We start from the raw sequence: 144179 nt of genomic DNA, 5'->3' as shown, positions 1-144179 counted from the left end.
CTAACTGCTATGGACTACTTCACCAAGTGGCCAGAGGCTTACGCTCTCCCAGACCAGGAGGCAGAAACAGTAGCTGATGCGTTGGTAGGGGGAATAATCAGTCGGTTTGGGGTGCCACAGTCTATACACAGTGACCAGGGGAGAAACTTTGAGTCACGGGTGTTCTCAGAGTTGTGTAGACGGTTAGGCGCGGAGAAGACGCGCACTACTCCGCTTCACCCCCAGAGTGATGGGCTGGTGGAAAGATTTAACAGAACATTAGCACAACAGCTGGCTATCGTTACCTCAAAACACCAGAGAGATTGGGACACCCACTTACCGTTTATTCTTATGGCATGTAGGTCGGCTGTTCAAGAATCGACTGCGTGCTCCCCAGCGCTACTAATGTTAGGTCGTGAGTTGCGCACCCCAGCCGAACTGACGTTTGGCCACCCTCCTGATAACGACGACAGGGTTTTGCCTGGCCCGAACTATGTTCGTCGTCTGCAGAACCGGTTAGAAGCGGCTCACACCTTCGCAAGAGAGCAACTCGAGAACGCAGGAATGCGCCAAAAGCGCCACTATGACTCACGCGCTAGGGGGAGGCACTTTGGAGCGGGAGAACACGTGTGGCTTCACAACCCCACGCGCAAGAAGGGGCGGTGCCCAAAGCTGGACAGTGCCTGGGTGGGGCCGTGTCTGGTGATAGAGAGAGTGGGGGAGGTGACGTACCGGGTGGAGGTTCCCCCACGGAGCAGGAAGGTGGTGGTCCACCGGGACCGATTGGCGCCCTACAGAGGGAGGAAAACGGTAGGGAATGGAAGTGAGGACTCTGATGTGAGCACACGGGGACAGTCTAGCGAGGAGACTCTAGCGCAACCTGAGCCGGGGACGGGGGCTGCGTCTTCGGAGGGCGCTGGAAATGACATTGGGGCAGATGAGTGTTCTGGGGGTCCACCAGTGAGAGTCAAGGGGAGGCACAAGAGACTGATGCGACCTCCGGGTCGTTTTAAGGATTTTGTTTTGTAACCCTAGGGGCTAGGGTTTAGAAAGGGGGGGCTATGCAACGACCCGGTATTGTGTTCTGTGTTCGTGGGTGTGTTATCGTTCTCATGGGTGCTAGCAGGGGTTAAATATGCCAGGACAGATGGAAAGGTTGGGGGGTATGATGGGTAATCCCGCGGGGTTTTGGAATGCTTAAATAGGGGTTACGGTCTCATCTCTCTCTCTTCTGTTCGGGACCCTTGACTTGACATGTTATATTTGTGTATGTTCGAGGTTTAGCGGCGTGGCCTGTGGCCTGAACAATAGCCCATTCAGGAATAACCTGTGTTCTGCCTATATACCTGGTGCCCGTCTCTCTTTTACTTTATGACCCAGCTGGGTCATTACAATATTTTATAGCAATCTGACAGTCAATGACACAATCGATGACGTTGCACGCTACCATTGGTTGATGCATGCAATGTCACATTGGAACGCAACCATTATGTTGAAGGAACAGCTAATGAGCTTGTTCGACATCACAGTCTTTACAATAGAAATGTAAATTCAACATAAGGAGGCCCAACTAAATCCTGCTTTGTCTAGCCTACTTCAGACTGCCACCAAGTCAGACTTCAAGATCAGATATAGTTTTCATCTATATTTTCTTAGCTGTTTATTTACCACCACAAACTGATACTGGCACTAAGATTGCACTCAATGAGCTGTATAAGGCCATAAGTAAACAGGAAAACGCTCATCCAGAAGCAGCGCTCCTAGTGGCCGGGGACTTTAATGCAGGAAAACTTAAATCCGTTCTAAAATTTCTACCAGCATGTTAAATGTGCAACCAGAGGGAAAAAAAACTCTAGACCACCTATATTCCACACACAGAGACGCGTACAAAGCTCTCCGCGCCCTCCATTTGGCAAATCTGACCATAACTCTATCCTCCTGATTCCTGCTTATAAGCAAAAACTGAAGCAGGAATTGCCAGTGACTCGGTTAATAAGGAAGTGGTCAGATGACGCAGATGCTAAGCTACAGGACTGTTTTAATAGCACAGACTGGAATATGTTCCGGGATTCTTCCGATAGCATTGAGGAGTTCACCACATCAGTCACTGGCTTCATCAATAAGTGCATCGATGACGTCATCCCCACAGTGACCGTACGTACATACCCCAACCAGAAGCTATGGATTACAGGCAACATCCGCACTGAGCTAAAGGGTAGAGCTGCCGCTTCCAACATTCACAAGGCCGCAGGGCCAGACGGATTACCAGGACGTGTACTCCGAGCATGCGCTGACCAGCTGGCAAGTGTCTTCACTGACATTTTCAACATGTCCCTGACTGAGTCTGTAATACCATTATGTTTCAAGCAGACCACCATAGTCCCTGTGCCCAAGAACACTAAGATAACCTGCCTAAATGACTACCGACCCGTAGCATTCACATCTGTAGCCATGAAGTGCTTTGAAAGGCTGGTCATGGCTCACATCAACACCATTATCCCAGAAACCCTAGACCCACTGAATTTGCATACCGCCCCAACAGATCCACAGATGATGCAATCTCTATTGCACTCCACACTGCCCTTTCCCACCTAGAAAATAGGAACACCTACGTGAGAATGCTATTCATTGACTACAGCTCAGCATTCAACACCATAGTGCCCTCAAAGCTCATCACTAAGCTAAGGACCCCTCCCTCTGCAACTGGATCCTGGACTTCCTGACGGGCCGCCCCCAGGTGGTAAGGGTAGGTAACAACACATCTGCCATGCTGATCCTCAACATGGGGGCCCCTCAGGGGTGCGTGCTCAGTCCCCTCCTGTACTCCCTGTTCACCCATGACTGCATGGTCAGGCACGACTCCAACACCATCATTAAGTTTGCCGACGACACAACAGTGGTAGGCCTGATCATTGACAACGATGAGACAGCCTATGGGGAGGAGGTCAGAGACCTGGGCGTGTGGTGCCAGGATAAGAACCTCTCCCTCAACGTGATCAAGACAAAGGAGATGATTGTGGACTACAGGGGAAAAAAGAGGACTGAGCACACCCCCATTCTCATCGACGGGGCTGTAGTGGAACAGGTTGAGAGCTTCAGGTTACTTGGTGTCCACATCATCAACAAACTATCATGGTCCAAACACACCAACACAGTCGTGAAGAAGGCACGACAAAGCCTATTCCCCCTCAGGAGACTGAAAAGATTTGGCACGGGTCCTCAGATCCTCAAAAACTTATGCAGCTGCACCATCGAGAGCATCCTGACTGGTTGCATCACCGCCTGGTATGGCAACTGCTCGGCCTCCGACCGCAAGGCACTACAGAGGGTAGTGCGTACGGACCAGTACATCACTAATGCCAAGCTTCCTGCCATCCAGGACCTCTATACCAGGCGGTGTCAGAGGAAGGCCCTAAAAATGATCAAAGACTCCAGCCACCCTAGTCATAGACTGTTCTCTCTGCTACCGCACGGCAAGCGGTACCGGAGCACCAAGTATAGGTCCAAAATGCTACTTAACAGCTTCTACCCCCAAGCCATAAGACTCCTGAACAGCTAATCATGGCTACCCAGACTATTTGCATTGCCCCCCCACCCCACCCCAACCCCCTCTTTTACGCTGCTGCTACTCTGTTTATTATTTATGCATAGTCACTTTAACTCTACCCACATGTACATATTACATTTATATTTACATTTAAGTCATTTAGCAGACGCTCTTATCCAGAGCGACCTCAATTACCTCGACTAACCGGTGCCCCCGCACATTGACTCTGTACCGGTACCCCCTGTATATATCCTCCCTACTGTTATTTTATATTACTGCGGCTCTTTAATATATATATATATTTTATTTTGTTTGTTTGTTTTTTTACTTATCTAATTTTTACTTAACACTTTTTATTTTCTTAAAAACTACATTGTTGGTTAAGGGCTTGTAAGTAAAAATACTTGTTGTATTCGGCGCATATGGCAAATACAATTTGATTTGATTTGATTAAATTACTAACATGTAAAATGTAAATGTATATCCAGCAACTTTGCACAGCCATTGAAGAGAAGTGGGACAACATTCCACAGGCCACAATCAACAGCCTGATCAACTCTATGCAAAGGAGATGTGTCGTGCTGCGTGAGGCAATTGGTGGTCACACCAGATACTGACTGGTTTTCTGATCCACGCCCCTACCTTTTAAAAAAAAGGTATCTGTGACCAACAGATCCATATCTGTATTCGCAGTCATGTGAAATCCATAGATTAGGGACTAATTTATTTATTTCAAATGACAGATTTCCTTATATGAACTGTAACTCAGTAAAATCTTTGAAATTGTTGCGTGTTGTATTTATATTTTTGTTCAGTCTAGAACATATTTTTGCATTGTGGTAAATAGCATATAATCTATAGAAGGGTTGTGGAACCTCTAACCCTGGCACTTTGACTGCTAAACTCATGGGTACAATAGCAATGGTTGACAGTCCTGATTTGAATGGGAACTGCATCTATGGATTATACAGTGGGGGAAAAAAGTATTTAGTCAGCCACCAATTGTGCAAGTTCTCCCACTTAAAAAGATGAGAGAGGCCTGTAATGTCATCATAGGTACACGTCAACTATGACAGACAAATTGAGAATTTTTTTCTCCAGAAAATCACATTGTAGGATTTTTAATGAATTTATTTGCAAATTATGGTGGAAAATAAGTATTTGGTCACCTACAAACAAGCAAGATTTCTGGCTCTCACAGACCTGTAACTTCTTCTTTAAGAGGCTCCTCTGTCCTCCACTCGTTACCTGTATTAATGGCACCTGTTTGAACTTGTTATCAGTATAAAAGACACCTGTCCACAACCTCAAACAGTCACACTCCAAACTCCACTATGGCCAAGACCAAAGAGCTGTCAAAGGACACCAGAAACAAAATTGTAGACCTGCACCAGCCTGGGAAGACTGAATCTGCAATAGGTAAGCAGCTTGGTTTGAAGAAATCAACTGTGGGAGCAATTATTAGGAAATGGAAGACATATAAGACCACTGATAATCTCCCTCGATCTGGGCTCCCCGCAAGTTCTCACCCCGTGGGGTCAAAATGATCACAAGAACGGTGAGCAAAAATCCCAGAACCACACGGGGGGACCTAGTGAATGACCTGCAGAGAGCTGAGACCAAAGTAACAAAGCCTACCATCAGTAACACACTACGCCGCCAGGGACTCAAATCCTGCAGTGCCAGACGTGTCCCCCTGCTTAAGCCAGTACATGTCCAGGCCCGTCTGAAGTTTGCTAGAGTGCATTTGGATGATCCAGAAGAGGATTGGAAGAATGTCATATGGTCAGATGAAACCAAAATAGAACTTTTTGGTAAAAACTCAACTCGTCGTGTTTGGAGGACAAAGAATGCTGAGTTGCATCCAAAGAACACCATACCTACTGTGAAGCATGGGGGTGGAAACATCATGCTTTGGGGCTGTTTTTCTGCAAAGGGACCAGGACGACTGATCCGTGTAAAGGAAAGAATGAATGGGGCCATGTATCGTGAGATTTTGAGTGAAAACCTCCTTCCATCAGCAAGGGCATTGAAGATGAAACGTGGCTGGGTCTTTCAGCATGACAATGATCCCAAACACACCGCCCGGGCAACGAAGGAGTGGCTTCGTAAGAAGCATTTCAAGGACCTGGAGTGGCCTAGCCAGTCTCCAGATCTCAACCCCATAGAAAATCTTTGGAGGGAGTTGAAAGTCCGTGTTGCCCAGCGACAGCCCCAAAACATCACTGCTCTAGAGGAGATCTGCATGGAGGAATGGGCCATAATACCAGCAACAGTGTGTGAAAACCTTGTGAAGACTTACAGAAAACGTTTGACCTGTATCATTGCCAACAAAGGGTATATAAAAAAGTATTGAGAAACTTTTGTTATTGACCAAATACTTATTTTCCACCATAATTTGCAAATAAATTCATTAAAAATCCTACAATGTGATTTTCTGGATTATTTTTTCTCATTTTGTCTGTCATAGTTGACGTGTACCTATGATGAAAATTACAGGCCTCTCTCATCTTTTTAAGTGGGAGAACTTGCACAATTGGTGGCTGACTAAATACTTTTTCCCCCCACTGTAACTCTATGGTTGGTTGCAGCTGTTAATTTGCCCTTTGCAAATTTTTTAACACAATCATGACAAAAAGTAGGCATACCGTTTGGAAAACAAATGCCTGCTACTGAAAAGAGAAGACTAATCTGTCTGTAGAAGCTAACAATTGTTTTCTCAACAACCTTTGAGCAATTCTGAGCGAACAGCACTGTTTTTCAAAGTAGGCTATCTTATCTTGACATAGGCTGTTGGCACGAGCGCATTGGCCATCACCGAGTAGCTTAGGCTTCATCTTCACCATTGGGTGAGTTAGTGTCACTGGAAAGTTTATTTTGTAGCCTACTCTAGCCTATACTATAGAGTATATACAGTGTATTTGGAAAGTATTCAGACCCCTTCCCTTTTTCCACATTTTGTTATGTTACATACTTATTTTAAAATGGATAAAATAAAATAATGTTGCGTGTCGATCCTCATCAATCTACACGCAATACCCCATTACGACAAAGCGAAAACAGTTTTTAGAAATCTTTGCACATTTATTACAAATAAAAAACAGAAATACCTTATATACATAAGTATTCAGACCTTTGCTATGAGACTCGAAATTGAGCTAAGGTGTATCCTGTTTCCATTGATCAGCCTTGAAATGTTTCTACAACTTGATTGGATCCACTTGTGGTAAATTCAATTGATTGGACATGATTTGGAAAGGCACATAATTCTTCAATTGAAAAGTTTGGAACCACCAAAACTCTTCCTAGAGCTGGCCGCCTGGCCAAACTGAGCATCGGTGGAGAAGGGCCTTGGTCAGGGAGGTGACCAAGAACCCGATGGTCACTCTGACAGAGCTCCAGAGTTCCTCTGTGGAGACGGGAGAACCTTCCAGAAGGACAACCATCTCTGCAGCACTCCACCAATCAGGCCTTTATGGTAGAGTGGCCAGACGGAAGCCACTCCTCAGTAAAATTTACATGACAGCCCGTTTGGAGTTTGCCAAAGGCACCTAAAGGACTCTCAGACCATGAGGAACAAGATTTTCTGGTGAAACCAAGATTTAACTCTTTGGCCTGAATGCCAAGCGACACGTCTGGAGGAAGCATGGTGGTGGCAGCATCATGCTGTGGGGATGTTTTTCAGAGACAGGGACTGGGAGACTAGTCAGGATCGAGGCAAAGATGAACGGAGCAAAGTACAGAGAGATCCTTGATGAAAACCTGCTCCAGAGCACTCAGGACCTCAGACTGCGGCGAAGGTTCACCTTTCAACAGGACAACGACCCTAAGCACACAGCTAAGACAACACAGGAGTGGCTTCGGGAAAAGTCTCTAAATGTCCTTGAGTGGCCCAGCCAGAGCCCGGACTTGAACCTGATCGAACATCTCTGGAGAGACCTGAAAATAGCTGTGCAGCGACGCTCCCCATCCAACCAGACAGAGCTTAAGAGGATCTGCAGAGAAGAATGAGAGAAACTCCCCAGATACAGGTGTGCCAAGCTTGTAGCGTCATACCCAAGAAGATTCAAGGCTGTAATCGCTGCCAAAGGTGCTATAACAAAGTCCTAAGTAAAGGGTCTGAATACTTATGTAAATGTTATATTTCAGTTTTAATTTTTTTTATAAATGTGTAAAATTGTCTAAACAATTTCATCCATTTTAGAATAAGGCTGTAACATAACAAAATGTGGAAAAAGTCAAGTGGTCTGAATACTTCCCAAATGCACTGTGTATATACAGTATATATATATGGCGCCGGAACAGGGTTTCCGTTCTGAAAATGTGGCGCTGGACATTTTGACCGGCAGCCCAAATAAATGGTTCACAGAGTTCAAGTCACAGACACATCTCAACATCAACTGTTCAGAGGGGACTGTGTGAATCAGGCCTTCATGGTCGAATTGCTGCAAAGAAACCACTACTAAAGGACACCAATGAGAAGAAGAGACCTGCTTTGGCCAAGAAACACGAGCAATATACATTAGACCGGTGGAAATGTGTAGTTTGGTCTGATCAGTCCAAATTGGAGGTTTTTGCATTCTACAGCGATATGCCATCCCATCTGGTTTGGGCTTAGTGGGACTATCATTTGTTTTTCAACAGGACAATGACCCAACACACCTCCAGGCTGTGTAAGGGCTATTTTACCAAGAAGGAGAGTGATGGAGTGCTGCATCAGATGACCTGGCCTCCACAATCCCCCGACCTCAACCCAATTGAGATGGTTTGGGATGAGTCGGACGGCAGAGTGAAGGAAAAGCAGCCAACAAGTGCTCAGCATATGTGGGAACTCCTTCAAGACTGTTGGAAAAGCATTCCAGATGAAGCTAGTTGAGAGAATGCCAAGAGTGTGGAAAGCTCTCATCAAGGCAAAGGGTGGCTATTTGAAGAATCTCAAATATAAAATATATTTTGATTTGTTTAACACTTTTTTGGTTACTACATGATTCCATTTGTTTTATTTCATAGTTTTGATGTCTTCACTATTATTCTACAATGTAGAACATAGTAAAAATAAAGAAAAACCTTTGAATGAGTAGGTGTGTCCAAACCTTTGACTGGTACTGTGTAATGGTTGGTGTGAGGTTTGACCCAGGTGCGGTGCAGGATATACAGTACAGTAGGCAGTAGGCAGAGGTGAAACAAGGATCTTTACTAGTGGTCCCGAAGCCAGAATACAAAATAACGGACTTGTACATAGGTCTCCGATCAGACACTGAGTAGTACTGCTGGACATAGAGAAACTAACAGAGAAAACTGAGCAAGGGAACACATTGAAGGGAGGGCATAAATACACAGGTGAACAGGTAGACACAGGTGACACAAATAGGATACGGATTAGTCCAGACTGTGAGTGAGGAGGTGCCTAAGGTTGTCTGAGGATGACACCTAGTGGGTCGCTCCGGAACTGCGACCCCCTCCTGTAACAGTGCCCCCTCCCCCCCGACGAACGGCCCCAGCCGTTTACCTCGGCGCCTCCGAGTGGAGGCGACAGAATGTTGTTATCAGCCCTGGGTCCAGAATGTCCCTCCTGGGCAACCAGGACTGCTCCTCCGCCCATAACCCTCCCAGTCCACCAGAAATTGGAGACACCTCCCCACCCACCGGCAGTCCAGGATCTGGTCCACAGTAAAAGCCAGCTGTCCACATATAGATTGCAAAATAGTTGGGAAGAGATTTTTGACGGACCGATTCCATGGCATAGTATTTATGAACTGATACGCAAAACGACGCCGGATTCAAAACTTTGAATTTTTCAATGTAAATTATTGTTTAAAATTCTTGCTACCAATATAATGTTATTTATATGGGGGATACAATCTTCCCAGCTCTGCAGATTTTGCTGCGAAGAGACAGAATCATTAGATCATTAATATGGTTAGTCCCCCCTTTGCTGCAATAACAGCCTCCTCTCTTCTGGGAAGGATTTCCACTAGATGTTTGAAAATTGCTTCAGGGACTTGTTGTGGCGATTAGGCCTGGCTCGCAGTCAGCGTTCCAATTAATCCCAAAGCTGTTCGATGGGGTTGAGGTCAGGGCAGTGTGCAGGCCAGTCAAGTTCTTCCACACCGATCTCGACAAACAATTTCTGTATGGACCTTGCTTTGTGCACGGGGGCATTGTCATGCTGAAACAGGAAAGGTTATTTCCCAAACTGTTGCCACAAAGTTGGAAGCACTGAATTGTCTAGTATGTAATTGTATGCTGTAGCGTTACCAGCCTCAGCAATTGCAGCCCAAATAAATGGTTCACAGAGTTCAAGTCACAGACACATCTCAACATCAACTGTTCAGAGGGGACTGTGTGAATCAGGCCTTCATGGTCGAATTGCTGCAAAGAAACCACTACTAAAGGACACCAATAAGAAGAAGAGACCTGCTTTGGCCAAGAAACACGAGCAATAGACATTAGACCGGTGGAAATGTGTAGTTTGGTCTGATCAGTCCAAATTGGAGGTTTTTGCATTCTACAGCAATATGCCATCCCATCTGGTTTGGGCTTAGTGGGACTATCATTTGTTTTTCAACAGGACAATGACCCAACACACCTCCAGGCTGTGTAAGGGCTATTTTACCAAGAAGGAGAGTGATGGAGTGCTGCATCAGATGACCTGGCCTCCACAAGCCCCCGACCTCAACCCAATTGAGATGGTTTGGGATGAGTCGGACGGCAGAGTGAAGGAAAAGCAGCCAACAAGTGCTCAGCATATGTGGGAACTCCTTCAAGACTGTTGGAAAAGCATTCCAGATGAAGCTAGTTGAGAGAATGCCAAGAGTGTGGAAAGCTCTCATCAAGGCAAAGGGTGGCTATTTGAAGAATCTCAAATATAAAATATATTTTGATTTGTTTAACACTTTTTTGGTTACTACATGATTCCATTTGTTTTATTTCATAGTTTTGATATCTTCACTATTATTCTACAATGTAGAACATAGTAAAAATAAAGAAAAACCTTTGAATGAGTAGGTGTGTCCAAACCTTTGACTGGTACTGTGTAATGGTTGGTGTGAGGTTTGACCCAGGTGCGGTGCAGGATATACAGTACAGTAAGCAGTAGGCAGAGGTGAAACAAGGATCTTTACTAGTGGTCCCGAAGCCAGAATACAAAATAACGGACTTGTACATAGGTCTCCGATCAGACACTGAGTAGTACTGCTGGACATAGAGAAACTAACAGAGAAAACTGAGCAAGGGAACACATTGAAGGGAGGGCATAAATACACAGGTGAACAGGTAGACACAGGTGACACAAATAGGATACGGATTAGTCCAGACTGTGAGTGAGGAGGTGCCTAAGGTTGTCTGAGGATGACACCTAGTGGGTCGCTCCGGAACTGCGACCCCCTCCTGTAACAGTGCCCCCTCCCCCCCGACGAACGGCCCCAGCCGTTTACCTCGGCACCTCCGAGTGGAGGCGACAGAATGTTGTTATCAGCCCTGGGTCCAGAATGTCCCTCCTGGGCAACCAGGACTGCTCCTCCGCCCCTCCTCCGCCCATGTCCACATATAGATTGCAAAATAGTTGGGAAGAGATTTTTGACGTACCGATTCCATGGCATAGTATTTATGAACTGATACGCAAAACGACGCCGGATTCAAAACTTTGAATTTTTCAATGTAAATTATTGTATAAAATTCTTGCTACAAATATAATGTTATTTATATGGGGGATACAATCTTCCCAGCTCTGCAGATTTTGCTGCGAAGAGACAGAATCATTAGATCATTAATATGGAGTTAGTCCCCCTTTGCTGCAATAACAGCCTCCTCTCTTCTGGGAAGGATTTCCACTAGATGTTCGAAAATTGCTGCAGGGACTTGTTGTGGCGATTAGGCCTGGCTCGCAGTCAGCGTTCCAATTCATCCCAAAGCTGTTCGATGGGGTTGAGGTCAGGGCACTGTGCAGGCCAGTCAAGTTCTTCCACACCGATCTCGACAAACCATTTCTGTGGACCTTGCTTTTGTGAAATATCAGAATAATAATAGAGAGAATGATTTATTTCAGCTTTTATTTCTTTCATCACATTCCCAGTTGGTCAGAAGTTTACATACACTCAATTAGTGTTTACATACACTCAATTAGTATTTGGTAGCATTGCCTTTAAATTGTTTAACATGGGTCAAACGTTTTGGGTAGCCTTCCACAATCTTCCCACAATAAGTTGGGTGAATTTTGGCCCATTCCTCCTGACAGAGCTGGTGTAACTGAGTCAGGTTTGTAGGCCTCCTTGCTCGCACACACTTTTCAGTTCTGCCCACACATTTTCTATAGGATTGAGGTCAGGCTTTGTGATGGCCACTCCAATACCTTGACTTTGTTGTCCTTAAGCCATTTTACCACAACTTTGGAAGTATGCTTGGGGTCATTGTCCATTTGGAAGATCCATTTGCGACCAAGCTTTAACTTCCTGACTGAAGTCTTGAGATGTTGCTTCAATATATCCACATAATTTTCCTTCCTCATTATGCCATCTATTTTGTGAAGTGCACCAGTCCCTCCTGCAGCAAAGCACCCCCACAGCATGATGCTGCCACCCCCGTGCTTCAAGGTTGGGATGGTGTTCTTCGGCTTGCAAGTTCCCCCTTTTTCCTCCAAACATAACAATGGTCATTATGGCCAAACAGTTCTATTTTTCTTTCATCAGACCAGAGGACATTTCTCCAAAAAGTACGATCTTTGTCCCCATGTGCAGTTGCAAACTGTAGACTGGCTTTTTTATGGCGGTTTTGGAGCAGTGGCTTCTTCCTTGCTGAGCGGCCATTCAGGTTATGTCAATATAGAACTTGTTTTACTGTGGATATAAATACTTTTGTACCTGTTTCTTCCAGCATTTTCACAATGTCCTTTGCTTGTGATGAGTGTGATAGAAGGAGTCAGGCGCAGGAGGGTAAATCACCGAATACAGAGTTTATTCCGTCGTACACATTTGCGCTGGATAGCGACACACGAAAACAGGCACAGAGGAAACTATCTACCCTGGCAATACAAACGGTACGGGATACTCCAACAATATACAGGCACAGGGGAAATATCTACCCCGGCAAAACAAAATGCGAGTAGCTCCACCGAGCTACACTACTCTCACAAATAACAATCACCCACAAGGACAAGGTGGGCAGATGGAACACTTATACACAGACTAATGAGGGGATAAGAACCAGGTGTGTGTAATTAACAAGACAAGACAAATGGAATGATGATATATAGAGCGGCAGTGGCTAGTAAGCCGGTAACGACAAACGCCGAAGCCTGCCCGAACAAGGAGGGGAGGCAGACTCGGCGGAAGTCGTGACAGTACCCCCCCTTGACGCGCAGCTCCAGCAGTGCGCCGACCCCGGCCTCGGGGACGGCCAGGAGGACGCAGAGCAGGGCGAGCCGGATGGTGACGGTGGAAATCCCGCAAGAGGGAGGGATCGAGGATATCCCTCACCGGGACCCAGCACCGTTCCTCCGGACCGTACCCCTCCCACTCCACGAGGTACTGAAGGCCCCCCATCTGACGCCTCGAATCCAGGATGGAACGGACAGAGTACGCCGGGGCCCCCTCGATGTCCAGAGGAGGTGGAGGAACCTCCCGCACCTCAGACTCCTGGAGCGGACCAACCACCACCGGCCTGAGGAGAGACACATGAAACGAGGGGTTAATACGGTAATCAGGGGGAAGTAATAACCTATAAGTGACCTCGTTGATTCTCCTCAGGACTTTGAACGGCCCCACAAACCGCGGGCTCATTTTCCAGCAGGGCAGGCAGAGGGGCAGATTCCGGGTCGAGAGCCAGACCTGATCCCCCGGTACGAAGGCAGGGGCCTCACTGCGGTGGCGGTTAGCGTTGGCCTTCTGACGACGCACGGCGCGCTGGAGGTGAACGTGGGCAGCGTCCCACATCTCCTCCGCGCGCCGAAACCAGTCATCCACCGCAGGAGGCTTGTTCTGGCTCTGGTGCCATGGTGCCAGAACCGGTTGGTAACCTAAAACACATTGGAATGGCGTTAGGTTAGTAGAGGAGTGGCGGAGAGAGTTCTGAGCATATTCTGCCCATGGCAAGAACACCGACAACTCCCCCGGCCGGTCCTGGCAGTAAGACTGCAGGAACCTACCCACATCCTGATTTACCCGTTCCACCTGCCCATTTGACTCGGGGTGGAACCCAGAAGTCAGGCTGACCGAGACCCCCAGACGTTCCATGAACGCCTTCCAGACCTTGGATGTGAACTGGGGACCTCGGTCGGACACTGCATCCTCTGGTACCCCGTACTGCCAGAAGACATGAGTAAACAGGGCCTCCACAGTTTGCAGGGCTGTGGGGAGGCCGGGCAGAGGAAGGAGGCGGCAGGACTTGGAAAAGCGGTCCACAACGACCAGGATGGTGGTGTTACCTAGGGAGAGGGGAAGATCAGTCAAAAAATCAACAATTAGGTGAGACCATGGTCGTTGTGGAACTGGTAAAGGTTGTAACTTACCCGCTGGGAGGTGCCTAGGTGCCTTACTCTGGGCGCACACCGAGCAGGAGGAGACATACACCCTCACGTCCTTAGCCAAGGTAGGCCACCAGTACTTTCCGGTCAGGCAGCGCACTGTACGACCGATACCTGGGTGACCAGAGGAGGGTGACGTGTGTGTCCAGTAGATCAGACGATCATGGATAAGAGCAGGCACGTACCACAGCCCAGCTGGACACTGAGGTGGAGAAGAATCTGTGCGTAATGCCTTCTCTATATCTGCGTCCATCGCCCATACTACCGGCGCCACAATACAGGAGGCCGGGAGTATGGGGGTGTTGTCTCTGGGCCTCTCCACTGTGTCATACAGCCGGAACAGTGCGTCTGCCTTCACGTTCTTCGTACCCGGAATGTATCACAGTGTAAAATCAAACCGGGTGAAGAATAGGGCCCACCTGGCCTGGCGAGGATTCAGCCTCCTCGCTGCCCGGATGTATTCCAGGTTACGGTGGTCAATCCAGACGAGGAAAGGGTGTTTCGCCCCTTCGAGCCAATGCATCCACATGGTCAAAGCTCGGACAACAGCCAACAGCTCCCGATCACCAACGTCGTAGTTCTGCTCCGCCGGGCTGAGCTTCTTAGAGAGAAGGCACAGGGGCGGAGCTTGGGTGGCGTGCCCGAGCGTTGAGACAGGACAGCGCCTATCCCAACCTCGGACGCATCCACCTCCACTATGATCGGTAGTGATGGATCGGGGTGGGCCAGTACCGGGGCTGAGGTGAACAGACCCCGCAGTTTGCTGAAGGCCAGGTCAGCCTCAGCAAACCAGCGGAGCCGGGACGGCCCACACTTCAACAGGGATGTAATGGGAGCTGCGACCTTGCCAAAGCCCCGGATAAACCTCCGATAGTAGTTGGCAAAGCCAAGGAAGCGCTGCACCTCCTTAACCGTGGTTGGAGTCTGCCCATTACGCACAGCTGAAATGTGATCTCCCTCCATCTCCACACCTGAGGTGGTAATGCGGTATCTGAGGAAGGAGACGGACTGCTGGAAAAACATACACTTCTCTGCCTTGGCATTAAGGTCATTTTCCAACAGTCGGGCCAGCACTTTGCCAACCAGGGACACATGCTCGGCGAGCGTAGCGGAATACACCAGGATGTCATCGATGTAGACCACCACACCGCGACCAAGCATGTCCCGAAACACCTCGTTCACAAAGGACTGGAAGACAGATGGAGCATTCATCAAACCGTAGGGCATCACCAGGTATTCATAATGCCCTGTGGTTGTGCTGAATGCTGTCTTCCACTCATCCCCCTCCCGAACACGCACCAGGTTGTATGCACTCCTGAGATCTAATTTGGTGAAGAAGCGCGCCGCATGCATTGACTCAATCACTGAAGGAATGAAGGGGAGAGGATAACTAAATCTTATATTCTCCTTGTTCAGTGATCGATAATCAATGCACGGGCGTAGACCACCGTCTTTCTTCTTCACAAACAAGAAACTTGAGGAGGCGGGCGAAGTGGAGGGACGTATTTAAATCCCTGGCCCAGGGACTCGTGATATATGTTTCCATAGCCTCCGTTTCAGCCTGCGACAGGGGGTACACATGACTCCTGGGGGGTACAGCGTCTACCCGAAGGTTTATCGTGCAATCCCCCGCCCGATGATGTGGTCATTTTTTCGCCTGCGTCTTAGAAAACGCGTGGGCCAGATCATGGTATTCGGGGGAATGCGCACGGTGGAGGTACCGTCTGGACTTTTCACCGTGGTTGCACCAACGGAAACACCTAGACACCTAGCCTGACACTCTCACGACCATCCCGTGAAAACCCTCTGCGGCCATGAGAAAGTGGGGTTGTGGAGTGCTAGCCAAGGGATACCTAATACCACAGGGAAAGCAGGAGACTCAATAATAGAAAAAGTAACCTGCTCACAATGAGTCTCCTGGGTGATCATGGTGACTGGTACAGTAACTTCCTTAACAAACCCGGACCCTAATGGCCGACTATCAAGTGCTCTGATGGGGAGTGGAATGGATAGGGGAACCAATGAAATGCCTTGACGGCGTGAGAATGCCCTGTCAATAAAGTTCCCAGCTGTGCCTGAATCGACTAACGCCTTACACTGGGAATTACCATGTGATCGGGAAAGTAGATAGGTAGGGTACAGTGTGCAGCACTCTGAATGAGTGTGGGTGTTCGATACCTGGGGTGATGCGAGAGTGCCCTGCCTGCCACCTCCAGACCCAAAAGAGCGTTGACGACTAAGTGTGGTGTACTGTCCCTTCGTGCCACCAGAGTTGCACTGTCGCTGTCGTCCGCTCTCTCGGACGGCGGCTCCTCCCAGCTCCATCAGCTCGGGATCCGAGTTGTCCTGGGTGGAAATGGGCAGACCCCTACCAGGACGTCCTCTGGCTGCCAGCAGGTTGTCCAAACGGATGGCCATGTCCACCAGTTGCGTGAAAGACAACATGGTGTCCCGGCAGGCTAGCTCCCGTCGGACATCCTCCGCAGATGGCACCGGAAATGGTAGATCAGGGCCCGTTCGTTCCACCCAGACCCCGCTGCCAGAGTCCGAAACTCCAACGTGAAGTCCTGCGCGGTCCTCGTCCCCTGCCTCAGGTGGACCAGCCGCTCGCCCGCCTCTTGACCCTCAGGCGGGTGATCGAAGACCGCCCAAAAGAGGCAAGAGAACTCCCCGTAGTTCCCCAACGCGGCTCCTCCTACGTTCCAAACCGCGTTGGCCCACTCCAGGGCTTTCCCCGAGAGGCAGGAAACTAGGACGGACACCTTCTCCCGCTCCGATGGGGCCGGCCTGATGCTGGAGAAGTAGAGCTCCAGTTGAAGGAGGAATCCTTGGCAAAGCGCCGTCGTCCCATCGAACGCCCGTGGTCGGGATATCTGGATCCCTCCGGGTGCTGGGGTGTAGGTGGCTGGATCCGGTTGGCCAGCTGGTCTCGACAGATCGGGTCCTCTCTTCTCTAGGCATTGGACGACCTGAAGAACCCGATCCATCGCTTCCCCCAAGCTGGCCAGCATCGTGGAATGCTCCTGGACCCGTGCCACGACTCCAGGCATGCGCTCCTCTCCCGCTGACTCCATAGCGGGTGGGTGATTCTGTGATGAGTGTGATAGAAGGAGTCAGGCGCAGGAGGATAAATCACAGAATACAGAGTTTATTCCGTCGTACACATTTGCGCTGGATAGCGACACACGAAAACAGGCACAGGGGAAACTATCTACCCTGGCAATACACGGTACGGGATACTCCAACAATATACAGGCACAGGGGAAATATCTACCCCGGCAATACAAAGTGCGAGTAGCTCCACCGAGCTACACTGCTCTCACAAATAACAATCACCCACAAGGACAAGGGGGTCAGAGGGAACACTTATACACGGACTAATGAGGGGATAAGAACCAGGTGTGTGTAATTAACAAGACAAGACAAATGGAATGATGATATACAGTGGGGAAAAAAAGTATTTAGTCAGCCACCAATTGTGCAAGTTCTCCCACTTAAAAAGATGAGAGAGGCCTGTAATTTTCATCATAGGTACACGTCAACTATGACAGACAAATTGAGGAAAAAAAATCCAGAAAATCACATTGTAGGATTTTTAATGAATTTATTTGCAAATGATGGTGGAAAATAAGTATTTGGTCACCTACAAACAAGCAAGATTTCTGGCTCTCACAGACCTGTAACTTCTTCTTTAAGAGGCTCCTCTGTCCTCCACTTGTTACCTGTATTAATGGCACCTGTTTGAACTTGTTATCAGTATAAAAGACACCTGTCCACAACCTCAAACAGTCACACTCCAAACTCCACTATGGCCAAGACCAAAGAGCTGTCAAAGGACATCAGAAACAAAATTGTAGACCTGCACCAGGCTGGGAAGACTGAATCTGCAATAGGTAAGCAGCTTGGTTTGAAGAAATCAACTGTGGGAGAAATTATTAGGAAATGGAAGACATACAAGACCACTGATAATCTCCCTCGATCTGGGGCTTCACGCAAGATCTCACCCTGTGGGGTCAAAATGATCACAAGAACGGTGAGCAAAAATCCCAGAACCACACGGGGGGACCTAGTGAATGACCTGCAGAGAGCTGGGACCAAAGTAACAAAGCCTACCATCAGTAACACACTACGCCACCAGGGACTCAAATCCTGCAGTGCAAGACGTGTCCCCCTGCTTAAGCCAGTACATGTCCAGGCCCGTCTGAAGTTTGCTAGAGTGCATTTGGATGATCCAGAAGAGGATTGGGAGAATGTCATATGTCATATGGTCAGATGAAACCAAAATATAACTTGTCGTGTTTGGAGGACAAAGAATGCTGAGTTGCATCCAAAGAACACCATACCTACTGTGAAGCATGGGGGTGGAAACATCATGCTTTGGGGCAGTTTTTCTGCAAAGGGACCAGGACGACTGATCCGTGTAAAGGAAAGAATGAATGGGGCCATGTATCGTGTGATTTTGAGTGAAAACCTCCTTCCATCAGCAAGGACATTGAAGATGAAACGTGGCTGGGTCTTTCAGCATGACAATGATCCCAAACACACCGCCCGGGCAACGAAGGAGTGGCTTCGTAAGAAGCATTTCAAGGTCCTGGAGTGGCCTAGCCAGTCTCCAGATCTCAACCCCATAGAAAATCTTTGGAGGGAGTTGAAAGTCCGTGTTGCCCAGCGACAGCCCCAAAACATCACTGCTCTAGAGGAGATCTGCATGGAGGAATGGGCCAAAATACCAGCAACAGTGTGTGAAAACCTTGTGAAGAGTTACAGAAAACGTTTGACCTGTGTCATTGCCAACAAAGGGTATATAACAAAGTATTGAGAAACTTTTGTTATTGACCAAATACTTATTTTCCACCATAATTTGCAAATAAATTCATTAAAAATCCTACAATGTGATTTTCTGGATTTATTTTCCTCATTTTGTCTGTTATAGTTGATGTGTACCTATGATGAAAATTACAGGCCTCTCTCATCTTTTTAAGTGGGAGAACTTGCACAATTGGTGGCTGACTAAATACTTTTTTCCCCCACTGTATGGAGCGGCAGTGGCTAGTAAGCCAGTGACGATGAACGCCGAAGCCTGCCCGAACAAGGAGGGGAGGCAGCCTCGGCGGAAGTCGTGACATTGCTGTTGTTCTGGGATTGAGTTGCACTTTTTGCACCAAAGTGCATCATTCAGATCGATGGGCGACTACGGGAACGAAGGAAGGAGAGGAAGGATTCCACCTCGCATCTGAGGCATTCCCGGAAGTCCCCGACGGCTTCGTTGCCGAGAGAACCCGAGACTACCCGAGTTCCCCCGAGAGTCTCCGAAGTCTGCCGATCCACCTCTTCCTGAGCCGATGTAACTAGGCAGAGCTAGGCTGTCTCCAGCTGAACGGCAATACAGGCTTCACAAGGAGAGTTGCCTGTATTGCGGGACTACTGGTCATTTTGTGTCCACCTGTCCACTAAAAGACCAGGCTCACCGGTAGGAGCGAGTACTCTGGTGGGCCATATGGATAACTTACTCGCACCCCTTTTCATGCCATCTTGCTGTGGGGGAACCAGTCGAAATCTCTCCGGGTACTCATCGACTTTGGGGCCAATGAGAGCTTTATGGACGCTACCCTGGCGTCCGAGCTAGGCATCCCCACTCAGCCCCTCCCCATTGCCATGGACGTTAGAGTGCTGGACGGGCGCTCTATAGGCCGGGTCACCCACAATACCACCCCCATCAACCTACGAGTATCAGGGAACCACAGAGAGACGATCCAATTCCTGCTAATTAAGTCTTCTCAGGTTCCCGTGGTATTGGGTTTCTCTTGGCTTGAGCGACACAACCCCTTCATTGACTGGTCTACTGGTGCCATCATGGGCTGGAGCCCATTCTGCCACGCTCATTGCCTGAAGTCAGTGCAGTCTGCCCTCGGGACATCTTCCTGGGGGCTCGGAAGTTGCCTCGGACCTCTCCGCCATTCCTGCAGAGTACCTGGACCTCCGGGAGGTGTTCAGTAAGGCCCGGGCCACTTCGCTTCCGCCGCACCGACCCTACGACTGCGGAATCGACCTTCTCCCAGGCACCACTCCGCCCTGGGGACGACTGTACTCGCTGTCGAGTCCGGAGACCAAGGCTATGGAGACCTACATTGAGGACTCTCTATCTGCCGGGTTCATCCGTCCTTCTGCCTCCCCTGCCGGCGCAAGGTTCTTCTTTGTGGAGAAGAAGGACAAAACCCTGCACCCGTGCATCGACTACCGGGGCCTCAACGACATCACGGTGAAGAACTGCTACCCGCTACCATTCATCTCCTCGGCCTTCGAGCCGCTCCAGTGGGCCAACGTGTTCTCCAAGCTGGACCTATGGAACGCCTACCACCTGGTGCGGATATGGGAGGGGAACGAGTGGAAGACTTCCTTCAACACGGCCAGCGGTTACTACGAGTATCTGGTCATGCCATTTGGCCTTACCAATGCTCCAGCTGTCTTCCAGGCCCTGGTTAATGATGTTCTCCGCGACATGTTGAACCGGTTTGTCTTCGTCTGCCTCGACGACATCCTCGTCTTCTCCCGCTCCGCCCAAGAACATGTGCTCCGCGTCCGACAGGTCCTCCAACGCCTCTTGGAGAATTAGCTTTTTGTGAAAGCAGAGAAATGCGAATTCCATCGCTCCACCATCCCCTTCCTGGGCTACATCATCGCTGCAGGGAGTGAACAGATGGATCCTGGGAAGGTGAGAGCGGTGGTGCATTGGCCCCAGCCTACGTACAGAGTGCAGCTGCAACTTTTTCTGGGATTCGCCAACTTTTATCGCTGCTTTATCTGGGGTTACAGCACCCTGGCTTCCCCCATGTCTGCACTCACCTCTCCCAAGGTTCCGTTCACATGGTCCCCAGCTGCTGACCGGGCGTTCCGGGACCTCAAACACCGTTTCACCACTGCTCTCATCTTGGTTCATCCTGACCCATCCCGCCAGTTCATGGTGTCCCAGCGTTCGGCTCTGGACCTCAAGTTACATCCCTGTGCCTTCTTCTCCCATCGTCTCAACACCACGGAGCGGAATTACGATGTAGGGAATCATGAGATTCTCGCGGTGAAAATGGCGTTGGAGGAGTGGAGGCACTGGCTGGAGGGGGCGGAACATCCATTCATTGTGTGGACAGACCCCAAGAACTTGGAATATCTCCGCACCGCCAAGCGTCTCAATTCCAAGAATGTCAAGCCAGATGCGCTGTCACGCCACTATAGCCCCGCGGCTACACCCCCGGAATCCGAGACTATCCTTCCCACCTCGTGCTTGGCGACGGCACTCAGTTGGGAAATAGGGAAGTAGGTCCGGGAGGCCAAACCCAGGGGGGGCCCAGATAACCGGATGTTTGTTCCTGACACTGTCCGCTCCTCGGTCCTGGAGTGGGCCCACTCCTCCAGGCTTGCCTGCCACCCGGGCTCCCGTCGGACCCTGGCCTTTGTGCGACAACACTTTTGGTGGCCTACCATGGTTCCTGACGTCTCCGCGTTCGTCACCGCCTGCACGATCTGTGCGCAGAACAAAACTCCTCGGCAAGCTCCGGCTGGTCTCCTCCAACATCTGCCTGTTCCTCACCGTCCCTAGTCTCACATATCCCTGGACTTTGTCACGGGTCTTCTCCCTTCTGATGGCAACACTGCCATCCTGACAGTTGTGGGCTGGTTTTCCAAAGCCGTCCACTTCATTCCTCTCCCCAAGCTACCCTCCGCCAAAGAGACGGCCCAGCTCATGGTGCAGCACGTCTTCCGGATCCATGGATTCCCAGTGGACATGGTCTCCAACCGGGGTCCTCAGTTCTCGTCCCGGTTCTGGAAGGCGTTCTGCACACTAATTTGGTCGTCGGCCAGCCTGTCCTCTGGTTTCCACCCTCAGTCCAATGGCCAGTTGGAGCGAGCCAACCAAGACCTGGAGACGACTCTGCGCTGCCTGGTCTCCGCCAACCCCACCACCTGGAGCCAGCAACTAGTGTGGGTCGAATACGCCCGCAACACCCTTCCCTGCTCTGCCACAGGTCTTTCGCCCTTTGAGTGTTCCCTGGGTTATCAGCCCCCGCCCTTCCCGGAGCAAGAGGAAGAAGTCAGCATACCCTCGGCCCAGATGTTTGTCCGCCGCTGCCGTCGTACCTGGAGGAGAGCCCGGTCGGCTCTTCTCAAGACCACCTCCAGGTATCGACGACAGGCGGACCACCACCAGACACCGGCTCCCCGGTATCGTCTCGGGCAGAAGGTATGGTTGTCCACCCGAGATCTGCCCCTCCGGGTGGAGTCCTGCAAACTTTCCCCCCGGTTTATTGGCCCTTTCCCCATCTCCAAGATCATTAGCCCCTCTGCTGTTCGTCTTCTGTTGCTCCATACCCTCTGTATACATCCCACTTTTCATGTGTCTAGGATCAAACCCATGTCTCATAGCCCTTTGTCTCCTGTCGTTTGTCTGCCCCTGTTTTTGTAATAAACTTTTGTTACTTAGACACTGTCTGCATCTGGGCTTTCTCCTGAAACGTGATATACAATATTTGATGATGACATTTCTCTAAAACAGGCTATAGGCTACATGTGCACCACCAAGTCAGAACAGTAGGCTTAGTTATACAGGGGAAAGGAACCAAATTATTAGGGTGAGGCACATAGGCTACTAACAGCTTACTACACAACATACACTTAGTATTACTTTCTAAGCTACAGTATACATATCTCCCTGTCATATAACATCATTTATGCAGCAGCATACAATACATTTTTGGAATAACCTTGTTGTGCTGTGCTCACTTGAACATCAAGGTGGTGCGGTGGTCCTTCTTGTCTGCAAATGTTGTCGTCAACCTTTCTCATCAAAGTCTGTAATTCTCTGGATTTATGATGTTTTCAAGACAACTGGGAACTCTGAAAAAAAACATGGTCGAAGCATGACGTCAGTGATCTTCAGGTCGGAGCTCTAGAAAGAGGCCAGAGTTTCCAGTTGTTTTGAACCCGGCAGAAGTAATGCTGGATTGACAGCATGGCCAATGTATTCAACCTTTTCTGGCCCATGGTGTTGGATGTGAATGTTTATCCTTTTAAGCTTGGAAAAGAGACCCTTAAACCCAGACTTGGACCACACACCCTCTCCACTGAATAGCAGGCTAGTGATTGCTTGGCAACGCTTGCAGTTAAACACTGATTCCTTCCAAACCACTCATTGTGGAATTTGTGATTTCCAACTTGTTGTGTAATGTTTATGTCCAATGGCCGATGAGCACTGATGCGTTTTATCTATAATTTCTCTTAATTGACAAGGGTTGAAAAGGATTTGCCAGTAGATTGTCGACTTGATTCATGATGATGACTGCTTGTCTAGCTTGCTTGCTAAGATTTTGAAAGTATGATGTTGACATGATCAGTCCAATCAAAGCTATGGTAGATAATGTGATTTGACGTCATTTTATCTGTGGCCAAGGACCTTGAGCCTTCTTGGATGGGCACTTCTAATGTAAATCTATGGCAGCACCCAAGGGGCTTGAATTTTCGACCTCTCCCGTAGATTTTGTGGTGACGTGGTGTCCCCATGTGTGACAGAACACTGAGCCAATCACGGCGCAACTAGAGAACATTGCCAACCCCTATGCTCTGTATTTTCCGCTGGCTGCCCCACCACCACAGAAACCACTGAGCTAGGCTGAAACACCTGCATTTTGGAGCTGCCTTATTCAAGGAAGCAAAAAACAGACCATGTTTGTATGCAGCTATATTAACTAAATTATTATTTTTTTTTTTTACATTGTTTGCAAACTGATATGTGACATGGATTAATGCCAAAATAACATGCAAAACAGGCAACAAAATATATATATATGTGTAACATTTTTTGCTAAACAGGGAGCCCCACCTGTCCTGAATGACTGGGTCGCCACTGGTGCCTGCATCTGATGGTTAGTCTCAAATCAATTTTGATGTAGCCTTCTTTTATGCCTGCTACGTTACTGCAGACACGGTAATCTGAGCCATCCGATTGGCCAGCGGTAAACCTGTAGTGCACTTGATTTGCTCTCTGGGCCCACCTGGAAGGCAGAGTTTGTACCTTCAGACACATGAAATGTGCAGGGCATCTAATTCTGGTGCACCTACCTACACCAGCTCGAGACGAATTAAAAAAAAATAGGAACACAAGGCTTTATCGTTGGGTTTTTTACATGTTTGGTGATCGGCTAGGAATGCCTTGGAGATCGACGTGACCACTGTTCTAGAAAGTTGAGTGAAGTACAATCTCGTGTTTCTCTCTGTGTACTGATATTTCTGCACGGCAGTCTCGGGCTACTGCGCATGCGCGCACTTTAGAGGGACCATTGCCGGTAAGTAAGCATTTCACTGTTAGTCTTCACCTGTTGTTTATGAAGCATGTGACAAATACAATTTGATTTGATCTTGCTAGCTATCACTCAAATGGTAAGGGGCTGAAGCTCATTGGCTAGAACTCGAATTGCTAGGGGGCATGGGCCCATATGGGGGAAATAGCACAGCACATCTTCCAGAAAAACAGTGGCTTTCAAATTAGGGATTTCGTGGTTTATTGAGGTAAAACAGTAATTATGTTAATAGATTATGTATATATATGAACTACACTTTGACACATCCAGCCCAAAGCGGGAGGTTTAAAAAATACTTAGTAGTCGCCAAAGCTCTGGAGCATATGTTTAAGTATTTGTTTGTTGTAGTAAAAAAGTATTATATATATATATATATTTTTTTTTACATAGTATATATTATAACTCTTCACTGAAAGGAAAAAGGAAAAGGTTGGCTATTTCATTTTTTTAAAAGTTTTTTTTTTATTTTTACAAGCTATAGCGTAGACAGTGTTGTGTTTTTCAGGCACACGGTGCAGTTTCTAGCCTAAATAATATGGCTGTATAGGCCTATTGGAGGGATTATTTGTGGAAATATAAATTATAACTCCATTGAAGTATTACAGAGAATCACCTACAAAGGCAAATCAACAGTGACAAGCAAGTAGGTTTTCAGATTTTTGTTGTTGTGTGTACATTTGTATTTATTTAGCAGACACTCTTATCCAAAGCGATTTACAGGAGCAATTAGTGTTAAGTGCATTGCTCAAGGGCACTTCCGTTACTGGCCTAACGATCTTAACCGCTAGGCTTCCTGCCACCCTGCATTTCAGTAGGCCTAGGCAACCGAGCATTTTTCTCGACAGAGGGAGATGTTCTCAAGCTTTTAGTCAAACCCCATGGAAGGAACTGATTAACAACTTGCATTATAATGACTGTTGGAACAATTGTTTTAAACCTAGTTGAAAATGTGAAACGCATCTAGATCTACATGCAACTACGAAATGAAAAACATGTGCGCGTGCGTGTGTGCAACATGTAGCCTAAAGATGGGCCTTTTATATGTTTCATGTTTTGATGGTGTAGGCCTAGGCCTATCATTTCTATAATTTGTATTCTAATTAGCTTTTATTTTGTAGGCTATACAGTAAATATAGTTTGTGTCTCCTACTTATGTAGGCCTATGCGATAATGCTATTTATAGCCTAAGTGTTAAACATTAAATGATTCAACTAAACCAAAATTGAATTGATTAGAATGTAAATCGAATTAAAATGAAAAACGATGAAGAGGAAGACTTAGAGATAAGCGATAGTCTACTATTTTGTTTGTTGAAAACAATACACTTTTAGGGGTTGAAAATATAGCCTAGGCCAAGCTTTAGATTATGCCTAATGAGATTTATGTCTTTAAAAATCATTAATTATGAGGAACCACGATCTAGTCGTGAAAATGCGAAACAATTTTTTTCACTGAACTGGATTGCTTCTCTTGAGCGCATTTGAGGCATAGCCTACAATGACTGCGCGTCAGTTTTGCACGTTCTGCACTCTTTGTTTTTATTATATGTACTGTTCGTTACAGTAACTACACGTCCAAGCAATTTCCCCACTAAAGCCAAATGGTACATACAGTAATTCATTGACGTCACTTGGAGGGCTCCCTGTAGCCTACTGTGGCTCAGAGAATTGGCAGGAACTGCGAGCGCGGTGTAGAGAGAGAGAGATATAGAGAGAGAGCAAGATAAACGAACGATTCTGTGTGTGCGTGATGGACATTTAAATATCAACTCATCTGAAATTGCAAAGTAAGTATTTTTTTCAATTATTGACGTAGACTTATAAAATGTATGTGGTTTACAGCTGGCTATACATTGAATTTGATCTTGTCTTCTTTCCTTAGAACACATGAGCTGATAGGCTATGTTGCAGGTGATGGGTCAAGTTGAGACTGAGAAAGACTGTCTATACTTCATCCAACTCTATATTGCGTTAGATTGAAATAACAAATATGTTCTGTCTAATATATATTTGCTCAGATAGAATATACCATGATGCCACACTGTATTTTTTTCTCCATCTCTCTTACACTAAGAACTTTTATAGAAATATAGGCTAATAAGATGACTTTTCTTTATCTTGTTGTATGTTTGGATGGGCAATGAGAGGAGACATCAGATGGGAGTGACCAGGAGATGTGGTGTCAGTGAACTGATATTGTAATTACTGTCTTTACAAACCTGTCTGTCCATCCTAATTTACTGTACTGGCCCCCATGTTTCATGTCCTAGAGGTTAACTAGTTTCCTCCTGTCTCCACAAAACCTCCCATTTATCCCTCCCTCCCTACTCCTCCTAATGTATGGTTGGACAAATACCTTTCTTTTTGACAAAATGTCCTAGAAGGTCCATCATTTGAAAATGAAATAGAAACTACCTAATCACAAATTGGGACTGCTAGCTAATATTGTGTTGTTGTCAGTCACCAAACTGCTCTGTATTTTACATGTGACTGCAGCCTTGGACTATTTAGTAGACATTACTGAGTCAGGTATGGTTGTGAAGTCTCATCAGCCATATGTTCTCAGCAACCAACATCAGTTTTTCATATTCCAATGCATTGCATGATTTTCAATTGGTGGAAATGCCTTTATGCGCAAATGTTGATATAATAACCAGTAAACTTGGAGTCATGCGATGATATTGCGTGTGGTCCTCCCACTACTCCTCCAGAAACCATGCAGTTTATTAGGCTACAGATTAAATAAATGATGATGAACTTCACAGGGTGGTGAAAGTGCACGGTGATCTTGATGCTCCTTTCCAATAAATATCGAGGGTCTTATTCTGGTGACATGATGATCGAGGCTTGACTACAAAAAAAGATTATTGATCTTATCCATAATAATGTCATCATGTAGACTAGCCTACCCGCACTGTATCTGTTGTTGGCTAGAGCGTATGTGCCAAGACCAGAGTAGGCACATTTGCTATTTAACGCAACAGATTTTGTGCCAAACTATCAGTAGAGTTAAAAATGCGATGGCAACACATTGAACTTTTAGATTTTTATTCAGTACATGAAAACTTATCCGAAAAAGTTTATTTTGTGTGCACTATCTTATCACGCATTGATTTTTATCTGCAACAAGTCAGTTTTGTGGAAACGCACCACTGGTGGCAAAAATTGCATATTTTCCTTAATTTTAGAATATTCACGATGTCGCCAATTGGATGGAAACCTCGCTACTGATAGTCTTTATAATAACCAGATGTGCTGAAAAGTACATTTGTTTGTTTCTCTCTGAAGTCTTACCTTCATTTGGTTTATTGCTTTAAATTACAGCTGTAGCTTTCATGCTTACAGTTGACATGATCATTTTGTGTCATTTAATTACTTAATACATTTTATTTTCTTATTTAGTAATAATTAGGCTAATTGTTTGCTAGGATAATAATTGCTTGTCAATAAATTAAATGTAATTGTCACGTACGTTAAGAGACGGGTCGGACCAAGGTGCAGCATGAAAGGCGTACATGTTTATTAAACTAATAAACACACAACACAGTAACCAAAATAACAAACTTAACCGTGACGGTCCAAAGGGCTAACACACAAGCCTAAACAGGAACACAACAAGATCCCACAACACAGGCAGGAAAACTGGCTGCCTAAGTATGATCCCCAATCAGAGACAACGAGCGACAGCTGCCTCTGATTGGGAACCACACCCGGCCAAACATAGAATCAAAACTCACATGATATTCACACCCTGACCAAACTAACTAGAGTTCTATCGGTCAGGGCGTGACAGTAATACAATGGCAATCCGGGTTATATGTTAAAATCCTACGCATGAACTGTCGACATTATTACGCATATTAATTGACAATGATGGAAAATAAGATATGCAAGATATTTCAATATATATATATTTTTAAATAGTTATACAGTGGGGAGAACAGGTATTTGATACACTGCTGATTTTGCAGGTTTTCCTACTTACAAAGCATGTAGAGGTCTGTAATTTTTATCATAGGTACACTTCAACTGTGAGAGACGGAATCTAAAACAAAAATCCAGAAAATCACATTGTATGATTTTAAATAGGTTATTGGACCATAACCAGATATGGCTCATTAACCTTTATGGACCAACTAATGATGATCCACACTTCTTTGACAATATATATAATAAATTATCAACCATGCAAGCAATTCAAGACAATATTATTATGGTGGGGGATTATAATACTGTTTTAAATAGCTCAATGGACCGTAAAGGAAATCACACTACAAACAATCACCCTCATACTCTTAAGGAAATCGTGAATGTCATGGATACATTAGAACTAGTAGATATATGGAGGCTTAAATATCCTGATCTACTGAGATATACATGGCAGAGACTCAATTATCTCATTCTCGTTGGCACCAAAAGTTTAAAAAGTGTTGATAGGGGACAGAATGTGGTCGGACCATCATATAATTAGCATATACATTACTCTTACTGAATTTCCACGTGGGCGAGGATATCGGAAATTTAATCGAAGCCTATTGGATGATAAATTGATTTTAACTAGGACAGAGGAATTAATAACTGATTTTTTCCGACATAACATAGGTACAGCAAATCCCCTTATTGTATGGGACACCTTTAAATGTGCCTTTAGAGGCCATGCAATTCAGTACTCATCTCGAAAACAAAAGCAATTTAGGTCAAAAGAGTTTATACTAACAAAGGAAATAGAAAGTCTAACAGAACAGATAGATGGCAATAAAAACTGTAACATAGAGGCTCAGAATAAATTAGAGGAAAAACAAAAAGAAATGGAGAAACTTATTCAAGAAAGATCAAGTGTAATATATTATAAAAATAAAGCAAACTGGATGGAATATGGGGAAAAATGCACAAAATTATTTTTTAATCTTCAACATAGGAATGCTACCAAAAATAATTTAATGAAACTGGTTACAATTGACGGAGTCACCCATGATTCACCAAATTATATTTTGAAGGAGGAAACAAAGTACTTTAAGCATATGTTTTCGTTTCAGTCGCCTCCATCTCCTCTAACTGAAGCTAATTGTAGAGATTTTTTTTCTATTGATAATGTAAAATTAACAGCCATACAGAAAGACTCATGTGAAGGTGAAATTACAGACGAGGAACTTCTGGATGCAATTAAAGACTTTAAGTCCGGGAAAACTCCAGGGTTGGATGGCATACCAGTCAAGGTATACCAAACCTTTTTTGATATACTAAGAGGAGCGTTATTAGCATGTTTTAACCACTCCTATGTAAATGGTAGATTATATGACACTCAAGAAGAAGGTCTGATCTCATTATTACTGAAATAGTATACAAGTGGAAAATATAAAGATCCAGTCCATTTAAAAAATTGGAGGCCCCTTACACTTCAGTGTTGTGATGCAAAAATTCTAGCAAAATGTATAGCGCATACAATAAAAAAGGTATTGTCGGATATTATTCATTCTAATCTAATTTTTTACATGGAAGATACATTGGAGATAATATAAGGCAAGTATTGGAAACAATAGAACATTATGGAAAATCTGGGAAACGAGGCCTGCTATTCATAGCAGACTTCGAAAAGGCATTTGATAAAGTATGACTGGGGTTTATATATAAATGCCTGGAGCATTTCAATTTTGGAGAATCTCTTATAAAATAGGTCAAAATCATGTATAGTAACCCTAGGTGTAAAATAGTAAATAATGGCTATTTCTCAGAAAGTTTTAAACTGTCAAGAGGAGTGAAACAAGGTTGTCCACTATCGGCATATCTATTTATTGTGGCCATCGAGATGTTAGCTATTAAAATCAGATCCAACAATAATATCAGAGGATTAGAAATCCAGGGCTTAAAAACAAAGGTGTCTTTGTACGCTGATGATTCATGTTTTCTTTTAAATCCACAACTAGAATCCCTCCACAGCCTCATAGAGGATCTAGATACATTTTCTAACCTCTCTGGATTACAACCAAATTATGACAAATGTACTATATTACGTATTGGATCACTAAAAAATACAATTTTTACATTACAATGTAGTTTACCAATAAAATGGTCTGATGGTTATGTGGATACAGTGGGGAGAACAAGTATTTGATACACTGCCGATTTTGCAGGTTTTCCTACTTACAAAGCATGTAGCGGTCTGTAATTTTTATCATAGGTACACTTCAACTGTGAGAGACGGAATCTAAAACAAAAATCCAGAAAATCACATTGTATGATTTTTAAGTAATTAATTAGCATTTTATTGCATGACATAAGTATTTGATCACCTACCAACCAGTAAGAATTCCGTCTCTCACAGACCTGTTAGTTTTTCTTTAAGAAGCCCTCCTGTTCTCCACTCATTACCTGTATTAACTGCACCTGTTTGAACTCGTTACCTGTATAAAAGACACCTGTCCACACACTCAATCAAACAGACTCCAACCTCTCCACAATGGCCAAGACCAGAGTGTAAGGACATCAGGGATAAAATTGTAGACCTGCACAAGGCTGGGATAGGCTACAGGACAATAGGCAAGCAGCTTGGTGAGAAGGCAACAACTGTTGGCGCAATTATTAGAAAATGGAAGAAGTTCAAGATGACGGTCAATCACCCTCGGTCTGGGGCTCCATGCAAGATCTCACCTCGTGGGGCATCAATGATCATGAGGAAGGTGAGGGATCAGCCCAGAACTACACGGCAGGACCTGGTCAATGACCTGAAGAGAGCTAGCACACTACGCCGTCATGGATTAAAATCCTGCAGCGCACGCAAGGTCCCCCTGCTCAAGCCAGCGCATGTCCAGGCCCGTCTGAAGTTTGCCAATGACCATCTGGATGATCCAGAGGAGGAATGGGAGAAGGTCATGTGGTCTGATGAGACAAAAATAGAGCTTTTTGGTCTAAACTGTTTGGAGGAAGAAGAAGGATGAGTACAACCCCAAGAACACCACCCCAACCGTGAAGCATGGCGGTGAAAACATCATTCTTTGGGGATGCTTTTCTGCAAAGGGGACAGGATGACTGCACCGTATTGAGGGGAGGATGGATGGGGCCATGTATCGCGAGATCTTGGCCAACAACCTCCTTCCCTCAGTAAGAGCATTGAAGATGGGTCGTGGCTGGGTCTTCCAGCATGACAACGACCCGAAACACACAGCCAGGGCAACTAAGGAGTGGCTCCGTAAGAAGCATCTCAAGGTCCTAGAGTGGCCTAGCCAGTCTCCAGACCTGAACCCAATAGAAAATATTTGGAGGGAGCTGAAAGTCCGTATTGCCCAGCGACAGCCCCAAACCTGAAGGATCTGGAGAAGGTCTGTATGGAGGAGTGGGCCAAAATCCCTGCTGCAGTGTGTGCAAACCTGGTCAAGACCTACAGGAAACGTATTATCTCTGTAATTGCAAACAAAGGTTTCTGTACCAAATATTAAGTTCTGCTTTTCTGATGTATCAAATACTTATGTCATGCAATAAAATGCAAATTAATTACTTAAAAATCATACAATGTGATTTTCTGGATTTTTGTTTTAGATTCCGTCTCTCACAGTTGAAGTGTACCTATGATACAAATTACAGACCTCTACATGCTTTGTAAGTAGGAAAACCTGCAAAATCAGCAGTGTATCAAATACTTGTTCTCCCCACTGTAAGTACATTTTAGACTTGTTTTGCCTTGTCAGTGGCCAAGCCCCATCTACAAATTGCAGCATGAAAGCAAAGGGAGATAATAGGGAGGGAGGAAGGAAGGGATTGGTTGGACGGGGAAAGTGGTGTTAGAGGGGGGAAGTGAGGGAGGAGAAGAGGCTAAAAAGATGTGGGAGTGATTGGCAAAAGAAACAAGACAGCTGGTAAGAATGGGTGAGATGTTTCAGAGGGGGGGAGGGAAGGAGGGAGAGCGAAGGGTCAAATTGACTCTATATACTGTATTAGAGAGTATGGCATAGTTGCACAATTGGATCATTAAAGCCAGTCTGACAAAGGCCCTGGCCCCTCCCCCCTCTGAATGAAGATGTCAAAGGTCGCTGACCTTTTCCATTTCTGGGCATTGATCACTCTGCTGGAGGTGGGGTTTCTTTCCTCCCTAAAGCAAAGCCCTCCCAGATCAGCTGTTATATCTTAGTTTCTTGTACCAGGAAATTATTCACAACATGTTATGTTGTTGACAGCAATTCTTATATTTAGAAACTGGACAACTGGACAGTGTAAAAGTCAAAGCACAAAGTGTAACTGTATTGCCTGAAAAATAAGGGTTCATAGCCTGTTTCTCCTCCTTGACTTTTTCCCAAATCCACTTTGAATCTAATGACTGACACGTGGGTCTTTATGAGTGGGAGTCCAAAAATGTTTTTATTGAACTTGACTCTCGTCTCTCCGTAATAGAACCGAACTCCATCACATTTGAGCATATGGTGTTTCTCACCAAAGACACATGCAGGCCTGTCTCTTGAAAATCCATGATTGCTTAAGGGCTGAAACTATCTTTGTCATAAAGAGACTGAGACCATAGTAAACATACACTGCAACTGTTCTTATCAACTGTTCTCAGCAATGAGTCAGATCCCTCCTGCTCCAAATGTCTCTGGTCATGAAGTTGTTGTGATGGGTCTGGGTTCGAGCCCACTTCATGCCCTGGTGTTTACAATGGGCCATGTCCCCTGTAGCTCAGTTGGTAGAGCATGGTGCTTGCAACGCCAGGGTTGTGGGTTCGATTCCCATGAGGGACCAGTATGAAAAAAAAAAACATATGAAAATGTTTGCACTGACTACTGTAAGTCTCTCTGGATAAGAGCATCTGCTAAATGACTAAAATGAGGCAAGGGGGAGGGAGACACCTCTGTGGACTAACTGAAACAACCTCCCAGCCACAACCCTCCTCTCACTCTCAGCGTGGAGCCGCTAACAAGGCTTTTGTGCTGTATTGGACAGGAGGAACATTAAGCAAGTCAGCTAGAACATGTGGTACAAACCTGAACATCATAGTCTGTTTCTGAGAGGAGAGAAAAGGCACACTTGAGTCTGAGTTTTCGTTTGCTTTGTCAGAGCATCTGTTTTGGAGGGGAGTGAATGGCACCCTATTCTCTAGAGTGCACAACTTTTGGCCAGAACCTCATGCACTATAGGGAATAGGGCTCCATTACAGACGTACCCCATTTGACTGTGTGAGTTTGTGTGTCCGTGGATCGGGGTGATTGACGGCGGTGATGGATGTCACTTCCTGTTGTCCTACAGGGTCTGAGGTGGAGGACAGCACCTTATCTCTCGTCACTGGAATCCCTACCCCTTCCCCCGTCCTCCCGCTCACACCCCATTCCTCCCCCTCCTTATCCCCTTCAGCAGCTTTTCAGAGGATCTCCCCCCCGCTTCCTAGTTCAAATCAAAGTTGAGATTCTCCTCCAGTAGAAATGAACGGAACTTATCTGGACATGCCCCCGGAGTCATTCGTCAGGAAGCCTGTTGCCAAGAACAACGCAGGAGGTTTCCGTCAGCCTTCCAGTGTGTGTGTGTGTGTGTGCCAAGGTGAAGGATGACTAGGAATCCTGTTATTTTGTTTGGTAGTACGTTTTTTGAAGTTGTCCTTTTCCACAGAAAATATACATCTAGGTAGGCTATGTACATCCATCCATGCATGTTATACTGTATATTCATGAACTATGTTGGACTTACCTGCTGGGTGATGTGAGGTCATGAACCACCAGAATCAGGTTGTGTTCTATTAGAAGTCACACGATGTTGAATGCAGGGTAATGAATGAAGGATGAGTCATTGCCGGTGAATCTCCTGAATCACTCTTTGCTGCTTACAAACACAGCGGCCGAACTGTCTCTACTTAAAGAGTCTACTGTATGTGTTTATCCTGTCTGTGTAGAGATGCCAATCCCACAGCCAGAAAAATGTAATGATGCTTCCAGTTTCCTTATTATAAAGGACAGTCCCACTGGGTACACACTGGTTGAATGATTGTTGTTTTCACGTCATTTCAATTAAATTACATTGAACCAAAGTGGAATAGACGTTGAATTGACGTCTGTGCCCAGTGGGCATTGTAGTTGTTTTTGATTGGCTTAGGGACGAATGCCCTTCCTTGCTTTTAACGTTTCACCAATGTTTCATCAACAGTTCAGCTGCGTTATCATGAGGCACACACACACGCGCGCACATGCACACACAAAGACACACAAACACTGTGTACTGAAGCCGAAGGTCATCACAGCGTCAGGCCTGCCAAGGCAAGGCGGTGTGTGTGTGTGTGGGATAGGAGAGGAGAGGGGGAGAGGAGAGGAGAGGAGGGGAGAGAGGGCAGCTGGCTGAAGGCTGTCACAGACTGTCCAAGGCCACAGTGACCAGTCACCAGAACCCAGTCAGTCAGCCCGCTCTGTATCTCTCTTTCTCTCTCTCAGCCCTCTCAATTCAATTTCAATTCAAAGGGGCTTTATTGGCATGGGAAAAATATGTTTACATTGCCAAAGCAAGGGAAATAGACAAGAAACAAAAGGGAAATAAACAAGGGAAATAAACAATCAGAAATTAACAGTAAACATTACACTCACAAAAGTTTTAAAAGAATATAGACATTTCAAAAGGTATATTATTGGCAATGTTGTAACAATGTGCAAATAGTTGAAGTATGAAAGAGAAGATAAATAAACAGATAAATATAGGTTGTATTTACAATGGTGTTTGTCTCTCTCTCTCTCTCTCTCACTCCATCTCTCTGGTTTATCTCTCTCAATTCAAAGGTGCTTTATTGGCATTGGAAACATATGTTTAAATTGTCAAAGCAAGTGAATTAAACAATAAACAAAAGTGAAAAGAAACAAAAAACAACATCAACAAAAAATGTACAGTAAACACTGCACTCAAAACTATAAAGAAGTTTCAAAGTATTATCAGCTATGTACAGTGTTTTTAACAATGTGCAAATAGTTGTTGTATGAATAGTAGGGGTAGATCTCTCTTTCTCCCTCTCACTCTCCATCTCTCTCTCAGCTCTCACTCTCAGATCTCTCTCATTCTCCCCTTCTCTCTCTCAAGGAGAGCAAATATTTACCTGGGAAGAGCAGGGGCATGGGCTGATTCTCTCTCTCTCTCTCTCTCTCTCTCTCTCTCTCTCTCTCTCTCTCTCTCTCTCTCTCTCTCTCTCTCTCTCTCTCTCTCTCTCTCTCTCTCTCTCTCTCTCTCTCTCTCCAATTTCAATTTCAATTTAATTTCAATTTATTTATTGGCATGGGAAACGTATGTTAACATTGCCAAAGCAAGTGAAGTAGATAGTAAACAAAAGTGAAATAAACAATAAATATTAACAGTAAACATTACACTCAGAAGTTCCAAAAGAATAAAGACATTTCAAATGTCATATTATGTCTATATACAGTGTTGTAACAATGTGCAAATAGTTAAAGTACAAATGGGAAAATAAATAAACAAAAATATGGGTTGTATTTACAATGGTGTTTGTTCTTCACTGGTTGCCCTTTTCTTGAGGCAACAGGTCACAAATCTTGCTGCTGTGATGGCACACTGTGGTTTTTCACCCAGTAGATAAGGGAGTTGATCAAAATAGGGTTTATTTTCAAATTCTTTGTGGATCTCTGTAATCTGAGCGAAATATGTGTCTCTAATATGGTCATACATATGGCAGGAGGTTAGGAAGTACAGCTCAGTTTCCACCTCATTTTGTGGGCAGTGTGCACATAGCCTGTCTTCTCTTGAGAGCCAGGTCTGCCTACGCCGGCCTTTCTCAATAGCAAGGCTATGCTCACTGAGTCTGTACATAGTCAAAGCTTTCCTTAAGTTTGGGTCAGTCACAGTGGTCAGGTATTCTGCCACTGTGTACTCTCTATTTACTCTGTTTTTTTTGTTAATTCTTTCCAATGTGTCAAGTAATTCTCTTTTTTTGTTTTCTCATGATTTGGTTGGGTCTAATTGTGTTGTTGTTGTTGTTGTCCTGGGGCTCTGTGGGGTCTGTTTGTGTTTGTGAACAGAGCCCCAGGACCAGCTTGCTTAGGGGACTCTTCTCCAAGTTAATCTCTTTGTAGGTGATGGCGTTGTTATGGAAGGTTTGGGAATCGCTTCCTTTTAAGTGGTTATAGAATTTAACGTCTCTTTTCTGGATTTTGATAATTAGCGGGTATCGGCCTAATTCTGCTCTGCATGCATTATTTGGTGTTTTTCGTTGTACACTAAGGATATCTTTGCAGAATTCTGCATGCAGAGTCTCAATTTGGTGTTTGTGCCATTTTGTGAATTCTTGGTTGGTGAGCGGACCCCAGACCTCACAACCATAAAGGGCAATGGGTTCTATAACTGATTCAAGTATTTTTAGCCAGATCCTAATTGGTATGTCAAATTTTATGTTCCTTTTGATGGCATTGAAGGCCCTTCTTGCCTTGTCTCTCAGATCGTTCACAGCTTTGTGGAAGTTACCTGTGGCGCTGATGTTTAGGCCGAGGTATGTATAGTTTTTTGTGTGCTCTAGGGCAACGTTGTCTAGATGGAATTTGTATTTGTGGTCCTGGCAACTGGACCTTTTTTGGAACACCATTATTTTTGTCTTACTGAGATTTACTGTCAGGGCCCAGGTCTGACAGAATCTGTGCAGAAGATCTAGGTGCTGCTGTAGGCCCTCCTTGATTGGTGACAGAATCCCCTGATCATCAGCAAACAGTAGACATTTGACTTCAGATTCTAGGAGGGTGAGGCCGGGTGCTGCAGACTGTTCTAGTGCCCTCGCCAATTCGTTGATATATATGTTGAAGAGGGTGGGGCTTAAACTGCATCCCTGTCTCTCCACAGGGCCCTGTGGAAAGAAATGTGTGTGTTTTTTGCCAATTTTAACCGCACACTTGTTGTTTGTGTACATGGATTTTATAATGTTGTATGTTTTTCCCCCAACCCCACTTTCCATCAATTTGTATAGCAGACCCTCATGCCAAATTGAGTCAAAAGCTTTTTTGAAATCAACAAAGCATGAGAAGAATTTGCCTTTGTTTTGGTTTGTTTGTTTGTCAATTCGGGTGTGCAGGGTGAATACATGGTCTGTTGTACGGTAATTTGGTAAAAAGCCAATTTGACATTTGCTCAGTACATTGTTTTCACTGAGGAAATGAACTAGTCTGCTGTTAATGATAATGCAGAGGATTTTCCCAAGGTTGCTGTTGACGCATATCCTACGGTAGTTATTGGGGTCAAATTTGTGGATTGGGGTGATCAGTCCTTGGTTCCAAATATTGGGGAAGATGCCAGAGCTAAGGATGATGTTAAAGAGTTTAAGTATAGCCAATTGGAATTTGTGGTCTGTATATTTTATCATTTCATTGAGGATACCATCAACACCACAGGCCTTTTTCGGTTAGAGTGTCACGTTCGTCTAATGACGGGACAGACCAAGGCGCAGCGTGATATACGTACATGTTTATTAAACCAATAAACACTTGACAAAACAAGAAACGAAATGAAACGTGAAGTCCAAGGTAGCACACACAACATACCTTACAAGGAACAAGAACCCACAACCCACTAGTGCCAATAGGCTGCCTAAGTATGGTCCCCAATCAGAGACAACGAGCGACAGCTGCCTCTGATTGGGAACCACACCGGCCAACATAGATCTAGACCTACTAGATCCTATAACATAGAACAAGCACAACAAGGAATATACACACCCTGACTCAACATATAAGCGTCCCCTGAGTCAGCGCGTGACATAGAGGGTTTGTATTTTGTCCTGTAGTTCATTCAATGTAATTGGAGAATCCAGTGGGTTCTGGTAGCCTTTAATAGTTGATTCTAAGATTTGCATTTGATCATGTATATTTTTTTGCTGTTTGTTCTCTGTTATAGGGCCAAAAAGATTGGAGAAGTGGTTTACCCATACATCTCCGTTTTGGATAGATAGCTCTTTGTGTTGTTGTTTGTTTAGTGTTTTCCAATTTTCCCAGAAGTGGTTAGAGTCTATGGATTCTTCAATTACATTGAGCTGATTTCTGACATGCTGTTCCTTCTTTTTCCGTAGTGTATTTCTGTATTGTTTTAGTGATTCACCATAGTGAAGGCGTAGGCTCAGGTTTTCTGGGTCTCTATGTTTTTGGTTGGATAGGTTTCTCAATTTATTTCTTAGGTTTTTGCATTCTTCATCAAACCATTTGTCACTGTTGTTACTTTTCTTCGGTTTTCTGTTAGAGATTTTTAGATTTGATAGGGAAGCTGAGAGGTCAAATATACTGTTTAGGTTTTCTACTGCCAAGTTTACACCTTCACTATTACAGTGGAACGTTTTGTCCAGGAAGTTGTCTAAAAGGGATTGAATTTGTTGTTGTGCTGGACTGTTGTCTGGGTCTGTACTGACTGGAGTGTGTTCACCTGCTGTTCCAGCTCCACCTGCCTTACCTCCAGCTGGGTGAATGTATCCTTCATTTCAATGAGGGAGTAGTACTCTGTGCTGGGAAGTTGACTTTCCGCTTGGGGTTGCCCTGTGGGGTTATTTAATGAAGAGGTCTTGTCTGACCCGCTCGGGGTGGGGGTATCTTTCTCAAGGGAGAGCTTCTCCTGCTGAGCTCTTTCTTTGATTAGGTGAAAGTCCAGCTGGAACTGTTTGGTGTTGCCCTGTACCAAAACTGTTCCAGATTTATAGAGATTTATATTAGACGACTCAGAGTCCTCGTTGTCTAGTATCCTGAGTTTCCACCCATCGCTAACAAACCCCCTCTTAACAGAGGGGTAGTGTGCTAGTATAGCACTGTGCCATGCCAGGGGATAGTCTGTGTGGAAGATAAGGTTGCTTATGTTCCCATTTTTATAAAAGTCAGCAAAAAGTGTCTCCTGATTTCCCATAAGGAGCTTCATTTTGTACTCTTTTCGTGTCTTATCATTCTTTACATTTAGAGGGTACTGTATTTTAATGACAGCAGGAGGGTGCTTCTAAGGCCTCTTCATTTGGTTGGGGTAGACTGTGCGACTCTCCTGCCATTGTTGGGCTTTGACACCTCTCACTTCACACGTCAGTGCTAATTGAAGTTGTATCTATTTGTACTAGCAAGCTTGGTAGCCTTAGCATTCAGTCCTTATAAAGTGAAATATATCATTGTAATGTATTTTCCTTCTTGGTTTTTGAAAGTAAAAAATTGCTTCACACTAAACATTACTCACTCAGTTCCAGGTTGGATGGTGTTTTCAGGTTTCTGTTTGTTTGCCAGAGCATTTGCTGTATAGCTTGGGAATAGTAATCCTTGGTAGTAGAAAGCCTTCCAGGTAATTCCGTCCAAAATCAGGTTGTAGGTTTGGAGTTTTGGTTTGGAATTAAGGTTATGTTGTGGAGGGTAGCATCCTGTATATGTCCCTGCCAAAAAATCCAAGTTTATCTAACTCTAAATCTATATTTTTTGTAAAAACATGCTGAAAAATGCAGGAGCAATCTCTCTCTCTCTCTCTCTCTCTCTCTCTCTCTCTCTCTCTCTCTCTCTCTCTCTCTCTCTCTCTCTCTCTCTCTCTCTCTCTCTTAGCCTGAGATACAGTAAGTCCTGTTACTGGGAAAGTTTATGGATGATCATGACCTCAGCTGGTCTCTATTTCTCTCGTTCTCTCTCTCTCTCTCTCTTGCTCACCGTTTTGAAGCATTGGAACTAGAACCTAGCCAATCAGAGTGACCGTTTCCGGATTTTAGAGTTCCACAATCCATTCACAGAATGGTGAATTGTCTTGGACAGACCGAGCGGATTAAATTACAATATAAACCACATTGTAGTTATTAAGTGTACAGTACAGTACGTTTTGAGTCTTGCATTGTGTTTTAATAAAATAATATACTGTACCAGTCAAAAGTTTGGACACACCTACTCATTCCAGGGTTATTCGTTATTTGTGCTATGTTCTACATTGTAGAATAATAGTGAAGACATCAAAACTATGAAATAACACATATGGAATCATGTAGTAACCAAAAAAGTCTTAACCAAAATATATTTGAGATTTCAGATTCTTCAAATAGCCACCTTTGCCTTGATGACAGCTTTGCACACTCTTGGAATTCTCTCAACCAGCTTCACCTGGAAAGCTTTTCCAACAGTCTTGAAGGAGTTCCCACATATGCTGAGCACTTGTTGGCTGCTTTTCCTTCACTCTGCGGTCCGACTCATCCCAAACCATCTCAATTGGGTTGAGGTCGGGGATTGTGGAGGCCAGGTCATCTGATGCAGCACTCCATCACTCTCCTTCTTGGTAAAATAGCCCTTACACAGCCTGGAGGTGTGTTGGGTCATTGTCTTGTTGAAAAACAAATGATAGTCCCACTAAGCCCAAACAGATTGGGAATGGCGTATCACTGCAGAATGCTGTGTTAGCCATGCTGGTAAAGTGTGCCTTGAATTCTAAATAAATCACAGACAGTGTCACCAGCAAAGCACCCCCACACCATAACACCACCTCCTCCATGCTTTATGGTGGGAAATACACATGTGGAGATCATCCGTTCACCCACACCGTGTCTCACAAAGCCACGGCAGTTAGAACCAAAAATCTCAAATTTGGACTCCAGACCAAAGGACACATTTCCACCGGTCTAATGTCCGTTGCTCGTGTTTCTTGGCCCAAGCAGGTCTCTTCTTCGTATTGTAGTGGTTTAGTAGTGGTTTCTTTGCAGCAATTCGACCATGAAGGCCTGATTCACGCAGTCTCCTCTGAACAGTTGATGTTGAGATGTGTCTGTTACTTGAACTCTGTGAAGCATTTATTTGGGCTGCAATTTCTGAGGCTGGTAACTCTAATGAACTTATCCTCTGCAGCAGAGGTAACTCTGGGTCTTCCATTCCTGTGGCGGTCCTCATGAGAGCCAGTTTCATCATAGCGCTTGATGGTTTTTGTGACTGCACTTGAAGAAACTTTCAAAGTTCTTGAAATTATCCGTATTGACTGACCTTCATGTCTTAAAGTAATTATGGACTGTTGTTTCTCTTTGCTTATTTGAGCTGTTCTTGCCATAATATGGACTTGGTATTTTACCAAATAGGGCTATCTTCTGTATACCACCCCTACCTTGTCATAACACAACTGATTGGCTCGAACGCATTAAGAAGGAAAGAAATTCCACAAATTAACTTTTAAGAAGACACACATGTTAATTGAAATGCATTCCAGGTGACTACCTCATGAAGCTGGTTGAGAGAATGCCAATAGTGTGCAAAGCTGTCATCAAGGCAAAGGGTGGCTATTTGAAGAACCTCAAATATAAAATATATTTTGATTTGTTTAACACTGTTTTGGTTACTAGATGATTCCATATGTGTAATTTCATAGTTTTGATGTCTTCACTATTAATCTACAATGTAAAAAATAGTAAAAAATAAAGAAAAACTCTTGAATGAGTAGGTGTGTCCAAACTTTTGACTGGTAGTGTATATATTTAAAAAATCCTGCCGGTTTTGAAATGTCGCTTCAATCAGTTCTTTTGTATCAACTGCTGTATTATACAAATGTGTCTTGTGTGTGGCTAAATATAACATTTTAGAATCTTAGCACAGGAACAAAGAGGGATATAAGTAACATTATCAAAGAGAACAACAACACATCTAAACTTCCCAATCCTTAGTAACTAATTAATCACCATCTTTATCCTCTCAACCCACATCAAGACCCACAGAGAGAGCCTCAGCTCCACTCAGCTCCTCTCAGCCCTGACTGGCACATCTGCCGGGAAAATATCCTGTCTCCCGCAGAATCAATACCGATTAAGAAGTGTCCACTATGCCTGAATGGCTTTACTGTCACTGTTCTCATCAGTGAGGTTTGTGTTTGTGTCATGGCCTAACAAAGGCCTCCCCGGCCACCATTGTCCCACTAAGACAAAAATAAGAAGAGAGAAGCCCTGCTGCCACTGTGATCACCGTGGGTCCTAGCTGTGCTGTGGCCAGCTAGGGGGAATGGGATTTAAAGGGTATACCCTGTCAACAGGTTGCCTGACGACTCATCCTACATTTAATTTCACTGCTCTATCGATCGCTCCATTCATCAGTCAGAACCTGCTATCCTAGAAGGCGTTTTTGCTGACGTCAAAATTACGCGATTCATGATTTGTGTAGGCAGGCTTTGGCCCAACCCATCGGTTTCTGGGACCAATCAGAACGATTTGAATGTGTTCGCATTCGAGAAGTCGTCGGGGATGAAGCGAATCTAGACTGATCGTGGAGAAGAAACGTTAGTGGGCGTGACGTTTGGCCGGAGCCATGTGGATGGGTAGCCAGGCTAGTCACCAGGGGCAACATGGCTACTAATTCATCAGGAGGGGCTAAGGGTGTGGACAGGAGTAGTGGGGGTGTATGTGTGTGTGTGTCAGCACTGATGCAGCAGAGGTGCCTGGAGGTCAGGAAGAGAGGCATGATGGATACAGCTGATCGCCCCTCAAGGAAGTAAAGAGGGGAGGGGGTAGAGATGGGTAAGGCTCCTTCCTTAGGACATAGGACGTTATTTGTCAATGTATCACTCAAATGAATTCAAGGTGGCTTTGGGACTTTAGAATGAGGAAAGAAAGAATCGATGGAGGGGTCCTATTCAGTGAGTAGTCTTCTTACTTTCTTTCTTTCTTCCTATTTTGAAAGGCATTTATTCATCAAGTTTAATTGTGCTCAAAAGTGATCTGTTTCTGAACATTTTCAAAGGTTAGGGGTTGTCTGGATATTTGAGCATTACTTTTAGATTTAGATCATCAGATTTAGTAAAACTGAGACTGTGTTTTGATAATATTTCCCTCCCCATAACAAATAGGCCAGTCTAAATACCAACTGAAGGACAGGACAGGTCTGGTCAAACTGACCATGAAAGGTTTAGGATTTAGGGAGGGGATGAGCAATGAGGTGTTGACCAGATGCTAATTCTCTCTATGTCCATTCAGAAAGGTTCCTAAGTAGCCTATTTGGACTTAATAAGAAAGGAGGAAGGATTGATAAACAGTGAGCTCCAAAAGTATTGGGACAGTGACACATTTGTTGCTGTTTTGGCTCTGTACTCCATTACTTTGGATTTGAAATAATACAATTACTATGAGGTTAAAGTGCAAACTGTCAGCTTTAATTTGAGGGTATTTTCATCCATATCGGGTGAACTGTTTAGAAGTTGCAGCACTTTTTGTACATAGTGCCGCCATTTTAGGGGCCAAATATATGGGGACCAATTCACTTATATGTGTATTAAAGCAGTAAAAGGTTACAGTTGAAGTCGGAAGTTTACATACACTTAGGTTGGAGTCATTAAAACTTGTTTTTCAACCACTCCACAAATTTCTTGTTAACAAACTATAGTTTTGGCAAGTCGGTTAGGACATCTACTTTGTGCATGACACAAGTAACTTTTCCAACAATTGTTTACAGACAGATTATTTCACTTATAATTCACTGTATCACAATTCCAGTGGGTCAGAAGTTTACATACACTAAGTTGACTGTGCCTTTAAACAGCTTGGTAAATTCCAGAAAGTGATATCATGGCTTTAGAAGCTTCTGATAGGCTAATTGACATAATTTGAGTCAATTGGATGTGCACCTGTGGATGTATTTCAAGGCCTACCTTCAAACTCAGTGCCTCTTTGCTTGACATCATGGGGAAATCAAAAGAAATCAGCCAAGACCTCATAAAATAATTGTAGACCTCCACAAGTCTGGTTCATCCTTGGGAGCAATTTCCAAACGCCTGAAGGTACCACGTTCATCTGTGCAAACAATAGTACGCAAGTATAAACACCATGGGACCACGCAGCCGTCATACCACTCAGGAAGGAGACGTGCTCTGTCTCCAAGAGATGAACGTACTTTGGTGCGAAAAGTGAAAATCAATCCCAGAACAACAGCAAAGGACCTTGTGAAGATGCTGGAGGAAACGGGTACAAAATTGTCTATATCCACAGTAAAACGAGTCCTATATTGACATAACCTGAACGGCTGCTCAGCAAGGAAGAAGCCACTGCTCCAAAACCGCCATAAAAAAGCCAGACTACGGTTGTTTGCAATTGCACATGGGGACAAAGATCGTACTATTTGGAGAAATGTCCTCTTGTCTGATGAAACCAAAATATAACTGTTTGGCCATAATGACCATCGTTAGGTTTGGAGGAAAAAGGGGGAACTTGCAAGCCGAAGAACACCATCCCAACCGTGAAGCACGGGGGTGGCAGCATCATGCTGTGGGGGTGCTTTGCTGCAGGAGGGACTGGTGCACTTCACAAAATAGATGGCATCATGAGGAAGGAAAATTATGTGGATATATTGAAGCAACATCTCAAGACATCAGTCAGGAAGTTAAAGCTTGGTCGCAAATGGGTCTTCCAAATGGACAATGACCCCAAGCATACTTCCAAAGTTGTGGCAAAATGGCTTAAGGACAACAAAGTCAAGGTATTGGCCATCACAAAGCCCTGACCTCAATCCTATAGAACATTTGTGGGCAGAACTGAAAAAGCGTGTGCGAGCAAGGAGGCCTATAAACCTGACTCAGTTATACCAGCTCTGTCAGGAGGAGTGAGCCAAAATTCACCCAACTTATTGTGGGAAGCTTGTGGAAACGTTTGTCCCAAGTTAAACAATTTGAAGACAATGCTACCAAATACTAATTGAGTGTATGTAAACTTCTGACCCACTGGGAATGTGATGAAAGAAATAAAAGCTGAAATAAATCATTCTCTCTACTATTATTCTGACATTTCTCATTCTTAAAATAAAGTGGTGATCCTAACTGACCTAAAACAGGGAATATTTACTAGGATTAAATGTCAGGAATTGTGAAAACAGAGTTTAAATGTATTTGGCTAAGGTGTATGTAAACTTCCGACTTCAACTGTAAGTATTTAGTCCAACATTCATAGTACGCAATGACTACATGCTTGACTCTACACATTTGTTGGATGCATTTGCTGTTTGTTTTGGTTGTGTTTCAGATTATTTTGTGCCCAATAGAAATGAATGGTACATTTTGGAGTCACTTCTATTGTAAATAAGAATAGAATATGTTTCTAAACACTTCTACATTAATGTGGATGCTACCATGATTACGGATAGTCCTGAATGAATCGTGGATAATGATGAGTCAGAAAGTTACAGACACACAAATAACATACCTCCAAGACATGCAACCTCTCACCATTACAATAACAGGGGAGGTTAGCATTTTTGGTAGGGTATGATATTTGTGCGTTTGTAACTTTCTCACTCATTATTATTCACGATTCATTCAGGACTATCCGTAAAGCATCCACATGAATGTAGAAGTGTTTAGAAAGGGATTCCATTTTATTAGTTTTTAAATTACTCCGCGATCCACAGCATTGTAAATTATCAGTAATACTGTCGGCCTATGTAAGAACCATTACTAAGGACAGATGGGTGAACTGGAACTCAATGTTTAATTTCTCAATATGGCAGCTCTGAGTAACTCCATAAATACATTAAGGCTCTATGCAAGCTGTCCTTGTTCAGATAGAGTTACATTTACATACATTTTGTAATTTTAGCAGACATTCTTATCCAGACCAACTTACAGTAGTGAGTGCATACATTTTCATACTGGCCCCTCGTGGGAATCGAACCCACAACACTGGTGTTCACCCCATGGCTGGGCAGCATTGTAAAATGATGAGTGGGTTCACTCGCAGGGCTTCCATTTTATTATACCTACTCAGCGATCCACAGCATTGTAAATGATTAGTAATTCCCCATATTGATTGAGTTTGTCCACCAGTCCTGAAATTAAATTAAATGAAAGCAGACATTTTCTGGATATGTCTGGAGTCAATGTGGCTTGTTTTTGCTGTTCTCTAAATTGCATTTTTGAGTTTTAAATTGTGTGGAAATGCAGTAAATGAGGTTACATTTTATAACAATTCCTTGGAGGGGGGAATTGATTGAGTTTGTCAACAAGGCCTGAAATGAAAGCAGACATTTTTGTTGTTGAAAATAGAACACTAAGTGAAACTGTGGTAGGGTCTTTTTTCACATTAACATAGCAAAACTGAGAAAGGTCAAGTGTGGTATTTTGTTTAGGAATTTTTTGACCATGTGCATTTTAAATTAATTTTGTAATCTTCAATTATTTTTAGGTTTAGCTGCCTAGAATGCATTTATTTCTGTTATCCAAAGAAATTATACCAACATTGTCAACCAAAAACATTATTCTATTATATACTCATCAGAATCAGATGTAACCAAAAACGGACTTTTCAGCTAGAGCTGACAACATCTCCTCTCGGGGGACACAACAGAGTTTTTCAACTCTGTGTTTCAGTTTGTATAGCATTTATAGCGTCCTAATAGCCACTGTTTAGGCAAGCCTTTGCTAATAAATGATGCCAACCTTTGTCTGCTGTGGCTGAGGCTGGAATTTAGTTGAAGGTTAAATGCCTTGCCCTTAAACTCATCCTCCACTGGGCCAGTCAGAGCAGAGTGTGCAGGGCAGGCTGGGAGGCAAGACAATGTCAGCGCTCCAATCAACCTACTGCCAGGCAATGTCAGCGCTCCAATCAACCTACTGCCAGGCAATGTCAGCGCTCCAATCAACCTACTGCCAGAACAAGGGCTGTGCCCCTAATGAATTTCCCATCAGTCCCACAGAGTCCCTCACACCCACAGGCCACAGCTTTACTCTGCACCGCCCCCAGACCTTCTCAGCCACTCTGAGCCCTTCATCCCTATCACATCCACCCCCCCCATCCCCTAATTTTGAAATGACTTTTAGAACTGGACAGTAAACTTCCACCGGCTTAATGATGATGACTTCTTCATCTGCCCAAATGCTCCTTTTGTCCACCTCCCTAGCCCCCCTCAACTCCCTCCCCCAGCCACTCCTTCACACCAGGCCTAAAACCCTGGTACATCCACCTTTACACATCCACTGGCTAATCCACCCCACCATCCTACAGCCCTCTTCTTCCACTCTCCTGGCCTGGCCTGGTTGAGCTCTTTTTTCTCTCTCTCTGTGCTCTCTTTTTTACGCTGCTGCTACTCTGTATATTATCTATGCATAGTCACTTTACCCCTTACCTACATGTACATATTACCTCAATTACCTCGACTAGCCTGTATCCCCCCGCACTATCCCCCCAAATTAGAGCATGACAGACGTAGGTTTACCATGTTGAGAAATAAGGTGATGAAAGAAATCAGACAGGCCAAGGTAAACTTTTTTATTAACATAATTGGTGAAGCAAAGGGAAATTCTAAACTGATCTGGGAGAATCTAAAAAAGTTAACAGGGAAAGACCATAGTAACACTGCAAAAAGACTAGAAATCATGGTGAATAACAATCTAACACAGGATGCAGTCGAAATAGCAATAGCCTTCAATTCCTACTTTATTGACTCTGTCAGGGTACTGACACAGAACCCCTCCACTGGTTTCTTGGGCTCAGTGCTAGTAAATGATGCTCAACCTGTCTTCATCATAAGGGAGGTTTCTGAGTCAAAGGTAGACAAGGTGATTAGCTCACTAAAGAACTCTAAAGCCAAAGATGTGTTTGGGATGGATTCTACCTTTCTTAAAAACTACAAAGAGTCACTCATTGGCCCCATTACTAAGGTCACCAACACGTCTATTGGTCTCGGGGTGTTTCCAAGGGTATGGAAGTCGGCCATAATAACGGCCATCTTTAAATCAGGCGACCCTGCTGATGTGAGTAACTACAGGCCCATTAGTATACTACCTGTGGTGTCAAAGATTGTTGAAAAGTGTGTAGCAGAACAACTGATTGCCTACCTCAACAACAGCCCCTTCACATTACATTCCATGCAGTTTGGCTTCAGAGCGAAACACTCCACAGAAATGGCCAACTGCTTTTTTCTGGAAAATGTGAAGTCCAAGATGGACAAAGGGGGCGTTGTTGGGGCTGTGTTTCTGGACCTAAGGAAGGCTTTTGATACTGTTAACCATGAGATTCTCATCACAAAATTGTCCAAGTTCAACTTTTCCCCCGATGCCTTGAGATGGATGAAATCATACCTTGAAGGCAGAACTCAGTGTGTCAGAGTGAGCAATGAGCTGTCGCCCACTCTTAGCTATGATGTGGGTGTGCCCCAAGGGTCAATACTGGGGGCCCCTCCTGTTCAGCCTGTACATTAATGATCTGCCTTCTGTCTGTACTGGGTCTGAAGTTCAAATGTATGCAGATGATACAGTGATATATGTGCATGCAAAGAGCAAACAACAAGCTGCACAAGAACTCACTACTGTAATGGTCCAGGTTACAAAGTGGCTCAGTGACTCGTGTTTGCATCTCAATGTGAAAAAAACTGTTTGCATGTTCTTCACAAAGGGGGCAACAGATGCTACTGAGCCAGAAGTCTATGTGTCGGGGAGAAGCTCCAGGGGGTATCTGATTTTAAGTACCTTGGCATCATACTTGATTCCAACCTCTCTTTTAAAAAGCATGTGAAAAAGGTAATTCAAATAACCAAATTCAACCTAGCTAATTTCCGATTTATACGAAATTGTTTGACTACAGAGGTAGCAAAACTGTACTTCAAATCTATGATACTCCCCCACTTAACATACTGCTTGACTAGTTGGGCCCAAGCTTGCTGTACAACAGTAAGACCTATTCAGTCTGTCTACAAACAGGCTCTCAAAGTGCTTGATAGGAAGCCCACTAGCCATCATCACTGTCACATCCTTAGAAAGCATGAGCTCCTGAGTTGGGAAAATCTTGTGCAATACACCGATGCATGTCTTGTATTCAAGATCCTAAATGGCTTGGCTCCCCCCTCCACTCAGTATTTTTGTTAAACAGAAAACCCAAACATATGGCAGCAGATCCACAAGGTCTGCCATGAGAGGTGACTGTGTAGTTCCCCTAAGGAAAAGCACCTTTAGTAAATCCGCTTTTTCTGTGAGAGCTTCCCATGTCTGGAATACACTGCCATCAGACACACATAACTGCACCACATATCACACTTTCACAAAATGCTTGAAGACATGGCTAAAGGTCAATCAGATTTGTGAACATGGTCCCTAGCTGTGTGTTGCCGCTTTCCATGTCTGTTGTCTGTAACTTGTGAGGTGTGGAAACACTTTGTTGCTTTTATGAATTTTGTCTTGCTGCTTTTTGTTCTATGTTGCTCGGTCTGTATGCTACGTCTTGTTTGTCCTATGTTGCTATGTCTGTATGCTATGTCTTGTTCTATGTTGTTATTGTCTATATTGTAATTGTTTTTAATAACCTGCCCAGGGACTGCGGTTGAAAATTAGCCGGCTGGCTAAAACCGGCACTTTTACTGAAACGTTGATTAATGTGCACTGTCCCTGTAAAAATAAACTCAAACTCAAACTTTACTTTTTTTAACTTTAGTTAATTTATTAAATATTTTCTTAACTCTTATTTTTCTTAAAACTGCATTGTTGGTTAAGGGCTTGTAAGTAAGCATTTCATGGTAAGGTCTACACCTGTTGTATGCGGCGCATGTGACAACTAAAATTGTATTTGATTTTCACAAAGTCTCAAGTGAAATGGTACTCAAATGAAAAACAACCCTTTATTTCGAACAAATATAAATGCAACATGTAAAGTATTGGTCCCATGTTTCATGAGCTGAAATAAAAGATCCCTAAATTATTTTTAAGGTACACTATATACAGTGGGGGAAAAAAGTATTTAGTCAGCCACCAATTGTGCAAGTTCTCCCACTTAAAAAGATGAGAGAGGCCTGTAATTTTCATCATAGGTACACGTCAACTATGACAGACAAAATGAGAAAAAAAATCCAGAAAATCACATTGTAGGATTTTTTATGAATTTATTTGCAAATTATGGTGGAAAATAAGTATTTGGTCAATAACAAAAGTTTCTCAATACTTTGTTATATACCCTTTGTTGGCAATGACACAGGTCAAACGTTTTCTGTAAGTCTTCACAAGGTTTTCACACACTGTTGCTGGTATTTTGGCCCATTCCTCCATGCAGATCTCCTCTAGAGCAGTGATGTTTTGGGGCTGTCGCTGGGCAACACGGACTTTCAACTCCCTCCAAAGATTTTCTATGGGGTTGAGATCTGGAGACTGGCTAGGCCACTCCAGGACCTTGAAATGCTTCTTACGAAGCCACTCCTTCGTTGCCCGGGCGGTGTGTTTGGGATCATTGTCATGCTGAAAGACCCAGCCACGTTTCATCTTCAATGCCCTTGCTGATGGAAGGAGGTTTTCACTCAAAATCTCACGATACATGGCCCCATTCATTCTTTCCTTTACACGGATCAGTCGTCCTGGTCCCTTTGCAGAAAAACAGCCCCAAAGCATGATGTTTCCACCCCCATGCTTCACAGTAGGTATGGTGTTCTTTGGATGCAACTCAGCATTCTTTGTCCTCCAAACACGACGAGTTGAGTTTTTACCAAAAAGTTCTATTTTGGTTTCATCTGACCATATGACATTCTCCCAATCCTCTTCTGGATCATCCAAATGCACTCTAGCAAACTTCAGACGGGCCTGGACATGTACTGGCTTAAGCAGGGGGACATGTCTGGCACTGCAGGATTTGAGTCCCTGGCAGTGTAGTGTGTTACTGATGGTAGGCTTTGTTACTTTGGTCCCAGCTCTCTGCAGGTCATTCACTAGGTCCCCCCGTGTAGTTCTGGGATTTTTGCTCACCGTTCTTGTGATCATTTTGACCCCACGGGGTGAGATCTTGCATGGAGCCCCAGATCGAGGGAGATTATCAGTGGTCTTGTATGTCTTCCATTTCCTAATAATTGCTCCCACAGTTGATTTCTTCAAACCAAGCTGCTTACCTATTGCAGATTCAGTCTTCCCAGCCTGGTGCAGGTCTACAATTTTGTTTCTGGTGTCCTTTGACCGCTCTTTGGTCTTGGCCATAGTGGAGTTTGGAGTGTGACTGTTTGAGGTTGTGGACAGGTGTCTTTTATACTAATAACAAGTTCAAACAGGTGCCATTAATACAGGTAACGAGTGGAGGACAGAGGAGCCTCTTAAAGAAGAAGTTACAGGTCTGTGAGAGCCAGAAATCTTGCTTGTTTGTAGGTGACCAAATACTTATTTTCCACCATAATTTGCACATAAATTCATAAAAAATCCTACAATGTGATTTTCTGGATTTTTTTTTCTCAATTTGTCTGTCATAGTTGACGTGTACCTATGATGAAAATTACAGGCCTCTCTCATCTTTTTAAGTGGGAGAACTTGCACAATTGGTGGCTGACTAAATACTTTTTTCCCCACTGTATACAGAAGTATGTGGACACCCCTTCAAATTAGTGGATTCGGCTATTTCAGCCATACCCGTTGCTGACACCCCCCTATAACACGGACACCACTTCAAGGGGCCAAGAGTCCGAATGCAAGTAAGTGAAGCATTATTCATGAAAAAATCCATTGGAGGATGTATTCTGTCCTGCTAAATACTGATGGAATTTCAGAGGAGAAACAAACCCCTTTATTCATGTAATCTGTCTTTCAAGTAGGACAAACATCATATTCCCCAGCATCATATTCACCACAGCAGCATGTGGAGGACAGCCATGGATGTACAGCATCTGTGACCAACAGATGCACATCTTTATGCCCAGTCATGTGAAATCCATAGATTAGGCCCTAATGACTTTATATGAACTGTAACTCAGTAAAATCTTTGAAATCTCCTGTCCCCTAGTCACCTTGTCACATGACCTATCTTTCCTCAGGTGGCGGTGGAGGGTGAAAGGGCCACTTCCCCTTTGTCAGGGCCTTTGGCTCGCCCTCAATACAGTGGTGAAGGATGTGTGGAGGGAGGGCCACAGGGCTAGCATTCAGACCCAGGCTCTTTTGTTTTCTCACGAAAGGCTCTTTTGAGGCCAAAGAAACCACTGGGATTCCTCATTATCTCCATTTCAAATGGGTCTTTTTAAAAATGGCTACTGTGTCAAAGTCAGGTGCTGCTGGGGGGGAGGGAGCTGCTGCTGGGAGCTGGGGGGACATACATCACTGTGACACCCCTATTCCCCCTGTTGAACTTGCTGCTAGTGCCGGTCAGTATGAAATAGGCTTACCATGGGAGTTTTTGATTGGTCATGTGTTTGATTTACCTCAGACAGGAAACGGTAATGGTTACTAACGTTACTAGTTGCCTCTTAGAGCACAAGTCATCTCTTTCTTTCATCCTACAACAAATGGACTACCCCATGGAGCATATAGAGTCCACACAGACATGCAGACCCTGTGTGGTCTAATAATACAATTTAAAGTGGACAAATGTCACCATGAAACACAAACCCTGACGTTCAGTAAAGAATGCATGATTAACAGAAATTAGTGTATGATGAGTAAGTGCTGAGGAGTAATGAAGCCCCTGATTGGCTAATGTCACAGTTTATAGCTGTCTCACCCACTATAACCATTGGTGAGGAGGTGAGAAGAGCTATACGGCCAGATTAAACCAACTGTTGACTAGGTCTGAAGTAATGAACTGAAGACTCAGTCAGTCAGTCAGTCAGTCAAACATACTGTTTGCCTGTCTATGCAAAGATTACATTGAAAGAATGACAGTTAAACAAAATGGCCATTATCAACATAATCTGATTTAAAGATGCACTATGCAGAAATCACTCTGCCATTTCCTGATTGTAAAAATTCTAATAGTTCTCCTAATTTTATGTGACAAAACAAGCAAGTATAGTGTAGAGAATCATTGTACCATCTAACCCTCTGTGAAATATATTTTCCATAACCAAAACTCTTGTACAAACCTGAAAGTAAAATACACAAAAACGAAACTTAAGAAGGGAAGCATAGAAATAGCACACAGAACATATCTACACACACCATTTCTATGTGAATTTGGTCAGGTCACCCAGAAAGTGACATATTGCAGCTTTAATGTTTGATCTGTCTTGGGGACCTTCAATGATGCAGACATTTTTTGGTACCCTTCCCCAGATCTGTGCCTCAACACAATCCTGTCTCGGAGCTCTACGGACAGTTCCTTCGACCTCATGGCTTGGTTTTTGCTCTGAAATGCACTGTCAACTATGGAACCTTATATAGACAGGTGTGTGCCTTTCCAAATCATGTCCAATCAATTGAATTTACCACAGGTGGACTCCAATCAAGTTGTAGAAACATCTCAAGGATGATCAATGGAAACAGGATGCACCTGAGCTCAATTTCGAGTCTAATAGCAAAGGGTCTGAATACTTATGTAAATAAGGTATTTAAGTTGTTTATTTGTAATAAATGTGCAAACATTTCTAAAAACCTGTTTTTGCTTTGTCATTATGGGTCATTGTTTGTAGATTGTGAATAATTTATGTAGTGCTTAAAAAGCCTTTATGTATGCTATATAAAGCCTTTATAAGTTGTACTTAATTAAATAATTAAAGGGCGTCTGCACTTCCTGATTTGGCCTCGTTTTTCATCAATGTTGATTAAGAAATGCTTGCGGCCATTAATGAAGGCAAACAAGTTGTCTTGGGGGTGTGGTTTGATGTGGGTGTTTATTGGGTGTGTCTTTGCCATTCAGGCACAACAAACAAGGACAGTAGCTAGCCAGTTTGAGTTGAAACATTATTGAAAGCAAGCTGTCAACATGCATCAAACATGTTGTCGGGTTTACTTGAATATGAGTTAGCTGACGTCAGCTAGCATGGATCAAACCTCTCTTCAGGTGCAACTTTAGCAATGCAAATGTTCTTCTCACATTACACGTTAGGGAGAGGCTATGTATTTAGCTAGTTACATCACAGTATCATAGCTATGCCGCTATGATACTACGCTATCAAATAATGACATGTAGCTAGCTTGCTAACGTAGCTAGTGTTAGCTAGCTATAAACAAAACGTAGCTACTTACCAACAGCACACCAGTCTCAGGTTTGATGGTTGACAGCCAGAGTAGAAACTAGTTGGATGTAATCCATATCCTGGCCATCTGCCCAAGATTGTTTAACAACTTTATGGAAGGCCATTTTCACTAGAGTAGCTATTTCCTGAGCAAGGGCCAGTACTAACCACATGTCTTGTTTAGGAGATGTTCCAGTGGGCGAGATAGTTTTGCGTGACCCGGTGCCCCGGGTGGGTGGGATTTGCTCCTTTTCGACCTTTCCATTGGTCCTCCTTTCCATTGGTGCCCACCAGGGGCACCGGGCCATGCAAAGTGAACTCACCCAGTCTTTTCCCAGAAAACATGTCGCCATCACATGTTAATAGGCAAAAGGGGGCATGAATTGTTGACATAACTGTAATCCAAACCAAACCCTCAAATAAGTAATGACCTAAATTATCCTACTTACACTTTGTAGTAAATTTTGATGCTAGAATAAATGTTTCTGACTCATATCGATGCCACATAGACCGTTTTCAAAAAAAGAAGTTGGTTTTCAAGGGCAGTTGACCTTGACAAAGACTATTGTTAGGTTGCAGCCAAAACAGGATCCAGGTGGTGTACAGATGTAGGATCTTAATTTGAGCCAGTTTGCTACAGCAAGAAATGTGGATTATAATTAGTGGACAATTTGGAGGGGTTGATACATTTTTCATAAGGGAAAATCAAGTCTGAAATGTCAAAGTGGAAATTACACACGTTAGAAGCCTTTTAAAACTCAAATACACTAAACGTTTGCATTTCCTGCTGGGCAGGAAAATTCTCAGCAACACAAAAGGGATAAAATTAAGATCATACTTCTGTCAGCTAGGTTTGATTTGGCCGTCAGTCAGCATATGATAGTTGGGAGGTGGGTGGGGGAGGGGGAGAAAGAGTATTGTATTATCTCTTTCTCTTACTCAGACAATAGATCAGGATCTGATTGCAACATTACAAAAGCGTTGTGAGAACCTAGAATGTTCAAAAGCCTAGTTAGAACATTCCATGTGAGGAAACTGCTCTGGTGAGGAGAAAAATTGATTAGTAAAAAAAAAATCCACAAAGTCCATATATAATTGAATGAATACAGTGTTCTGTTGTTGTGTTGCTTTATGCACTGTAGCTATATTAGCCATGAAATGACCTAACAGAATGTATTTATACGGAATGGATCCAAAATTATTTTGAGTGATATGCATTTCTTAGTTTCCTGGAAATCTGACACCCCATCACGCCATTGACCCAGTTTTAGTAATCTCTAAATTGGCCTCAATAAAAAAGGCAGGGAGTGGCAGAGAGGGAGAGAGATCGAGAGAGAGGGGTGAAAGTTAAGAAAGTGTGTGGGGGCTGGGGGTGGGGAGTGTGCTAAGGGTCACGCGTGTCGGGGCGATGTAGCGGGGGGGATGCTGCCCCGTGTCTTTGTTGCTTGGGCAGTCAGGATGGCCCTCTAAGAGCATCTGTCACTACAGTGGTCAGAGTGGCGAAGATGAATGATGCCCCAGAGAATTCACTCTAAACACAGCAAATGGCACAAAACAGGGGAGGGGAATGGGGGAAGGGTGTGTGTGTGTGTGTGTGTGTGTGTGTTTGACTCAGAGAGAGAGAGAGAGAGAGGACAGAGGGGTTCTTCTGTACTGGAGGAAGGAGGAGTATTTGTTGTCCATACTGTGGAGGAGTATCATCCCCAAGGGAATGCTGGTGGCTTGGGGACACACCAGATGAGAATGAATCAACCCTACATCTCCTTGGATATTTCCTCACTATTTCCCTCTTCCTAAGGACAAACTTATCACCCAAAATGTACTATAATTCGTGACTTTGGGGTTTATTTATTTTGCGTTGTGGAATTTAGTGCTTGGTTTTGGGGCATTTTTGTGTTTCTTAAGTGCCCACTGACTGGCTGGTCGAGGACCCTTGGAAGGTATGGGAGCATTTTGGAGTGTGTGGTCTGGCACTTTGCTGGATTTCCACTAACATTGTGTTGATGACTCAGCTCTTAGCATCTAATTTAATTTAGTGTCTATATCAAATTTGTGTCATTTTTTTGTGTTGCTTTTCTAATGTTAGCAGTAGCCAACAGTCATCGTTCCTGTATTTCTGTGAAACATACAGGCCCAGTGAGGGAAAAAAGTATTTGATCCCCTGCTGATTTTGTACGTTTGCCCACTGACAAAGAAATGATCAGTCTATAATTTTAATGGTAGGTTTATTTGAACAGTGAGAGACAGAATAACAACAAAATAATCCAGAAAAACGCATGTCAAAAATGTTATGAATTGATTTGCATTTTAATGAGGGAAATAAGTATTTCACCCCCTCTCAATCAGAAAGATTTCTGGCTCACAGGTGTCTTTTATACAGGTAACGAGCTGAGATTAGGAGCACACTCTTAAAGGGAGTGCTCCTAATCTCAGTTTGTTACCTGTATAAAAGACACCTGTCCACAGAAGCAATCAATCAATCAGATTCCAAACTCTCCACCATGGCCAAGACCAAAGAGCTCTCCGAGGATGTCAGGGACAAGATTGTAGACCTACACAAGGCTGGAATGGGCTACAAAACCATCGCCAAGCAGCTTGGTGAGAAGGTGACAACAGTTGGTGCGATTATTCGCAAATGGAAGAAACACAAAATAACTGTCAATCTCCCTTGGCCTGGGGCTCCATGCAAGATCTCACCTCGTGGAGTTGCAATGATCATGAGAACAGTGAGGAATCAGCCCAGAACTACACGGGGGGATCTTGTCAATGATCTCAAGGCAGCTGGGACCATACTCACCAAGAAAACAATTGGTAACACACTACGCCGTGAAGGACTGAAATCCTGCAGCGCCCACAAGGTCCCCCTGCTCAAGAAAGCACATATACAGGGCCTTCTGAAGTTTGCCAATGAACATCTGAATGATTCAGAGGAGAACTGGGTGAAAGTGTTGTGGTCAGATGAGACCAGAATCGAGCTCTTTGGCATCAACTCAACTCGCCGTGTTTGGAGGAGGAGGAATGCTGCCTATGACCCCAAGAACACCATCCCCACCGTCAAACATGGAGGTGGAAACATTATGCTTTGGGGGTGTTTTTCTGCTAAGGGGACAGGACAACTTCACCGCATCAAAGGGACGATGGACGGGGCCATGTACCGTCAAATCTTGGGTGAGAACCTCCTTCCCTCAGCCAGGGCATTGATAATGGGTCGTGGATGGGTATTCCAGTATGACAATGACCCAAAACACACGGCCAAGGCAACAAAGGAGTGGCTCAAGAAGAAGCACATTAAGGTCCTGGAGTGGCCTAGCCAGTCTCCAGACCTTAATCCCATAGAAACTCTGTGGAGGGAGCTGAAGGTTCGAGTTGCCAAACGTCAGCCTCGAAACCTTAATGACTTGGAGAAGATCTGCAAAGAGGAGTGGGACAAAATCCCTCCTGAGATGTGTGCAAACCTGGTGGCCAACTACAAGAAACGTCTGACCTCTGTGATTGCCAACAAGGGTTTTGCCACCAAGTACTAAGTCATGTATTGAGAGGGGGTCAAATACTTATTTCCCTCATTAAAATGGCGATGGTTTTGTAGCCCATTCCAGCCTTGTGTAGGTCTACAATCTTGTCCCTGACATCCTCGGAGAGCTCTTTGGTCTTGGCCATGGTGGAGAGTTTGGAATCTGATTGATTGATTGCTTCTGTGGACAGGTGTCTTTTATACAGGTAACAAACTGAGATTAGGAGCACTCCCTTTAAGAGTGTGCTCCTAATCTCAGCTCGTTACCTGTATAAAAGACACCTGTGAGCCAGAAATCTTTCTGATTGAGAGGGGGTGAAATACTTATTTCCCTCATTAAAATGCAAATCAATTCATAACATTTTTGACATGCGTTTTTCTGGATTTTTGTTGTTGTTATTCTGTCTCTCACTGTTCAAATAAACCTACCATTAAAATTATAGACTGATCATGTCTTTGTCAGTGGGCAAACGTACAAAATCAGCAGGGGATCAAATACTTTTTTCCCTCACTGTATAAATTAATGATATGTACCCATTGATTCTTGAAGAATATAACTTATAAATACCTTATGAGCTTAGTTAAACTGCCGTACCCTATCAGAACTCAAAATATAAGCTTGTTTTACTACAATGTTTATAAACTAGCCTCAAACATGGTTAAAACTGTAATTTGGATATCATGGATGGTCAGTCCTTTCATCCATAGCTCTGTATATGAATTTGAGAGGGTTACATTTCTCCAGCCCCACTCCTCAGCTTTTTGCTAAAACAGTGGCAGGGAGAACACTTTATTGTTTAAGGATTTCACCTTTAAAAAAAGTAAATGGTGCTTTGGCTGGCTGCACTGAGGGTTAGTGCTATCCGGTATCCTTGGGAAGTCCCTACCCTAAACCCCAAACTTAACCCCTACCCTTACCCTTACCCTAACCCTAACCGTAACCATAACCCTTGCCTAACCCTAACCTTAACCGTTTAAAATGTCAACTTCAATGGAGTGATGTCAGAGTTGGACGTCCCAAGTACCTCATATAGCAAGGACCTGCATTGAGTAGCTGATGTCAACTCACAGTGAATTACCCACGTTTTCAGTCGTAATTTGCTTTTACCACATGTAATGATTTCCATGATATTGATAAAAATGAAGCCTGGGTTGTTCTAATGTAGTAAGGTAGGCCTACTGTATTTTTGTTTTCGTATGAGAGGGATAGCTACTAGCTAATCATTCATTTTCGATAGTGCTTTATTTGTCAGAGTGATCTCTTGATTTAGTTAAGTCTTGATTGGTTGTATTTCATAATTGTTACCTTAGGCGAGTGGTATTGGTAATTCGCCTGCTAATTAAATTAGCTGGATTTGATGCAACTCGTTTTTTACAGTATCTTTAAATGTGATTTGTCTGCAAATTATGTAGGTACTATAGATATCATATGTAGGCTATATTCCCGTGAATGTATTTTATATTGTAATAAAGGTTGTTGTTTTGGAATTGTTTTTTGAAGGCCATTCTTAAATTGCTTGACAAATTAATATTGCTAGTCATAGTATTAGTCAAAATACACAAATAATATTGTCCCTAAAAAAAAACAGTGGCACAGACGTCTCTTCCACACCACAGACAATGTGATTGTTACAGAGTCCTAGCTGTTCCCAAACAGCCTTCAACCTGTGGCTTGACTTGACTTGGCTGTTAATGGCTGCATTTGTACAACACTACAGTAACACCAGCCCAAGGACAAAGGTAGGGAGGGTTTTTCAGGCCAAGACCATGCATTGGGTGCCAAAGAATTTGACTTTCTTTTCAGTCCTTTGTAAACCCTGCAAATGAATGGCTGGGTGATATGAAGAGGGCGATGTCCAGAAAAATTAGATTTATTTAATCCTCATACTGTGATAAGGTGATGTTGAAGGAGTCAGGCGCAGGAGGGTAAATCACAGAATAACAGGCTTTACTCCGCAAATACAGAGTTGCGCAGTAATGTGTCAAAAACACTCCAATGCGCAAAACAGGCACACTGGAAAATTCAAGGCACACGGGGGAAATATCCCGGCGATACAATTTACACAGAGCTCCACCGAGCTTCACTAACCTCCACAATAAACAATCACACACAAAGACAAGGGGGCAGAGGGAACACTTATACAGGTACTGATGAGGGGATATGAACCAGGTGTGTGTAATAAACAAGACAAAACCAATGGAATGATGAGATGAGGAGCGGCAGTGGCTAGAAGGCCGGTGACGACGACCGCCGAAGCCTGCCCGAACAAGGACACGAGGCAGCTTCGGAGGAAGTCGTAACAGTACCCCCCCCCCCCTTGACGTGCAGCTCCAGCAGTGCTCCAACACCGGCCTCTGGGACGGCCAGGAGGACGCGGAGCCGGGCGAGCCGGATGGCGATGGTGGAAATCCTGCAACAGGGAGGGTTCGAGGATATCCCTCACCGTGACCCAGCACCGCTCCTCCGGACCGTACCCCTCCCAATCCACGAGGTACTGAAGGCCCCCCATCCGACGCCTCAAATCCAGGATGGAACGGACGGAGTACGCCGGAGCCCAATTGATGTCCAGAGGGGGCAGAGGGACCTCCTGCACCTCAGACTCCTGGAGCGGACCAGCCACCACCGGCCTGAGGAGAGACACATGAAACGAGGGGTTAATACAGTAATCTGGAGGGAGTAGTAACCTATAGGTAACCTTGTTTATTCTCCTCAGGCCTTTGAACGGTCCCAAAAACCGCGGGCTCAGCTTCCGGCAGGGCAGGCGGAGGGGCAGATTCCGGGTCGAGAGCCAGACCCGATCACCCGGTACAAAGACCGGGGCCTCACTGCAGTGGCGTTCAGTGTTGGCCTTTTGGCGACGCACTGCGCGCTGGAGGTGGACGTGAGCAGCATTCCACGTCTCCGCAGTCATCCACCGCAGGAGCTTCGGTCTGGCTCTGATGCCACGGTGCCAGAACTGGCTGATAACCTAAAACACATTGAAATGGTGATAGGTTAGTGGAGGAGTGGTGGAGAGAGTTCTGGGCATATTCGGCCCATGGCAAGAACACCGACCACTTCCCCGGCCGGTCCTGGCAGTAGGACCGCAAGGAACCTACCCACATCTTGATTCACCCGTTTCACCTGCCCATTAGACTCGGGGTGAAACCCAGAGGTCAGGCTGACAGAGACCCCCAGACGTTCCATGAATGCCTTCCAGACCCTGGATGTGAACTGGGGACCACGGTCAAACACTATGTCCTCTGGCACCCTGTAGTGCCGGAAGACATGAGTAAACAGGGCCTCCGCAGTCTGCAGGGCCGTGGGGAGACCGGGCAGAGGAAGGAGGCGGCAGGTTTTTGAAAAGCGATTCATAATGACCATGATGGTGGTGTTATCCTGAGAGAGGGGAAGATCAGGGAGAAAGTCAATACACAGGTGGGACCATGGCCGTTGTGGAACTGGTAAGGGCTGTAACTTACCCGCTGGGAGGTGCCTAGGTGCCTTGCTCTGGACGCACACCGAGCAGGAGGAGACATACACCCTCACGTCCTTAGCCAAGGTAGGCCACCAGTACTTACCGGTCAGGCAGTGCACTGTACGGCCGATACCTGGGTGACCAGAGGAGGGGGACGTGTGTGCCCAATAGATTAGACGGTCACAGACAATAGACGGCACGTACTGCAGCCCAGCTGGACACTAAGGTGGAGATGGCTCTGTGCTTAATGTCCACTCTATGTCCGCATCCATCGCCCATACTATCAGCGCCACAATGCAGGAGGCCGGGACTATGGGGGTGTTGTCTATTGGCCTCTCCTCTGTGTCGTACAGCCGTTTTTCGTACCCGGGATGTAAGACAGTGTAAAATCAAACCGGGTGAAGAATAAGGCCCACCTGGCCTGGCGAGGGTTCAGTCTCCTCGCTGCCCGGATGTACTCCAGGTTACGGTGGTCCGTCCAGACGAGGAAAGGGTGTTTCGCCCCCTCGAGCCAGTGCCTCCACACGGTCAAGGCTCTGACAACAGCCAACAGCTCCCGATCACCAACGTTGTAGTTCTGCTCCGCCGGGCTGAGCTTCTTGGAGAAGAAGGCACAGGGGCGGAGCTTGGGTGGCGTGTCTGAGCGTTGAGATAGGACAGCGCCTATCCCTACCTCGGCCGCATCCACCTCCACTACGAATGGTAGTGATGGATCGGGATGGGCCAGTACCGGGGCTAAGGTGAACAGAACCCTCAGGTTACTGAAGGCCCTGTCAGCCTCAGCAGACCAGCGGAGCCGGGACGGCCCACCCTTCAATAGAGATGTGATGGGAGCTGCGACTTTGCCAAAGCCCCAGATAAACCTCCAATAGTAGTTGGCAAAGTCTATAAAGCGCTGCACCTCCTTTACCGTGGTTGGAGTCGGCCAATTACGCACGGCTGTAATGCGATCTCCCTCCATCTCCACACCTGAGGTGGTAATGCGGTATCCAAGGAAGGAGACGGACTGTTGGGAAAACAGACACTTTTCTGCCTTGGCATAAAGGTCATGTTCCAACAGTCGGCCCAGTACTTTGCGAACCAGGGACACATGCTTGGCGCGCGTAGCGGAATACACCAGAATATCATCGATTTAGACTACTACACTGAGACCAAGCATGTCCTGAAACACCTCGTTCACAAAGGACTGGAAGACTGATAGAGCAGACCGTACGGCATCACCAGGTATTCGTAATGCCTCGTGGTTGTGCTGAATGCTGTCTTCCACTCGTCCCCCTCTCGGAAATGGACCAGGTTTTACGCACTCCGAACATCTAATTTTGTGAAGAAGCGCGACCCATGCATTGACTCGATTACCGATGGAATGAGGGGTAGAGGATAACTATAACGTATTGTCCCCTTGTTCAGTGCTCGGGCGCAGACCTCCATCTTTCTTCTTTACAAAAAAGAAACTTGAGGAGGTGGGCGAAGTGCAGGGACGTATGAACCCCTGGCGCAGGGACTCGGAGATGTATGTCTCCATCGCCTCCGTTGTCACGCCCTGACTCAGGGGACTCGTATATGTTGAGTCAGGGTGTGTATGTTCTATGTTGTGTATTTCTATGTTGGTTTTCTAGTATGTGTATTTCTATGTTGGCCGGTGTGGTTCCCAATCAGAGGCAGCTGTCGCTCGTTGTCTCTGATTGGGGACCATACTTAGGCAGCCTATTGGCACTAGTGGGTTGTGGGATCTTGTTCCGGTTAGGGTATGTTGTGTTGTGCTGCCTTGGACTTCACGTTTCGTTTTGTTTGTTGTTTTGTCGGTTGTTTATTCATTTAAATAAACATGTATGCATATCACGCTGCACCTTGGTCTGACCCGTGTGTAAACGAACGTGACAGAAGATCCCACCAAACGAGGACCAAGCAGCAACCGTGCCGACGACGGAGACCCGAGAGGCAACCACAAGAAAAAAAAATTGGGGGGGCACACGGGGTGGATGACGAGGCTACAGGAGGCTAAAAGGGAGAGGGAAAGTGTAGAGGTACGGCGAGAGGAGCTGGTTAGGCAGCAGAAGGAGCGGGGGTTAATAAAGGAACCCAGTCCCGCTCCTCGCACCAAGCAAGTGGTGCACGTCGCCAGTCCGGTCCGGCCCGTTCCTGCTCCCCGCACTAAGCCAGTGGTGTGCGTCGCCAGCCCGGCCCGGCCTGTTCCTGCCCCTCGCACCAAGACAGTGGTGCGCGTCGCCAGCCCGGTCCGGCCTGTTCCTGCCCCTCGCACCAAGCCAGTGGTGCGCGTCGTCAGCCCGGTCCGGCCTGTTCCTGCCCCTCGCACCAAGCCAGAGGTGCGCGTCGCCAGCCCGGCCCGGCCTGTTCCTGCCCCTCGCACCAAGCCAGTGGTGCGCGTCGCCAGCCCGGCCCGGCCCGTTCCTGCCCCTCGCACCAAGCCAGTGGTGCGCGTCGCCAGCCCGGTCCGGCCTGTTCCTGTCCCTCGCACCAAGCCAGTGGTGCGCGTCGCCAGCCCGGCCCGGCCTGTTCCTGCCCCTCGCACCAAGCCAGTGGTGCGTGTCCAGTCCGGCACGGCCCGTGCCTGTTCCACCGGTGCCTGATCCAGCTTCGGTCAGCTGCTCCACTCCGGAGCCAGAGCAATCCGCTCCACCGGGGTCCAGTCCAGCTCCGGTCAGCGGCTCCACTCCGGAGCCAGATTAGTCCGCTCCACCGGTGCCCAGTTCAGCTCCGGTCAGCTGCTCCACTCCGGAGCCAGAGCAATCCGCTCCACCGGGGTCCAGTCCAGCTCTGGTCAGTGGCTCCACTCCGGAGCCAGAGCAGTCCGCTCCACCGGTGCCTGATCCAGCTCCGGTCAGTGGCTCCACTCCGGAGCCAGAGCAGTTCTCTCCACCGTCGTCGGGTCCAGCTCCAGTCAGCGGTTCCAGTCCAGACCCAGACGTCAGCCCCTCTCCAGGTTCGGGGTCTCCCACACCAGGGTCCAGACAGGGCTTGGTACTTTGTGGGAGGAAGGAGAGGGGAGGCAGCGCGCCGAGGTCCAGACCAGACCAGGGACGCAACAGGGAGGCGGAGAGTAAGAGGTCGAATGCCCACCCGGCCCCTACCCTGTTATGTTTATGTTGCGCGGTCGGAGTCCGCACCTTTGGGGGGGTACTGTCATGCCCTGACTCAGGGGACTCGTATATGTTGAGTCAGGGTGTGTATGTTCTATGTTGTGTATTTCTATGTTGGTTTTCTAGTATGTGTATTTCTATGTTGGCCGGTGTGGTTCCCAATCAGAGGCAGCTGTCGCTCGTTGTCTCTGATTGGGGACCATACTTAGGCAGCCTATTGGCACTAGTGGGTTGTGGGATCTTGTTCCGGTTAGGGTATGTTGTGTTGTGCTGCCTTGGACTTCACGTTTCGTTGGTTTGTTGTTTTGTCGGTTGTTTATTCATTTAAATAAACATGTATGCATATCACGCTGCGCCTTGGTCTGACCCGTGTGTAAACGAACGTGACATCCGTTTCTGCCTGCGACAGGGGATACACATGACTCCTGGGAGGCACAGGTGGTTTATCGCACAATCCCCCGATCGATGAGGTGGTAATTTGGTCACCTGCGTTTTGGAAAAATGCGTGCGCCAAATCAAGGTATTCGGGGGGAATGCGCACGGTGGAGGTAGTGTCTGGACTTTCCACCGTGGTTGCACCAACGGAAACACCTAGACACCTACCCTGACACTCTCGCGACCACCCCGTGAGAACCCTCTGCGGCCATGAAAAGGTGGGGTTGTGTAGTGCTAACCAGGGAAGACCTAACACAACAGGGAAATCAGGGGACTCAATAATAAAAAGTGACTTGCTCTCTATGGGCTTCGTGCGTAACCATAGTGACTGGTGCTGTAACTTCCCTAACGAACCCGGACCCTAATGGTCGACTGTTAAGTGCTCTGATGGGGAGTGGAATGGATAGGGGAACCAATGTAATGCCTAGACTATAAGCAAATGACCTGTCCATAAAGTTCCCAGCTGCACCCAAATCGATCAGCGCCTTACACTTGGGAACTACCGTGTAATCCGGGAAGTGGATGTGTATGGTACAGTGCGCAGCAGAGGGCTCTGAACGAGTGTGGGTGTTCGATACCTGGGGTGACGCGAGAGCGTCCTGCCTGCCGCCTCCAGACCCAAAAGAACGCTGATGACAGCGTGCAGTGAAATGTCCTCTCGTGCCACCAGAGTGACACTGGCGCTGTCGTCCTCCACTCTCCCGGATCGCCGCACCACCCAGCTCCATCCTCTCGTGATCTGGGTTGGGGGGGTGAAACGGGCAGGCCCCGTCCAGGACGTCCTCTAGAAGCCAACAGGTTGTCCAACCGGATGGCCATGTCCACCAGTTGATTAAAGGACTACGTGGTGTCACGGCAGGCTAGCTCCCTTCGGACGTCCTCTTGCAGATGGCACCTGAAGTGGTCGATGAGGGCCCGCTCGTTCCACCCGGACCCAGCCGCTAGAGTCCGAAACTCCAGGGTAAATTCCTGCGCGGTCCTCCTCCCCTGCCTTAGGTGTACCAGCTGCTCGCCCGCCTCTCTACCCTCGGGCGGGTGATCGAAGATGGCCCGGAAGAGGTGAGCGAACTCCCCGAAATAGTCCAATGCGGCTCCTCCTTCACTCCAGACCGCGTTGGCCCACTCCAGGGCTTTCCCCGAGAGGCAGGAGACGAGGGCGGACACCTTCTCCCGCTCCGATGGTGTTAGGAGAATTTCTATCTCTAATTCAACCTAAGCTTGAATCATTACCAGAGGTTGTAAGGCTCTGGTTTTAATCATAAATGATTCAAGGTCCACAACCAACAAGAATGATCTGTATGTTTATTCATGGAGAGCTCTGGCGCCCAAAACACATACATACTGTTTTATACCCCTTTACACACAAAGGCACTTTGCTCCGCCCACCTTTAGGAGGCTTTCTTAAACAGTTTCCACCTTTCTCCTTACCCTGGAATGTTTAGTCCCGCCCCCCCCCTCTGTTAGTGGGTTGATAATTGTAACACAGTTTACACATTTATACTGTATTTGGGGTGAAATCCTTTAGTCATTATTCTTAAAATACAAATTAATCTATCAGATGGAGCCGGGCTGATGGTTGAGAAGTATAACTCCAGTTGTAGGAGGAATCCCTGGCAGAGGGCAGCTGTCCCGTCGAAATCCCGTGGTCGGGATATATGAATCCCTCTGGGTGCTGGGGTGTGGGTGGCTGGATGCGGTCGCTCAGCTAGTCCCGAAAGATCGGGTCCTCTCCTCTCCAGGCGTTGGACGACCTGGAGAACCCGATCCATCGCTTCTCCAAAGCTGGCTAGCATCGTCGAATGCTCCCGGACCCGTGCCACGACTCCAGGCTTGTGCTCCTCTCCTGCTGACTCCATGTCTGGTGTGTGATTCTGTGATGAGGTGATGGTGAAGAAGCCTGCCCGAACAATAAGAGGAGGCAGCTTCGGAGGAAGTCGTGACACTTACTACCAACATATTTTACATATATGGATGACCAACTGGCGTCATTTTGAAACTAATGAAAAAAGCAACAATCATAGAAAAATATCTATGTAATTCTTATCAAAACATCATTAGACATGTAAATAATGTTATCGGAAATACAAATAACAAAAACAGACTGTTATAATAGCAAAATGACTGTTAAATTGCATATTCAGTAAAACAAAAATATTAATTGTTCCCTTAAATAATGTACGGCTATTTTCTAAAGTACAATCCACATTAGTACTTAAAAGCTGATTTACCATAATTTGATTGTAGTATAATTTAGTTTTTATGTGGTACAACTGCCTTTTAAATGGCCAGTACACCAACATTTTAAATATACTTCATTTTATTGACAAAAAAGGAATTCATCCATTGATCCTGAGAGACAATGACCAATAATATGGCTTAGTTTTCTTTATTTACCCACAGCCAGCATTAGCAACACTGCTAGTGGAACAATGGGAGGTAGGGCCAATGGCAGGATGCTTCAAAAAGCATGCCCAAATCCTCAGGTTCTTCAAACCAAATGTTATAGCAACCCAAATACCATAACAAGTTACACATATAGAAAATTGGACGATATTGTAGGAATTCAATAACTATTTTTTGGAGAATACACACCAATACAGCACTATGTGTACATTTTAGAGGGTATCTGGTTTCTGTATTACAGTTCTACCATGTATTCATACCACTGACTTTTATGAGCTGTTTTGACTGCAACTAAGCATATATGTAAGGTAATTTTGATTTTGTACACAGTCTTACCTAGTTATAACCATAGGCGAGTACAGAAGGTTCTCCCTCACTGCAGGTGATCTGTCTATCTGGTCAACATCACTGATACAGTTTCCCCTCCACCCTCTGAGGATATGTGAGAGAAACCTGGATTCAAATAAATACTTTTTTTAGATTTGCCTTAGAATAACTCGTTTTCAGAGAATACACACCAGTACAGCTCTCTGGAGATTCAGAGCATATCAGAGTTCTGTCTTGCAGTTCTATCAAGTATGTCTACCAGTGGAATACTTTGTATACCATTGGCAGATTTCTATGTGCACAAAAATAAGGTAATTTTGGTTTTGTACACAGTCATACTATGCATGGTATAGAAAAGGACAATCTTAGGCGAGTACATGAGAGAGCTTTCTATCTGGTCAAAATCACTGCTACAGGTCCCCCTCCACCCTCTGGTGGTATGGATAACTTGTTATTATGTCTCCAGAGAAACCTAGATTCAAATAAAGGTCATATCTATCAAATTACTATAGGCAGAATTAGGTGTTTTGGGCTGGTGTCAAAATGACCCCAAAGGATTTGCATTTTAAAAAAGTCCATAATGATACAGAAACACAAAACAAATATTTAGAGATTTGTTAAGAACAAGTTGTTTGACAAAGTCATGAAAAATGTGAAGAATTTAATAAACCACCTTTGGGCTATGATCAAAAATATTCCTCTGGCATCAAAATGGCCCCAGTCGGTAGTATGAGGGTAAATGAGAGTTATTTAGTTGAATATGCTATACCAGACGTTCTGTATGGGGGTACTTACTTGGCTATTTTCCTTGCTTGAGACCCCTGGCCCTGCAGTGGTCCCTTCTGTTCTATTTGAACAATGACTTTTCACTAAGCTTACCCCCTCTCTCCTTACACACTATCAGGGCCACCAGGCCACATGTGCCCCCCTGTCTGTCTAGCTGCCACCTGCTGCCCAACCCCAACCCCAGGCCCACACAGCCGACCTCGCCAGATGTCAGTAGAGTGGACCAGGGGAGGGGGCAACAGGGCCAGGACAGGGCAGGCAGAGAGACAGACAGAGTGAGAGAAAAAGAGTGACAGAAAGAGCGATAGAAAGAGAGGGAAAGAGAAAGAGACAAAACCAGAAAGAAATAGGAAAAAGAGATAACGACAGAGGGGAAAAAAGGGAAAGAGAGTGAGAGATAGTGTATGTGCATGCTTAGATGCATCTTCTAGTGTGAGACTAAGTTCATCCTAGCATCTGTATGGACAAGTATCTTATGTAGATTGGATTTCTACCAGTGGAGGATGGTGGGAGGAGCTATAGGAAGAAGGGCTTATTGTAATGGCTGGAATGGAATTAATGGAACGGAGTCAAACGTGGTTTCCATATGTTTGATGTGTTTGATACCGTTCCATTTATTCCATTCCACCAATTACAATTATCCCGTCCTCCTATAGCTCCTCCCGCCAGCCTCCTCTGATTCTACTCTCTTACTAATGGACGTGGATGGAGCTGAGCCTGGAGTGGATAGCTGTGCCTATGTTCATGTTATAACCTTCTTCTCATTCCAGAAAATGGGGAATTCGTACGCAGGGCAGCTGAAATCTGCTCGCTTCGAGGAGGCCCTCCACAACTCTATCAAGGCCTCCCTACGCTCCAGCAGTGGAGACCCACAGCCCATTTTCACTCAGCTATACCTGGAGCCTGTCCAGTATCCTGGCAACATGGAGGGTGCGTCTCCCTGTCTCCCTGTCTGTCTGTCTGCATTGCTCCATTCTCTGTCCTCACCAAGGATGTTATGTATAGAAACAGAACAAAACACTAGCTATAGCTAGCTGCCTCTTTCATTAGTGGATCATAGTTAATTGAAACACATTGAAAAAAACTGCCATCTCTGATGATGTTTAATTATGCTGATGTTGACCAGTTAAATGGCACTTAAGAATCAATCATTCCATAATACCCGTACAGCAAGTCCATGTCATCTCAGTCATTTATACTGAACAAAAATATAAATGCAATATGTAAGTGTATGTGTTGGTCCCATGTTTCATGAGCTGAAATAAAAGATCCCAGAAATGTTCCATATGCACAAAAAGCTTATTACTCTCAAATGTTGTGCACATATTTGTTTACATCCCTGTTAGTGATAATTTCTCCTTTGCCAAAATAATCCATCCACCTGACAGGTGTGGCATATCAGGAAACTTATTAAACAGCATGATCATTACAGAGGTGCACCTTGTGCTGGGAACAATAAAAGGCCACCTGAAAATGTGCAGTTTTGGCTGCAGAGATGTCCACCAGAACTGTTGCCAGAGAATATAATATTTATTTCTCTACCATAAGCCGCCTCTAACTTCGTTTTAGAGAATTTGGCAGTACGTCCAACCGACCTCACAACTGCAGACCACGTGTAACCACGCCAGCCCAGGACCTCCACATCCGGCTTCTTCACCTGCGGTATCGTCTGAGACCAGCCACCCGGACAGCTGATGAAACTGTGGTTTTGCATAACCGAAGAATCTCTGCACAAACTGTCAGAAACCGTCTCAGGGAAGCTCATCTGCGTGCTCGTCGTCCTCACCAGGGTCTTGACCTGACTGCAGTTCGGCATCGTAAGCGACTTCAGTGGGCAAATGCTCACCTTGGAAGGCCATTGGCACGCTGGAGAAGTGTGCGCTTCACGGATGAATCCTGGTTTCAGCTGTACCGGGCAGATGACAGAAAGCTTGAATGTCAACGTTGTAAACAGAGTGCCCCATGGTGGCGGTGGGGTTATGGTATGGGCAGGCATAAGCTACTGACAATGAACACAATTGCATTTTATCGATGACAATTTCTGTGAAGAGATCCTGAGGCCCATTGACGTGCCATTCATCCACAGCCATCACCTCATGTTTCAGCATGATAATGCACGGCCCCATGTCTCAAGGATCTGTACACAATTCCTGGAAGCTGAAAATGTCCCAGTTCTTTCATTGCCTGCATACTCACAAGGCATGAAACCCATTGAGTATGTTTGGGATGCTCTGGATTGACGTGTTCCACCGCGTATTCCAGTTCCCGCCAATATCCAGCAACTTCGCACAGCCATTGAAGAGGAGTGGGACAACATTCCACAGGCCACAATCAACAGCCTGATCAACTCTATGCGAAGGAGATGTGTCGCGCTGCATGAGGCAAATGGTGGTCACACCAGATACTGACTGGTTTTCTGATCCACGCCCCTACTTTTTTTTAAGCTATCTGTGACCAAAAGATGCATATCTGTATTCCCAGTCATGTGAAATTGATAGATTAGGGCCTAATTAATTTATTTAAACTGATTGATTCCCTTATATGAACTGTAACTCGGTAAAATCTTTGAAATTGTTGCATTTTGCGTTTATATATTTGTTCAGTGTAGTTTTCTTGAAGAGAGGTAGACTTGAATGTGGCCATGTAATGTGTTATGGGTTCGTCCTTCTCTTGAAAAAGGCCTTGCAAAATCTCCAATCTCCATCTCCTTGCTTTTGTATGGCATCTTCACTCCAAGATAATTTAATGTTTTGAATGATGTGGTGTATTTTGGCGACATTGTGTCATAGGTGGACATTATGTCTTAAAGAGTCATTGTGTCTTACGGGGTCATTGTGTCTTACGGGGTCATTGTGTGTTATGGGGTCATTGTGTGTTATGGGGTCATTGTGTCTTACGGGGTCATTGTGTCTTACGGGGTCATTGTGTCTTACGGGGTCATTGTGTCTTACGGGGTCATTGTGTGTTATGGGGACATTATGTCTTACGGAGTCATTGTGTCTTACGGGGTCATTGTGTCTTACGGGGTCATTGTGTCTTACAGAGTCATTGTGTCTTACGGGGTCATTGTGTGTTATGGGGACATTATGTCTTACGCGGTCATTTGTGTTATGGGGACAGTTATAAAGCCCAAGGTGGACCTGTACCTGCCGTGCGGGGAGCCTCCGGGTCAGGATCTGCTGAACGGCCAGGCCTCTAACGGTCTGGAGGAGATGGAGGACGACAACGACTCTGACACCGGCAGCCCCCCGACACCCTACCTACATGGCCCCTCGCCCGACGGCTGTTGCACAATGGATGGTAGGCCTTAAACAATGTCAAACTCATTTCACCCTGGGACTTTCTCAGAAGTTGAGAGACCCTAGGATTCAAATCCCTGTTAAAAAGCATGTCTTAAGAACACATCTTGTTAATTCTCTCCCTAGGAACACCACGTTTGCAGCAATATTCACCTTAGTATGTTCCAGTGTAATGTAGACATGTAGATTACAGGCAGGGAACCCTTGTCATGCAGGGCTCCTTGTAAAAGAGAGCTTGGTCTCAATGGGACTCCACCCTGGCCTTCCTAAAAAATAGGTGTGTGTGTGTGTGTGTTGGTTATTGTTGTGGATGTTTACTCCTGAGTTGATTGGTGTTCTCTCTCTTCTCCTCAGGCTTCTGTCAGGCCGGTAAGGACCTCCGTCTGGTCTCCATGACGACAGAGCCGATCGAAGTCCCAGCTGGCTTCGAGTTGGTCGGTGCCAAGTCCCCCAGCATCCCAGACCACATCCTGGTGTGTGCTGTGGACCGACGCTTTCTGCCTGATGAGAACGGGAAAAATGCACTTTTAGGTCAGTCTGCCATGCCTCTTTGACTTGATACAATACAAAGATCATGCACAGCCTAGGTCAGAGTTAAAGGAAATTGAATGCACTTTAGGCCTCTGAAATGAATGTCCTATTTTACCCGCTCAGCTTGGATGAGTCATCTGAAGTGATGTATTTTTTCCACCGGCCGTACTGCTGTTTGCTACTACTTTTGATTTCTGTTGCATTCAGCATTTGATTCACCTGTGCTGTGCCGTCATTTAATGCAATATTTAGTAAATGCCTACAGTTCCCAACTCATGTTCTCTCTCTCTGTGTATGGTGTGTGCAGGGTTTTCAGGGAACTGTGTTGGCTGTGGAGAGAAGGGGTTCCGGTACTTTACTGAGTTTTCCAACCACATCAACCTGAAGCTGGCCACGCAGCCCAAGAAGCAGAAGCACTTAAAATACTACCTGGTGAAGAACTGTCAGGATGCTCTGTGCAAAGGACGCCTCATCTGCTGGAAAGGTGAGATTTGTATTTTTGTATTTGTATTTATTAAGGATCCCCATTACTTCCTGCCAAGGCAGCAGCTACTCTTCCTGAGGTTTATTAAGAATCCCCATTACTTCCTGCCAAGGCAGCAGCTACTCTTCCTGGGGTTTATTAAGGTTCCCCATTACTTCCTGCCAAGGCAGCAGCTACTCTTCCTGTGGTTTATTAAGGATTCCAATTACTTCCTGCCAAGGAAGCAGCTACTCTTCCTGGGGTCCAAACACATTAAGGCACTTACATTACACATCAACAAAAGATAAAACAGTACATCATATAACATTACACCACTACATATCTACAATACAAAATGTATAATACCACCATACAACGTGAGATGTCTCTCTGACTCTATCTGCATATTTCACACTTTACATTGAATATATACCTGTGTAGTAACACTGTAATTACACTAGTAACATTGTATTGTTATACAACATTAAATAATGTTTCCTACTAAATTAGTAAATGCATTAGAATTGCATAGTGTTTGTAGTTGAGCGGTTTCTGTAATATACACTACCGGTCAAATGTTTTAGAACACCTACTCATTCAAGGGTTTTCTTTATTTTTACAATTTTCTACATTGTAGAATAATAGTGAAGACATCAAAACTATGAAATAACACATATGGAATCATGTAGTAACCAAAAAAGTGTTAAACAAATCAAAATATATTTGAGATTTGAGATTCTTCAAAGTAGCCACCCTTTGCCTCTTGGCATTCTCTCAACCAGCTTCACCTGGAATGCTTTTCCAACAGTCTTGAAGGAGTTCCCACATACACTTGTTGGCTGCTTTTCCTTCACTCTGCGGTCCGACTCATCCCGAACCATCTCAATTTGGTTGAGGTCGGGAGATTGTGGAGGCCAGGTCATCTGATGCAGCACTCCATCACTCTCCTTCTTGGTAAAATAGCTCTTACACAGCCTGGAGGTTTGTTGGGTCATTGTCCTGTTGAAAAACAAATGATAGTCCCACTAAGCCCAAACCAGATGGGATGGCGTATCGCTGCAGAATGCTGTGGTAGCCATGCTGGTTAAGTGTGCCTTGAATTCTAAATAAATCACAGACAGTGTCACCAGCAAAGCACCCCCACAGCATAACACCTCCTCCTCCATGCTTTATGGTGGGAAATACACATGCGGAGGTATTCTGTTCAACCACACCGCGTTCTCACAAAGACACGGCGGTTGGAACCAAAAATCTCAAATTTGGACTCCAGATCAAAGGACAAATGTCCACCGGTCTAATGTCCATTGCTCGTGTTTCTTGGCTCAACCAAGTCTCTTATTCTTATTGGTGTCCTTTAGTAGTGGTTTCTTTGCAGCAATTCGACCATGAAGCCCTGATTCACACAGTCTCCTCTGAACAGTTGATGTTGAGATGTGTATGTTACTTGAACTCTGTGAAGCATTTATTTGGGCTGCAATTTCTGAGGCTGGTAACTCTAATGAACTTATCCTCTGCAGCAGAGGTAACTCTGGGTCTTCCATTCCTGTTTCATCATAGCGCTTGATGGTTTTTGTGACTGCACTTGAAGAAACTGTCAAAGTTCTTGAAATGTTAATGTCTTAAAGTAATGATGGGACTGTCGTATCTCTTTGCTTATTTGAGCTGTAATGCCATAATATGCACTTGGTCTTTTACCAAATAGGGCTATCTTCTGGGGCTATAATCTTTCTATGACCCATCAATATATAAACAAAAATGATTATTTATTGATTCACTGTTTCCAGGTCTATTTAAAAAAGAAAATGTATTTCTACCCTCCTTTTCCCCAGACTGTAAAACGCGTCAGTTCTCCATTAGCAGTGAGTCCACCTCCAAGCCCAACTCCTCATCCTCCCTGAGCATCAAGGAGAACGGAGGCACCAACAGACACAGCTCTTCCCCCTTCTCCCTCTCAGGTAGGACACACACACCCTCCTCTTCCCCCTTCTCCCTCTCAGGTAGGACAGACACACCCTCCTCTTCCCCCTTCTCCCTCTCAGGTAGGACACACTCATGGCAGTCGACTCTGGCTCAGTTTATAGGCTAGTTAGTGTCCAGTCAGTGTAAGATCTAACCTGATGTGTTAGACAGCTGTGCTGATATGCTCTATTGACTTTAGCCTCCTATCTCCTGAATCCAACCTTGAGCTACATCCTGCTCCCAGTGAGGTTGTCATGCTCTGTCAGGGAAGGGTAGAGGTTTGACACAACACCCCCTCGCCTCTCCCTCCTCTGACCAAGATGACATCTGGCTGGAGTGGATAGTGTCTGTTTGTTTACGAAGCATTGTTTGGTTAAAGGGGATGGTTATGGTCTACTTGTTCTAATGGAACAATTGGATTGAGTCAGTATTGTTGAAGTGTTAGTGTGGTTTGGAGAGATTTTGGTTAACGTCACTTGACAGGATCCATTCTAACACCCACCCTGTGTTCTTATTGCCCTCCAGACTCCCCATCTACCAGGATTCCCCCTGCATCCTCTGTGTTCTTCTCAGCCCAGGACCTGGCCCGAGAGTGCAGCTTCCTCAAGCCTCTGGCTTCTACCCCTGGGACCAACACTCTACCAATAGGTTCAACTCTTCTTCTTCTCTTCTTCTACCACCACTGTTTCTGGATGTTTTAATCTACTGTATGTGTGATCACATCTCCATGGTATAGTCATCATTCCCCCACAACGTCAGCTTTAAAGTGTTTTACACCATGGTACATCATGCATCAATAATATCCAGTGATATTATACAGACTGCCTCACATGTGATAGGCTTTAGTCCAGGTATTTCTAAGGGTCAGAACATAGCCTCGTGCATGCGTGTGTGTGTGTGTGTGTCTCCAGTCAGTAGAAGAGGCTAATCTACACTCCACAGCTCCATCTGGCCTATGATAGGCCACGTAAGCCAACATGTTTCTAGGCAACAGCTCCTTCTCCTTCTCCTACTCAGACCAGGGCACATAGCAGAAGTAATGCCGCACGCACACACTCCTCATCAATAATGAGCAGAAAATCCCTGTAATAACTTTTTAAGGGCTGGCTATCCATTAGCTCGTTTACAAGGTTGCAATATTGACAGGCCTGGGCTACACATACTGTACCAATCAATGTGGTAGTGTATATGCACACAGAGTGAATCTGAGATTGGTAAGTGCCCCATCAGTTCATTGGCAATAGGAAATCAATAGCTCAGTGTTAGGCGGGCCTAAATCCTTCTTATAATGTATATTGCTCAGTCTCTGTATAAGGAAGATATCTGTCAGGACGATTGGTTTTCTTTTGTGATTATCAAACACGTATCTCTTATATTTGTTTACTATTTGTTTCCTATAACAGAGGAAGATAAACATGCATTTCACGTATGGCATCTCTCAAAATGTCACGATCGTTCATCGACGGGTCAGACCAAGGCGCAGCGTGATATGCGTACATGTTTATTAAATATTAAACACAACGATAAAACAACAAACAAAACGAAACGTGAAGTCCAAGGCAGCACAACACAACATACCTTAACTGGATCAAGATCCCACAACCCACTAGGACCAATAGGCTGCCTAAGTATGGTCCCCAATCAGAGACAACAAGCGACAGCTGCCTCTGATTGGGAACCACACAGGCCAACATAGATCTATACATACTAGAATGTACAACATGGACAAACACAGCAAGGAAAATACACACCCTGACTCAACATACAAGCGTCCTCTGAGTCAGGGCGTGACACAAAACACTGTCAAAATGTTATCTTATCGAATCATCTGAAAATGAACTGTGGTGAAATGCATCATAACAGTGTATGGTGTGTCTGTCTGTGTGTGTGTCTGTCTGTCTGTGTGTGTGTCTGTCTGTGTGTGTCTGTGACTGTGTCTGTGTGTGTGTGTGTCTGTCTGTCTGTCTGTCTGTCTGTCTGTCTGTCTGTCTGTCTGTGTGTGTCTGTCTGTGCAGTGCCCACGGTTCTGAGAGTGAATGGTCCGACCAGCGGACTGGGTGCAGACGGCCGCCCCCCCTTACTGAGCCTCTCCCAGGTGTCTCTGGGAACCCAAGGACAGGGGTACAGAACCTCGGACCCAGGAGACAGCCCTGGTGAGCCCCATGTTCTCGTCCCAAACCTCTGTGACGCTTGTCTTTGTTGCTGTTTTAAACCCAATTGAGTGTAACTCAACCGCACTAGCTCCTCGTTGTAGATTACAGTTACTCATAGATTGCTATTGTAGATGCCCAGTGAATGTTCTGGGGACTCAGATTGTAGGTATTCTGCAGTTCGTTCATATGTTCCTCTTGTGATGTTTTCTGTCCAGTTTCGTCTGCCATGACCTCAGGCCCGCCCAAGAAGCGCCACCGCGGTTGGCTCCCCAACCCCCTGGTGCCAGTCCTCCCTACAGCCGTCCCTGTGCCCGCCATCCAACCCATCGTCTCCTCCCCAGGTCTGGCACAGATTAGTTTAGCGTGTCTCTCTCTGTCTGTCTGTCTGTGTGTGTGTGTGTATGTGTGTGGGTGTGTGAGTGTGTGTGTGATGTTGACTAGTACATTGACCTCCCTTTTCATGAAAAGGAAGGACACAAGGTCTGAGACATTCTCTGTTGTCAGGGGTGATTCATTCAGCATCTCCATGGAGATCGGGTCAGACATGTTAGTGCAGATACAGTATGAACTGAAAGAGGTCTGCCAAGCTAGGAGAGCCAGGACACTGTGACTTTAAGGAGACATATATTCCCTGGTTTTATTCTGTATACAGTGGGGGGGAAAAGTATTTAGTCAGCCACCAATTGTGCAAGTTCTCCCACTTAAAAAGATGAGAGAGGCCTGTAATTTTCATCATAGGTACACGTCAACTATGACAGACAAATTGAGACATTTTTTCTCCAGAAAATCACATTGTAGGATTTTTTATGAATTTATTTGCAAATTATGGTGGAAAATAAGTATTTGGTCACCTACAAACAAGCAAGATTTCTGGCTCTCACAGACCTGTAACTTCTTCTTTAAGAGGCTCCTCTGTCCTCCACTCGTTACCTGTATTAATGGCACCTGTTTGAACTTGTTATCAGTATAAAAGACACCTGTCCACAACCTCAAACAGTCACACTCCAAACTCCACTATGGCCAAGACCAAAGAGCTGTCAAAGGACACCAGAAACACAATTGTAGACCTGCACCAGGCTGGGAAGACTGAATCTGCAATAGGTAAGCAGCTTGGTTTGAAGAAATCAACTGTGGGAGCAATTATTAGGAAATGGAAGACATACAAGACCACTGATAATCTCCCTCGATCTGGGGCTCCACGCAAGATCTCACCCCGTGGGGTCAAAATGATCACAAGAACGGTGAGCAAAAATCCCAGAACCACACGGGGGGACCTAGTGAATGACCTGCAGAGAGCTGGGACCAAAGTAACAAAGCCTACCATCAGTAACACACTACGCCACCAGGTACTCAAATCCTGCAGTGCCAGACGTGTCCCCCTGCTTAAGCCAGTACATGTCCAGGCCCGTCTGAAGTTTGCTAGAGTGCATTTGGATGATCCAGAAGAGGATTGGGAGAATGTCATATGGTCAGATGAAACCAAAATAGAACTTTTTGGTAAAAACTCAACTCGTCGTGTTTGGAGGACAAAGAATGCTGAGTTGCATCCAAAGAACACCATACCTACTGTGAAGCATGGGGGTGGAAACATCATGCTTTGGGGCTGTTTTTCTGCAAAGGGACCAGGACGACTGATCCGTGTAAAGGAAAGAACGAATGGGGCCATGTATCGTGAGATTTTGAGTGAAAACCTCCTTCCATCAGCAAGGGCATTGAAGATGAAACGTGGCTGGGTCTTACAGCATGACAATGATCCCAAACACACCGCCCGGGCAACGAAGGAGTGGCTTCGTAAGAAGCATTTCAAGGTCCTGGAGTGGCCTAGCCAGTCTCCAGATCTCAACCCCATAGAAAATCTTTGGAGGGAGTTGAAAGTCCGTGTTGCCCAGCGACAGCCCCAAAACATCACTGCTCTAGAGGAGATCTGCATGGAGGAATGGGCCAAAATACCAGCAACAGTGTGTGAAAACCTTGTGAAGACTTACAGAAAACGTTTGACCTGTGTCATTGCCAACAAAGGGTATATAACAAAGTATTGAGAAACTTTTGTTATTGACCAAATACTTATTTTCCACCATAATTTGCAAATAAATTCACTAGAAATCCTACAATGTGATTTTCTGGAATTTTTTTTCTCATTTTGTCTGTCATAGTTGATGTGTACCTATAATGAAAATTACAGGCCTCTCTCATCTTTTTAAGTGGGAGAACTTGCACAATTGGTGGCTGACTAAAAATGTTTTTTCCCCACTGTATATTCAGAGGATAAAGGGCTGTATAGAGTTTTGTTGATGACCATTCCACCTACAAACATTGGACATGGTTATCTTCTAATAATGGAAACACTCAGAAAAATCTACAGCAGAGGAGGCCAACCCTCCTCCTGGAGAGTTACAGTACAAGGTATGCAGGCTTTTGCTCCAATCCCATTGTAAGACACTTGATTTAGCCAATCAAGGTCCTGGTGAGTAGTTCATTTGTAGAATCAGCTGTGCTAGATAAGGTTTGGAGTCAAAGCCTGCTGGAGGGTATCTTTCAAGGAGGAGAGTTGGTGCTGAGCTGATGTCTAGCTGTATTCTAATCCCAGTATTGACATGTATCTCTCTGTCTTTTCCACCAGGCTCTGTGCTGGCCATGCCTACTCCTCAGCCACCTGTAGCAGGGGTCCTTCATCCCCAACCTGTCACTGCCGGAGAGACTGTCATCGTCCCCGACAACCTGCTCAACTTCTCAGGAGTCCGCCCTGTCATCCTCATCGGTACAAACCACCATCTTTGACTGACTGCAATTTAATTGAATTTAAGTTAATTGAATTGACTCTGATGTTTGGTTTGGCAGGGCATGGTACGTTACCACACTTTGTGGGGGACATTGTGGTGAGCCCCATGCTAGCGAACTGCTATAAGGGCAACCAGCTGACTGAGAAGACCCTGTCCAGTCTTGGACTGAACAGCAGCCAACTGCTCAGTGTGGAGACCGTAATCCTCCTCACCCTGCAGTACCTGGCAAGGCTAGGTAAAGGCCTCAAAACACTCATGCACTTGCACGCACATGCATGCATACACATTTATACATACAGTACCAGTCAAAGGTTTGGACACACCTACTCATTCAAGGGTTTGTCTTTATTTTTACTATTTTCTACATTGTAGAATAATAGTGAAGACATCAATACTATGAAATAACACATATGGAATCATGTAGTAACCAAAAAAGTGTTAAACAAATCAAAATATATTTTATATTTGAGATTATTCAAATAGCCACCCTTTGCCTTAATGACAGCTTTGCACACTCTTGGCATTCTCTCAACCAGCTTCACCTGAAATGCTTTTCCAACAGTCTTGAAGGAGTTCCCACATATGTTGAGCACTTGTTGGCTGCTTTTCCTTCACTCTGCTGTCCGACTCATCCCAAACCATCTCAACTGGGTTGAGGTCGGGGGATTGTGGAGGCCAGGTCATCTGATGCAGCACCATCACTCCTTCTTGGTAAAATAGCCCTTACACAGCCTGGAGGTGTGTTGGGTCATTGTCCTGTTGAAAAACAAATGATAGTCCCACTAAGCCCAAACCAGATGGGATGGCGTATCGCTGCAGAATGCTGTGTTAGCCATGCTGGTTAAGTGTGCCTTGAATTCTAAATAAATCACAGACAGTGTCACCAGCACCCCCACACCATAACACCTCCTCCTCCATGCTTTACGGTGGGAACTACACATGCAGAGATCATCCGTTCACCCACACCGCGTCTCACACGGCGGTTGGAACCAAAAATCTCCAATTTGGACTCCAGACCAAAGGACAAATTTCCACGGTCTAATGTCCATTACTCGTGTTTCTTGGCCCAAGCAGGTGTCTTCTTCTTATTGCATTTAACATTTAAGTCATTTAGCAGATGCTCTTATCCAGAGCGACTTACAAATTGGTGCATTCAACTTAGGATAGCCAGTGGGACAACCACCCTTTTTCTTTTTTTTTATGGGGGGGGGGGGGGTGGTAGAAGGATTACTGTTATACTATTCCAGGTATTCCTTAAAGAGGTAGGGTTTCAAGTGTCTCCGCAAGGTGGTTAGTGACTCTGCTGTCCTGGCGTCGTGGGGGAGCTTGTTCCACCATTGGGGTGCCAGAGCAGCGAATAGCTTTGACTGGGCTGAGCGGGAACTGTGCTTCCGTAGAGGTAGGGGGGCTAGCAGGCCAGAGGTGGATGAACGTAGTGACCTCGTTTGGGTGTAGGGTCAGATCACAGCCTGAAGGTAAGGAGGTGTCGTTCCCATCACAGCTCCGTAGGCAAGCACCATGGTTTTGTAGTAGATGCAAGCTTCAACTGGAAGCCAGTGGAGTGTGCGGAGGAGCGGGGTGACATGAGAGAACTTGGGAAGGTTGAACACCAGACGAACTGCAGCGTTCTGGATAAGTTGTAGGGGTTTAATGGCACAGGCAGGGAGCCCAGCCAACAGTGAGTTGCAGTAATCCAGACGGGAGATGACAAGTGCCAGGATTAGGACCTGTGCCGCTTTCTGTGTAAGGTAGGGTCGTACTCTGCGAATGTTGTAGAGCATGAACCTGCAGGATCGGGTCACCGCTTTGATGTTAGCGGAGAACGACAGGGTGTTGTCCAGGGTCACGCCAAGGTTCCTTGCACTCTGGGAGGAGGACACAATGGAGTTGTCAACCGTGATGGCGAGATCATGGAGCGGGCAGTCCTTCCCCGGGAGGAAGAGCAGCTCCGTCTTGCCGAGGTTCAGCTTGAGGTGGTGATCCGACATCCACACTGATATGTCCGCCAGACATGCAGAGATGCGATTCGCCACCTGGTTATCAGAAGGGGGAAAGGAGAAAATTAATTGTGTGTCGTCTGCGTAGCAATGATAGGAGAGACCATGTGAGGATATGACAGAGCCAAGTGACTTGGTGTATAGAGAGAATTGGAGAGGGCCTAGAACTGAGCCCTGGGGGACACCAGTGGTGAGAGCACGTGGTGCGGAGACAGATTCTCGCCACGCCACCTGGTAGGAGCGACCTGTCAGGTAGGACGCAATCCAAGAGTGAGCAGTGCCAGAGATGCCCAACTCGGAGAGGGTGGAGAGGAGGATCTGATGGTTCACAGTATCAAAGGCAGCAGATAGGTCTAGAAGGATAAGAGCAGAGGAGAGAGAGTTAGCTTTAGCAGTGTGGAGAGCCTCCATGACACAGAGAAGAGCAGTCTCAGTTGAATGACCAGTCTTGAAACCTGACTGGTTTGGATCAAGAAGGTCATTCTGAGAGAGATAGCAGGAGAGTTGGCTAGAGACGGCACGCTCAAGAGTTTTGGAGAGAAAAGAAAGAAGGGATACTGGTCTGTAGTTGTTGACATTGGAGGGATTGAGTGTAGGTTTTTTGAGGAGGGGTGCAACTCTCGCTCTCTTGAAGACGGAAGGGACATAGCCAGCTGTCAAGGATAAGTTGTTGAGCGAGGTGAGGTAAGGGAGAAGGTCTCCGGAAATGGTCTGGAGAAGAGAGGAGGGGATAGGGTCAAGCGGGCAGGTTGTTGGGCGACCGGCCGTCACAAGTCGCAAGATTTCATCTGGAGAGAGAGGGGAGAATGAAGTCAAAGGATAGGGTAGGGCAGTGTGAGCAGGACCAGCGGTGTCATTTGACTTAATAAATGTGGATCGGATGTCGTCAACCTTCTTTTTAAAATGGTTGACGAAGTGATCCACAGAGAGGGATGAGGGAGGGGGAGGAGGAGGGGGATTCAGCAGGGAGGAGAAGGTGGCAAAGAGCTTCCTGGGGTTAGAGGCAGAGGCTTGAAATTTAAAGTAGTAGAAAGTGGCTTTAGCAGCAGAAACAGAGGAAGAAAATGTAGAAAGTGGCTTTAGCAGCAGAAACAGAGGAAGAAAATGTAGAGAGGTGTCCTTTAGTAGTGGTTTCTTTGCAGCAATTCGACCATGAAGGCCTGATTCACACAGTCCCCTCTGAACAGTTGATGTTGAGATGTGTCTGTGACTTGAACTCTGTGAAGCATTTATTTGGGCTGCAATTTCTGAGGCTGGTAACTCTAATGAACGTATCCTCTGCAGCAGAGGTAACTCTGGGTCTTCCATTCCTGTGGCGGTCCTCATGAGAGCCAGTTTCATCATAGCGCTTGATGGTTTTTGCGACTGCACTTGAAGAAACTTTAAAAGTTCTTTACATTTTCCGTATTGACTGACCTTCTTGTCTTAAAGTAATGATGGACTGTCGTTTCTCTTTGCTTATTTGAGCTGTTTTTGCCATAATATGGACTTGGTCTTTTACCAAATAGGGCTATCTTCTGTATACCGCCCTACCTTGTCACAACACAACTGATTGGCTCAAACGCATTAAGAAGGAAAGAAATTACATGAATTAACTTTTAAGAAGTCACACCTTTTAACTGAAATGAATTCCAGGTGACTACCTCATGAAGCTGGTTGAGAGAATGCCAAGAGTGTGCCAAGCTGTCATCAAGGCAAAGGGTGGCTATTTTAATAATCTCAAATACGAAATATATTTCAATTTGTTTAACACTTTTTTGGTTACTACATGATTCCATATGTGTTATTTCATAGTTTTGATGTCTTCACTAATATTCTACAATGTAAAAAATATTTAAAATAAAGAAAAACCCATGAATGAGTAGGTGTGTCCAAACTTTTAACTGGTAGTGTATGTGCAGGCACGCACACACACGTACACACACACCCTGTATTTTGAATCATACGTCAAGACTAATGATTGACAGGCTAAGCTCAGCCAATGCCTGGTTTTTTTAAGTTTGGTAACACCATAGAGAATGACAGAGGACTCTAGTACCCAAAAGACAGGCTTAGCATGGGCAGCACCATTTAGGATTTTCACTATTTTGAAGAAGTCAACTGGGTGGGACTTCCTATGGGTTAAAGAAGGATCACATAATTCCATCCAGGTCATCAGGAGGGATCAGCCAATGAATTACACTCGTGAGCAAACATTCCATAACTGCAGGTGGCAGTAAATCGCCAACCTTGGCTTTATACCTGTTCAAACAACACACTCCAGGGGGCTGTATGCACCCTTTCAGTTTTTTTACCAACTCATAGAAGTAGTAGAAGAAGAACATTGACTAGTTCAAAATGGAGATGGCTTCAATGTCGCTCCCGTGCTCTCACAGACACCATAATGAGACAGATACCGTGTTGTGTCTTCTAACTAAACTATATATACAAAGTATGTGGACACCCCTTCAAATTAGTGGATTCAGCTATTTCAGCCACACCGGTTTCTGACCAGTGTATGAAAGCAAGCACACAGCCATGCAATCTCCATAGACAAACATTGTCAGTATAATGGCTTTACTGAAGAGCTCAGTGACTTTCAACGTGGCACCGTCATAGGATGTCACCTTTCCAACAAGTCAGTTCGTCAAATTTCTGCCCTGCTAGAGCTGCCCTGGTCAACTGTAAGTGCTGTTATTGTGAAGTGGAAACGTCTAGGAGCAACAACGGCCCAGCCGTGAAGTGGTAAGCCACACAAGCTCACAGAACGGGACTGCCGAGTGCTGAAGCGCGTAGCGTGTAAAAATCGTCTGTCCACGGTTGCAACACTCACTACCGAGTTCCAAACTGCCTCTGGAAGCAACGTCAGCACCATAACTGTTCGTCGGGAGCTTCATGAAATGGGTTTCCATGATCGAGCAGCTGCACACAACCCTAAGATCACCATGCGCAATGCCAAGTGTTTGCGTGAGTGGTGTAAAGCTCGCCGCCATTGGACTCTGGAGCAGTGGAAACGCGTTCTCTGGAGTGATGAATCACATTTCACCATCTGGCAGTCCGACGGACGAATCTGGGTTTGGCGGATTGCAGGAGAACGCTACCTGCCCGAATGCATAGTGCCAACTGTTTGGTGGAGGAGGAATAATGGTCTGGGGCTGTTTTTCATGGTTCGGGCTAGGCCCCTTAGTTCCAGTGAAGGGAAATCTTAACGCTACATCAAACAATGACATTCTGGACGATTCTGTCCATCCAACTTTATGGTAACAGTTTGGGGAAGGCCCTTTCCTGTTTCAGCATGACAAAGCCCCCGTGCACAAAGCGAGGTCCGTACAGAAATGGTTTGTTGAGATCAGTGTGGAAGAACTTGATTGGCCTGCACAGAGCACTGACCTCAACCCCATCGAACAGCTTTGGGATGAATTGGAACGCTGACTGCGAGCCAGGCCTAATCGCCTGGTAGTTGGATCCCCATCCTCCTTTGTAACTCAAAGTGCTCCATCACTGCTGCTGCTCCACTTTAATGGCTCCAAATAACTAGCATGACCTTGAGTTGAACATCTTTTTCACATTATACAAACATAAGAGCAATGCTTCATTTGTAAATCAGGAGGTGCCGGAACAGAAAGTGAGTGTGAGAGGGGGGTGACCTGGGAGCTCTGAGGTACCGGAACGCATGAGAAAAAATAATCACCTTTATAGGCTAATAAAGCATTGCATGCATATCATCGCATTTGCGTAGAGACATAGAGCAGATGTTGCACACATGGAGAACATTTTTAGTAGCCTAGGGTTCGGGAAAAATGGGGCCTTTTATAAACGCATTTCATGCAATTCTGCGTAATTTTACATGACTGGAGACTTGCAGAATCTTTAATACCGCACAAATTATCACATTGACAGGCTACTTTGACACTGAATCAAATCAAATCAAATGTTATTGGCCACATGCGCCGAATACAACAGATGCAGACATTACAGTGAAATGCTTACTTACAGCCCTTAACCAACAGTGCATCATACCAACAACAAAAAAGTGTTGAGGAAAAAAAGAGCAGAAGTAAAATAAAATAACAGTAGGGAGGCTATATATACAGGGGGGTACCGGTGCAGAGTCAATGTGCGGGGGCACCGGCTAGTTGAGGTAGTTGAAGTAATATGTACATGTGGGTAGAGTTAAAGTGACTATGCATAAATAATTAACAGAGTAGCAGCAGCGTAAAAAGATGTGGTGGGGGGGCAGTGCAAATAGTCTGGGTAGCCATGATTAGCTGTTCAGGAGTTTTATGGCTTGGGAGTAGAAGCTGTTGAGAAGCCTTTTGGACCTAGACTTAGCACTCCATCAATAGCCTAGGTGTGTGGAGACACTGTAGGCTACAATATGAGGAGGAAATTATAGTCATTAAAATGCTTTCCAGTTTCACATATTTTGCTAACCTACAGCAGACAGATTAGTCTTCTCTTTTCAGCAGGAGGCATTTGCTTTCCAACCTGTGTTTTTCCGCGATTGTATTTAAAATGGTTTAAAAAAAAATCACTGACAGATTTGCCGTGCGTTCCCATCTGTAGGCTATACCTTGTTATTGGAATATACACAATCCACAGCTAGGCCATTTTTAAAAATAAGTTATTGATTCTCTGTGGCTAAATTATAGGCCTTCTCATGGTGTAGTAGGCTATTCTGTATTATTTCATTTATTTCTGAACAGACAGCAGTAATTCTATAACTTTGGCTAATTTATTTCAATTTATCAGGGTTGCTGCAGCTCCAGAAAAGAAATGATAAAGTGCAACGCTCATAGAAAGTTAATTTAATTATAGTTCTGTGAGGGATACAGGCATTCTTCTCACACAGCCATGGCCACGCGTTGGTTTCAAACATAGGTTGCAATGTTGCGCAAACCATAAGCCCGGGCCGGCCCAACCCGAATCATCTCTTCGAATATCAGGCCCGGGCTGAAAATCTACTTTTGGTTTAACGAAGAGGCAACTTTTATTATAATTTGTACATTGCAAAAAGTGAAAATTATTTTTCAGGCCATGAGAGGTACCGGATCCAGTCAAATAGGTTCCGGAACAAAACAGTCCAAAACTGAGAGATGCCGGATCCTGTTCCGGCAGGATCCGGCTCAAATTAAGCACTGCATAAGACCACCATCGCCTGCAAAACAAATAGCAAGTAGACATTTGATATATATATATATATATATATATATATATTTATTTATTTCCTATCTTCTCTTCTCTACACTTCTCCTCTCCTCCTATCTCCTCCCCCCACCCTAGATTCGGAGCAGATCCCTCTGAGGGAGGTGTTTGAGCAGATCGTGCTGAAGGCCATGTTGGTTTGTCCAGGAGGTCCCTCTATCTCCCCGGCCCAGCTGCCCTGGCTAGCCCGCCTGGAGGCCAGCGTCTCGGGGGGCAGCGTTCAGGTCCTGGTCACCCACAACTCCCTGGGGGAGGGCATCTCCGAGTCCCTGCGCTCACTCTGCGACGTGCCGCCCCACCAACAGTGCCTGCCCACCTACGTGGTTATTGTGTTTGCCTCCGAGATGAGCGGCAACGAGTTCTGTGTGCTCGTGCTGGGTGAGTGTTCTCATGCTGTCCGTACACTACAATACCTAGATGTGGTGTGTCTGTATAGTTATAACAGGGTTCCCCAACTGGTGGTCCACGGGCCGAATTTGGCCCATGGGTGATTTGATTTGGCCCCCCAAATTTTCAGAGATACATTATTTTATGTATTTGTTGGACATTACAAGACTGTAAAAACACTAGCAAATCAGCTCCAAGTGATTTTAATTTAACAAATCTGTTCCAAAGTATTCCCACGCATAATAAAGAGATATATGTGATCGTATACAAATGTAAACAAGTTTTGAAATAATTATGTTTTAGTTAAATATTACTTATTTTTGGGCTACTTGTGGTCAATTTGCAGTCTTAAAATTATTTGTAATTATGTTCCGGCCCACTGACCATCCACTCTAGAAAGAATTGGCCCGCAGCTGAATCTAGTTGATGATCCCTGATTAATAGCGTACCAATGGAAGTAATTACAGTAGGTGAACCTTGTCTGAGACCTGAAGTCTTGCGTCAGCTCCCAGTGCTGAGGCTTTAGCTCTGCGGGCTGAAACAGTCTTACGGCGCAAAGGACACTCTGGCTCGTTCACACTTGTCTGTATGTGTCTTACAGGGAAGTACCAGGCGAGAGCGCTAGCTGAGGGGATGCTCACCACCAATGAGTTCCTGAAGGAGATCAGCTACGAGCTCATAACAGGGAAAGTCAGTGTCCTGGAGTCTAACTTCAAAACCACATCACTAGGTGAGCATAGTAAGTGACATGGGACAGGACATCAACGGAAAACACTCAAAGATCATTTCTACTCTATTTTCTCGTTTTTTTGTTGGAGTAAAAGTAATTATTTAGGTAGTCCATTTAATTAATTAATGAATCAATTAATCAAACAAACATGAGCTGTGTTACAAAGACATCAAGGACAATGTTTATTTTAGTGTCAGCATGAAAACCACCACAATCTAGGTCCCATATTATTCTGTTTATGTATCTTTTCCCAACGGTGCATAATCACCTTCCTTAATGCCCACTGGCCCATCCCTACTGCTTTGTTTAGGAAATACCCTGAACTGGCAGTTAGGCAGTCACAGGACTGAAACGGGACACTGTGCCACAGACAGACAAATCAATATTTGATGAGGAGGTTTTGCTTATGTAGCTGCTGTGTGTGTGTGTGTGTGTGTGTGTGTGTGTGTGTGTGTGTGTGTGTGTGTGTGTGTGTGTGCGCGCGTGCGTGTCTGAGTGTCTTTGTCTCTGACTGGTGGTGGCCTGTTGTGTTGTTCTTTCCAGGGCACAACCTGGACAAGCAGCTGGTACATATCCAGCGGCTACGGAAGGGCCAGGTCATCCAGCCCTTCCAGGGCGATGTCACCGACCACATCCAGTCCCAGGTGGCAGCCACCATGGTACCTCCCTCCGAGTCAGGTGAGGCACAGCCTCTTTCTGGCCCTTCCTCTGTCTCCTCCTCCTCTTCTTACTGGAGACTCACTATGAAGCTTCTGGATCAGAATATGGATGGATAGATATCATAAGCTACTGTATACAGTGCATTCAGAAAGTATTCAGACACCTTGACTTTTTCCACATTTTGTTACGTTACAGCCTTATTCAAAAATTGATTAAATTGTTTTTTCCCCTCATCAATCTACATACAATACCCCATAATGGCAAAGCAAAAACATTTTTTTAGATTTTTTTGCAAATGTATGAAAAAAATATCACATTTACATAAGTATCCAGACCCTTTACTCAGTACTTTGTTGAAGCACCTTTGGCAGTGATTACAGCCTTGAGTCTTCTTGGGTATGACGCTACAAGCTTGGCACACCTGTATTTGGGGAGTTTACCCCATTCTTCTCTGCAGATCCTCTCAAGCTCTGTCAGGTTGGATGGGGAGCGTCGCTGCACAGCAATTTTCAGGTCTCTCCAGAGATGTTCGATCGGGTTCAAGTCCGGGCTCTGGCTGGGCCACTCAAGGACATTCAGAGACTTGTCCCGAAGCCACTCCTGCGTTGTCTTGGCTGTGTGCTTAGGGTCGTTGTCCTGTTGGAAGGTGAACCTTCGCCCCAGCCTGAGGTCCTGAGCGCTCTGGAGCAAGTTTTCATCAAGGATCTCTCTGTACTTTGCTCCGTTAATCTTTCCCTCGATCCTGACTAGTCTCCCAGTCCCTGCCGCTGAAAAACATCCCCAAGGCATGATGCTGCCACCACCATGCTTCACTGTAGGGATGGTGCCAGGTTTCCTCCAAACGTGACGCTTGGCATTCAGGCCAAAGAGTTCAATCTTGGTTTCATCAGACCAGAGAATCTTGTTCCTCATGGTCTGAGAGTCCTTTAGGTGCCTTTTGGCAAACTGTCATGTGCCTTTTACTGAGGAGTGGCTTTCGTCTGGCCACTCTACCATAAAGGCTTGATTGGTGGAGTGCTGCAGAGATTGTTATCCTTCTGGAAGATTCTCCACAGAGTAACTCTAGAGCTCTGTCAGAGTGACCATCGGGTTCTTGGTCACCTCCCTGACCAAGGCCCTTCTCCCCCGATTGCTCAGTTTGGCCGGGAGGCCAGCTCTAGGAAGAGTCTTGGGGGTTCCAAACTTCTTCTATTTAAGAATGATGGAGGCCACGGTGTTCTTGGGGACCTTCAATGCTGCAAAAATTTCTAGAAACCTGTTTTCGCTTTGTCATTATAGGGTATTGTGTGTGGATTGATGAGGAACATTTTTTATTTAATCAATTTTAGAACAAGGCTGTAACATAACAAAATGTGGAAAAAGTCAAGGAGTCTGAATACTTTCCGAATTCTCTAAATTTCCAGTATGCTGACCTGAATGTTCCTCCCCCCTCCCCCTCCCCCTCCAGAGCTGCTGAGTGAGATGTTTCAGATCCACCCTCCCCAGCTGAGTGAGATGTTTCAGATCCACCCTCCCCAGCTGAGTGAGATGTTTCAGATCCACCCTCCCCAGCTGAGTGAGATGTTTCAGATCCACTCTCCCCAGCTGAGTGTAGCCAGGAGCCTGCTCTCCCTGGTGTGTTCCATAGCAGACTCAGGCAGCCAGAGTCTGGACCTGGGACGCTTCTGCAAGGTGGACTTCCTGATTCTGGTTCCTCCGTCTCACGTCCTGGTGAACCAGACCGCTCATCGCATCCGACAATCAGGTACTCATGAGGGGCAAATTTAAAGGCTGCACTGGCAGTACAATGGATTGAAAAATCTAATTTTTAGGTGGTCGTCTCCAAGAGGCCCATGTCAAGACTACAGTATATTTGCCTTTTATGAGCTTTCTTAGTAACGATTGTTGGACTTTTAGTCATCTCTTTCTGCCTGTCTCTAACAGGAGTGCTTGTGGACCTGGGTATGGAGGATGCTTCCTCAGCCCACCAGAGGTCAGACAAGTACGTGGTGCGTCTAGACGGAGACTTCCACACCAAGATGGAGGCCTTCATGAGGAAAGTCAAACAGAACCCCTACACCCTGTTCGTCCTCATCCACGACAACTCCCACGTGGACGTGACCAGGTAACACACACACACATGCACACACACACATTTGAGTAAACTTGAAGTTCTGGTGCTGACACTGTTGGTTCTGACAGATGAAATGAAATGAAACTTTGCTATCGCTAAAGGGTCGGTCCTCGGCTGCACAGTGTACTGAATAAGAACAGAACAGCCCAAGCCAAGACAGAACAAGTAAAGAAAAGAGCAGAGGCTTATTTTTAGTAATACATATAGAACAGGACAGAACAACTTACCCCAAGGTAACTTAATTTTCGTTTCCCCTCCCTGTGTAGTGCCCTGTGCGGCTCGGTGTGCCACGGGGAGCTTCAGGGTCTGGCTGACAAGGTGGTAAACTGCCAGGAGGTCCTGGAGGCCTTGAACCTGCTGGTGCTGCAGGTCAGCTGCTTCCCCTTTGCCCTGCAGACAAGACAGTCCCGCATCAGTGTTCACAACGAGGTGCACTGGCCAGTCAACACAGACAGCCTGGTGAGTGGCCCTACGCCATCTGGTGGCACCTACAGTACCGGTCAAAAGTTTTAGAACACCTACTCATTCAAGGGTTTTTCTTTATTTTTACATTGTAGAATATTAGTGAAGACATCAAAACTATGAAATAACACATATGGAATCATGTAGTAACCAAAAAAGTGTTAAACAAATCCAAATATATTTTATATTTGAGATTCTTCAAATAGCCACCCTTTGCCTTGATGACAGCTTTGCACACTCTTGGCATTCTCTCAACCAGCTTCATGAGGTAGTCACCTGGAATGCATTTCAATTAACAGGTGTGCCTTGTTAAAAGTTATTTGTGGAATTCATTTCCTTCTTAATGCGTTTGAGCCAATCAGTTGTGTTGTGACAAGGTAGGGGTGGTATACAGAAAATAGCCCTATTTGGTAAAAGACCACGTCCATATTATGGCAAGAACAGCTCAAATAAGCAAAGAGAAACGACAGTCCATCATTACTTTAAGACATGAAGGTCAGTCAATCCGGAACATTTCAAGAACTTTTATAGTTTCTTCAAGTGCAGTCGCAGAAAACATCATGCGCTATGATGAAACTGGCTCTCATGAGGACCGTCACAGGAATGGAAGACGCAGAGTTACCTCTGCTACAGAGGAGAAGTTCATTAGAGTTACCAGCCTCAGAAATTGCAGCCCAAATAAATGCTTCACAGAGTTCAAGTAACAGATACATCTCAACATCAACTGTTCAGAGGAGACTGTGTGAATCAGGGCTTCATGGTCGAATTACTGCAAAGAAACCACTACTAAAGGACACCAATAATAAGAAGAGACTTGCTTGGGCCAAGAAACACGAGCAATGGACATTAGAAATTGGAGATCTTTGGTTCCAACCGCCGTGTCTTTGTGAGACGCGGTGTGGGTGAACGGATGATCTCTGCATGTGTGTTTCCCACCGTAAAGCATGGAGGAGGAGGTGTTATGGTGTGGGCGTGCTTTGCTGGTGACACTGCCTGTGATTTATTTAGAATTCAAGGCACACTTAACCAGCATGGCTACCACAGCATTCTGCAGCGATACTCCATCCCATCTGGTTTGGGCTTAGTGGGACTATCATTTGTTTTTCAACAGGACAATGACCCAACACACCTCCAGGCTGTGTAAGGGCTATTTTACTAAGAAGGAGAGTGATGGAGTGCTGCATCAGATGACCTGGCCTCCACAATCCGCCAACCTCAACCCAAATGAGATGGTTTGGGATGAGTCGGACGGCAGAGTGAAGGAAAAGCAGCCAACAAGTACTCAGCATATGTGGGAACTCCTTCAAGACTGTTGGAAAAGCATTCCAGGTGAAGCTGGTTGAGAGAATACCAAGAGTGTGCAAAGCTGTCATCAAGGCAAAGGGTGGCTATTTGAAGAATCTCAAATATAAAATATATTTGGATTTGTTTAACACTTTTTTGGTTACTACATGATTCCATATGTGTTTATTCATAGTTCTGATGTCATCACTATTATTGTACAATTTAGAAAATAGTAAAAATAAAGAAAAACCCTTGAATGAGTAGGTGTTCTAAAACTTTCGACCGGTAGTGTATATGGAATTGCATTTACATTTGAGTCATTTAGCAGACACCTTTACCAAGAGCGACTTGGTCAGTCCATTCAACTAAGGTAGGAAAACAAACACATATCACAATCGTTGCAAGTAAAAACTTCTAAATGGCCGCACAAATAATGGGGGTAGAATATTGTTCCATCACTGAGACAACAAATGTAAAAATAAATGAACAGACACAGAGAACAGTCAGTTTGCTTTGACATTAGCTGATGTTCCTGTGTTTTACCCGTAGGGGGAGCTCTCTCCTAAGGAGCTAGTGTACTTTGGCCTGAGGGACTACAGCAGCTCTCTGCGGTGGGGGGTGGCCAGTCCCATCCTGCGCTGTGACGACTCCTTCGAGAAGATGGTCAACACGCTGCTTGAGAGGTCAGTCAGTCACTCTGTGTCAGAGGTCAAATAATCTCTTGGGAGGTTTAAGGTCACATTTCAGGCTGATAGTCTATGTGAGAGGCAATTCCTCTCTTCCTCTCTGTCACACACCCTCTGTGTCATAAAAGTAAAACATATTGATACATTTCATACAATTTCTTTTATTTTTGCAACCATTTCTTACATATCAATGATTTGAACAATTTAAGGAAAATTGAAGTTTATGTTCAGGGTCATCAGAAAGTCCATGCTTGGCTTGACCAGTTCCCCAAAAAGCTGCTAAGCCAGTTCACCTGGACACCAAACCTGCCTTAAAACGACTAACACCACCACCTCTCCATTCCTGGTTGCAGACATCCCCACCTACACAGCATGGTGATCAGGAGCTACCTGTTGATCCAGCAGTACACGGAAGCAATGATGGCTCTGACCTCCTCTCCTTCTCTACGGGACCACATCACCCCCGAGACCCTGGCCATGGTGGAGGATCTGATCAGTGCCCCGGGCCGGGAGGGGACCAGGGGCCGGGGCCACATGCTGCTGGTCCGGGTGCCCTCTCTGCAGCTAGCCATGCTGGCCCGGGAGCGCCTGGAGGACGTCAGGGACAAGCTGGGTCTCCAGTTCTGCTTCGCCGTACTGCTGGGGAGCCCTGCCGCCGAGCTCAGCCTTCCACGACACTTCGCTAACCGACTCAGGGTGAGATAACTTGGGGTCATACTTTTTTTGGATAATTTGGATAGTCCATCTGTAGATGCTCTACGGATGGTAATAGTATCAATAAACTATCTGTTGATAAGAAACTGCTTGCTAAGGTTACGGTTAGGGTTAGGTTTAGAATAAGGGTAAGGGTTAAGGTTAGGGCTAGGGTTAGGGTAAAGTTTAAGTTTAGGCTAAGGATAAGGGTTTAGGTTAGGGTTAGGGTTAGTAGATAGTTTAAATGTTACTGATAGTGTGTAGATAGTCTGTAGAGCATCTACAGATGAACTATCCAAATAAAGTGTTACCTAACTTGTTTTTCATTTGGCCCCAAAACATTTCTAACTGTGTGTTGTGTGTTGTGTTGTTGCTGCAGGCCTGGCAGGGCTGTGAAAGTGAGGACTGGGTCCCTCAAACCTATGAGGATCTGGAGGGTCTTCCCTGCGTCGTCATCCTCACTGGAAAAGACCCTCTGGGAGAGACCTTCCCAAGGTGCTCAACTCAAACACATCACATTTGCCACAGTAGTACTGATATTATTGTAGTACTGATATGATGACAGTATATTACCAATTTGGGTAACACTTGAAGTTGCTCTTCAACCTGTATAGTAATGTTGTAATAACGCTAGTAATGCAAAGTGCTACCCAATTTGGATACCTTGTCCAAATGGTCATCACCATCTTGTAAAAAATATTTCTCGTCTATTGGATTGACTTGGTAAACTGTTGAATCCCCCACATCACCTTTCCTATATTTTCCCATTATAGGTCCCTGAAGTACTGTGATCTGCGTCTGATCGACTCCAGCTACCAGACACGTACGGCCCTGGAGCAGGAGGTGGGTCTGGCCTGCTCCTACGTGTCCCTAGGGATGGTGCAGGAGCCCCACAGGGCTATGGCCCCCAGGGACCAAGAGACAGAAAAGACCAACGGCCCCCAGGGCCCAGACCTAGAGCTTCACGTGGACCTGGAGAAGCCCCAGAGCAATGTTAGCACTGCTACTAAAGCCTCCGGTAGGTCCCTGGACAACAGACTCAACATGTTTAGGGAATGTAGTGATGGTGTTACAGTTGGAAAGCGTTTATGAAACAGTTGTGATGAAAGACTGTTCTGAACTCTCTCTCTCCCCATCCTATTCCTTTCCCTTCCTCAGGCTCTCTGGCAGAGAACGGGGTCAGCTCTTCTGAAGTCCCTGACTCCTCCCAGAAGTCCTCCACCTCCTCCTGTCCCCCCGGAGGCAAGGCAGGCAGCATCATGATGGACTACAGGACAGGTCTGGGCACGACCTCATCCTCCCCCTGCCGGGTCAAACAGGAGTGTGACTCCCCGGGTAATGTCGCCCCCCGCCCCTCCAACGCCCCTCCCTCCTGCTCCTCCTCTTCCTCCTCCCTCTCCTCTTCCTCTACCCAGCGCCCCAGCCAGTCCACGCAGTGTGGCCGGGGCAGCAAGTCACCTCGAGTCTCTCCCCGGACTGTCATACTGTCCCGCGCGGCCTACAGCCTCCTGGCTGGAGAATCAGGGAGCCAGCTGAGCTCCTTCTCCCTGCTGCCTCACGCCGATGTGAGCTGGAGCAGCCCGCTGAGGCCCCTCTTCACACCTAACCTCCAGAGGGCAGAGCAGAGCCTCTTCTACAGACAGTGGACTGTAGCCAGGCAGCACCATGCCGACCACGAGGCTCCCCCAGGGCCACACCCACGACGCCTGCTGCTCAGTGGTCCCCCACAGGTTAGAGACCATACAGATATTAATATATCACCTCATATCTATATCAATGACAGCCCCTCTCCTGTGCAAGTCATCCACCGTAGTCTAGACTGCATGCTGATATGGATTTTTCTATCATATCCCTCCCATACGGATACAGAGATAACTATCAGTCTTCCACCACCATGTGCAAGAGAATATCGGCCTAGTTGTCTGGTCGTAAGAGGCAATTGTGTATAATTATGGTAGTTGAATGTATGCCTAAGATTGAGTGTTGATGGCTGCATGCAATGTCAGAGTGTCAGTGGTACCAACCAGATAGGTAAGTCCATTTACCATAGCAGCACCCACCCGTAGTCTGCGCTCCAGCAGGTATATCTCACTGGTCATCCCCAAAGCCAACACCTCCTTTGGCCGCCATTCCTTCCAGTTCTCTGCTGCCAATGACTGGAACGAATTGCAAAAATCTCTGAAGCTAGAGACTTATCTCCCTCACTAACTTTAAGCATCAGTTGTCAGAGCACCTTACCGATCACTGCACCTGTACACAGCCCATCTGAAATTAGCCCACCCAACTACCTCATCCCTATATTGTATTTATTTTGCTCTTTTGCACCCCAGTATCTCTATTTGCACATAATCTCTTGCACATCTATCATTCCAGTGTTAATACTAATTGTAATTATTTTTGCACTATAGCCTATTTATTGCCTTACCTCCATTACTTGCTACATTTTGAACACACTGTATATATATATATATTCTGTTGTATTTCTGACTTTATGTTTTGTTTTACCCCATATGTAACTCTGTGTTGTTGTTTTTATCGCACTGCTTTGCTTTATCTTGGCCAGGTCGCAGTTGTAAATGAGAACTTGTTCTCAACTGGCTTACCTGGTTAAATAAAGGTGAAATAAATAAATAAATAATAAATAAAAAAAACTCTGTTCTCTGTAATAGGTGGGGAAGACCGGTGCCTACCTGCAGTTTCTACGCATCCTGTTCCGCATGTTGATTAGACTGCTGGAGGTGGATGTGTACGATGAAGAGGAGCTGGAGGAAAGTGAGGAGAGCTGGATTTTCTGTTTTATCTATCTATCTCTGTCTTTATCTGTGTCTCTCTCTCTCTCTCTCTCTCTCTCTCTCTCTCTCTCTCTCTCTCTCTCTCTCTCTCTCTCTCTCTCTCTCTCTCTCTCTCTCTCTCTCTCTCTCTCTCTCTCTCTCTCTCTCTCTCTCTCTCTCTCTCTCTCTCTCTCTCTCTCTCTCTCTCTCTCTCTGATGCTGTCTGAGTCTAGGAACTGAAGCTGATGTCAATGTTTGTTGATGTATCATTCTCTTCCTCTTCTAGCGATCACGGACATCGCCAAGGCCACACCCCCAGCCAGGACCCAGTGGCCAGACATCGAGGAGATCCGCAAACTGCCCTTCGACCTCTTCCCCAGAGACCCTAAGTTCAGAAGGGCCAGTTCCGTTTACACTGATAAGATGCCAAAGGGCTTGAAAGGTCAGCAGAAATAAACTCTTATTCATGTCCCACGTCCCTGTCGTTGTAGGAGGAAGCTGCCCTGATTCACTGATTCAGGGTCAGATATGAGTGGACCCCATTAATAGGTTGAGTTGAGGATCTGTGTTTAAGGGCAACTTCTACCTAAGTGTGCAATGTATATTGATTTGTTATCTGTGTGTATCTTAAACTGCTTTGTCGCTTAGCATGTGGGTGTAACTGTAATGTTTGTCAATGCAGATCCTATACTGGAAGGAGAGAGCCAAATGCCTGTAAAGAGGGAGACTGTGTCGATACGGCTGAGTATGTTCGCGGCTCACAATGCATTTCACCATTGTGAGCAGTGTCACCATTATCGTGAAGGAAGCCCTGCCACACAGGTCAGTACATAGGGAGGGAACTGAGCCATACTGTATATTTATATAAAGATGGCTCTGGGAGGGAAGAGGTAGTTTGTCATTGTGAAGATATTATTTGTCTCATGGGAGAACTTGATTTATTGGCGTAACGAACAGAACACCTGTGTCAACTATTGCTGTGTTGTGTGTTCTCAACAGCACCCCCCCCTCCCTCTTTTGTGGTGTGGAGTGGTGTGCTGGGTGGTGTGCTGAGTGGTGTGCTGGGTGGTGTGCTGAGTGGTGTGCTGGGTGGTGTGCTGGGTGGTGTGCTGGGTGGTGTGCTGAGTGGTGTGCTGGGTGGTGTGCTGGGTGGTGTGCTGGGTGGTGTGCTGAGTGGTGTGGAGTGGTGTGGAGTGGTGTGCTGAGTGGTGTGCTGGGTGGTGTGCTGGGTGGTGTGCTGAGTGGTGTGCTGGGTGGTGTGCTGGGTGGTGTGCTGGGTGGTGTGCTGAGTGGTGTGCTGGGTGGTGTGCTGGGTGGTGTGCTGGGTGGTGTGCTGAGTGGTGTGGAGTGGTGTGGAGTGGTGTGCTGAGTGGTGTGCTGGGTGGTGTGCTGGGTGGTGTGCTGAGTGGTGTGCTGGGTGGTGTGCTGGGTGATGTGCTGAGTGGTGTGCTGGGTGGTGTGCTGGGTGGTGTGCTGAGTGGTGTGCTGAGTGGTGTGCTGGGTTGTGTGCTGGGTGGTGTCCTGAGTGGTGTGCTGGGTGGTGTTGAGTGGTGTGCTGAGTGGTGTGGAGTGGTGAGGAGTGGTGTGCTGGGTGGTGTGCTGAGTGGTGTGGAGTGGTGAGGAGTGGTGTGCTGGGTGGTGTGCTGAGTGGTGTGGAGTGGTGAGGAGTGGTGTGCTGGGTGGTGGAGCTCTGACTGTGCTGGAAGTGTACAGGATGTGTAACAATGTGTGTTGATGTGTTTGTGTTCAGCTGTCGGAGTGCACCTTCCACGCTTTCACGTTCTGCTCGTCCATGCTGGGAGAGGTGCAGCTCCACTTCATCATCCCCAAGGCCAAGGAGCAGCACTTTATCTTCAGCCAGCAGGGCAGCCACCTGGAGAGCATGAGGTTGCCCCTCGTCTCTGCTAAGGTAAAGGGTGATGAGGAAAATCTTGAGTCTGCCCTCAAGTTCTAAGAATGTTGTTCCCAAGATGAGTATGAATAGTGGCAAGGAATGTTCTCTCCCTTCAGCTTCTATAATCAGTAGTGCATGCTATGTGATAAAATGAAACAGTGCCATAACCAACATATAAGCAACACATAAGCAACACATACAGTAAGCAACACATAAAGTAAGCAACACATAAGCAACACAGACACTCACGTCATTATGTTACAAGGAGTTGCCACATGTCACACATAGAGCGAACTATGCACTAATGTATCTCTCCTTCTCTCACTTTAGTTGTTGGCTAGAGCCCTGGGCCCTAGTCTAGTGGAAGCAGCCTGATCTCGTGATAGCTCAGCTCAGCGGTCAGTCTGCTTGACCAGGCTACCTGGGCCCTAGTCTAGTGGAAGCAGCCTGATCTCATGATAGCTCAGCTCAGCAGTCAGTCTGCTTGACCAGGCTACCTGGGCCCTAGTCTAGTGGAAGCAGCCTGATCTCATGATAGCTCAGCTCAGCAGTCAGTCTGCTTGACCAGGCTACCTGGGCCCTAGTCTAGTGGAAGCAGCCTGATCTCATGATAGCTCAGCTCAGCAGTCAGTCTGCTTGACCAGGCTACCTGGGCCCTAGCCAGCTGCACTATGCAACTTTAACTATATCTCTACTTCCTCTCCCCAGGACCCCAGTCTGTTGAAGAGCCCCATCTTCACCCCGACCACGGGGCGTCAGGAGCACGGCCTTCTCAACATTTTCCACGCCATGGAGGGCACTGCCCACCTCCACATCCTGGTGGTCAAGGAGTACGAGATGCAACACTACAGGAAAAAATGGCCCAACCACATCCTGCTGGTGCTGCCAGCCATGTTGAACAGCGCCGGAGTCGGTGAGTGTCTGGGCTCCGGTGTGAAGTTTCCCTTAGGTACAGTTCTAGGATCAGCTTCCCCTCCCACAATCCTAACCTTAACCATTAGTGGGAAAAATACAAAACTGACCCAAGATCAGCGTCTTGGGGAAACCTCACCCTACTCCGAGTGTCTGGCAATCAGTCATTTAGATAGTTCCTCTCATTTCATTGGTCTAGTTCTGTGATCCTTGATTGGAGAGTAGCAGTGCTACAGGTTTTTCGTCCCATCATAGTGCTCAATAAGGTGTTTCACTGCTGAGTGGTAGCATTGAGGACCATAGTCATTTGTGATAGAACACTCAAAATTCAAAAGGCACTCACACATCTGAGCTATCTTTGTTGCAGGTGCATGGTAACAATTGAATAAAATGAGAAAAAATAAGAAACCTGCACACTGCTCTTGCTAGTATCACTGCTCTTTATTAAGCTTTACGTATCGGCCACAAGGCCTTCGTCAAAGCTCTTATTTTTTCTGATAGAACACTCAACAAAGAAATCATAGAGTTGCCATTACTTTATTTATAACCTAATGTATTTTACACTTTTAGTTTGCCCAGTAGCTTATCTCTCTCTGCTGATAGTGATGCATTTATGGCAGTCAGTGTGAACTTCAAGAGACATACTGTATTTGCCATCTGTTAAGTAAAGCTGTAGTCGGTAGGTGAGAGTTAAATATTACAGTAACCAATAGGGAAGGGCCTGGTCAATGAAAACACAAGCAGGCCAGTAGTCTGATATATGGATCCACCAATCAGGTGTGTAGTCTTTATGGTTGTACCAATAGTGTTGCAGCACTACAGGTACGTGGCACGTGCAGCAATAGGGGCATTAGGTAAAGGGTGAAAAAACTGGACAGTTCAGCAGGTGAGAGGACCAATAAAGTAATCATTTGAATTCAGGTCAAAGCTACTGTGTTCAGACTGTCGTTTGAGTTAGAGCCTTAGAGTTGTAGTTGGAGCTCTGTGGTAGAGCTCTTTGGTTAGTGGTTGGCAAATATTTTTCTGCTGTGTTCATACAATTTGTGACTATGACCCACATAAATCTGTTGGAATTGACCTTGGTGATAACCAGAGTTCAGGCCTTTTCCTAGTCAAGTCATAAAAAGGAATCAGTGAGTCTCCACCATCATCATATACAGTTGAAGTCAGAGGTTTACATACACTTAGGTCATTACAACTCGTTTTTCAACCACTCCACACATTTCTTGTTAACAAACTATAGTTTTGGCAAGTCGGTTAGGACATCTACTTTGTGCATGACACAAGTAATTTTTCCAACAATTGTTTACAGATAGATTATTTCACTTATAATTCACTGTATCACAATTCCAGTGGGTCAGAAGTTTACATACACTAAGTTGACTGTGCCTTTAAACAGCTTGGAAAATTCCAGAAAATGATGTCATGGCATTAGAAGCTTCTGATAGGCTAATTGACATCATTTGAGTCAATTGGAGGTGTACCTGTGGATGTATTTCAAGGCCTACCTTCAAACTCTTTGCTTGACATCATGGGAAAATCAAAAGAAATCAGCCAAGACATCAGAAAAAAAATTGTTGACCTCCACAAGTCTGATTCATCCTTGGGAGCAATTTCCAAACGCCTGAAGGTACCATGTTCATCTGTACAAACAATAGTACGCAAGTATAAACACCATGGGACCACGCAGCTGTCATACCGCTCAGAAAGGAGACGCGTTCTGTCTCCTAGAGATGAACGTACTTTGGTGCGAAAAGTGCAAATCAGTCCCAGAACAACAGCAAAGGACCTTGTGAAGATGCTGGAGGAAACAGGTACAAAAGTATCTATATCCACAGTAAAACTAGTCCTATATCGACATAACCTGAAAGGCCGCTCAGCAAGGAAGACGCCACTGCTCCAAAACGGCCATAGAAAAGCCAGACTACACTCAACAGTGCACGGGGACAAAGATCGTACTTTTTGGAGAAATGTCCTCTGGTCTGATGAAACAAAAAATAGAACTGTTTGGCCATAATGACCATCGTTTTGTTTGGAGGAAAAAGGGGATGGCTTGCAAGCCGAAGAACACCATCCCAACCGTGAAGCACGGGGGTGGCAGCATCATGCTGTGGGGGTGCTTTGCTGCAGGAGGGACTGGTGCATTTCACAAAATAGATGGCATCATGAGGAAGGAAAATTATGTGGATCTATTGAAGCAACATCTCAAGACATCAGTCAGGAAGTTAAAGCTTGGTCACAAATGGGTCTTCCAAATGGACAATGACCCCAAGCATACTTCCAAAGTTGTGGCAAAATGGCTTAAGGACAACAAAGTCAAGCTATTGGAGTGGCCATCACAAAGCCCTGACCTCAATCCTATAGAAAATGTGTGGGCAGAACTGAAAAAGCGTGTGCGAGCAAGAAGGCCTACAAACCTGACTCAGTTACACCAGCTCTGTCAGAAGGAATGGACCAAAATTCACCCAACTTATTGTGGGAAGCTTGTGGAAGGCTACCCAAAACGTTTGACCCAAGTTAAACAATTGAAAGGCAATGCTACCAAATACTGATTGAGTGTATGTAAACTTCTGACCAACTGGGAATGTGATGAAAGAAATAAAAGCTGAAATAAATAATTCTCTCTACTATTATTCTGACATTTCACATTCTTAGAATAAAGTAGTGATCCTAACTGACTTAAGACAGGGAATTTTTACTAGGATTAAATGTCAGGAATTGTGAAAAACTGAGTTTAAATGTACAGTGGGGAAAAAAAGTATTTAGTCAGCCACCAATTGTGCAAGTTCTCCCACTTAAAAAGATGAGAGAGGCCTGTAATTTTAATCATAGGTACACATCAACTATGACAGGCAAATTGAGAAAATAAAATCCAGAAAATCACATTGTAGGATTTTTAATGAATTTATTTGCAAATTATGGTGGAAAATAAGTATTTGGTCACCTACAAACAAGCAAGATTTCTGGCTCTCACAGACCTGTAACTTCTTCTTTAAGAGGCTCCTCTGTCCTCCACTCGTTACCTGTATTAATGGCACCTGTTTGAACTTGTTATCAGTATAAAAGACACCTGTCCACAACCTCAAACAGTCACACTCCAAACTCCACTATGGCCAAGACCAAAGAGCTGTCAAAGGACACCAGAAACAAAATTATAGACCTGCACCAGGCTGGGAAGACTGAATCTGCAATAGGTAAGCAGCTTGTTTTGAAGAAATCAACTGTGGGAGCAATTATTAGGAAATGGAAGACATACAAGACCACTGATAATCTCCCTCGATCTGGGGCTCCACGCAAGATCTCACCCCTTGGGGTCAAAATTATCACAAGAACGGTGAGCAAAAATCCCAGAACCACACTGGGGGACCTAGTGAATGACCTGCAGAGAGCTGGGACCAAAGTAACAAAGCCTACCATCAGTAACACACTACGCCGCCAGGTACTCAAATCCTGCAGTGCCAGACGTGTCCCCCTGCTTAAGCCAGTACATGTCCAGGCCCGTCTGAAGTTTGCTAGAGTGCATTTGGATGATCCAGAAGAGGATTGGGAGAATGTCATATGGTCAGATGAAACCAAAATATAACTTTTTGGTAAAAACTCAACTCGTCGTGTTTGGAGGACAAAGAATGCTGGGTTGCATCCAAAGAACACCATACCTACTGTGAAGCATGGGGGTGGAAACATCATGCTTTGGGGCTGTTTTTCTGCAAAGGGACCAGGACGACTGATCCGTGTAAAGGAAAGAATGAATGGGGCCATGTATCGTGAGATTTTGAGTGAAAACCTCCTTCCATCAGCAAGGGCATTGAAGATGAAACGTGGCTGGGTCTTTCAGCATGACAATGATCCCAAACACACCGCCCGGGCAACGAAGGAGTGGCTTCGTAAGAAGCATTTCAAGGTCCTGGAGTGGCCTAGCCAGTCTCCAGATCTCAACACCATAGAAAATCTTTGGAGGGGAGTTGAAAGTCCGTGTTGCCCAGCGACAGCCCCAAAACATCACTGCTCTAGAGGAGATCTGCATGGAGGAATGGGCCAAAATACCAGCAACAGTGTGTGAAAACCTTGTGAAGGCTTACAGAAAACGTTTGACCTGTGTCATTGCCAACAAAGGGTATATAACAAAGTATTGAGAAACTTTTGTTATTGACCAAATACTTATTTTCCACCATAATTTGCAAATAAATTCATTAAAAATCCTACAATGGGAAAAAAAAAATTTCTCATTTTGTCTGTAATAGTTGACGTGTACCTATGATGAAAATTACAGGCCTCTCTCATCTTTTTAAGTGGGAGAACTTGCACAATTGGTGGCTGACTAAATACTTTTTTCCCCCACTGTATTTGGCTAAGGTGTATGTAAACTTCCGACTTCAACTGTATATCATTATGGTCAGAGCCCTGGTCAAAAGTAGTGCACTATATTGAGAATAGAGTGCCATTTGGAACGTACCCACTGTCAGTAACATAGCTGTAACATTATTGTTGTCTCTGTCCCAGGGGCGGCTCGGTCGATGATCAAGGAGCTGTCATACCACAACTTGGAGCTGGAGAGGCACCGTCTGGAGGAGCAGGGGGTCAAGAAGCAGGACGTCTGGCCCTTCATAGTCATGATGAACGACTCCTGTGTGCTCTGGAACGCACACCAACCCCAGTACAGCAGCAGGTACAGTTTCAAACTTAAACTGGCATGCACACGCACATACGCACGCAAGCAAACAAGCATATCCTCCTGTGTGGCTCAGTTGGTAAAGCATGGCGCTTGCAACCAGTATGATAAAAGTACCAAAATGTATGCACTCACTGCTGTAAGTTGCTCTGGATAAGAGCGTCTTCTAACTGGCTAAAATGAAGAAGAAAAAAATTATATATATATATACACAAAAACACCCAGATTATTGGCTCATGAATATCGATCTGCAATGAATTCTCAGAAATAACCATCATTTATCTGGACTACTCTATCAACACCCTTACTAATATCTGTCTACCCCCTCTTCCCTCTCTCCCGCAGTGATATGGCAAACACAAGGTCCAGTCTGACCAACGTGTCTATGAAGACGGTGCTGCAGCACATCGAGGCTACTCCTAAGATCTCCCTGTACACCATGTGTGGCATCCGCAAGTGGAGCAGCGCCCTGGCCCGCCGCCTGCCTGCCCTGCCCTTTTCCCGATGCCACCTCCATGACTTTGTCATACTCAACGTGGACCTGACACAGAACGTCCAGTACGACCTCAACAGGTACAGCTGTGAGGAGGTGGACTTCAACCTGAGAGCCAATAGCAGTGGTCTGCTGCTCTGTCGTTTCAACCACTTCAGCCTGATGAAGAAACACATTCCCTTTGGAGGACACAAGGACTTCCTGGTCAAACCCAAACTCATGGTGGGTTTTCTGCTCCTACTTTTTCTACCACATCCTTCTTTTTAACCTTTTTTTATATAGTATAGTGTGTTTCTGTGTGCCTGAATATGTCTGAAACCCAGTCAGTCACCCTAAACCCCACCCTGCTCCCCCTCTAGGTGATGGAGAACCCAGCCCCCATCAGCCCGTACCAGTATGTCTGTGCCCCAGACAGTGAACACACCCTCCTGGCTGCCCCGGCTCAGTTCCTCCTAGAGAAGTTCCTCCAAAGCTGCAGCCACAGACTGTTCCCCAAGGCAGTACAGAACAGCAGCAACCCTGTGCTGTCCATAGACAGTTTCCTCAACATAGGCCCAGAGGTAAGATCCATAGACAGTTGCCTGAACATAGGCTCTGAGGTAAGACGTAGACAGCTACCTCAACATAGGCCCTGAAGTAAGATCCATAGACAGCTACCTTAACATAGGCCCTGAAGTAAGATCCATAGACAGCTACCTCAACATAGGCCCTGAAGTAAGATCCATAGACAGCTACCTCAACATAGGCCCTGAAGTAAGATCCATAGACAGCTACCTCAACATAGGCCCTGAAGTAAGATCCATAGACAGCTACCTCAAAAACACCTAGATTGCGGGGGGGGGGGGCACACAATCTTTGGGTTGGTGTCCCTCCGGAGGTCGGGGCCCCCCAGATAGCATGTGAACAAGTCATAAGCCATGACATTTTTTTTTAGAATGATAAGAATTTAGCTTTAAAACTGCAACATTTTATTTTAGCCTCATGGCAAAATGTGCAGGATAGCAGGAAATTACCTCAGGGATTCTTGAAAGTCAGGACAATCCTTGTCCGGCAGGGAAACTGTATTTTTATAGTAAAAAGGGGAAAGATTTGTTTTTAGAATTTTCAAAATACTGTACTTTCAATATTAAAAATGTCCATATTGCTCTATGCCTGGAAATGCCCTTCTGGAGCAAAGGATCCCAATTTCAAACTTACCAAAAAAGTGTTTACAATTCTAAAAACGGGCAATAATGGATATTAACTGAAAAATTATAATATGTAGTTTCTTGCAATAGCCTTCTGTGACTTTAAAGAATATTTATCTACAAACTTAGATTCCTAAAAGATGTGTCCGGAGATTTGGTCAACTCTGTCAGATTTGTCTAAAATCCAAAATGTATCAGGAATGAGAAGGGACAGCTATCCCTTATTCATGTCCTCATTACAACAAGACCACTCATGGTCTTTAAAGTTCTCTACTTTTGTGTCCAGTCCGTTCTCTCAAACGCTATATGCAAGCCTCGGAGCACTACAGGAAGTCAGACCAGCTGTTTCTGTGCTTCACTGGGAAGTAAAATGGCCTTGCATTGTCCAAGCAGAAGCTTTCTCATTGAGTTGTGGATGTCATCGCTCAGGCCTACAAGGATATAGGGCTCCCTGTCCCAAAAGGTGTGATATGTCACTCGACCAGAAGTGTCGCCACATCCTGGGCTGCACTGAGAGGCGTCCGCCTGAATGAAATATGTGCAGCTGCTACCTGGTCGTCGCCCTGCACGTTCTCAAGATTATACAAGGTCAACGTCGCATCCTGCCACACCATGGGGTCTGCCATTCTTCCAGTGGCACAGGCTCATTAATCAGAGGTTAGTAGTGCTATTCCTCGCGACCTTGTTGGTATAAGTACTGATGGTCTTCCAGGTATTTGTAGAACCATAGTTACATTCGTAACTTCCATTCAGACCGTACAAATAACTATGTAACTATGGTTCTACAAATAACTGGAAGACCGTCAGTACTTTCCTGTCACTCAAAATTAATTCACGTTTCAGCAGGATAATAACCTAAACTCTACACTGGAGCTGCTTACCAAGAAGACAGTGAATGTTCTTGAGTGGCCGAGTTACAGTTTGGACTTAAATCTACTTGAAAATCTATGGCAAGACTTGAAAATGGTTGTCTAGCAATGGTCAACAACCAATTTGACAGAGCTTGAAGAATTTTTAAAAGAATAATGGGCAAATGTTTCACAATCCAGGTGTGGAAAGCTCTTAGAGACTTACCCAGAAAGACTCACAGCTGTAATCGCTGCCAACGGTGCTTCTACAAAGTATTGACCCATGGGGCGGCGCACAATTGGCCCAGCGTCGTCCAGGGTATGGGAGGGAATGGCCGGCAGGGATGTAGCTCAGTTGGTAGAGGATGGCGTTTGCAACGCCAGGGTTGTGGGTTCGATTCCCACGGGGGGCCAGCATGAAAAAAAAATACAACAAATAAAAAAATAAAAAAATAATGTACAAAAATAAATAATGTATGCACTCACTAACTGTAAGTCGCTCTGGATAAGAGCGTCTGCTAAATTACTAAAATGTAAATGTAAAATGGGTGTGAATATTTATGTAAATGAATTATTTCTGTATTTTATTTTAAATACATTTGCAAAAATGTCAAAAAACATGTTTTTACTTACTTTGTCATTATGGGGTATTGTGTGTAGATGGGTGAGACAAAAACTATATTTAATCAATTTTGAATTCAGGCTGTAACACAACAAAATGTGGAATAAGTCGAGGGGTATGAATACTTTCTGAAGGCACTGTAATGTGCAAATGTTGCACAGTCCAGGTGTGGAAAGCTCTTAGAGACTTACCTAGAAAGATTCACAGCTATAAGTGCTGCCAAAGGTGATTCTATCATGTAGAACATGTAAGGGGTATGAATACTTTCTGAAGGCCAACTCGTGTCCAACTCGTGCATTGATGCAAAGGTCCTAAACGATATTATAACCGCGATTGATAATAGACAGTACTGTGCAGCCGTCTTCATCGACCTGGCCAAGGCTTTCGACTCTGTCAACCACTGCATTCTTATTGGCAGACTAAATAGCCTTGGTTTCTCAAATGACTGCCTCGCCTGGTTCACCAACTACTTCTCAGATAGAGTTCAATGTGTCAAATCGGAGGGCCTGTTGTCTGGTCCTATGGCAGTCTCTATGGGGGTGCCACAGGGTTCAATTCTTGGGCTGACTCTTTCCTCCGTGTATATCAATGATGTCGCTCTTGCTGCTGGTGACTCTCAGATCCACCTCTACGCAGACGACACCATTTTGTATACATCTGGCCCTTCATTGGACACTGTGTTAACAAACCTCCAAACGAGCTTCAATGCCATACAACACTCCTTCAGTAGCCTCCAACTGCTCTTAAACACTAGTAAAACTAAATGCATGCTCTTCAATCGAACGCTGCTGGCACCCACCCACCCGACTAGAATCACTACTCTCGACAGGTCTGACCTAGAGTATGTGGACAACTACAAATACCTAGGTGTCTGGTTAGACTGTAAACTCTCCTTCCAGACTCACATTAAGAATCTCCAATCCAAAGTTAAATCCAGAATCAGCTTCCTATTTCGCAACAAAGCCTCCTTCACTCATGCTGCCAAACATGCCCTCGTAAAACGGACTATCCTACCGATCCTTGACTTCGGCGATGTCATTTACAAAATAGCCTCCAACACTCTACTCAGTAAATTGGATGTAGTCTATCACAGTGCCATCCGTTTTGTCTCCAAAGCCCCATACACTACCCACCACTGTGACCTGTACGCTCTTGTTGGCTGGTCCTCATTACATGTTCGTCGTCAAACCCACTGGCTCCAGGCCATCTATAAATCACTGCTAGGCAAATCCCTGCCTTATCTTAGCTCATTGGTCACCATAGCAACACCCACCCGTAGTATGCGCTCCAGCAGGTATATCTCACTGGTCATCCCCAAAGCCAACACCTCCTTTGGCCGCCATTCCTTCCAGTTCTCTGCTGCCAATGACTGGAACGAATTGCAAAAATCTCTGAAGCTGGAGACTCTTATCTCCCTCACTAACTTTAAGCATCAGTTGTCAGAGCACCTTACCGATCACTGCACCTGTACACAGCCCATCTGAAATTAGCCCACCCAACTACCTCATCCCTATATTGTTATTTATTTTGCTCATTTGCACCCCAGTATCTCTATTTGCACATAATCTCTTGCACTTCTATCATTCCAGTGTTAATACTAATTGTAATTATTTTGCACTATAGCCTATTTATTGCCTTACCTCCATAACTTGCTACATTTGCACACACTGTATATATATGTTCTGTTGTATTTTTTGACTTTATGTTTTGTTTTACCCCATATGTAACTCTGTGTTGTTGTTTTTATCGCACTGCTTTGCTTTATCTTGGCCAGGTCACAGTTGTAAATGAGAACTTGTTCTCAACTGGCTTACCTGGTTAAATAAAGGTGAAATAAAAATTAAATAAATTGATTTCTGCTAAATACTTTTATTGTAAAATATTTAAGTAAACCACAGGTTTTAAGAATTTAACGTATAGAATTTGGACAAATGGAATGATTCCATGTTCCCATGATAAAACATAATGAATGAGATGGTGGAGATGTGACTGTGCTTTCTGCATCCACAGGTGTCAGTGTGCTATGTCAGCTCCAGACCACACTCCTCTAACCTGGACCACCAGGATCTGGTCTTCAGCGGCCTTCTGCTCTACCTGTGTGACTCCTTCGTCATCTCTGGCCTCCTCAAGAAGTTTCGCTTTCTCAAAGGTAACTAATACTATTTCAATGTTGTGTTTTTTTGCCCTTATGTAAAGTTAAGAGTAACCTCATCCAGAGTTTCGGAACCATGAAAGGTTTGACCAATGTAATGTCTGTGAGGCCTAGGGCTATTAATCTTCAATTAAATTCGCTCGATCAATACCACCTTTCTGACTGGTTCTCTGACCTCTGATTATAATGTTTTCCAATATATACATCCAAAATGACATATACTGTATAATGAACCATACAGCAATACACATATATACAGTAGGAAAACAATAGCACCTTTCTGATTTGTTCCCTGACCTATGACCTCTGACCCCTCACCCCTGACCCTGTCCCTAGGTGCTACGTTGTGTGTGATCTGCGGGGACCGTAACTCTCTGCGTCAGACCATCGTGCGGCTGGAGCTGGAGGACGAGTGGCAGTTCCGCCTGAGGGATGAGTTCCAGACGGCCAACTGCAGCGAGGACCGGCCCCTCTACTTCCTCACCGGACGCCATGTTTAACCCTGAGACTGATGCCAGACCTGCCCTCCTGTTCCATAGACCCTAACAAGACAGAAGGATAACCACCAACCACTGATCTCAGACCAGTTAACAATCACAATGATTCTCTGTCTGTCAGAGAATGAAATCACTGTTCTCAGATCTGTTCAGCTGACCTCATGTCACACAGACCCTAATCAGACAGGAGGATAGCATCTGTTCTCAGACCAGTTAACAATCACAACAATTCTCTGTATGTCAGGAGATCAGAGAGATGTATTGGGGCACACCCAGGCCCAAAGTGCCCTATATGGACACGTGGTCATCATCAATGTGGATGTGACTTCTCCTCCTATACGCTCCTCTACCACGCTGCACTATGTTTGGAACAGAATTGTTCAGCCAGAGACTCTTAACTGAGGCTTGTGTTGGAGTCTGTCCCTGATCTGAGCCTGTTTGCAAATCAAAGACATTGCTGTGCAAAAATCAGCATTATTATTAATGAACATTTGTATTTGTTGATGTATTTTCTTTCTGCAAAAAGCGACTCTCATCATTGATAATGGGACTTAAAAGATTGTATAAACTCAAAGATTGTAAACGTGGAGCTGTGACGAACGCAGTTCTTGTTGGTATGTCCTGTCATGGACGTACGCTTTATCTCAGGGTTTTTAACTACTGCTTTTCTTTCTCGCCTTCAGTGTCAATTGTTGTTACTTATTATCCATTATAAACTGGGTGGTTCGAGCCCTGAATGCTGGTTGGCCGACAGCCGTGGTATATCAGACTGTATACCACGGGTATGACAAAACATTTATTTGTACTGCTCTAATTACATTGGTAACCAGTTTATAATAGCAATAAGACACCTCAGGGGTTTGTGGTATATGGCCAATATACCACGGCTAAGGGCTGTATCCAGATACTCCGAGTTGCGTTGTGCATAAGAACAGCCCTTAGCCGTGGTATATTGGCCATATACCACATCCCTTTGGGCCTTATTGCTTAATTGTAATGTTGATGATACCCTGAAATATCACCCACAAAAGACATCCACATCTGCACCTTGACCTTAACCTCCTCTACTCTCCTCACTTCTCCTCTCCTCTCACTATCCCACTCGACTGTCTGCCTAGAGTGTATTTGATTTCTATACATTCTATACAGTCCAGTCCAGTTTAATTTGACTGGCAAGCCATTGCAAGGGATCCTGTTGCTCTTGTGCCTTCATAATGTAATGTTGTCCCTCACAAAACTGTTCCCATGACATTGTCTTTTTTAATTTAACTGAGCCAATCAAAAAGAGTGAGGGAGAGCAGGAAGAGACCTGTTGACCAATCAGCTACCTCTAAAGGGCTGATACTTAGATAAATAGTAGAATTCTATTTCATGTTATGCAGATGATGCATATATCCCAGTAGCTCCCACTACTAGATAAGCATGCTAGAGAAAGAGCAAACCTTCACTGCCACCTCTATCTTGCTATTGATTGTTCCTGTGGTATTGTTTCTGATTGTAATATTACTCAGTGTTCTATTTTCTGTGCCTGCTATTATAGATGGCTTAGGCCTCCACCCATATACCTTAATTCATCCAGTCAAATCACTTACAGTTGCAGGGTTTTCGCATGAAACCATGGATAATCAGTGAATGGGTGTGTAGAGTCACCATCAGATGACTAGGTCAGTTGAAAACAGGTAGGAATGTTTTTTATATGTTACTGCACACGGTCATCCAAAGAATATGCCTTATTAAGTGATGTTGTTACATAGATCAATCACTCAATGGTGACTCATTTACAGTGAAGGTAATATTGTAATAAGTCTTACAATGGCCATAGACCAAGCCAGAGATATAATTTGACTGGGTAGGGTTGAGTTTAGGGAAATAGTTGGATTTTAGGACTACTGTCTGTTGTTAAGCTTTGTTTACATTATTAATATATTAAATCAACCCTATTACGGCTCACAGAGGGTTAATGACCATTTTAGTATTGTGTCACTTTTATCAGTTATGTTTTGGTGTCATGATAATGTATTTGTATGCATTCTGTGTTTGCCAGGCAAGGCACAACGAATCTATGTAAGATTTCTTCTTCTTACCATGTGTATGTTTCCCTCTCATTTCTCATGTTGGATTTTGTTTATTTAAAATGAAAATCATGTCCTTTACATGAGAGGTTCTTATTTATGTTATCAAGCATTTTGGACTGATAATCATATTGAAGTGTAATAATATTGATTGCATGCTGACTGAGCTACATAAAATCAAGGAGTGTATGCTCTTCTGAAAACCATCGATGAAGGCTTTGCACAAGACCAAGAGATCTTGAGTGTTATCTATTGAATGTTGAGGGGGTAGGAAATGTGAACTTGCACTATACAACAGCAGCAAAATAAAAAGTATTGACCATTGTCATCAAAACTGTAAAGGGTAAAAGATTAACAAAGACACCAGAAAATATAGATTACACTATCAGTAGTGACAGACAGTTGGTTGATTAATTGATGATCAAACCCTTTTGACCCATAGAATGTGTCTTGTTTGTAGATAATTAGATGAACATGTAAGTTATGCAATTTGCTTCTCACAGTCTTCACTGAAGCATCATCTGTTGTGCGCATGAATGTTTCTTTCTAGAGATTATGCGACCCACCCGATGGTAGCCTTGACCTGAGTCATCTACCTCATATTGATTGTTGTGATTGTACAGTATGTGGGCTGTGAACATTTGACTTTGGAAAACATGCTTTTGTCGTTGCAATTTATGAATGTAATAAAGTAACATTACAATAAAGTAGGGAGTTGTGAATATGTTTTGTTTGTTGTGCTGTGCTCACGTTGAACTCATTCAATGAAAGGGTACTACAATGGGTGGATAGAAAAATCGTTATATTGATGGACAGAAACTGCTAACTTAAATTCCTCTCTTACATAATATTTTGATTGATAAGTAATCCCGAGGCCACGTTTTAAAATAATCTGTTCTTTACTAAAGATCTTGGCTTGTAGTGCGTAACACAGCCCTTTTCACCATTTTCAACCTTTTTCACATTGACCCCTCTGCTCTGTTGGTGGGGGGGAGGGTTGGGGTTAGGGTTGGGGTTAGGGTTAGGGTTGGGGTTGGGGTTAGGGTTAGGGTTAGCCCATGGTTGACCCATGTACCTCTCCTTCTATCTCTCTCTCTCAGAGGACTGCTAGGTCAGGGATCATCACCTAGATTCAGTCGCAGGACGTTTTTTGCTGTGGAGAGGATGGTCGGGGTGGCCGGAACATGATTATAAATAATTTGTACATTTACATTTACATCATTTAGCAGACGCTCTTATCCAGAGCGACTTACAAATTGGTGCATTCAACTTATGATAGCCAGTGGGACAACCACCTTTCTTTTTTCTTTTTTTTTTATGGGGGGTGGGGGAAGAAGGATTACTTTATGCTATTCCAGGTATTCCTTAAAGAGGTAGGGTTTCAAGTGTCTCCGGAAGGTGGTCAGTGACTCCGCTGTCCTGGCATCGTGGGGGAGCTTGTTCCACCATTGGGGTGCCAGAGCAGCGAATAGCTTTGACTGGGCTGAGCGGGAACTGTGCTTCCGTAGAGGTAGGGGAGCTAGCAGGCCAGAGGTGGATGAACGTAGTGCCCTCGTTTGGGTGTAGGGTCTGATCAGAGCCTGAAGGTAAGGAGGTGCCGTTCCCCTCACAGCTCCGTAGGCAAGCACCATGGTCTTGTAGTAGATGCGAGCCTCAACTGGAAGCCAGTGGAGTGTGCGGAGGAGCGGGGTGACATGAGAGAACTTGGGAAGGTTGAACACCAGACGGACTGCAGCGTTCTGGATAAGTTGAAGGGGTTTAATGGCACAGGCAGGGAGCCCAGCCAACAGCGAGTTGCAGTAATCCAGACGGGAGATGACAAGTGCCTGGATTAGGACCTGTGCCGCTTTCTGTGTAAGGTAGGGTTGTACTCTGAGAATGTTGTAGAGCATGAACCTGCAGGATCGGGTCACCGCTTTGATGTTAGCGGAGAACGACAGGGTATTGTCCAGGGACACACCAAGGTTCTTTGCACTCTGGGAGGAGGACACAATGGAGTTGTCAACCGTGATGCCGAGATCATGGAGCGGGCAGTCCTTCCCCGGGAGGAAGAGCAGCTCAGTCTTGCCGAGGTTCAGCTTGAGGTGGTGATCCGACATCCACACTGATATGTCTGCCAGACATGCAGAGATGCGATTCGCCACCTGGTTATCAGAAGGGGGAAAGGAGAAAATTAATTGTGTGTCGTCTGCGTAGCAATGATAGGAGAGACCATGTGAGGATATGACAGAGCCAAGTGACTTGGTGTATAGAGAGAATAGGAGAGGGCCTAGAACTGAGCCCTGGGGGACACCAGTGGTGAGAGCACGTGGTGCGGAGACAGATTCTCGCCACGCCACCTGGTAGGAGCGACCTGTCAGGTAGGACGCAATCCAAGAGTGAGCAGCGCCGGAGATGCCCAACTCGGAGAGGGTGGAGAGGAGGATCTGATGGTTCACAGTATCAAATGCAGCGGATAGGTCTAGAAGGATAAGGGCAGAGGAGAGAGAGTTAGCTTTAGCAGTGCAGAGAGCCTCTGTGACACAGAGAAGAGCAGTCTCAGTTGAATGACGAGTCTTGAAACCTGACAGGTCATTCTGAGAGAGATAGCAGGGAGTTGGCTAGAGACGGCACGCTCAAGAGTTTTGGAGAGAAAAGAAAGAAGGGTAGTTGTTGACATCGGAGGGATCGAGTGTAGGTTTTTTGAGGAGGGGTGCAACTCTCGCTCTCTTGAAGACGGAAGGGACATGGCCAGCGGTCAAGGATGAATTGATGAGCGAGGTGAGGTAAGGGAGAAGGTCTCCGGAAATGGTCTGGAGAAGAGAGGAGGGGATAGGGTCAAGCGGGCAGGTTGTTGGGCGGCCGGCTGTCACAAGTCGCAAGATTTCATCTGGAGAGAGAGGGGAGAAAGAAGTCAAAGCATAGGGTAGGGCAGTGTGAGCAGGACCAGCGGTGTCATTTGACTTAATAAATGAGGATCGGATGTCGTCAACCTTATTTTCAAAATGGCAGAGAGGGATGAGGGAGGGGGAGGAGGAGGGGGATTCAGCAGGGAGGAGAAGGTGGCAAAGAGCTTCCTAGGGTTAGAGTGGTAGAAAGTGGCTTTAGCAGCGGAAACAGAGGAAGAGAATGTAGAGAGGAGGGAGTGAAAAGATGACAGGTCCGCAGGGAGTCTAGTTTTCCTCCATTTCCGCTCGGCTGCCCGGAGCACTCTTCTGTGAGCTCGCAATGAGTCGTCAAGCCACGGAGCAGGAGGGGAGGACCGAGCCGGCCGGGAGGATAGGGGACATAGAGAGTCAAAAGATGCAGAAAGGGAGGAGAGGAGGGTTGAGGAGGCAGAATCAGGAGATCGGAGGGAGAAGGATTTAGCAGAGGGGAGAGATGATAGGATGCAAGAGGAGAGAGTAGCGGGAGAGAGATAGCGAAGGTTGCGACGGTACATTACCATTGGAGTAGGGGCAGAGTGAGTAGTGTTGGAGGAGAGCGAGAGAGAAAAGGATACAAAGTAGTGGTCGGAGACTTGGAGGGGAGTTGCAGTGAGATTAGTAGAAGAACAGCATCTAGTAAAGATGAGGTCAAGCGTATTGCCTGCCTTGTGAGTAGGGGGGGGACGGTGAGAGGGTGAGGTCAAAAGAGGAAAGGAGTGGAAAGAAGGAGGCAGAGAGAAATGAGTCAAAGCCAGATGTAGGGAGGTTAAAGTCACCCAGAACTGTGAGGGGTGAGCCATCCTCAGGAAAGGAACTTATCAAGGCGTCAAGCTCATTGATGAACTCTCCAAGGGAACCTGGAGGGCGATAAATGACAAGGATGTTAAGCTTGAATGGGCTAGTGACTGTGACAGCATGGAATTCAAATGAGGAGATAGACAGATGGGTCAGGGGAAAAAGAGAGAATGTCCACTTGGGAGAGATGAGGATTCCTGTGCCACCACTGTGCTGACCAGATGCAAGAAGCCCAAACATATATCATTTTTGACTAAATTTTGACTAAGTCTTTTATGTCCAACAATGAATTCTTTGTTTTTTACAGAAAACTTGAGGGGCCAAATAAAACCACCGCCGCCAGTTGGGAAACCCTGCCCCAGGTGTTTCATCTGTGGTAAACATGGGAGTTTATCAGCACTGAGAGAATGGTTAAGACATTTTTGATCCTCCAGGAATATATACAATATGTGTCTTTCCTAGGCTACATATGCCAAGCCTCCCCCCCCAAAGAAACCTAGTATCCCTCTCCTGAGGATTCCATCTCAAAAATATGTTCAGTTGCTCAGCCCTCAGGGCAGTCTCTCTCTGTAGCTGGCAATACTGTACTTAATCTAACCACTCACATTTTACATGATTAAAAGATTAAATATCTGACATAATGAATTGCTTAGTTAGATCAGTAAGGCTGTGTGTGTGTGTGTGTGTGTGTGTGTGTGTGTGTGTGTGTGCGTTGGTTTGTGCGTCTGTGTGTCTGGTCAATACAACATAGGTCACATAGATTCCTGATATTATGAGATTTGCCCTTGGGGGTGGAGTTACACAGTAACACAACAATAATATCCACTATGATGGTGACTAAAAGGAAATCACTTGACTTGTCAACACTGTCTACTCTAATTACTCTCCCAGGCTTCTAGAGCTTACTGCGTGTGTTTTGTGCACACTTGCTTGCGTGCGTTCCAGTGGTGTAGTGGAGGCTATACGCAGGTATATGCTGCCATATACCCACTTATTTTTCAGTGGGCATTGCGTATACTCACTTCTTAATCCCCACTGATGCGTATCAAAGTACCAATAATATAACATGTCAATTTCTCCTGGCTCAAAGTGGAGGAGAGATTGACTTCATCGCTACTTGTATTTGTGAGAGGTATTGACATGTTGAATGCACCGTGCTGTCTGTTTGAACTATGCATACGGACACCCATGCATACCCCACAAGACATGCCACCAGAGGTGTCTTCCCAGTCCCCAAGTCCAGAACAGACTATGGGAGGCGCACAGTACTACATAGAGCCATGACTACATGGAACTATATTCCACATCAAGTAACTCATGCAAGCAGTAAAATCAAATTTAAAAAAACAGATACAAATACACCTTATGAAACAGCGGGGACTGTGAAGAGACACGTACACACACACACACACACAGACACATGCATACACACACGTACACATGGATGTTGTGTTATAGATATGTGGTAGTAGGGTAGTGGCGTGAGGGCACACACTTAATGTGTTGTGAATGTATTGTAATGTTTTTAAAATTGTATAACTGCCTTAATTTTGCTGGACCCCAGGAAGAGTAGCTACTGCCTTTGCAGCAGCTAATGGGGTTCCATAATAAATACAGAAGTAGTGTAGTGGAGGTATACGCCGTATCAATTCATAAATCTGATTAGAATGTTGATAAACTATTATTTCTTCACATTTTAAGCGCAGCAATGTGCACGCGGCAGTAGGCCTACACGCGAATGTTCCAAAATGCAGTTCGCAGGAAAACACAGTTCTAAAATGCGCACTGCACATGCGATCGGTTTCAGGGACAGAGATGGAAATCTCCTTTAGAAGAAAAAAAAATAAGAGGGGAAACAACTGTCATGAGTTTCTAATATGACTAGGATAATGCTTTCGGCTGCTAGATAATGGAAGAAAATTGATTTAAAAACCACTAAACAGGAGAGTGCCTATGAGGAAGTGTTTATAAAATATTTCCCTCAACATTTATGGTCGGTTTTTGGCTTGGCTACTTTGAAGCAAGATAAGATATTCCTCATAATATGAAGTAAAACGTCCAGGTTTCAAACAATTAAGGAACAGGAAAAATATAACAATGCTAATGATAGGCCTAACTGTCTTCTGGTAGCCTAGATTGAAAGGCTTTCCCAAAAATCTTCTCAAATAAATGTTAACTAGCTACAAAGTTGCCTACCTAGTGTAATGAATACTCATGGAGAAAAAGGTGTAGATTCACGTGCAGAGCACGGCAGGTGTTTATTTCACCTTCGCAGAAGGCAGGAATCGTGGTCACAGGCAGGCAAACAGGCAGTGAATCAAAACAACGACTGAAGGCTATAACTGGTTCTCACAAACGAGCTAGGAAAAGGCTTAGTAGAGACAAAACGAACAATACCTCACAAGGCACAAACAGAATGAACTGAACTAAATAAGGAGCTGATGAGACCAGGTGAGTAACTAACACAGGTGAAATCATTGAACAAAAATGAAAGACAGGGCTACGTCCAAGAACACAAAGAAACAGGACTACGTTCAAGAACACAAAGAAACAGGGCTACGTTCAAGAACTAAGAAAATTAATACAGAACCTTACACCTAGCAGAATTATATCATGATTATTTGCATCAATCCTGTGGGCATTTGTTTTGCAAACTCCATCTCATGTACGATACAGAAACACTGCTAACCAAACAATAGTGCTAGTGCCTGTGGACTTGAATTAAAGTGTAACTACACTCAAAAATAATAGCACATTTTAGATTTTTCCCAGACCTCAAAAGGGGTCTCCTGATGTGGTTTAAGCATTGTTGTGGACTTAGAACATCCAATTTGGTTGTTTTTCTATTTAAAAAAGTGTGACTTTGAGTGCAAAAACCTGGAAAATAATGACAAAATCTGAAACCTGTGAATTTCTGACTCGGTTGACAAGCTCATTTATCTAGTTCAATAGTAGGCCTACCATTAACCTACTTGCACAGTACAGCTTGGGTTGGCCTGACTGTGGAAGACCAATATGGGATTCATCATTTTAGGTCATTCATGGTACGTCACTGTTTCTCATATCATTTTTCATACAGGGCACCATTTTTTGACCGGTAGAACGGGCTGTTTGGGAAACAGTTAGAACAATTTGAGTATACCCAATTTTCCAGGCACCACTACACCGTTCGTGTGTGCGCATGTGCATGTGTGAAAGATTATAGCCCAGAACCAGTCGTACAATTTGAACCCAGGTCTGGTAGAAACCCTACAACATGACTGCAGGACAGCCAATGACAGATGTGTCATAGCCTAGTAACCTGGTTGTGTGGCACATTACGGGTTATATCATAAGCCATGAGGATTCTGTTCTGTGGCAAGCTGTCAAATGTTACCTTCACAGGACATCTGAATATCCTAAAAGTTTGTGTGAGGTCCTCTGACCGTGGACTAGAGTTTACAGAGACCCATTACCATGTGACTCAGATCCAGATTATTTCCCTGCATACTGCAAATATGTTAATATAAAGAGGGAAATAAAATATATTTACATTGGAATATGTTTTCAAGTAAAAAATAGAAGCGTATAGCATCCTCATTTCATTCTAGTCATGGAAAGAGGGATGGATGAAACCACATAGCTTGTTATTACACAATTGTTGGATGATACTGACACCGATGCCAACAGTTGGGCATTTTATCAAACCCTGAAAAGTCAATAAAATCAATTGAAGAAATGCATTTACAAGCAGAGCACTTGAGAAAGGAGAGACAGCAGACAAATGCACTAGGCTTCATTTAATAATTTATTAAATGCAGCATAATACACTTCATATTGATACATGTGCCTATCTTATTGCTGCGATTGTAAATATAATGTATTTTTCTATATATAAAATGAAATATAATATAACATACACTACCGGTCAAAAATGTTAGAACACTTACTCATTCAAGGGTTTTTCTTGATTTTTTACTATTTTCTACATTGAAGAATAATAGTGAATATATCAAAACTATGAAATAACACATGTGGAATCATGTAGTAACCAAAAAAGTGTTAAACAAATTAGAATATATTTTATATTTGAGATTCTTCAAAGTAGCCACCCTTTGCCTTGATGACAGCTTTGCACAGTCTTGGCATTCTCTCAACCAGCTTCATGAGGTGGTCACCTGGAATGCATTTCGATTAACAGGTGTGCCTTCTTAAAAGTTAATATGTGGAATTTCTTTCCTTCTTAATGCGTTTGAGCCAATCAGTTGTGTTGTGACAAGGTAGGGTGGTATACAGAAGATAGCCCTATTTGGTAAAAGACCAAGTCCATATTATGGCATGAACAGCTCAAATAAGCAAAGAGAAATGACAGTCCATGATTACTTTAAGACATGAAGGCCAGTCAATACGGAAAATGTCAAGAACTTTGAAAGTTTCTTCAACTGCAGTCGCAAAAACCATCAAGCGCTATGATGAAACTGGCTCTCATGAGGACCGCCACAGGAAAGGAAGACCCAGAGTTACCTCTGCTGCAGAGGATAAATTCATTAGAGTTAACTGCACCTCAGATTGCAGCCCAAATAAATGTTCAAGTAACAGACCCATCTCAACCTCAACTGTTCAGAGGAGACTGTGTGAATCAGGCCTTCATGGTCGAATTGCTGCAAAGAAACCACTACTAAAGGACACCAATAATAAAAAGAGACTTGCTTGGGCCAAGAAACACGAGCAATTAGACCGGTGGAAATCTGTCCAAATTTTAGATTTTTGGTTCCAACCGCCGTGTCTTTGTGAGACGCAGAGTAGGTGAACGGATGATCTACGCATGTGTGGTTCCCACCGTGAAGCATGGAGGAGGAGGTGTGATGGTGTGGGGGTGCTTTGCTGGTGACACTGTCTGTGATTTATTTAGAATTCAAGGCTCACTTAACCAGCATGGCAACCACAACATTCTGCAGCGATATGCCATCCCATCTGGTTTGCGCTTAGTTGGACTATCATTTGTATTTCAACAGGACAATGACCCAACACACCTCCAGGCTGTGTAAGGGCTATTTGACCAAGAAGGAGAGTGATGGAGTGCTGCATCAGATGACCTGGCCTCCACAATCACCCAACCGCAACCCAATTGAGACGGTTTGGGATGAGTTGGACCGCAGAGTGAAGGAAAAGCAGCCAACAAGTGCTCAGCATATGTGGGAACTCCTTCAAGACTGTTAGAAAAGCATTCCAGGTGAAGCTGGTTGAGAGAATGCCAAGAGTGTGCAAAGCTGTCATCAAGGCAAAGGGTGGCTACTTGGATAGAATCTCAAATATATTTTGATTTCTTTAACACTTTTTTGGTTACTACATGATTCCATATGTGTTATTCCATAGTTTTTATGTCTTTACTATTATTCTACAATGTAGAAAATAGTAAAAACAAAGAAAAACCCTTGAATGAGTAGGTGTGTCCAAACTTTTGACTGGTACTGTATATATAATAACAAACAAAACATGTCCTTTGTGTTGGTATTAGTTGCAAGGTTCAGAACATGATGACGTCATAATGATGAGACACATGCTACTTAATGGCCACAGGGCAGAATAAAGAAACATACAAATTCCACAGGAATAAAGTCATAGGTGCATATGAAATGAGACCCTATTCCCTACATTACTTTTGGGAAGGGTCCATGAGGTTCTGGCCAAAGGTAGTGCACTATATATGGAATAGGGTGCCATTTTGTACACAGACAATGTCTGAAGCAGTGCATTGGTGACAGTCCGGTTGCCAGAACTGGTGGAAATCTTGCTAACTCCTTTATGGTAAACAACTGCTTTATCATTGTTTGCTGAAGCAGAACCAAACTGGCAACCTAGCTGCATTGATGATAGCCTAGCTGCTAGATCTAGTGTAACTTTTGCTAACTCCTTTATGGTAAACAACACCTTTATCATTGTTTGCTAATGCAGAACCAAACTGGCAACCCAGCTGCATTGATGATAGCCTAGTTGCCAGATTTGGTGCTACTTTTGCTAACTCCTTTATGGTAAACAACTCCTTTATCATTGTTTTCTGACGCAGAACCAAACTGGCAACCCAGCTGCATTGATGATATATGCATCAGGTTGATATGCTCAGCAAATACCCTACAAGTACGGTAAAATACCGTAATACTGGCCCATAAAGTAACTAAGACTTAGCTGTGTCCTCAACATCAGGACAAACAATAACATCCATGTGGTATTTGCATATTAATTCATTAGGCCTTTTGGGTATACTTATTTACATATTAAAAACTATTGAAATCAAGTGCGTTTGCAGGAAGGAATTAGAGGCATGGGTTGTTCAAACTAAAATAGTGCAATTTCACATTCCTTATAATTAATAATGAGTTCTCTCCATAACATTACATTGTTAGAGCTATTTGGTGTGCGTACAGGTAGAATGTGTGAATGAAAGTACATGCAGAACAATTCAAGAGAACATAAATACTGTGATCTGTGATCTGTTACGGTAAATTAAAGGTGTCATCTCGGAACCCAGAACTAAATCTCACGCTACTATAGCTGCTAGCTGTCTGTCACGAGAGATTAGGTTAGGTCTTTTTTTGTTGTTGAAAGGACTAAACGATTTTTAACATAAACCATTCACATTCATAACAAACCTTTGACAGACAGACAGACAGACAGATACTATGTAAAAAAAAAAAATCCCTGAGGACTAAAATCCTATTGATACAAGAGTTGTTGTTGAGAACACTGACGGATGGAGAGAGACAGCTGAAATTATTCATATTCGAACATACTAATGTACTAATGTGAACATACTCATCTTTTTCGAATAAGCATGATATGAATTCATGGCTACATACATTGAATTAATGAACTTTTGAAGGAATACATGAGTGGACGGACGAATGTTGTGTTGCGACAGGATGTGCCCTTCAAAATAAAAAAAGTTTTTTTTGCTTGTAGTGGGTGGGGGGGGTTGGGTACAAGGACTGTGGGGAGGAGGAAAGAAATTTACATTTTAGTTATTTAGCAGACGCTCTTATCCAGAGCGAATTACAGTTATTGAGTGCATACATATATTTTTTTTCATACTGGTCCCCCGTGGGAATCGAACCCACAACCCTGGCGTTGCAAGCGCCATGCTCTACCAACTGAGCTACACGGGACTAATGAAATGAAAGAAAGAGAGAGGGAGAAAAGGAAGGTGGGAGAGAAGGAGAAAGGGAAGAACTGGTCCTACTAGCTGGATAGGTCATTGAGGTCGCCGCCCTGTTCTATGACGGCCTTGGCAAACTGCTTAAACACGCGGTCCATGTAGGTGCTCTGTCGGGGCCACAGGCCCTCCAGGAAACCAATATGGCCGCCGTGGCAGGTGATGAGGAGGGCTAGGTTAGGGTTCTGCTTCACCGCCTCCACTGGAATAGCTGAGGAGGAGAGGAGACGAAACACTTCTTAATAATCTATCAGTCAAGCAGTGGACACATACACCAAGCACTAGATTGGAGATTTTACTTCCAAAACCCCACAGAAATACTGTATGAACGTACGTACACCGTGTAGTGTAAATCGTATATGTCTTACACACTGATTAGGGCATTACAATAGATTTTTTTGTATTTTACCAGGAAAGACATATTGAGACCAAGGTCTCTTTTTCAAATGTGCCCTGCACAATACAACACAAATATACACCTTATACACTAAATATACATATATACAGTACCAGTCAAAAGTTTGGACACACCTACTCCTTCCAGGGTTTTTCTTTATTTTTACTATTTTTTTACATTGTAGAATAATAGTGAAGACATCTAAACTATGAAATAACACATAAGGAATCATGTAGTAACCAAAAAAGGAACCACACATTAAAATACAAAAACACAGTCATGGGAAGCACAAGTAAAACATCACAAATCACCCAGAAAAACAGTTACATTCCTCCACAAATAAGTCCCCAATCAATACTCTAAACTGCCCGAACGGCACCAGAACATTATGATTAAATGTATTTTGAATTTTGTTCCAGCAATACGGTGCTTTAAAACTAAAAGCAGATTTTCCTAGCTCAGTGTAGACCGTAGGAACCTCAAGAGTTAACCAATCCTGTGAACAGATTAGGCAGCTCAGGTGTCTATACTTCAACAGCAAAGTTAGATAAGATGGAAGTTTATGAAGTAGAGGCAATAATGTAGAGATCTACCTCACTTTATCCCTACCTACATGTACATATTACCTCAATTACCTGGACTAACCTGTACCCCTACACATTGACTCGGTACCGGTACCCCCTGTATATAGCCTCGTTATTGTTATTTTCTTGTTAAACTTTTGTTTATTCAGTAAAACTGAATTGTTGGTTAAGGGCTTGCAAGTAAGCATTTCACGGTAAGGTCTACACCTGTTGTATTCGGCTCGGTTGTAAGTCCAGCCAACCTTTTGATACAGGATGCAGTGATGAGTATCAAAACTGTATCAAAACTGTTACCTATAACAAAACGAAGGGCACTATGCTAGATGGCATCCAAAAGTTTAAGAGTAGTAGCAGCTGCACTTTGATAAATAATATCACCATAATCAAGAACAGATAAAAAGGTTGACTGAATAATCTGCTTCCTACTGCTTAGAGAAAGGCACGGTCTGTTTCTGTAGAAAAAGCCAACTTTAAATCTTAGTTTCTTAACCAGCTCATCTATGTTTTTTAAATGTCAAATCCATATAAATCCAAATGCCTAAGTATTTATATGTGGGAACACGTTCAATTGGAGAACCATCTAATGAGTGAACATCTGAAACATTCTTCAGAAAGTTTAAAAACAACATGTATTTTGTTTTGCCCATATTAAGCACAAGTTTTAAATCAGCAAGGGATAAAATCTGACTGTAGTTTTGACACAGCCAGATCAACAGTCGGGGCAATAGCATACATAATAGAATCATCCGCATATACTGTAGATGAAGTTTTAACAGACTGACCAATGGTGTTTATATAAATAGTGAAGAGAACAGGTCTCAAAATCGACCCCTGTGGTACACATTTATGCACTTCAAGAAATTCAAACTTAACCCCATCAATCACAATGACCTGAGTTCAGTCACTAAGATAATCATGAAACCATGAACAGGCATCAGAGCTCTGGCGTATCGAGGACAACTTATTCAATAAAATAGCATGATCAACAGTATAATAATAATAATAATAACAAATATAACAAGTATCAAAAGCTTTTGACAGGTCCACAAACAAAGCAGCACATTTCATTTTAGTGTCTAAAGTTTTGACAAGATCATTGACAACTAAAGTGGTTGCTGTAATAGTGCTATGCCCATGCCTAAACCCTGATTGGTTTACATAAAAAATACATTTCTCAGTTAAAAAGAGCAAAGTTGTACATTTACCAAGGACTCAAGAATCTTAGCTAGACAAGGAAGCCTTGAAATGGGGCAATAACTATTAAGATCACTACTATCCCCGCCCTTATGGAGTGGCAGCACAAGACCTGATTTCCATTATTTTCCAATATTTCCTGATAACAATGTTAAATACAAAATGTAGGTTATTGAGCCAGCAATGATGGGCGCTGCACACTTAAGGATCCAATTGGTCGGCCCCTGTGGATTTCTTGTTGTCTATTGCTACAAAGCATCCAGGACTTATTTTTCTGTAAATAGCCTAAAGGAAAAGCTTTGACTATAATTTCTCTCATCATTCAGCAAGTTTCCACTATCATTATCCAGCCCAATATCATTGTGAATAGGCTTAGAAGTTATTTCAAAGAGATAGACCGCTGAAATAAAATGGTGATTAAATGCATCAATGATGCCATTTTTTCCTGTAATGAGGCCAGTATCTGAATTAATTTGTTGTGGCAGAGAAGAGGAAGTAGAACCCTTCAGGGATTTGACAGTTTTCCAGAATTTTGCAGAGTTCCCATTACAATCCGAAAGAGCAGTTACATAATAATCAGATTTAGCCTTTCTGATTTGTCTTACACAATGATTCCTCAGTTGCTTAAAAGCTTGCTAGTCCGGGCCTAAGTGTTCCTGGCCTTGACCCAAGCATCATCTCTTTTATGAATTACTTCTGATACTTCTTCTGATTCTGATTCCGGATTGTACCAGGCATTCAAACTACCTTTAACCCTTTGTTTTTTTATTTATTATTCACAATAGTATTGAAGACATCTGAAAAATGTCTGGAAGCTAAATCGTGTTCAGGGATAGATTAAATACAATCAAGGTCACTAAAATAAAGATCATGTAAAAAAGCCTGTTCATTGAAATGTTTTAAGTTCCTCTTTGTGATGACACGAGGCTTAGATTGTTGTATTCTCTAACATAAACAACTGGGCAATGGTCACTAATATCTTGGGCGAAGACACCAGTAGAAACATATTTCTCTGGTGTATTCGTTAGAATAAGATCAATCAGAGTTGACTTGAAGGATCTTTACACAATGATCTTTACACAGGTTGGGCCGTGTAGGCTTAGTCACCAGCTGGGTTAGGTTTAGATCATTACACGTCTTATAGATGTAATTTTAGATTGCATTTCCCAATCATAATTTAGGTCACCCAAGATAATAACTTCTGATTTAGTAAAAGAAGTCAACAAACTAGTTAACTCCTTGAGTGCACTAAGGTTAGCCGAGGCAGGATGGTAGACCCCTATAACAGTTATGGATACATTTTTCCCCAGACAAGATGTCATCTACATAGTGTCTTTGGCTGCATTGTCTTTCGGTATAGGCCTTGCTCATCAGCTATGTAATCAACATGGAGGGCCAGAGGTGGGCTATGTAACCAACATGGAGGGCCGGTGGTGGACTATGTAACCAACATGGAGGGCCGGTGGTGGGCTATGTAACCAACATGGAGGGCCGGTGGTGGGCTATGTAACCAACATGGAGGGCCGGTGTTGGACTATGTAACCAACATGGAGGGCCGGTGGTGGGCTATGTAACCAACATGGAGGGCCGGTGGTGGGCTATGTAACCAACATGGAGGGCCAGTGGTGGGCTATGTAACCAACATGGAGGGCCGGTGGTGGGCTATGTAACCAACATGGAGGGCCAGTGGTGGGCTATGTAACCAACATGGAGGGCCAGTGGTGGGCTATGTAACCAACATGGAGGGCCGGTGGTGGGCTATGTAACCAAAATGGAGGGCCAGTGGTGGGCTATGTAACCAACATGGAGGGCCGGTGGTGTGGTGTGATTGTGGACTCACCATGACTGGGAGAGAAGACGTCATCTGCAGCGTTTAGACACAACATGGGAACCTGCACAGACTTGAGCCTGTGGATGGGACTGGCATCATGGTAGTAGTCATCGTTGGTGGGGTAGCCAAACATTATAGACGTGAACCTCTCATCAAACTCACGGAGGGTCTTGGCCTGCAGGGGGGTTGGGATAAAGTCGAATTATAAGGTGACATTCGGCAACAATATGCTTTCAACAACGTTGGCAGCAGCCCAAGAGGGCCATAAGGACCTGACTAGAAATTCCACTAAATGAGTTCCTTTTGCATCCCTTTTATATTTTAATTAGAAATTGTGCACCAATATGGAATTTTAAAAGCCTGTTATATTAAATGAAGTGGTCTTTAATATAGATCAAATGGAGAATTCAATAAATCTTGATTTTTTATATTAATAAAGGCTTGCCAAAGTGCTAAGATTCAGCATTTCACCATCATTGTAAAGCCTTAGTTATTTTGATGCTTTGACAAAGTAATTTCTGAAGATTATAATTTATTTCATGTGATTAGCGATTCATTTACGTCTGTCCCTCATTTTAAGGTCAACCCTGTTACGTGAACTGAACTCTCATTTTAATATGGTAAAACTATTTATCTTTAAATATTTGTTCAAAAGAAACATTGAACTTCTAATAGTCAAATCATAATGTAAAAGCAGGTGAGCTGGTTCTACTCTTTTTGGCCATTTTCTTGTGTTTTGTGGTGGAAAACTGAGCGGTTCGAGCATAACACATCAACCCTGTTATTTTTAAAACATTTTAGTCATTTAGCAGGCGCTCTTAACCAGCGGGACTTTTCAGTTAGTGCATTCATATTAAGATAGCTAGGTGGAACAACCACATATCACAGTCATAGTAAGTATTTTTTTGTGAAGCTTTCATTCAATTGCCACTCCCTGTTGCACACAACAAGCTTCCATTTCCCCTGTCACGAGGGGATTTACGGCTGATTTAAGATGAAATTGTCAACCGTTATGGTCAACCCTGTTACGGTCAACCCTGTTACAGTCAACCCTATTACTTTATTTGGCTCTTATTAGGCACTTACTATAGTATATTTTTTTTGATGGGAAATGTGTTTTTTATTAAGCTGAACATGCGCTCTTTGTGACAGAATGTAAAAATTAGGTATAAAATTAGAAGTTACACTTCTCAAAAGGCACCAAATTGGTGGAACGACCCAGATGGGTTGCTTTTACTTTGATTTTACTTAGAGGAGGTCATTAAAAAAGTTGTGCATTTTACCTTCATCACATGATCAATGTCGTAATTCTTCTCAAGCACAGATTTGTGTCTAGAGGAGAGAAAAACACGAGGAAGCAGGAAGTAGGTTTGCTTCAATGGGAACTTGGGGAAGTAGGTTTGCAACAATGGGGAACATAGGGAAGCATGTGGGTTTGCTTCAATATATCCAATGGAAATGTTAATGAAATGATTGGGGTCTGACAGTAGAGTACCGAGTGCTTAGCACTGTGACAACTGCTGATGTAAAAAGGGATTTATAAAATACATTTGATTGATTAAGATAGGAAAATATCCCAAGAGAGAGAGAGAGAGAGAGAGAGAGAGAGAGAGAGAGAGAGAGAGAGAGAGAGAGAGAGAGAGAGAGAGAAAGAGATATTAGCTGTTAGCCTTTAGAGCCCAACCTCAGGGGTCACTAAAAGCTAACATCTAAAAGCTAAACAATGTAGCTCAGTGCAGCTAAGAGCTAAGATCTAAACTAGGCAAATCCCCCAGTAGCCTGTCCGGCCCCCTACGGCCCCCACCCACCTGTCCACACCCGCCTGCAGGCAGCTGGTGAGGTAGGAGTTGAAGAGAAAGCGGTCCAGAGGCTTCTCCAGCGACGCTGTGCACTCAAACACATCCCAGCCTGCCGAGAACACAACCACGCCTTTCAGACATGTTTCCCTGCCCATCCTCCCCAGGTAGTTCGCCAGCATCATCCTGGGATTAGAAAGACAGGGAGAGGGTAGGGGGAAAGGGGAGAGGACGGTGGAGGGGAGAGAGGGGAGAGAGGGGAGAGGGTTGGGGAGAAGGGAGAGGAGAGAGGGGAAACCCTCACTTAGGTAGGGGATTATAGCTGTAATACCTATTTTGACATGGTTTAAGTACTACTGAGAGGCTGAGCTCTCTGAATCAAATGAAAAGTGCTATTTCTGACAGGGGAAAGGAGGAGGCTGCAAAATAAATAAAATACATAACCAACCCATGAAACCATTTCTGCTGGTGAGCGTTTACTTAATTTTTTAAAATATCAATACAAACCTATGGATGGGACAAACAAGTACTTTCCAGGCTCTACATAAAACGTAGTATCTTTAGACTGACTCCCACAGTTCAGTGAAGTGATACTATAGTGTAGTATTGCTCCATACATACATGGACAGTGCCTTCGGAAAGTATTCAGACCCCTTGAATTTTTCCACATTTTGTTACATTACAGCCTTATTCTAAAATTTATTAAATAAATAAAAATCCTGAGCAATCTAGACACAATACCCCATAATGACAAAGCGAAAACAGGTTTTGCAAATGTATTAAAAATAAAAAACAGAAATACCTTTTTTACATAATTATTCAGACCCTTTGCTATGAGACTCGAAATTGAGCTCAGGTGCATCTTGTTTCCATTGGTCATCCTTGAGATGTTTCTACAAATTGATTGGAGTTCACCTGTGGTAAATTCAATTGATTGGACATTATTTGGAAAGGAACACACCTGTCTATATAAGGTCCCACAGTTGACAGTGCATGTCAGAGCAAAAACCAAGCCATGAGGTCGAAGGAATTGTCCGTAGAGCTCCGAGACAGGATTGTGTTGAGGCACAGATCTGGGGAAGGGTACCAAAAAAGAACACAGTGGCCTCCATCATTCTTAAATGGAAGAAGTTTGGAACCACTTGGAGTTTGCCAAAAGGCACCTAAAGACTCTCAGATCATGAGAAACAAGATTATCTGGTCTGATGAAACCAAGATTGAACTCTTTGGCCTGAATGCCAAGCATCACGTCTGGAGGAAACCTGGCACCATCCCTACGGTGAAGCATGGTGGTGGCAGCATCATGCTGTGGGGCTGTTTTTCAGCGGCAGGGACTGGGAGACTAGTTAGGATCGAGGGAAAGATTAACGGAGCAAAGTACAGAGAGATCCTTAATGAAAACCTGCTCCAGAGTGCTCAGGATCTCAGACTGGGGCGAAGTTTCACCTTCCAACAGGACAACGACCCTAAGCACACAGCCAAGACAACGCAGGAGTGGCTTCAGGACAAGTCTCTGAATGTCCTTGAGTCAAAGACATGATCAGTCTATAATTTTAATGGTAGGTTTATTTGAACAGTGAGAGACAGAATAACAACAAAGAAATCCAGAAAAACGCATGTCAAAAATTTTATGAATTAATTTGCATTTTAATGAGGGAAATAAGTATTTGACCCCTCTGCAAAACATGACTTAGTACTTGGTGGCAAAACCCTTGTTGGCAATCACAGAGGTCAGACGTTTCTTGTAGTTAGCCACCAGGTTTGCACACATCTCAGGAGGGATTTTGTCCCACTCCTCTTTGCAGATCTTCTCCAAGTCATTAAGGTTTCGAGCCTGACGTTTGGCATTTTGAACCTTCAGCTCCCTCCACAGATTTTCTATGAGATTAAGGTCTGGAGACTGGCTAGGCCACTCCTTGACCTTAATGTGCTTCTTCTTGAGCCACTCCTTTGTTGCCTTGGCCGTGTGTTTTGGGTCATTGTCATGCTGGAATACCCATCCACGACCCATTTTCAATGCCCTGGCTGAGGAAAGGAGGTTCTTACCCAAGAATTGACGGTACATGGTGCCGTCCATCGTCCCTTTGATGCGGTGAAGTTGTCCTGTCCCCTTAGCAGAAAAACACCCCCAAAGCATAATGTTTCCACCTCCATGTTTGACGGTGGGGATGGTGTTCTTGGGGTCATAGGCAGCATTCCTCCTCCTCCAAACATGGCGAATTGAGTTGATGCCAAAGAGCTAAATTTTGGTTTAATCTGACCACAACACTTTCACCGAGTTCTCCTCTGAATCATTCAGATGTTCATTGGCAAACTTCAGACGGGCCTGTATATGTGCTTTTTTGAACAGGGGGACCTTGCGGGCGCTGCAGGATTTCAGTCCTTCACGGCGTAGTGTGTTACCAATTGTTTTCTTGGTGACTATGGTCCCAGCTGCCTTGAGATCATTGACAAGATCCTCCCGTGTAGTTCTGGGCTGATTCTTCACCATTCTCATGATCATTGCAACTCCACAAGGTGAGATCTTGCATGGAGCCCCAGGCCGATGAGGATTGACAGTTCTTTTGTGTTTCTTCCATTTGCGAATAATCGCACCAGCTGTTGTCACCTTCTCACCAAGCTGCTTGGCGATGGTCTTGTAGCCCATTCCAGCCTTGTGTAGGTCTACAATCTTGTCCCTGACATCCTTGGAGAGCTCTTTGGTCTTGGACATGGTGGAGAGTTTGGAATCTGATTGATTGATTGCTTCTGTGGACAGGTGTCTTTTATACAGGTATCAAGCTAAGATTAGGAGCACTCCCTTTAAGAGTGTGCTCCTAATCTCAGCTCGTTACCTGTATAAAAGACACCTGGGAGCCAGAAATCTTTCTGATTGAGAGGGGGTCAAATACTTATTTCCCTCATTAAAATGCAAATCAATATTTAACATTTTTGACATGCGTTTTTTCTGGATTTTTTTGTTGTTATTCTGTCTCTCACTGTTCAAATAAACCTACCATTAAAATTATAGACTGATCATTTCTTTGTCAGTGGGCAAACTTACAAAATCAGCAGGGGATCAAATACTTTTTTCCCTCACTGTATCAAAACTATTAAATAACCCATATGGAATCATGTAGTAACCAAAAAAGTGTTAAACAAATCAAAATATATTATACATTTGAGATTCTTCAAATAGCCACCCTTTGACTTGATGACAGCTTTGCACAGTCTTGGCATTCTTTCAACCAGCTTCATGAGGTAGTCACCTGGAATGCATTTCAATTAACAGGTGTGCTTGCATTTCAATTAACAGGTGTGCTTTCTTAAAAGTTAATTTGTGGAATTTCTTTCCTTCTTAATGCGTTTGAGCCAATCAGTTGTGTTGTGACAAGGTAGGGGTGGTATACAGAAGATAGCCCTATTTGGTAAAAGACCAAGTCCATATTATGGCAAGAACAGCTCAAATAAGCAAAAAGAAACGACAGTCCATCATTACTTTAAGACATGAAGGTCAGTCAATATGGAACATTTCAAGAACTTTGAAAGTTTCTTCAAGTGCACTGGCAAAAACCATTAAGCGCTATGATGAAACTGGCTCTCATGAGGACTGCCACAGGAATGGAAGTCCCAGAGTTTTTTTTTTTTTTGGGGGTAGATTTGCTTAATATTGCAGATAGATTGTAACTTCCATCAATGTAATTGTCTGCATCACTTCCAATCCCCCATGTTTTATATATATATACTCCCCTTTATTACTTTTCAACCCTGCCATCCTTTCCCTACTTGGGGTAAATTAGTGAACAACAATGCTTAGGCCTCTACTTCCAGCTTATACTTACTGGAAGTCCCAGAGTTACCTCCGCTGCAGAGGATAAGTTCATTAGAGTTACCAGCCTCAGAAATTGCAGCCCAAATAAATGCTTCACAGAGTTCAAGTAACAGACACATCTCAACATCAACTGTTCAGAGGAGACTGTGTGAATCAGGCCTTCATGGTCGAATTTCTGCGAAGAAACCACTACTAAAGGACACCAATAAGAAGAAGAGACTGGCTTGGGCCAAGAAACACTAGACACCGATGGAAATTTGTCCTTTGGTCTGCAGTCCAAATTGAGGATTTTTGGTTCCAACCGCCGTGTCTTTGTGAGACGCGGTGTGGGTGAACGGATTATCTCCGTATGTTTATTTCCCACTGTAAAGCATGGAGGAGGAGGTGTTATGGTGTGGGGGTGCTTTGCTGGTGACATTTTCTGTGATTTATTTAGAATTCAAGGCACACTTAACCAGCATGGCTACCACAGCATTCTGCAGTGATATGCCATCCCATCTGGTTTGGGCTTAGTGGGACTATCATTTGTTTTTCAACAGGACAATGATCCAACACACCTCCAGGCTGTGTAAGGGCTATTTTACCAAGAAGGAGAGTGATGGAGTGCTGCATCAGATGGACCTGGCCTCCACAATCCTCCGACCTCAACCAAATTGAGATGGTTTGGGATGAGTCGGACTGCAGAGTGAAGAAAAAGCAGCCAACAAGTGCTCAGCATATGTGGGGACTCCTTCAAGACTGTTGAAAAAGCATTCCAGGTGAAGCTTGTGCCAAGAGAGTGCAAAGCTGTCATCATGGCAAAGGGTGGCTATTTGAAGACTCTCAAATATAAAATATATTTGGATTTGTTTAACACTTTTTTGGTTACTACATGATTCCGTATGTGTTATTTCATAGTTTTGATGTCTTCACTATTATTCTATAATGTAGAAAATAGTAAAAATAAAGAAAAACCATTGCATGTGTAGGTGTTCTAAAACTTTTGACCGGTAGTGTATGTAAATGTGATATTTAAGTTTTTATTTTATCATAAATTAGCAAAAATTTATAAAAACCTGTTTTTGCTTTGTCATTATGGGGTATTGTGTGTAGATTGATCAAAAAAACAACAACATTTAATCAATTTTAGAATAAGTCTGTAACGTAACAAAATGTGGAAAAAGTCAAGGGGTCTGAATACTTTCTGAAGGCCCGTTGACATCAATACGGTAGCCTACATCAACACATGATTTATGCAGAAGTCTGAGTAATGCATGCAGCTCTCAGGATTTGGGCTACAGTCACTGTCCATTGAAGTGAGAAAGCATGAAGAGGCACCTACTAACCCTCCCATGGAGACCCCAGCAGCCATGAGAGGGGCGTCCTCATTTGTCCTCTGGATGTGTTCGATGACCGCCTCCAGGTCCTCTGTGTTGGCAGCACAGTATGTTCTGGGAGTCTGGTAGCACACAAAGATAAGAAGAGTTCACTCTGAGTGGTGTGTGTGTGTGTGTGTGTGTGTGTGTGTGTGTGTGTGTGTATGTGTGTGTGTGTACCATGTCCCTTTCGTGTTACAGCACAGTTTTTCTGTTGGTAGATTGACTTTCGACCGTACGGAGGAAAGTACGGCAAAGGAAAAAAACAAACACACACACACACACACACACACACACACACACACACACAGGCATGCAAATATCACTGCGACCTCTGCATGTGCACACACTGTTCCGGGATCTATAGTCAGATGTGCGGAGAACTCATACTGTACATTAATTACATGCAAGCCTTCACACCCATCCTCACACATACATGTGCACAAACACTGCTTGTGACTTAAAGGCCAAACACTCTCCTTGACGCTATACAGTATATTCATCATGCTGTATTGGAATGAGTGGTAGAAAAATATCCACTGGCATTAAAAATGGCTGACTCAGGGACAAGGGCTATTTAGAGTTAGAGCAGTAGCAACCACAGGAGGAGGTATACTGTAATACTATTTAAGAGCAGTCAGAGACGTAGCATGCAGCATCTATACGTCTGCTGCTGGATAGCCTTATTCAGCTAATGGCCTGTAGCATCTGTCCATCACAAGCACTATCGATTAATTCAAGCATTCTTCTATCACATTGGGCAAATGATCCAGTGACAGTGAAATAAAACCACAGACATGGAGAACATGCTGCAAGCTGGGACTACCAGTATCTTTCTTCATCAATATTCTTGCACAAAGTTCAGCCCGAGTGTTTTCTCACAGCAGTCATATCCAGTTTCTGTGTCCTCATAGCCTACATTTGAGTAAAGGACTTGAGTGGAGTAGGAACTCTACTGGTGCTTTTCCAATGAGACTTACCCCCACACCAATGGGCCACCAGTGTTTTATGTTATTGGAAGCTCTAGTGTTATTGTGTTTCCATCAGGAGTGTGACACTAAAGCAGAATCAACAACATCTGCATCATTCAAGGCTGTTGCTTTGTGAGAAGATGTTAAAGTTCACAGTTAGCCATGGTTATGTAATTGCCAGCTGAAAAGTACCCAGGGCCTTGGCCCCAAGTGAGACCAGGTCCGCCGGAGCCATGGCCCAATGAGACACGGGTGCTGGCCCACGTAGATGGAAACAGAAAAGTCTGAGCCTTTTGGGTAAAACACCGAGGTAAATCCTGTATGGAAATTAGCCATACTGGTAATGTTACAACAATAATAAAAACAGCTTGAAACTATTTAGCTTTTGATGATACAGTAATAAAGTTTTCTACTACAATACAGCTACAATACAAAGTTCAAAGTCCAATAACCATCCATTGTAGTAACGCTACATATTACTATGAAATATGATGTAAATTAAACGGACCAACTGAAAAATGTACTGTATGCTAAATGCTAAGAGTAACGAGGCGTTCGAGACCTGAAGAATTGAATTAGCTCCAAAAGCTAATGCTTAGGCTTTAGCTGAGCGGGCTACCACACTATTGTGGTGTGTGAGTGGGGGGTCTGGGTGGAATTAGGCCAGTAGCCCTAGTTGTGGCCTAGCAGAGGGCACTTCTCACACAGAAGGACATTCATTCTAACACTGTGCCCTATTCAAACAATGGACGCCATTCACACTCAACTGGGCACAGAGAAAACAGTCACAAAGGCGTATGAAAGCGTAGTCATTTGCATAAAACTTCAGCACAATTCCTCAACGCTAGTGGAAGGAGGATAATTCCTTTCTTACCACCACGTTATGTAGTGCAATAGCTGTAATCATTCTTCACATATGCACTCATAGAGATCCTACTAAATTACTAGTATTCTAATTCCTAATTCTACGTGTGCACTACAGTATTGGCAACTGAGAATATCCCTTTCAGATGACACCCTGGCCTGGGGTCGCTGTTGTAATAAGATAACTGGTGTGTGTGTGTGTGTGTGTGTGTGTGTTCTTGCTTGCATGCATGTGTGTGTGTCTATGTGACTGCACATGTGAATAGAACAAGGACAAGACACAAAACAACCCATTCATTCATTCTGAGAGCAAAGATATCAAAAGGTAAATTGGACGAATTGTGGCCACAAACTATGGTATGATACAATATTCCAATTGTGGATTGGCTGAGCTGTTTGGGTGACACTGGTACATAATATAATTTACCCACTGGGCACAGACAAGTTCAACGTCTAGTTTTGATTTACCTTTGGTTGAGTTGTCAACTAATGTGAATTCAACGTGAAATCATGTCATTGGGATTAAGGTTAAAAGTTTGGTGAAAAAAATACAAAATGCCCTTGATGACTTTCTGCAAATCCAATCAGATTTCCCACGTCATCACATAGATTTCTTTGGTTGAAATGACGTGGAAACAACGTTGATTCAACCAGTTTTTGTCCAGTGCATATGCACATTTTCCAAAGAGTTAGCATTTCTTGAATTGCATCATAGCCCTTCCTCGCTTCAATGGAGATTGACAGTAGAGTAAAGACCTAATTGTTGGCTAAATATATGAATGGGAATAGATTCATATGAAAAATGTATGTACTCACTAACTGTAAGTCGCTCTGGATAAGAGCGTCTGCTAAATGACTCAAATGTAAATGTAAATGTAATAAACCTTGAGCTACAGTTGGCCTTGGTGAAGACAGAACAGGGAAAGGTCATTCCACTCTATGGACCAGAGCGTGAATACACTATCTATCTGTCTTCCTGTAACTTCATCATCTCTGCTATGTGACAACATTGTCTGTCTGCATGCTTTCTGGACTAGGCTCGTTGTGGGTTGCCCATTACACTATGGGTTACACACTATGGGTTACACACTATAGGTTACACATGCCACGTGTGACACAGACACAGACATGCTATGGGGTGCTGGGTGACATAGTGAAGGGGGACGTAACACTGAAGAATAGCTCCAATCACAATGCAAGGGAGAGTATGCACTCTGCACAGGCATGTGGAGCAGAGTGCCGAAAGGATGTAGGGCCTGTGCCTTTGTGTCATGTTGTGAGTGTTTGCATATCTGTGTAGATTAAGATAATAATAATAATAATAATAATAATAATAATAATAATAATAATAATGCCATTTAGCAGACGCTTTTATCCAAAGCGACTTACAGTCATGCGTGCATACATTTTTGTGTATGGGTGGTCCCGGGGATCGAACCCACTACCCTGGCGTTACAAGCGCCGTGCTCTACCAGCCTTTTGATTGTACATGAAGATACCTTTTTATTGTACAGAGTAATATAATCGTTGCAAAATGTTATGTTTTTGAATGCATGTCTGAATTGAAAACATGATCCTTTTAAACTGTACTTTGTATGAATATTAGACTCTTACCAAGAGAGTTTCGCCAGACACCCCTCTGTTGTTGAATACCGCACACCTGAAACACAACAAAAACATGCACTTAACCCTTTAAAATCCATTCATTGCATTGCATTCCTAGCATTTTTTCTGAGAAATGACACTAGTTTCACCAATTGACATTATGTGTCAAAATAATGCTCTAACTTCCAGGTGCACTGTCTTCCAGGTGCACTGTCTTCCAGGTGCATTGCCATTGCAAATTGTTAAATGAGGTGAAAAGGAGACTGGAGCACGACTTTAATGCTTATACAGCTATTATGATTCAGTTCCTAAATGTAAGAGAATTTGCAGGTACACTGCCACCAAACAATGTTTAAACAAATGCACTTCACAGCAGTGAAAAGGGAATAAGGTGGAATTTGTAAAGAACCAGTGGAGGCTGCTAAGGGGAGGACTACTCATAATAATGTCTGGAACGGAGCAAATGGAATGGCATCAAACGCATACCACGAGCCCGTCCTCCCCAATTAAGGTGCTACCAACCACCTGTGAAAGGGACACATCTGTTGTTGTATTAGTCCTTAAGACCTGAACAGCAGTAGCAGAAATCTCTCTCTAGTCATCTGTTATCTAAGAGACTGGCTGTGAAAACTCAGCAGCAGGGTGGGGGCATGCTGTAGGTTGGGGGGTGGACAGGGCAGGGAATGGTGTGACGCACATTCACTTCCTCCTGCATAGGCAAAGCTGGTTGGGCTAAGCTAAGCTGCAAAGCTTGTACCAGTAAGCTGTAATTCATTAAGCTTGCAGGACAGTGCCGGGGCGAGGGCAGGGGTGGAAAGATGCTGAGTTTGCCTGCTTTCCCCCCTCCCTTCCCTGCTCCGTTTGCCTGCCCCTTCCCACTCTTCTCTGCCCCCCTCCCTCTCTTCTCTGCCCCCTCCCTCTCTTCTCTGCCCCCCTCCCTCTCTTCTCTGCCCCTCTCCCTCTCTTCTCTGCCCCCTCCCTCTCTTCTCTGCCCCCCTCCCTCTCTTCTCTGCCCCCCTCCCTCTCTTCTCTGCCCCCCTCCCTCTCTTCTCTGCCCCTCTCCCTCTCTTCTCTGCCCCCCTCCCTCTCTTCTCTGCCCCCCTCCCTCTCTTCTCTGCCCCCCTCCCTCTCTTCTCTACCCCCTCCCTCTCTTCTCTGCCCCCCTCCCACTCTTCTCTGCCCCCCTCCCACTCTTCTCTGCCCCCCTCCCACTCTTCTCTGCCCCCCTCCCTCTGTTTGAAAGAATGAGCACAGGGAACACAGAACACAGAGGGGCCTTTTGGAGGAGAAAAAAAACTGCCTCCCTCAGCATCTCTTAGTGCAACGTTCAGCTCTTTCTTTCCAAAGCAGGTCTGCACTGCTCTGCCTACTCTTTCGGCAGCTGCTTACCTCAAGTAACCTTGATCCATTCATAGACAGTTTTCGACTCCTAACATATACAATATCTTGGGACTTTCATTGTAAAGAGAATGTATTTGAATTTAGACTATTGAACTGCAATGCACTAAAACAGATGAGCAAGAGTTGACTGTGCACTGTGTTTACAATAGTCCTACCGGCTAAGACATAGGCGTAATCCACAGTGTTGAATGGAACAACCGTCTGCATGAATAAAAACTGTGCACTGTGCAGTACTGTCCAGTACTTGTAACCAGGACCACCCACCTATATCCCAGATCCCTGCTCTGCTGCACCATGTGGAGGATGTAGGACTCTCTGCTGGTACCGGTCAGGCCTGGGAGCAGCAGGACGGTGGGCCGTGTGGCCGCGTTGGGGTGGGAGGCGCTGTCATCGTTGTCGAACCAATCCAGAGAGATCTGCCCTCCATCTTCTGCTCTAATGAGCTCACTGCAAAGAGGAGGAGGTCAGATATAACAGTCAGGGTAGAAAAAGACACCACTAAATTACACACACACACACGGGACAAACTCAGCAAGTAGGCCTAGGTTCTGCACTGCAGCTTTCATACAATATGTTCAGTAAAGCAAAGCTCATTGCACAGAATGCAGAGGAATTTACAAGGTTTTGTAAATACTCAACCTCCAAGGTTCTTACAGATTATGCTTTGTGATTTAAATAAGCAGAACTATATAATCCATATAGGGACCAACAAGACAATAAACATTACTTTTGTTAATAATTCTATACAGTAAAGTATTACATTTCAGATATATCCTGTACATATTGCATTAGATAGGGTATAGTATGTACACTGTATTGCACATGATATTGCTTTCTAACCAAACCTCAAATCAAGACATTGCAAAAATGCATTGTTCTTTACACAAATATCTCCCTTCAGTTGCAGGTACAATGATTACTACAGTGTGGACCCTTCACTAACGTTACCTTTGTCAAAGGGAATGCAGTCTGGCACTAGTGGAGCCTCTCAGGCTTCGTTTACACAGGCAGCCCAATTCAGACCTTTTGCCAATTATTTGTCATATCTGATACCTATGAGATTTTCCCTAATGTGTAAACAAAACAAAAAACACATGGAAGCTGATCTTTTGACTTCAGATTTATACCACATCCATATGTGGATCTCAATCCTGATATAATTTGGATGATCCATTTGTGACCTCAGTCTGGACGCTCAGATCCAATTTTTTTGTTCTGAAGTGATTTTTTTGCACATGACCTGCCCTTTACCACGACAACCACCCCCAAATGTAAAGGAACAGCGACATCAAATTTGCTTTGCATCTGTGTGCTACTGCAGAGGCTACAAATCTGATATGGGTCACATGTAAAACTGAGGATGAACAGTCAGAAAAAAAGACCACGCTACTCAGGAGCAGGGAAGGGCAAGGAAGGGGAAGAGGGGGAGGGAGGGAGGGGGGGGTAGCTGGCTGCAGCAGCAGTGGATTCTTATGGAGAATCAATTTCCAGTTTCCACAAGCCTACACCGTCAGCTGAGGTCAACAAATCCCACTGTAATCCTTTTCATGCCACCAACCCACTAAACGAGCAACCAGGCGACAACACCAACGTGGCTGGCCCTGCGGCCCATGTACAGTATGTCTGTCTAATTGGAAGTGGAATGAAATTACAGAACCACACCAGCATTAAATATGCACTTAAAGGCCAGACTGGGGCAGCCACTGGGGTCGTGGGCCATGCACCAATCTGGAGCCAGCTGGTCAGGGCATGCACCAATTGGGAGCGAGCACGATCCACTGAACAGGAAGAGGAGGACAACTCTTTCAAATCAAATAAAAGTTTATTGGTCGCATACACAGATTTGCAGATGTTATTGCAGGTGCAGCGAAATGCTTGTTTCTAGATCCAACAGTGCAGGGAACATTGCAGGGAACTATTTTATAGACATGATAATCCCTGGATAGTAGAGGTCTTCTCTTCCTTCAGGACTAATAACCTCCCGCAAATGTCATCGGCTAAACACACACGCACACACATGCACACACTGGCTTTGATCTGAGACAGGTGGTAGGTGAGACCCGCCTGCTGCCATGGTGCATTGTGGGATGTGGGAAACATGTAGCTGCTTTATTGGACAACGGTCAGACAAAGGCTAAGGGAAGTGGAATGCCCTTGGCACTAAATAAAATCAAATACATTTTATTTGTCACATGCTTCGTAAACAACAGATGTAGACTGACAGTGAAATGCTTAATTACGGGTCCTTTTCCAACAATGCAGAGTTAAAGATCAAGATAATAATAATACAAATAAACAATAGAAATAGTGACATGAGGAACTAGGGCATTCTTCTGAGTCATTGGGTTCAGATCAAGACAAGTCAGCATTTACTACACTGACATACTGTACGTATATGTCTGACTGACTGCATGAGTGGACTGGCTGTCATGGCCAGGACAGTGATAGACGGCCTATAGCCAGACTAACATCCCATTCTGTGGTTAGTTACCTATAGTGCCACTTTCAGTAATAGTTGTAAAGACAATTGATTTCAGAAGTAGGCCTACTCTCCATCTTGGTTGGCCATCGAAGTCAATGATGACATTGCTCCTTAGTAGACAACCTACACAAATACAGTAACTGATAAAACCGATTGAATGATGACAAAACAATTAGGTACTGTATTTGGACAGTAAATCTGATCGAACCACTAGGCTATTTCCTACTAATTTCAGTTCTGTGGAATATACTGTATACTAACTACCTCCAACCCCTTTTAATTAATTTAAATCCACCTAATGAATGCAGGAGGCCTGGGACACCCTGGCCATTAATCTCTAACAGAATGCACTAAAGAAGCCCGGGTGGCCTGAGCCTATACCATTACACAAAATACTATTTTCACCTTTCTGCTGCTAAGTCTTGGCTAAGAACAAGACGCAGGAAATTTGTTTCACGTTGTTAAACCTGAATGAAAGGAATCAAAGAATGGGCACATTTCAGTACTTAGATGATCAAACCAACTGTTTTAAAGCCTTAAAGCCTAATAATAAAGCAATCAAAAGTGGAAGTAAGGTAAAGCCTGTTCCTAATACGGCAGGGAATTTTCCACTACTTTACTGTATGTCGCCATGGCTGCTGTCTACAGTGGAAACTGACCAATTGCGTTTGATGGTGAACCATTCGTTTTTTTACCTTGACCAACCATGTGACCTGACCAGGAAAAACATAGGGCCTTAGTTCCCATACCCTTTAACCAGGCCCAGACTAAGCATTTCGGTCCCGGGGCACCTACCTCCAGGAGGCCCCCCAGCTAACTTCCTGCATTTCAACACATTTTACCATGGGGCAGAGAGAAACATTTGCAGTTTTATAATACTATTCTACACATGTTGTCATGAGAGAAGATGTTGCCGTTTTAAAGCTAATTTCCAGCTATTCTACACATTTTGCCATGAGGCTGAGAGAAAATGTTGCAGTTTTAAAGCTAAATTATTTTGCCATCGCTTATGACGTGTTCATATGCAATTTGGTGTCCGGGGCCCCAGGGCACATGCCCTGCGTGCCCGTTCACTAATCCGGTCCTGCCTTTAACTAGGGCCCAGAGTTTTTCCTTGTTAGGTCACGTGCCAAGAAAGAACTCAGGGCACTAACTAACCATGGGACATTACCTGGCCTAAGGATAGCAAGTGTGTTGGCTACTGGTGGTAACTGGTGATGAGTGGATAACGTCTGCTGCATGAAGTGGATTAACTGGTCACTAAGCCAAGTGACCCTTGAACTTTGTCATACATTGAGCGAACATGGAAGAGCAGGTCTGAGCAGAACCCAACAATTCTTAAAATATTTGAAATACATACTTACAGTATTCTTTTTGGTAAACAGGACATGTATAATGTAGAGGTGTATTTTGAAACCAACACCATGCAACAGGCTTATCTCTTATGAGATATAAACGCCATGAGTTTAAACCCATTTCTCCAGTTTAATTCCAGTTCACCCAGTTTCATTTCACAATCACACCAGGGAAACCCTCCCCCTTCACATGCTGAAGATCTTCTCAGCAATATCTGTTCATTTTTAGATAGGTGTTTCAACAGTGTACAGAGATGTGATGTATTATAGTGTTTATACAATAACACTACTACCATCACATCTGATCCTATAAAAGTCTTACTTTCTGTAGCTGACACCCGGTTTAGCCGTGACGAAGGGCCTAAGCAGCGTCTGGATCCGGCTCTCCCAGCACCAGAAGGTGGGGTAGTAGGTCTCTGACACCACGGGACATTGGTCCCGCAGGAACTGGTAGAATTTCTTACCACCAGAAATCAGTTGGGGCTTCTGCAATACAAGACATGAACAGTGTAAGTCAGTGATGTGGCTTTCCAATTATGACATTAGCCTAATAGCTTGTTTAGAGAAAGAAATATGGACCATGAGGGTTGAAAGGATAGATCACATACTTTTCAAGACTCAAATATTTTTTCATTCATGATTTAAACTATTTTAGGTGAAACTATTTCAAACATCATCTGGTTTTTATCCGATCTGTGGCAAGGGAAATATAAATGTTTGTGCTTATCCCAATTTAAAGGACAAAATGTATACTACTGATGACAATCTCTTGAAAACAGTTCTTATACTTCATCATCATTCACCATCTACACAACCCCTCTCTTACAGTACCCATATAGTGCAGCCTCTTCACTGAAATCATGTGATATCGAATTCTCTGTCTTGCACTTTCATAAATGACATGTCAACATAAGTCATATTTCATTGTTCCATATGGTTTATTTGCTACTGGTGCAACCTTGGTGTATAACATTCAAAATGAAGGATCTCCACAACTATAGTGTAATTGTAATGCACTATCAAGACTGGAATCTCAAGTTTATATTGCTCTACTTTTAGTCTAGAGGACTGTGTAAAGTGTGAAAATATGAAATGTTTTGGTGAGTTATAGAGACATTCTGCAGTCACTAGTGATGGAAAGGAAGGAGATTGGTAATGAGAACACAGCGACAGTAGGCTGTGTTGTAACTGGGATTATATGAGGTCACCACAATATCAAATCAAACACATCTGTCCTGTCAGAGCATAGAGACATTTAATCTCTGAATTTAGGTATAATGAAGAATAGAATGCATGACCCCTACTAATATGTATTTATATAATCTAACATTAGCCCAATGTTATGTAGCCTAGGCCTATGTGTTTAATTATTCGGGAAAACGAATATCGGTAAAAACATTCATTTGTGAATATGCAGTAGGCTACACTGCATAAAGATGTTTGACAGCTTGTATAACAATAGTCTACACCCAGTCTACATTACTGCCTTTTCAGTTTACAATAAGGACTCACGATAAAATATATGCAGCCTAAACGGCAATTTAACATTTGTATATCTGTAGGCCTTGTACAAATCTTGAAATTTCACATTTAGTCTAAAGAAAATACGACACCATTTTATTGAAAGATGTCATATCACATGGGCAGTATCAGCCTCCTCAGCAAACCATCTAGCTGCTGAGCCGGTTTGATGCGCAAAAGCGCCAGCGATATCCTCCATCATAATAACCGTTATGCCACCTTTTAATAAGACAATTGTCAGTTACAATGTATCCATTTCTATTAAATAAGGATTCTTCTAAGCAGCCTCTGTGACCCCTACCTTCGCGACAGAGATCAAGTAGTAGTAGGCATAAGCTGCGCTGAAGCCGAGTACCAGTGACAGTACTCCAGATCCAAAAAGCCCAACTTTCACTTGATTTTCCAGATAAAGTGACAGGTCCCTTGT

General features: G+C 44.6%; 2 protein-coding genes across 2 annotated transcripts in view; one reads left to right on the top strand and one right to left on the bottom strand.

Annotated features, from left to right (window-relative positions):
* The first annotated feature begins 26097 nt into the window (after positions 1-26097).
* Positions 26098-110396, top strand: LOC121535372 (GREB1-like protein). The gene is made up of 32 exons (XM_041842391.1): positions 26098-26177; positions 68968-69127; positions 71318-71497; positions 71851-72027; positions 72335-72511; positions 74320-74445; positions 74975-75097; positions 76465-76602; positions 76818-76943; positions 79223-79360; positions 79441-79617; positions 86642-86941; positions 87552-87680; positions 88224-88358; positions 89788-90084; positions 90264-90444; positions 90720-90912; positions 92749-92882; positions 93239-93581; positions 93958-94073; positions 94352-94596; positions 94737-95308; positions 96248-96350; positions 96636-96791; positions 97032-97171; positions 98100-98258; positions 98952-99156; positions 103656-103821; positions 104170-104539; positions 104677-104877; positions 108985-109123; positions 109463-110396. The coding sequence occupies exons 2-32, from the start codon at positions 68971-68973 to the stop codon at positions 109624-109626; spliced, it is 5967 nt and encodes a 1988-aa protein (XP_041698325.1). The 5' UTR covers positions 26098-26177; positions 68968-68970; the 3' UTR covers positions 109627-110396.
* A 12134-nt stretch (positions 110397-122530) lies between these two features.
* The window catches only part of LOC121534665 (phospholipase ABHD3-like), a 21772-nt gene continuing 123 nt past the window's right edge, over positions 122531-144179 (bottom strand). The window contains exons 1-9 of the mRNA XM_041841246.1: positions 144054-144179; positions 142554-142717; positions 138659-138841; positions 137003-137048; positions 133524-133636; positions 128400-128573; positions 127875-127923; positions 126601-126766; positions 122531-122796 (exon numbers count right to left, since the gene is read on the bottom strand). The exon at positions 144054-144179 is cut by the window's right edge and continues 123 nt beyond it. Of these exons, the coding sequence (XP_041697180.1) occupies positions 122612-122796; positions 126601-126766; positions 127875-127923; positions 128400-128573; positions 133524-133636; positions 137003-137048; positions 138659-138841; positions 142554-142717; positions 144054-144179 (1206 nt within the window). The 3' untranslated portion in view covers positions 122531-122611. The remainder of the gene's footprint in view (positions 122797-126600; positions 126767-127874; positions 127924-128399; positions 128574-133523; positions 133637-137002; positions 137049-138658; positions 138842-142553; positions 142718-144053) is intronic.

The sequence above is a fragment of the Coregonus clupeaformis genome, chromosome 21, assembly GCF_020615455.1.
Source record: "Coregonus clupeaformis isolate EN_2021a chromosome 21, ASM2061545v1, whole genome shotgun sequence".
Lineage (NCBI taxonomy): Eukaryota > Metazoa > Chordata > Actinopteri > Salmoniformes > Salmonidae > Coregonus > Coregonus clupeaformis.
The sequence above is the reverse complement of the archived record's forward strand: the minus strand, read 5'-3'. Positions and strand labels throughout refer to the sequence as shown.

Bases quoted from the DNA above. Each gene is read 5' to 3' on its own strand.
- LOC121535372 (XM_041842391.1), top strand. From the start codon at position 68,971: ATGGGGAATTCGTACGCAGGGCAGCTGAAATCTGCTCGCTTCGAGGAG. The intron at 97,172-98,099 runs GTCAGTACATAG...GTTTGTGTTCAG, and splicing joins AAGGAAGCCCTGCCACACAG to CTGTCGGAGTGCACCTTCCA. The intron at 104,878-108,984 runs GTAAGATCCATA...CTGCATCCACAG, and splicing joins TCCTCAACATAGGCCCAGAG to GTGTCAGTGTGCTATGTCAG.